This window comes from Canis lupus, chromosome 15 (genome assembly GCF_011100685.1).
Source record: "Canis lupus familiaris isolate Mischka breed German Shepherd chromosome 15, alternate assembly UU_Cfam_GSD_1.0, whole genome shotgun sequence".
In the NCBI taxonomy this organism is placed as follows: Eukaryota; Metazoa; Chordata; class Mammalia; order Carnivora; family Canidae; genus Canis; species Canis lupus.
The window spans coordinates 55,442,475-55,585,484 of NC_049236.1; the positions used below are offsets into that span (position 1 = coordinate 55,442,475).

The 143,010-nt window shown below is 35.6% G+C and overlaps 1 long non-coding RNA gene and 1 pseudogene across 3 annotated transcripts; both read right to left on the minus strand.

The window, feature by feature from the left end:
- Positions 1 to 11,133: 11,133 nt before the first annotated feature.
- On the minus strand, positions 11,134 to 38,854 carry LOC100685384 (annotated as a pseudogene).
- A 7,012-nt stretch (positions 38,855 to 45,866) lies between these two features.
- On the minus strand, positions 45,867 to 109,455 carry LOC111090118. Of its 3 annotated transcripts, XR_005370930.1 has the most exons (6): positions 109,351 to 109,455; positions 96,539 to 96,676; positions 89,616 to 89,767; positions 88,293 to 88,351; positions 59,107 to 59,338; positions 45,867 to 46,091 (listed from the first exon to the last, which is right to left on the minus strand). It is a non-coding gene; the product is annotated as an uncharacterized LOC111090118 (long non-coding RNA). The 3 variants fall into 3 exon arrangements; XR_005370929.1 differs by lacking the exons at positions 88,293 to 88,351; positions 89,616 to 89,767; positions 96,539 to 96,676; positions 109,351 to 109,455 and adding exons at positions 47,167 to 47,208; positions 60,679 to 61,012; XR_005370928.1 differs by lacking the exons at positions 88,293 to 88,351; positions 89,616 to 89,767; positions 96,539 to 96,676; positions 109,351 to 109,455 and adding an exon at positions 60,679 to 61,009.
- Between the last annotated feature and the right edge of the window lie 33,555 nt (positions 109,456 to 143,010).

A 143,010-nucleotide genomic window follows, 5' to 3' on the forward strand; every position in this document is an offset into this window, starting at 1 on the left:
TAAAAGTAGACAGAAGTGCTTATGCCAATTTAAAAGAGTAGATAGAAGCATTATTGTCAATGAGTCCAGTGAGATGGCAGTTACAGTGTCATATTACCTTGCCTTCGTCAGCTTGAGGTGACATAATAATATACCATAGACTGTGTGGCTTAAACAACAGAAATTTCTTTTATTGCAGTTTTGAAGGTTGGGAAGTCCAAATTCAGGGTAATAGTGTAACCATTCTCCGGTAACAACCCTCTTTGTGGCCTGCAGAAATCCACTTTCTTGCTATGTCTTCACATGGTGCAGAGAAAGAGAGACAGCAAGTGTCCTGGTGCATCTTTTTTATAAGGGCACTAATCCCATCATAAAGGCCCCACCCTCATGACCTCATCTAAATCTAGTTATCCCCCAAAGATCCTGTCTTCAAATGTCATCACAGCAGGGATTGGGGCCTCAACATATAAATTTGAAGAGGGCATAATTCAAAGTATAGCCTAGCCATAAAAGATATCAAAATTGCTGCATTTCTGTATTGTCAGTAAAAATAAGGAAAGGAGGAGACTAATTATTTGCAAAGGAAAATTAAAGGCAGTTAAATACTAGGTTCACCTCAAGCCTAGACTTCTACTTACTTCAGAATCTGACTTGTGTGAATCCCCATGGGAAGTTTGACAAGGGACCACTGAAGTCAGCCAGTGTACGAGAGCAGTTCTGCTCACCCAAGTCAAAGCCCGCAGCATCTTTAAGCCATCTCCGGAGCATGCTGTGACCCACTTTATAAAGTGCAGCATTAGTTCCAGCAGTGTCAAAACGAATGCTTGGCCAATCTCCAGATTCTCAAAGAAGATATAGAGGAGTTTTAACAGTGCCATTTTAGGAACTTTGTCCTGTGTCTTGAATAGACAAGGAAAAGCACTTTGGAGAGCAATCAAGAAATCTTGTGAGTCATACTGCACTATCATTTTATATAATTTTTTTTCTTACTTGTTGACATATTTGTGGAATAATAGGCATGGTTTTTATATAACATCTATTTAAAAGGATAATATCCTAGGGGTAGCCCTAGTCAAATGATGACAGTTACTTTGCAGAGTCACTGTCACATAGTGCAAAATTCACTCAGCTAAGAATCTAGATTCTAGATCCTAATTCCTCAGCTGTGTGAAGATGATCACTTAATCTCTAGACCATAAGTTTTGCCATCTGTTAAATGGAGCCATAGTAACCCCTTTACTTCCTTCTCTACTTGATTTATGTAAATACTCAGTAGGATAATGTTAGTAACAAAGTATTTAAAACCAGGAAATAGTACACAGGTGGAAAGTGTTTTTCTCTCTTTCTTTCTCTCTTATTATGTTACCTTGAAATGCTCTGATTGCTCTCCAACTAGGACAAGGATGAGTAAAAGAAACAGAATGAAGATATGTGACAGCCAACTGGATATGTATAGAATTATTTGAGTTTACTTTAGTTTTACTGTTTTAACAGTTGTTAGAATAAACATGACATTCCTAGAAACTCTATCTTGTATTTCTGCCTTCAAAAATGCCAAACTGTTTCATGAAGGACACTCTATCTTGGTTAATAGTATTTCTGTCTGAATAATTTTGCAGTCTCTAGTGGGCCTCCTTTACACAAGTAAGAAAACCCAACTCTTGAGTGGATGCCTTGGTATCTTGAAATTAGAACTCTTAAAACTTAAAGTTTGTCCCTAGCTCTCTCTTCCTCCAATGACTGCAGCTTTAATCATTAGAGCATGAGCAAATCCACTGTCCCTTATCTCAAAACTTTTCGACTAGATATGCTTTATAATTACTATTATAATTGTAAAATATAAAATAAGATTATTTTAGGTTTATAGGCAGATAATATTGTATTAATTGTGTAATGTGTTAACATTCTACCGCTTTACCTCAAGGAGTGAAAATAGCACCTCACAGCCAAGTACACTAATATTTTGGCCGGAAAACAAATGAATATTCATAAATCTGATAAATAAAGACTGGAAATGGTCTACATCAGTTCAAGTTAGTATTTGCAGCCAAGTAAGTAAGTCAGGCCAGATGTTGCAGCCAACTAAGCTTAAGAAGTTTTAAAACTTCTTGGATATTAGAACTGCAAATGAGAGAGTATATAGATCTATAGAAGGAAAGACCTGAGGCTGCTTTTTACACTTAGCCTCAAATCCAGAAAAATCGCCATCTTTTCCAAGGTGGAAAAAAAATAGATCAACTCTCAGTTTCCATATCCACCTCCCAAATTTGTATTTGATGTTAGTTTGTTGTTAATGTCAAGATTGGTCATGGCTGGAGGGTATTATGCTGAGTGAAGTAAGTCAGTCAGAGAAGGACAAACATTATATGTTCTCATTCATTTGGGGAATATAAATAATAGTGAAAGGGAATATAAGGGAAGGGGGAAGAAATGTGTGGGAAATATCAGAAAGGGAGACAGAACGTAAAGACTGCTAACTCTGGGAAACGAACTAGGGGTGGTGGAAGGGGAGGAGGGCGGGGGGTGGGAGTGAATGGGTGATGGGCACTGGGGGTTATTCTGTATGTTGGTAAATTGAACACCAATAAAAAATAAATTAAAAAAAAAGATTGGTCATGGATTTCTTAAATATATTTAATTTGGAAAGGACCTTAGAAATTATTTGATATACAATTTGTTTTCTTAATAATAAACTTGGCTCAGAGAATTGACATGAAAGGTTTGTGTATGGAGAATCGAAGCATAAACTTTGGAGTCAATTAGGTGGGTCTGTCTTCAAATCCTTCCACTGCTTCTTGGTGGTAGATTAAAATGGAGTAATTCTCAGTATTCTCATCTGTAATGTAGGGTTATAATATCTCCATCACAGGTTGTGCATTTGTTACTAAATGTTTATTGAATGCCTGCTTAGTAGTAGGCACTGGTCTAGGCACTGGGGATACATAGGATTGTTTTTAGCATTAAATAATGACAATACATGTAAAACTTACCATAGTAACTGGCACCTTGTAGATGGTTATTACTATGGTCAGTTATTATTATTATCCAGTGATAGAGTCATTGAAAAAATCTCAGCACTCAGTATCACAATCCACTTGTTCTTAAGAAAAATGGGGAGGGGCACCTAGGTAGGTTAAGTGTCCAACTCTTGATTTTGACTCAGGTCATGATCTCAGGGTTGTGGGATTGAGCCCCACATAAGGCTCCACACTGAGCACAGAGTCTGCTTGAGATTCTTTTTCCTTCTCCTTCCACTCAGGCTTTCTAAATAAAATCTTGAAAAAAAAGAAAAAAGGAAAAATGGGAAGAAATGGACATAGAAGTAGACAGCATGGTTCGTTCATGCCAATATGTCCAGGAGTAATATTGGATTTGGAATATTACAATAAAATATTAGTGTTTCAATATTAGTGATTTCCTGGTTCATGTTAGAGAATTACCTAGCTTTATGGTGTCATTAAAATGTCCCAGTCTTGGGCAGCTCAGCAGCTTAGTGCTTGCCTTCAGCCCAGGGCATGATCCTGGAGACCCAGGATCGGGTCCTGCATCGGGCTCCCTGCATGGAGCCTGCTTCTCCCTCTGCCTGTGTCTCTGCCTCTTTCTCTCTGGATTTCTCATGAATAAATAAATAAAATGTTTTAAAAAATGTCCCAGTCTTGAGAAATGTTCTTCTAAAAGGATAAAATCTTAGAGACTGCCTAAGTTACAGACTGCCCAGGTTTATTGGTTTGTTGGAATCATTCTTTTATTTCTTAGGTACTTGAACTAAAATTTTGTAGCTAAATGGGAACATAGCTATTTCTAACAATAGCCAACGTTCCCCTACTTCTATTACTGCCATATGCAATAGCATTTTCTTAAGAAAAAAAAAAAAGCAAACATTTTGAGCCAATGAAAAAGGTTAAATGTTAGAATATCACTGCCAATATTAATAGTCAGCAACTTAAACGTTTTGCTGGGATAGGTGCTATCTGAAGATGAATCGGCAAGATATTTCTGTTTTGTATGAAACTGAATGCTTGTTCCTTTTTTTTTTTTTTTGGCCTCAGTGAATTTTATAATTTCCAATCTTTTCTGTGCAACTCAGTGTTATTTTAGCTTTAAGTTTAAGTTTAAAGAAAGAATCAGGGACCAAGAATATTTTTTACCCCAGAAGATATAGTGTATGTATTTTACTTTTCACTGGAAATTTTCTGTAATTGAGTGCTAGTTGTGGAATTTTTGAAGCATGTGGGAGCAAACTGGCAGTCATCTTAGCAGAAATGTTCCCTGCTTTCACTCAAATCATAGAAACGGATAAACTGGAAGCATCTCATTCCAATATAGAATAATGATATATTTAACATTCAGAGGAAGAGAATGAAATACCTGTGAGTCATAGGATTCTGGCTCATTAAGGTGAAACAGCACTCAACAAATTGATTTGAATGTGTGTGTGTGTGTGTATGTGTGTGTGTGTGTGTGTTAAAAAAGATGTAAGCCAGTTAATGTTTTAAAAATTATTCAGATTCCTATTGAGAAAATGCATTATAATATGACTGATACATAAGCTCCTTCAGTTTACTAAATCATATTTATGAAAGGTCCACTTTTTATATATTTTTAAGATTTTAATATTTTTGAGGCATTTTGGTAAGAAAGAAGAAACACAAGTAGTTTAAGGGGACTGAGTCCTTTTTATTTTCAAAATCCTATAACAAAATGCTTGTTCTACGATGAGATTTGTTTCAGGATTGGGCAAGTGATATATTTCCCAGGGAATTTTCCAGTGGTTCCTGAATATTGTAGAAATTATCACTCCAGGTTTCCAAAATTTCGACCGCACAGATTTGAAAGATGGAAGGTTATAAAAATAGTTTGCAGAAGAGCTCTCAATGATGAATGGTAAGCTGGAAAAAAAGCATAAGTAAAAATGCTTTTCCTTTGTTGTCTTTATTATCTTTGAAACACAACATTCTGCATTGACATGATAAAACATTGGGAATTAGAAGTTCTAGAGGCAGAAGGAATATCAGCAGGTGACTACAGCAATATCCACTTCTCTGGCCCTCCACATGAGGTTGAACACAAAATAAATTTTAATTATGGCTACCAATTCCATGTTGCTTAATGTAAAGGGAGTCTGGGAAGGGAGGCGTGGTCTAAATAGAACAAAGCAAGTGAAAACCTCAGAAACCCACCGAGATGATTATTTCTTAAGGAACATATATAATTCCTAAAAATAAGTTTGATAAATATTAATATGAAAGAAAGTCATAATCTTCTCTCATTGCAATTTCCCAAATTGAACGTATGCTTTACCTTTTATGACCTAAAAAATGTCATAAAAATTTGGAGTGTAATATTAGTTCTTTGTTTTCCAGTTTGGTAATAGGTGTAGTGGTAGTGGAAAGGGAAGGTAGATAAGTAATATAAACCTAGCTTTTTCTTAGTAGACAGTATTGTTTACTGGTCCAGATAAAATTCGCCAATTGAAATTTTTTGTTTATGTCACAATTTTTACATTTTCTTCTTGATTTATAATACTTTGAGTATGAAAATTAAACTTAGTATTACTCTCCAACTTAGGTATTTTTATATTTAATATAGTTGCATAAAGCTATATAAATAGCTCTTAAGTTACTCTTGAAAATCAAGTTGTTTGAACTAGAAAAAATGTCAACACTGTTATATTCACATATTGTAGTCTCTGAGAATATAATTTACGCATTTATGAGATTGCCTCAACGTACAATTTTATTTTGTCAAACATACCCACACTATTATGTTAATGTATGTTCATTTTTCTTTTTTGTTATTATAAACTTGTACCAGACACTCTTAGAAAACCACATAACAGGAAAAATTGTTTCTCATTTTTAAGGAATAATTTGTAACATTAACAGCATACAGTGGAAAACCAGAGTGAACCACACCCATTAATAATACAAACATCCCAAAGTGCAAAACTACCAGCAGACCCAGTAGATTATAAATGACAGAAACAAAAATATTATTTCCTGAAGATGTGAAAGGAAAGTAGGTCTGAGAGAAGGACAGAATCATCCTTCATGCCTGTTTGGTGATACTTAACAGGCCAGAGAAAAATATAACAATCTGTCTCCAATGCTCAGAGACCTGCACAAAGACCTATTTAGAATCTAGGTGACAGCACTGAAGACAAATAATGGATTAAGAAACAGAAATATAATGGCCATTTTTACTGCAGTATTTTATTTTCCCTTGAGAAGTTACACCAATGGATTGTAAAGTATAGTGCTCCACTTTTCATATAGTCTAAGAGACTGGTCTTAAAGCTAGGAAGTTATTCGAGGCAGCCACTTGACAATTATTCATGCCACTAAAAATATAAGTATAATCAAAAGTCCTGAAATTAAAAAAAAATAGCATTGTACTTGGATATGGAATGAGATAATAGACTACACTTAGATAAAAATTACTTTTTAGGTGCTCAGTACATAGAAAAAGAACATCCACACTACCTCCTTTCCCTGAGCCCTTGACATTGAACACTACTGGAAAATGGTCAACTCATTTTTACTACCCTTTACTCCTTAATGCTTTAGAAAGGTCTACATGCTCTTTAAGAGCCCAACCATGAGATTTGGTCAAATGTTGTACTTCTAAGTATGTCTCTTTGTCTTAAAAAGTAGAGATAATATGCCTAAAATGTCAGTCAAAGATGTAATTTAATATGGTAATTAATTACAATAACAGTGATAGACCTGTCACCAAACTAAAGAAAATTGTACAATAAAGTTCTAGGTGATGTCAATAAACAGAATTTGTATATGTTGGTTACCAATACAGTCTGGAATAGATATTTTCACCTTTCATGGAACATTAAAAGTACCTGAGAAGGTTTTAATGCAAATTGCTAGGTCACACACTAGATTTTCTAAATGTGGGAACCTGGAGACTATATTTATTAAAAGTCCTCCAAGTGGTTGTGATATACATTCTGGTTTGAGAACAATCGGTTTAGACTGAGAATCCTTATTTTACTTAATCCTAGGTATGTATCTTTTTGTTCCTAACAGAATCAAAAGTGTAAAACTTGTCGTTTATATTAGTCTTACATTTGAGAATTTAACTAATATTTTTCCCATCTTAACATTTTAGTTTATCTGTGTGTAGGCCTGACTTGTTTAGAATTTTTTCCCATAAGTAGCTGACGAACATATTTAAATTAAAAAAAATCACTCCACTTTACAAGTACCAATTAATGTGAACTGAAACAAGTCATTTTGTTTTCACTGATAAAACTTACAAAAATAGGATGGAAATGATTATGTTTAGTGTGTTTCAAGGTTCAGAAAGATATCACTAAACTGAAAATGCACTTTTAAAAAAGAGTATGTCTAGATGGAATATTTATTAATGATATATATTAATGCTATTAATGATATTTATTAATGAAAACCAGTCCATTCTTTGACCAGAAACCCACTTCATCACAACATTTCAAAGACTTTACTTGTCAGGCTTTTCTCTTGCTCTAAGATCCCATCCTTACCGAATACTCAGAGCTACTCAGGCATCATCCCTCTCCACACTGAATCAGAACTGCAGCACATCTTGCTTTCTTGATTGCTCCCAAGCAGTCTTCACACAAGGAGATTTAGTTAAAATTTCTGAAAAAGAGAGGGTATTACAATACCACACCACAAAATTAACAAATGTGAATTTTAAAAGTCCTGTTTATATGCATTGGTGAATACTACACGTGTATGTGAGTATAAAATATATCTTTTATCCTTTTTTCTTATTTTGGAATAATAGCCATATATTCAAAAAGGTGATAGTTACTTTTAATTTAAAATGAAGAAGTGGAACAACACATAGTAAGAGCTATCTGTACCCTGACAAGGGAAAAAATAGCCTAACACAATTTTTTAAAAATATAACATTACTAAAACTTCCTGTGCTTCAGATTTCTGGTCTATAAGACAAGTGTACACCAGTACCTCCTGGAGCTCCTGTATAATTTAAGGATAAAGCACTTTAAACAGTTTCACAAATGGTATATACTCAATAAGAATTTGCTATTACCTCTTTCCTTCTTTTATTTCAAACTGCATGAATATAAACAATATCCCAGAATCTATTAATTATACCACTAACCATGAATTTATCTAAATAATTCACTTTGTTTTTCCTCACCAATTTGGATCTTAAGTTATTTTCTAATATAAATTTGTCAACAGAGAGAGAGGTTCCTGAGAAGCAAATACAAGAACAATCAATCTTCATTATTTAGGATTCCATAATTGTGAATCATTTACTTGCCAAAATTAATTTGTAACTGCCAACATTTATACAATGGTGCTTTCACAGTCATTTGTGGACATGTGCAGAGGGGCAAAAATTGTGAGTCACTAGCATTTTCAACTGAGATCTCATGGCAATGCTCTGCCTTCTTGTTTCAGCTCTCACATATAAGCAAGTGTTCTTTTCATGGTCTATTTATTACGATGTTTTTCTCATTTTCATGCTTTTTGTTGGTGATTGAGCTGTATAAAATGGCCCCCAAGCATAGTGCTGAAGCGCTGTCTAGTGTTCCTGAGTACAAAAAAGACTATGATGTGCCTTATGGAGAAAATGTGTTAGATAAGCTTCACTCAGGCATGAGTTACTGTGCTGTTGACTGCAAGTTCAATGTTAATGAATCAACAGTATGCCATAACCAGAAAAAGAATGTGGAAATTTGCCAGTCTGTCCATGAGCCCATTCAAGAAAGCACTAAAGTAATATCTATAGTGTGTAATAAAGTTATAGAGCCCATTCAAGAAAGCACTAAAGTAATATCTATAGTGTGTAATAAAGTTATAGAGAGGGTGGAAAAGAGGTTCAATAGGTGGATTCATGAGATAAAAAACAGATTTTTTTTTAAGTATAGTATATAGCATTATTGTGAAGCACAAAAGCTGAATCATGCTCAAGAAAATGTTGAACACTTCTTGGCTACTGCTGGCTGGCTCACATGTTTCATTGGAGAATTCTACAGGTCAGGAGTCTTTGGGAAAAATGTTTAAGTTACTTGCTAAGTATAAAAGGGTTATGTGGAGGAGTAAGTTTTCAATAGTGATGAAACTGGAGACTGACTTGTTTTACAAGGACATTGGCAAATGAACCTATTTAATGCAATAGTCTCCACAGTCAGTCCTTGGCTTTACATCATTCACAAGCCATATAGTAAACTAGTGATGAGAAATATATATTAAATAAGGTTTCTTTAAACAAAAACTAAGATAAAGCCAGGTTAGGTATTGATTGATGAAAATGTTGTGACCAGAGGCTTGCAGGAACCTAACTCAGCATTTCCCCTAGGAGCAAAGGCTCTGTATTACCTAATTCAGTGTTTTGAGATGAACTTAGAGAACGTAATTGCCACAAATAATGACTGTTGACCATATCTGTCTTGATAGCTACATTTTTACTTTAGATTAGGATGTGTAATTCTGTTTTTATTTTTACATGTTTTTTCTCCTATCTTCATATTTTCCTATTTCAGAGTGTATCATTCATAATTACTGCCAAGGTTAAATCCTCAACTGGCCTCTTTTTCTTTATTTTTTAAAATTTTCATAATTTTTTTTAGAGAGAGAGAATGTGTGTGAGTAGGAAGTGGTGCAGAAGGAGAGGGAGAGAATCTTAAGCAGACTGAGCATCCAGCTGGACGTGGGGCTCCATCTCATGACCTCAAGATCATGACCTGAGCCAAGATCAAGAATCTGACACTCAACTGGCTAAGCCACCCAAGGTCCCCACAACTGATCTCTTTTAATTTCAGTTATTCATGGTTGCTGTGTTCTATTTTGCCTCTCAAATCATCATTTCCAATGTTCATCATTATTATTCTAAGTTTCATGTTTTCATCCTTTATGATCATTCTTCAGTCTAAAGTAATTTGCTCTGCATTTCTTTAATGGAGGTCTACTGGTAACAAATTTCTGAGTTTTCTTCTACCTGAAAGTGCTGCTATACCTTCATTATTGATAGATATTCTTTGTTGGATATAGAATTCTGAGTAAATAGTTCTTTTATTTTAATATTTTAAAGTTTTTACTACTATTTTCTGGCCTCCATTGTTTCTGATGCAAAGTCAAAGTTATTTCAAATAACTGTTCCTCTGAATGTTGTTTGTCATTTCTATGGTCATTATGACAATTTTCTCTTTATCTTTGGCTTTCAATAACTTAAAATGATGTATTCTTTTGTTATTACCACACTTGTAACTTGCTGAAATTCTTTAATATAAATATTTGTGTCTTTTATCAAATTAGGGAGCTTTTCAACCATTATATTTTCAACCATTTTTTTCTTTTCAGTCTCTGTCCTTTTTCTGGAATCCTAATTACACATATAACAGAGATTATGATATTGTCACACCAATCTCTCAGGTTGTTTTCATATAAAACACAAATTCATATCATAATTCACTTATATCATTCATATTGTATCATAAATTTTTTCTTCTGATCATGTATAAAGACACCATTTGGGAAAAACTCATTGATGTATTGATTGAGTTCTCTCCAATGATGAAAGCTATCTAGTTTTTCTAATAAATGCTTCTTAACTGTCTGAATTCATCTACCCTTACAGCATTCAATGCTTTCATATTAAAAAGGCTATTGGATTCCTGTTGAACACATTCTAATATACCAGAACAAGACATTCTGAAAGAATCATAGTTTTCACTACAGCCATACACAGCACTGCATTTCTATCAGTTTGTATTTTTCTAAATTCTTCAGTGAGTTGGCATTTCTCTCCTTTCCTCTCTTTGCACAGTAGGGCCCTTATTAGTCTGGTTTTGTGTATTTGCCTTTTACTGTGGGTGTAAATATTCACTAAAGACTATGGTTGGTTTTCTAGCTGTTTCTACTTTTGTGGCACCAAATCTTTGATTGCCCTCTTCATCAAAGATATTCTTGGTGTCTCTTTGAGATGCCTGGAAATAGATTTAACTGAATTCAAACACTTTTTTAGATTTTCTATGTAGCTTCTTTAGCCTGGTTAATTTTTTCTTTATGATGCCTCACAAACTCCTTGGTGGAATTCTTCATGGCATCAAATATTTTCTTAACTGAACCAAAAAATAATCTCCTTCAACTTCTTTTTAATCCTGTAGTTTTCTCTGCTTCCTTTCTATTTTCCATCATTTTTTTGTTTTACATTTTGATCTTTTGCCTCACTATACAGACTTTTCCACAAATCGGAATGCTGCTGTTTGAGCTTTAGCTTCTGTTCCAGCTCAGTGAGTCTTTCCTGTAAGATTTCTATTTCCTTTTTCTTTTTTTCAGTCACTACATTGGGAGAGTCTGGGTTGCAGTATGACTCACTAGAGCCCTGCTGCTGGAGCTCCACTTTTAAAGCCATGGTTATTAGTCATTCTCTCTCTAGCTCCTCCCTTAGCATCTTTGCTTCTGCAGAGTCTCCGTTTGATTAAAGAAGCTGTGTCTTCAGCTTTTCTTCTTCCAGATGCTGCTTGAATTTCTGATTTTCTGTAAGTAATTCAGTCCCTGTCCCTTTATCTTCCAATATCCTAATCTGTTCTCTTAGTTTCCTTAACTCTTCCTGTAATGAAGATAAGGCTTTTTCTTCCCTTTCCAGAGATATGTTTAATACTGCTTCTCTGTATCGAGATTCTTTTTCTGAGTGTCAAAGGACATGTCTTCTTCAATAAGGGCCCAACATCTTACAAGACTTCCCTTCAATGACTTATAATCTATAAAATATTCTTGTTCCTGTTGACATAGGGAAAGAGAATCCTTCTTATCATTTGATTCATCTTCACATATCTTTCTGACTGTTGATGCTTCTGAATCTGAATTGTGCCATAGAAATGTCCAAACCCCACGCCAGTTGCAATAACCAAGGCGAGTATAACACACTTATTGAGACCACTGCTGAACTGGCATTCACACAACTCCTTAGAGGGTTCCATTTCTTATTCAGGGAATAGCCATTTCTCAGATTCTGAACTAGAACGTCCTCTTCCTAGCATGGCATCATCTAAAGGCAGGACTAGGCTGATGACTTGTTTCATCACTACTTGATTTATCATCACTAGGCTGGGATGAAAATACAGTTTCTGGCTGACAGAATGTATACTGGCTACTGGAAGAAAAACCCTTGTTTTTTGTTTTGTTCTTTTTTTAAGATCTTATTTATTTATTTATTTATTTATTTATTTATTTATTTGAGAGAGAAAGAGAGAGCAGAGGGAGGGGGGAGAGGGAGAGAATCTCCAGCAGACTTCACACTCAGCAGGGAGTCCCACTTGGGCTTAATCCCAGGACCCTGAGGTCATGACCTGAACCGAAACCAAGAGTTGGTGGCTCAGCTGACTGAGACACCCAGCACCCCTAGCCCATGTTGAAATCTTCTGAACTCTATGCTCCTTCAACAACTATAGCTTCTTGATTTCTAATTTCTTCTAACTTAGGTGCCTTAAGGTTAATAATATCAGAATCATCACTGACATTTCCAAAATAGACACTTCTTCTCTCTCAATTGCTGGTTTCGTTTCCATCAACGCTGGATAAGCAGTTTCTTCTATTTACCCTGTGCCATTTTGGCTACGCTCTCCCTGCTCTGACTGCAATACTTAGAGCCTCTCTTGCTCTAAAGATATATATTCTAGAGTGAGCCCACAACTGTCACTGGCTATACCATGTTCAGAATTCACTATCTCTAGATCAGAACCCTCATGATTGGTGACAGTCCAACCATGAGATGAGTCACTGTCACTGGAATTTTCAGATACTTTTCAGGTCTAAATGGGCCACACCATCTCTACCCGAGTGTTTTGGCTGTCATGGTGGCGGTGGCCACAGCCTGTAAAAAGTACTCTAACCTTTATGTTTCAGATCCTATTCTAAGCCCTAGCTGTTTCTCTTTTGTAGTCTTCAGGGCTTAGAATTTTAATTAGTGAAAGATAGGATTGGTGGCATCAGTTTTTAAGATGACAACACTGAGTTGTTTCCAGGAGAGCAGTAACTCCAGCATTAGAATATCATCCCTCCTGAAATGTCTGAAATTTGAGACTATATTCCAAGAGAGTCCTTCTTAGCATCTGAACCCTCAGAGTCAACAAGTTTCTCATACAGAGTGTTTAGTAAATACATGTTGGTTGAATCGATAGTTAGAGAAGACGGTTGCCTATGAATAATTTGTACTAAAGGGACTTGATGAATAATATTATCTCCTCTATTAGTTGTTGGTGTCTGAGTGTCACCTTGTATGCCTGTGAGGAAAGGCAGAGTGCACTTTTGAAGAAATGAGAGAGTAAACCCATATGTTTTAGAGGTAAATAGTATAACAATGAAGGGACATTTGAGAGAGACACAAAGTATGGTGATAGAGGATGCAAAGCTCTGGCATCGAATTGCATTGACTCCAATACTGAATCTCTTATGTTTGAACCATGTTGTTTCTGGGAAGTTACTTAATATTTGTGTGTCAGTTCCAACTTATGTGAAGTGAGTAAGAAATAAATGTCCTTATAATACTTTTATAATAAAAGTACTTATGTGAAGTAAGTGAAGAAATAAATGTCCCTACCAAGCAAGCTTACTATGAGGAATGAGTGATTCAGTATGAGCGACACACATAGAAACATAGCAAATATGTACAGGACACATACAGAAACCCTAGGTAAGCTCCATGAAGTGAAATGGAGTGTTTGGGGGCAGCAGTAAAAGGGATGTGCTTTTTATTAAAGTGATGTGATTTTATTAGAGGAAGGGTTCATGAGACACTGAAGATAAACTTCCCTATTAAAACATTTGCCTAGGGCTAGTCCTGGGCATTAAAACAAACTGACAGTCACACTTTGCTAGTTTAGGAATATTTTTCTTCTTTATCATCTCTTCATACACATTGGCTTTTGATGAATTTTCACCATTTTAAAGTCATAGACTCACGTTACTGACCTCATTAGCAAGGGGCAAAGAAAAGCTGCATAGTCAGTTGATAATAAAAATTACTGCGGCCTCTAATGATCAATTAATTGAAATAATAGCTGCAAAGTGCTTAAAACTAAGTAAGCAAGTACAAAATAATGGCTGTTGCTAAATGGCTGCTTGTATATTATTACATCAAGTCAGAGTAATGCTGCTCCTGGTATCTGTGTGTAGATTGCTATGGCCACTGGACACAGCCATAGTTCGCAGACAGTACAACTCCAAGGGGCATACTATTTATGAAATGACCGTTCACATTATAACTGCCATTAATAAAATGCCATTACTCCTTTTAATGTCCTTCTATTTCTTTTTATTATTGATGTATAAGGGACATACAATAAAATGTAGAGATTTCAAGTGTTCATTTTGATAGATTTTGACAGCTGTATACACCATATAACCACCATCCAAAACAAGATATAGAACTGTTCTGTAATCCCATAAAGTTATTTCTGCTCATTATTAGACAATAAGAACCTACCTTATCACCACCTTGGTAACAAAGTTAACCGCTTTCTGATTTTTATGACCTTAAAATTATTCTGTTTGTTCTTGGGCATCCTACACATAGAATCATAGAGATGTATTCCTTGGTGTCTGGTTCCTCTTGTGCAGCATAACATGTCTGAGATTCATCAGAGTTGTGAGTGTATCAGTAGCATGTTCTTTTTTATTGCTCAGTAGTATTCCATTGTACGAGTACAATAGGATTTGTTTATCTATTTCTTCTTCATAGCAATTTGCTTTCTGTCATAGGGTTATTATGGATAAGGTTGCTGTACATATTCTTGTCAAAGATATTATATTGGCAAATGTTTTCATTTCTTTTCAGTAAGTATCTGATGCAAGATATATTGTAGGCTTTAATGCAAAAGCTAAAACTATAAATCATCTAAAAGAAGTGATAAGAGAATATCTCCAAGCCATTCAGAGAAGCAAAGATTTCTTTGATAGACACATAAAGCACTAACTGGAAAAGAACAGAATTGATAAATTGGACTTTGTCAAAAGAAATATTCTCTGTATCTGAAGATGTCATTAAAAAACAATGAATAGGCAAGCCCAGGAGTAAGAATAAAATATTTGCAATTTGTAAAACCAACAAAGGATTTTTGTCCAGAAAATCTATACAACTAATACAAATCAATAGTAAAAAGACAAAAGGCCGGGAAAAGGGGGCAAAACATTTCATCAGACAATTGACCATACAAATACTCACTAGAGGACTTGTATCACCTAATTTCAGGACTTATTCTACCCTAGAGTATTCTCATAGTGTGATATTGGTAAAAGGATACAAAAAATAAATGTATGAAACAGACCGATAGCCCAGGAAGAAACAGATATATATTTAATTAATTCCCCTTTTCAATTATTCTGCTGACGCTTGCTACCCTATTATCTTTTTAACACTCCAGTGTTCTCATTGTTCTTTCACTTCTATGACTTCCTCTCATAATGTCAGAAAATCACTTCTGAATTTCCATTTGCTTCTGTCTTTTTTTTTTCACTAGAGCATATGATATTAACCACATAGTAAGAAATATTGTTTTCTCAACAAAAGAACATCATATGCCATAATTGACTGGTAACTTACCTAATGTTATTTACCTAATGTTATTTGTAGATCCACAACTTATTTGTTATTACAAATATATCTCTCTTGGTTGGTTAAGGAAATGTGCTAAAGTTGAGACAAACATTGCAAGAATGTAAGGTTAATAAGAGAAAAGTGTCTCATGGCTCTCCTTATGTCACACTATATAGGAGACCCTGATGCCACACCTGTATATAAAAAGCCTGCTCTTTATCTCAAACTAGAACCCCTATAGGCCAGTCTATTTTTAATGTGAGATTTATTTAAATAGACTCAGTTCTGATCTCTTCAGTGATGTGGTGTGGTCAGCTATTAATGGTATTTTTAATTACATGATCCACAATTGAATGTTAAAAATGGAAGTAAGCCATAGTAATCAGCAACAGGGAGAGAATGATAATCCGAGACTATAAAGTTCTTAAATCTAATGCTTCACAGTCTTTTATTTTCAGAAGTATTATAAATTTTGATTTGGGGAAATATTTTCAGTTCTACAGATTACTTCCAATAACATGAATCAAAGAGAAAGCATCACTACTGGGGGTTTTAAAATGATTTTATTTGTTAAAGGAATCCCCAAATGAAAGCTTTTTGTGCATTTCTGAAAATTATAAAATGATAGTTCTATAAGAAGTCTGTTTTTATATTTGAAAATTTATCACAATCATCCAGAAACCTGAAATCAATAAATTAAAAGAAAATTGTACCCAAATAAAAAAAAAAAGATAAAGGAAAGGACCCAATTTGTTAGTTTTTCAGACAGATAATTATATCCAATAGCATTAATGTTAAAGAGCATATATAGAGGGCAGAGTTGCCTGAGTAGCTCAGTCAGTTAAGCTTCTGCCTCTTGGTTTCCACTCAAGTCATGATCTCAGGGTCATGATCTCAGAGTCCTGAGATTGAACCTCACCTTGATCCCAACTTGAGCCCCCTCATTCAGCTTAGAGTCTCATTGAAATTCTCTCCTCCCTCACTCCACCTTGCCCTTCCCCTCCCCACGCTTACTGGAGTGCACTCTCTCTCTTACTCTCTAAAATTAATTAATTAATTAATTAATTAATTGAAATAAAAGAAGCAGATATACCAGTTAGGAGGGGTTCTTCTTCTTAAATATTACATTTAAAAATTAGCCAAGAAATAAACACAATGACCGAGGCAAATCACAATATTGGAAGTGATACTGTTCAGGCTTCTGGAATAGTAGGAAATAACAGTCTCCAGCATGCACGAGCCTGACAATCACATCTGTTTTAGTGTGTGTGTCAGGGCCAGGAGTTGGGGGAGGCCTCCCAACAGTAGCCCACTCCCATTCAAATTGCAGAATGGAGAAGATAGCAAGAGAAAGGATTTCTGGTTTATTTTGACAATTTTCTAACACAGGAAGGAAAGTACTACTGACACCTGAGGACATAGCATATTCTGATCCGCGTGCTAGGTGCTTTTACACACTACCTTATCTTCAAACACTATGCTAGTTCCAGACATATGCAGGAGGTATTTTTATGGCTTCGTGACTTTTATTTGTTTACTAATTTTTGCTTATTTATTGCAAATGAAGATTTTAAATTTGAGAGAGATTGAGGAATAGCTCTCAAGTCACAGTCAGCACTGATATTCGAGCCCAAATTTGAGCTGGGCTAACTCAAAACACCTATTTTTCCCACTACCACAGCGGTATCATTCTCTGGTTAAGGACACAGACTTGGTGACAGGATCCCTGAGTGAAAATCCTGACCCTGCCATTCATTCATTGTGCCAACTTGACTAAGTCATTTGATCTTCCTAAAAGCTATATTTCTCACATATAACATGGGAATAAAAAAGAACCTGTCTAATAAGATAACCCTGAGGATTAAACATATTAATTTATGTAAAGCCCTGGTAAGAGCTCCCTATACATAATATGAGCTCAATAAATGCTCATTGTTATTAATACACTATGTAAATGTTATTATGGATATTAGTAAGTATGTATTAATTGGCATGTTGTAATAATTTCTGAATATCTTTTAAGTGAATTGAAGTGTAATCTGTAATTCCTTTTGAGAGAGAAACTTTATATACTTATTTACATTATACACCAAGATTTTTTTTGGAGAGAAAAACATATATGTGCTCATGGCATAGGGGAAATTATGGTCATAATTGTTTTGACCAGAGAAGCAATGGAGCTGAATCATGCCCATTACCCAATTAGCCATGATCTACAATCATCAAAACTATAGTTGCTGTCTTGACATAATTGTTCTTTTTATTTTGTTTAGGACATAAGGAGTAACTGTAGATAACACTATTTGACAATTAAAATCTAAACGATCACGGTGCTTCAAGATGTCTATCCACTAATTAGAAAAATGATTAACAAGGTATAATTTGCAAGTTTGTCAGTATTAGGATTTAACTAGTATTCCACTATTACATATTAAAGTTTAGAGATTAATTTTCTCTCAAAAATTATTAGTGCTTCATCCCCTATTTCATAGGAATGGATTTTAGAACACAAATCTTAAACAATTATTTTTGATAATGGAGAACCTATCCCCAAATCATGGTTTCAGACTTTTCATTCAGAGCAATGTAAACTCTTAGGGAAACTTATTTTCAACAATGGCAGGACTGCTTCACACGTTTTACTGTATTTCCCTTTTCCATTTCTATATACTGCTCTTTTTTTTTTTAGATTTTATTTATTTATTCATGAGAGACACAGAGAGAGAGAGAGAGAGAGAGAGGCAGAGACACAGGCAGATGGGAAGCAGGCTCCCTGCAGGGAGGTCAATGTGGGACTCAATCCCTGCACAAGGGATCACACCCTGAGCTGAAGGCAGATGCTCAACCACTGAGCCATACAGGCTCCCTAAACTGTCCTTCTTTTTCCTTAAGTATTCCAAGCATTAAAATGGCAGGGACATCTTAGCCTTCTCAGATTTTCTTTTATACATTGCAGTTTCTCATGAGGTTCTGAGTACATGCCTGCTAGGCATGTACATGTGATAATCTCAAATTACTATACTTTGGGTTTATCTTTGGCTTCACCATTTTCCCTTTGAAAAAGTCTCACTTTTCTTGATATCCTCTCCGCCTCTAGCTCAATTCTACCTTGAATTTCTCAATTCTTTCTCCTACTAGGCCAAAATATAAACCTATACTTTTATTTTTAAGATTTTATTTATTTATTCATGAGAGACACCAAGAGAGGCAGAGACACAGGCAGAGGAAGAAGCAGGCTCCCTGCAGGGAGCCTGATGTGGGACTGGATCCCAAGTCTCCAGGACCATGCCCAGGGCCGAAGGTGGAGCCAAACCACTGAGCCACCCAGGCATCCCCAAACCTATGATTCTTAATACTGTCCTTAAAAAACTCTTTAAAATAAAACAATACAGGATGCCTGGGTGGCTCAGTCGGTTAAGTGTCTGCCTTCCCCTCAGTCATGATCCCATGGTCCTGGGATCTAGCCTCACGCCAGACTCCCTGCTCCACGGGGAGCATGCTTCTCTCTCTGTCTCTCTCTCCCTCTTTTTTGCTCATGAATAAATAAATAATCTTTAAAAAAAATTAAACAATATGTTAAGCATATTCTTTCATTCATCCATTCATTCATATAAAGTGAATATTAACTATTTGCCAGGCTTTATTTCAGATTCTGACAACACTTCAGTAAACAAAACAAACTAGAATTCTCTCCTCGTGTTTTAAGGGAGACATGAACATACATAAACCAACTAAATGAGGAACATAGTAGAGACCACTAGGTAGGTGAAGAATGGCCAGGATGGCTTCTTTGAATGGGTGGTGTTAGAGCAGAAGTCTAAAGATGAAAAGTGCCAATTCTGAGTATATCTGTATTTGGGGCAGAAGGAACATCAAATGAGGAGCCCCATGCTGGGGATAAATGGCATTTTTTGAAAGACAAAAAGAAAATCAAAATGTGGTTAGCAAGTGTGACAGAAAGTACAAGTTCAGAGTTCTTTGTTGCAGAGTTGAGAATCCATTCTAAGTAACATTTAGTACATTATTAAAGGATATAAGGAGGTTAACTAAGAAGGTTGGTTTAAGGTTGCAGATTGGGTCCCCAAACTCTAACTTTCAGTAACAGAACCATGTAGACAATAGGAATACTGAGAGATGCTGCTCTAGCTTCTAACTTGAGAACAAAGGACTGATCATGTGACATTGGGAGGGTGTTCGAAAGATGGCAGTTCATCAAACAGCTGATAAATGCCCACTATCTCACAGAGAAAAGCTTGGAGTTTAAAATGTTAATATGATTTCAAGTGTGTTTTATGCATTTTCATATTCTCCAAATTCTGCATCATGGAAATAAAGAAATAGAAAAATATGAAATATGTCTGAGCTCCCCAACATCACAGAATTAGTGTGAGAGCACAAGAGCTGTGGTGATCAGGAGCACCGATCTGTGCCTTAATTTATAGAGTGCCTCTGAAGGACATTTAATCAGCAGGACCAGCTCTGCCAACATGCATAAGAGCTGCTCGCCCCTATGCGGAATCTTATTAGTATGATCAAATGGAAGTGACACCTATCCCTTGGGAATAAGTACATCACTTGTGTAGGACTCTGAGGTGGAGATAATTGACCACTGAAAATGAGCATGAACTATGAAGAGTTTGGCAGAAAATGCATGATTTTCACAAATGTCATTCAAATCTTACACTCCTAGAGTGACACTACCACACTGCTAACAAAGCCAAAATCATTTTTATAAAGGAACCTGAAAATTGAGACGTTTAAACTCCATCAAATATACTAAAAAAGGTTTTCTCCTTGTACATTTAAAATGCATCATATTTGCCAATTAGCTCATGTTCAGAAACCATCTTTGCTTCTGTGACTAGACAAGGGATACCAGATACTTGTGACCAGATAACACAATGAAGCAAAACTGAATCCTTTAGCACTTCATTTAATGCCTTAGATTTTAAGATAAAACTTTTTTTCAGCTTCATTTTGCATATGATTGGGAAATAGTTAAAGTCCATTCATTCCACACAAATTTCTACCTATTTCAAGCAAAACACTTTACTGTTTAGAGACAGTGGGAAAGATATACTGGCTGTGTATCAAAATGACCTGGGGAAATGTGCTAAAATAAAGACTTGGGGTTCCACTGCAAGATTCTTATTCATTATTATCTCTCAAGGGTTCAGAGAGCCAATACATCTAATGCATTCATCAGGACTTGAATATTATTGCAGTCTGTCCCCAAGCAGATCTCTTAGTAAAATTGCATGATTTTCATCTTATCAAAGAACTACAGGGGAAGAGTTTTTACAGAACTAGGACCCAAACATTTTGAAAAAGCCATTTAAATAGTTACTAAATAAAGGACATGATGAAAACTTAGCTCCCCAGGAAAATCTATTAGAAGGAGTCCCTTTCTTCCCCTAAGGTTTACATTCCTCTGATATCCCAAGCACTTAGGAATATGATTCAAAGAATATTTGGAAGGATTATATAATAATAACAATAATAGTAACAAACAGAACAAAATAGAAGTAAAAGATTATAAATTAAAAAAAACAGTGAGGTAGTATTCAACAAATAAATATATTCAACAAATAATACATTATGTAAATAAAAGCTAGAACAACTTCCAAAACCAGAGAAACAGACTAATCTCTAGGACACATAGTGAAAATATAAACAAAATAAAAACAGATTTGGAAATAAGAATGGGACTGCAACAACATAGAAGATTTTTACGAGACTAATGTTTATAATTACAATTAATAAATATGAAATTATATATATACATATATATTTTAAATGTATCAATTACCCAAGCCAAAGCTGTGGAAAACTAAAGCCTAACAGCTACACAAAAAAAACAGAACAAGTTTGTAATGACTTGCATCCTTAAAAGAATTCTAGGTTATGTGGTTTTTATACCTAAAGTAATAAAGCTTACTGCTATAGAATCTATTCCTGAGAAGAGAAATTAGCAATGATCTCTTATGTCACAAAGAATCAATAACAATGGTCAATAAAGATTATTAAAAAGATGAATACAGGGCAGCTCCGGTGACTCCGCAGTTTAGCGCCGCCTTCAGCCCAGGCGTGATCCTGGAGACCTGGATCAAGTCCCACATTGGGCTCCCTGCGTGGAGTCTGCTTCTCCCTCTGCCTGTGTCTCTGCCTCTCTCTCTCTCTCTCTCTCTCTCAGGAATAAATAAATAAAATCTTAGGAAAGAATAAAATTGAATTCTTTAAAAAAAAAAAAAAAAGATGAATACCAGAGGCACCTGGGTGGCTCAGTAGGTTAAGCATGTGACTCTTGATTTCACCTTAGGTCACCATCTCAGGGTGGTGGGATCAGGTCCTATGTCAGGCTCTGCTTGTACCCTCCCTTTGCTCCTCTCCCCACTTGCTCTTTCTCTCTCCCCCCTAAAATAAATAAAATCCTAGAAAAACAAAAACAAAATAAAACTCACTAAGGAAAAAAAGACAGATTCGCAAATAACATACGATATGCAAAATATCATGTAATTGTAGAGCATTTTACAGATCATAAGAGATTATTATGAACAACCTCATCACAATGAATCGGAAGCTTTAAAAATGAATATGTTTTACTTAAAATGTTAAGACAGCTCAAGAAAATACAGAATATATATAAGATCATTTGAGATTAGATTTTCAGACAAAAAAATGATTGGATCCCCCAAATAGAGCTCAAGTAAGATTGAACTCTACTGCTCTCTAATGTAAAAGTTCAAGCAGTTCAGGGCTGTGGAGTAGCCATGTTCCAGATCACTTCTCTATCATTTCTAATATTTAGTCCGTATCTCTGTGATCTAATATCATGTCTGGATGTCTGGCCATGTCTGGCCATCACAGCAAAACAAAGACAGTTTTATAAAGAAAATTACATGCCAATCTTATTTACGAAATTAAATATATATATCCTAAATTAAACTATTAAAAACTTGAAAAGGGAAATATCTATACATATAGAGAATATCCACACTTGATATATAGCAAAAGTGGCACTTTATCAGTGGATAAGGAGGTATTATGCAATAAATGGTCAAGGCCAAATGGTTATCTGTTTTTAAAACAGGTGAAACCAGATCATTTTTACATTACCTTATATGAAAATAGTAATTTCCATGTAGATTAAAGTTTGTAAAGCTAAACTTTAAAATGCTTCGAATAGGGAGGCCTGGGGGGCTCAGTGGTTGAACGTCTGCCTTTGATTCAGGGTGTGATCCCGGAGCCCTGGAATTTAGTCCCGCGTTGGGCTCCCTGCATGGACCCTGCTTCTCCCTCTGCCTGTGTCTCTGGCTCTCTCTCTCTGTGTCTCTCATGAATAAATAAATAAAAATATTTTTAAAAAAATACTTGGAATAAAAAATATGTCTATGTGAATTTAGGACAGAGAATTATTTCCTTATTAAAACATATAATCTACAAATTATAAACTACATTATTTTGCAATAAAAATATCTGTATTACAGAAGATATCTAAAACAAAAAGTATAATGTTAAGCCACAGATTTGGAGGAGATATTTGCAAAAAAAAAAAAAAAAAAAACTAACAAAAGAATAATATCCAGAATATAAGGAATTCCTTCAAATCAATCTGAAAGAAAGAACAATTGAAAAAAAAAAGGCAAAACACTTGAGTATATATTTTATAGAAAAACTAGGCCAATAAATATAAAATATTAGCCATTGCATTGGAAAAATACAAATGAAAACAAAAGTGTGATTGAGAAAAGCCTTTCAAAGTTTTAATTCTGATACCAAGTACTAGTGGGAACACACATTGCATATGAAAATATAAAGCAGTATAAGATTTCAAAGAGAAGTTGTCACAACCTAGTAACACTGAAGATTCACCTACTTTACAACCTAGCAATTCTACTTCAATGTGTACACCCTAGAGAAAAAAATCCTGTTCGTGTTGTCTGTAAGACAGGTACAAAAAAGTTTATTGAAGCTTTGTTTGTAAAAGTAAGAAATTTAAACACCAATATTGATAGGAAAATCTCTTCTTAAGTATTCAACATGGAATAATGTATAACCATTAAAATGAACACCAACATTACTCAACATAAAAATTTTTATAAATTATAGTAGACCTAAAGAGGTATGTCTTAAGAATTAGTCTGACTCAGTCTTTACCATATCCCTCAAGGACTTTAGGTTGATTAGTATCAATCTGTTCAGGCTGCTGTAACAAAATGCCACAATCTGAATAGCTTATACACAACAGCCATTTAATTCTCACACATTTAACTCTGGAGTTTAAGAAGTCTAAGTTAATGGAAACCACAGGTTTGGTGTCTGATGAAGACTCACTTCCTGGATGATCATCTTACCACTGTAGCCCCACATGGGAAAAGGGGCTAAGGAGTTCTGTAGGTCCTCTAATATAAATGGTGCTATCCACTATTGTGACTTATCCAGCTCTCAAAGGCCCCGCTTCCTAATGTCATTACATTGAACCGTACATTTCAATATATGAATTTGGGGAAAACACTCTAAGTCATTCAGCATAGAGGAAGACATAAATAATTTAAAGTCCAGATATAGCTGGTGCAGCTCTCCCGGCAAAGTCAAAAATTGTTATCCATCTTTAATCCTATCTAAAACCTAAAAGAAGAGCAATAAATCTATAAACAATTTTAAAGAAGTGTAATAAAAATCAATGTGAATACAGGAATAACTTTTAAGGTTGACCTATGAATAAAAGATAAATATACATATATGTATATATATGCACACATATACATACAATTATATATATATAACTGAACATAAAGTTATATATATAACTGAATATAGTTTTAGATAGATAGATGATAGATAGGTGATAGATAGATAGATGATAGATAGATAGATGATAGATAACTGAATATAAAGGGAAAGTAGTCTCTAATATATAATACAATGTTTATTATGACTGAAGAAATACATAACTGAAGAAATATAGAACACTAGCATATTCATGTTACTGACCCCAATGAAACACAATTTGAGTTGAGTACAAATTTATTCAATGAAGGAAGCAGAAAAAAACAAAAAGAATGCTGATGTGCAATAGAAATTAATAGTATAGAAAATACAAGAAATATATAGAAAATTGATAAACTTTGAGAAATCTGAAATCCAAATTTGTTAGCTTATAACTAGAAAATAACTTTAATAGTTTACCCATTTGAAATATATTAACCGGGGGATCCCTGGGTGGCGCAGCGGTTTAGCGCCTGCCTTTGGCCCAGGGCACGATCCCAGAGACCCCGGATCGAGTCCCACGTTGGGCTCCCGGTGCATGGAGCCTGCTTCTCCCTCTGCCTGTGTCTCTGCCTCTCTCTCTCTCTCTCTCTGTGACTATAATAAATAAATAAATAAATAAATAAATAAATAAATAAGAAATATATTAACCTGCTGGACTGACACAGACAGTAATATGAATGGTAGAAAGATACCAATATATATAGTTCAATGCAAATTTATAAAGAGTTTTATATAAAGCAAGAGAAAACACAGAAAGAGGAATGGCTTCCCACGTTTCCACAAATTTCTTTTTTTTTAATATTTTATTTATTTATTTATTCATGAGAGACACAGAGAGAGAGAGGCAGAGACACAGGCAGAGGGAGAAGCAGGCTCCATGCAGGGAGCCTGACGTGGGACTCCATCCTGGGTCCCCAGGATGAAGGCAGCGCTAAACCACTGAGCCACCCGGGCTGCCCTCCACAAATTTCTAACAACCTACATATCTCTTAGTGATTTGGATCCTACCAAGCAAATAATCAGTAAAAAGTAACCATGCACATTTCTGGTGTTTACTGTGATACTGCATGAAGGGACTGTCAGCACCCAAGGGGAATCACTTATCAGGTCCAAACTTCAGAGTTGTCTAATTTTAACTGCATTTGAGTGCTTTATCATTTAATACCTCCCTTTCTCTTTTTTTTAAATTCCTTATCAACTTAGCAGTTAAAATATTTTATTCAATCTCTCAGGATCACAATTTGATAACTCAGTTAAAGGAAGCTATTTGATATGCTTAGTTAAAGGAAGATGTTTCATCAATGAAAACAAATGAAAGCATTTTGACTTCCCTAATTTTTCTTAGTTTTTGCTACCTATGATACAGAATGCTATATAAATCTGTTACTATACAAAGTAATGTGTGTCTAATTCATGACACTTCCACCAAATTTAAAATTTCTTATTTTCTTTTTTAGTTTTAGGCCCCTCATGGCATTTTTAAAATGTCTCCAAAGTATTTAGGTTTAGTATAATTTTGTTAGTACTATTTAGCTCCTAACTGGTTGCTTATAGAAGAAATTCCCAGTTGCAAGTAACGGTCAGAATTTTGCTAAATAGGAGAGTCCATTCTAGTTACATGAAGGAAATAGTAAATAGTTATAGATTCTTTAGAAGGACTCCAGATACTGACTCTAAAATGAGTTATCAGGGATACCCTGCAATGTCAAACTCTCCTGCCAAGAAAGCAGCTACTTGTGACAGCTATTGAATTAAGAAGCTATTGGCTTCAGATCTACACGCTCCTGCCCTGATCCAAAGGCCACTGGATTAGGAAGATGCTGCTAAATTTGGAAGTTGGCTGTATACCTGCCGCCTCCTGGAGGATGATATTTCCACTGTGTTTCACAGCAGCAAAATAGATCTCCAAATTCTATGTCTTTCCTCATATGACTCAGTTCCAAATCCAAGTCTATTGAGCATACATCAGAGTAGTAGAATCAGTCTCAGAAAGAACTCTAGCTACAAGAGGGCCTCAGAAATGTAGTTTTAAGCTTCCTAGTATCTGGGAGCACCTGGGTGGCTCAGCCGTTGAGCGTTGGCCTTCATTTAGGGCATGACCCTGGGGTCACAGGATCGAGTCCCATGTTGGGCTCCCCACATGGAGCCTGCTTCTCCCTCTGCCTGTGTCTCTGCCTCTCTCTCTGTGTCTCTCATGAATAAATAAACAAAATCTGAAGAAAAAAAAAAAGCTTCCTAGTATCTGTAGGAAAGGAGTCTGGAAGATAGAAGGGGTTTGGAATGCATATTGGAAAACCAAACCAACAACGATGGACTCACAAGCAAAGAATGGCAAAATCTCACACGGAGTCACAAATAATTACACAGTAAAAAGAAAAATGGGAATACTGGCAAATATATTTATTTATAAATAAGAATACTATGATTTTTAATCTTGTACAATAAGTAAATTGCTATTGAATAACACTTTTTTAAAAAGCTTTTGGGAATCCCTGGGTGGCTCAGCGGTTGAGCGTCTGCCTTCCGCTAAGGGCATGATCTTGGGGGTACCGTGATCGAGTATGCATGGAAGCTCCCTGCATGGAGCCTGCTTCTCCCTCTGCCTATGTCTCTGCCTCTCTCTGTGTGTCTCTAATGAATAAATACAAAAAATCTTAAAAAAAAAACCTTTTGCATAAAATATGTATTTATTATTTTAATAATTAAAGTATTAAAAGTCCATTAAGGCTGTTGAAAATTAACAAAATATAACCAAATTATGCGCAATAATAATCAGAGTAAGGGTAAAAGGTTTTATATATACATATAAATATATATGTAAATATAATGTTACATATACATATATAGCATATGACATATATCTGCATTTTTTCCTTACTTATCATTAAAGATCGTTGAGATTGTTAAGCATTCTAGAAAAAATGAAAACAATTTATTGTGAGATTTTAGCATATGCTGTAGTAAAATACATGTCAACAAAAACAAGATGGTGGTTGAATGGTAAATATAATAAGGTTTTTACATTGTACTCTAGAGAAACCAACAAAAACTAACACAAAGTGTCATAGTCAAAAACTCTAATGCAGAAGATAAAATAGAATATTTTTAATTTCTAAAAATTTACTGAAATAAAGCAGAAATTGAGAAACATAAGAAAAATAACAAGTATAAAATACTTGTCATGATGGAATATTTAAACTCAACCATGTCAAAAACTACATTAAAAATAAATGGACTGACACCCCATTTAAAAGCAAAAGATTGTCAAATTGGATTATAGAAAAAGCAAGATTCCAGTATATGCAATTTGCAAGAATCCTATTTTTTTTTTAATTAAAAAGATATGTATAGGGGTACAGATTCAACCAGTTAGGTGTGTCTGTCTTTAGCTCTGGTCATGATCTTGGGATTGAGCACATACACACTGAAAATAAAGTATGGGAAAAGACAAACAAATGCAAATTCTTAGTTTAAGAAAATGAATGTTGTATTAATAAAACTCAAAATAGACTCCAAGACAAAGAAATAAAGGGAGGCAAGTCATAATGATAAAAAAGAATTCATTAAGAATACATAACAAAATTAAATATGTGCATGCCAACCAAAAGAGCTTCAAGTTACACGAAGCAAAAATTGAGAAGACTTTAGGGATAAATTCAAAAGAACCCACAATGATAATAGGATATTATCTCCCTCAGAAATTTCTCCCTCAGAAATTAGTAGAAAAATCAGAAAAAAAAAATTCAGTAAAGTTAAAAAAAAAATGAATAGTATTATCCAAGTTGACCTAACTTACATCTATGGAATATTACAACTGAAAATCTGAGAAATTAATTTTATTCAAGTTTACATACAATATTTACCAATATAAATCAGGTATTATAGCATAAAATAGATCTCAATAAAATTAAAATGCACTGAACTCACACAGATAATGTTTTCTGCCCATAAGAGAATTAAATCAGAAATCTATAGCAATAAGATATCTAAAAGAAATTCCCACAAAATTGGAAATTAATAACACACTTTAAATACAAAGGTTAAAAAAAGAAAAAAATTGCAAGTAAAATTTGAAAATATTTTGAACTAGATGATAATGAAGGAACAGCATAATATTGTAGAATATAAGCTAATGCTATTTTTACAGTTTTATATTGTCCATATTAGAAAATGTATTTTAAAATAGTTAAATCAGTGACTTAAGGTTCTGTCTTAAGAAGATAAAGCAGAATAAATAAGATCATAAAAATAAATGTGAAATGAATGAAATAGAAAATAGACAAAAATAGAGAAAACTAACAAAGACAAAATCTGGTTCTTTGAAAAGATAAAAAAAATACTGATAAGCTCTTAGCATGACAAGTCAATAGTAAGAGTGAGACAGACATTAAAAAGTTAATAAAGAGATATTTTGAACAATATGGTAATATAATACAATTTTATGGTAATAAAATTAGCAACTTAAATAAAATGGACAATTTTCTTGAAAAACATCGCTTTAAAAAACTGCCCAAAATTTTAAAAATTGAAATAAATCCACATTTATTATAATTTGTCAATATAAACTGTAATGCTTTCCAACAAAGAGCAATACAGACACTAATGACTATATCAGTGAATTATACAAATACGTAAGGAGAAATAGTGTCCATTCTCTTTAAATAGATGAAGAGAGAAGTACTTTTATTAGCACTCATTATTCCAATCCTAAAATCAAAGAAAAGCATTGTTTAAAAACAAACAACCAATCAACTAAATAACTCATGAACATAAATGGAAAAACTAATGAGTAAAATAAAGCAAAATAATGAAAAGCAAAACTTTGTTGGGGGGTAAAACTCTTAGAGTTTGCAAACAATAAATAGGGTACAAATCTACAAATCTACAAATTATTAGAACTAATTGAAAATAGTATGACCAAAGAAAAAATATCATTACATAAAACCATTTGAGTTTCTCTTTAGTTTAACCCACAACTGAAAAATAAAATTCAAGGGACATCTGGGTGGTTCAGTTGGTTAAGTGTCTGATTCTTGATTTTGGCTCAGGTCATGATCTCAGGGTCATGAAATTGAAACCCACATCAGGCTCCGTGCTGTAGTGGAGCCTTCTTGGGATTCTCTCCCTCTATCTCTGCCCCTCCCCCTTCTCTCTCTCTCTAAAAAAAATAAAATAAAATGAACAAAATGAAATTCAAAACACAGTTTTTTCAGGGTTCTTCAGAGAAACAGAACCAACCATATATATATACACACATAACAAATACACACACAAATATATATATACATGCATGTATATGTGTGTATATATATCTGTGTATGTATGTGTGTGTCTGAGGGAGAGATTTTGAGGAACTGACTCACATAATGTGAGGGCTGTTAAGTCTAGAATCCATGGGGCAAGCCAGCAGTCTAGAAAGTCAAGCAGATTTCTATGCTGCAATATCAAGGCAAATTCCTTCTTCTTTGGAAAATCTCAGACTTTGTCTTTTAGACTCTCAAAAAAAATTGGATAAGGCCCGATGAGAGTACTCTGCCTTACTTTCAAAGTTAACTGATTTTATTTTTTTTAAGATTTTATTTATTTATTCATGAGAGACACAGAGAGACAGAGAGAGAGAGAGGCAGAGACACAGGCAGAGGGAGAAGCAGGCTCTATGCAGGTATCCTGAGTGGGACTCGATCCCAGGACTCCAGGATCACGCCCTGGGTGGAAGGCGGCACTAAACCACTGAGCCACCCAGGGATCCCTCGAAGGTAACTGGTTTTAAATGCCAATCACATCCACAAATACTTTCTCAACAATATCTCGACCAGTGTTTGACCAAATAACTGGGCAGTATAGCCTAGCCAAGTTGACATGTAGAATTAACTATTGCTGTTGTCAAATCTTCCCCAAATGATCTACAGATTAGTACCAATCTCAACAAAAACTCTAACAAGTATTTTTTTTTGTCAGAATTGATGTGCCTATTCTAAAACTTTTATTATTATTATTATTTTTATGGAAAGAAAAGGGCATTGAACACCCAAAACAATTTGAATAGCTGAAACAAGTTTGACAAGAAAAACAAAGATCAAATTTAAATAATTTGCAATACCTGATTTTAAGACTTATTACAACCCAAATAATAAAGACAGAGGGTTTTATTAGTAAAAAGACAGATAAGTAGAATTGTAAAGGAATAAGGAGTCCAGAAATATACCCCGGACAATTGATTTAAGTCCATTCATCAGGTAAAGGAATCTTTTCCATGGATGTTCTTAGAACAACTGGATATTGGTGGGGGCAGGGAGGATGAACTTTCATTCTCACCTTATTCCATACACAAAAATTAAACCAAAATAGATCTTGGACCTAAGCATAAAACTGTAAAGATCCTAGAAGAAAACAGATCATTTTCACAACCTAAAAGAAAATAGAGTCCTGAGACTGACAACAACAAAACACAAATTCCAGGAGAAAAAAAACTGATAGATAACAAATTTTGAAATGTAAAAATTTCTGCCCTGCTCATGAAATGACACCAGTAAGAAAATAATATGCAAACCACAACCTGGTAAAAGTATTTATAGTACATATGTCTAACAAAGCACTTGTTTCAAAAACATATAAAAAGCACAAATTAATAATTTAAAAATGACAGCTTGACAAAAAGTAAGCAAAATACTTGAATAAACACTTTTTAAGAGAAGATCTATGAATGGATAATAAATATATGAAAAGCTATGAATGGATAATAAATATATGAAAAGGTTTTTAATGTCATTAGTTCCTAGAAAAATATAAATTGTAACCACAATCAGATACAACTACAGACCACGTAGAAAAACAAGAATCCAAAAGACTGACAAAACCAACAATTGATCAGAATGTACCGCAACTGGTACTTTCATATATTATTGTTGGGAGTATAAAATGGTTCAATGTTTTTAGACAACGGTATGATATATATCTATAAAGTTAACCTTGTATCTGCTCTGTGAGCCAGACATCCAAGGGAAGGGTTATATATGTACAACAGGATATTATTGGTAATAAAAAGAATGATAAGCACAATGACTTACTACACACAAAAAAGCAGACACAAAATAATACTTGCAATATGATTTTATTTACATAAAACTTATAAAACAAATTATTCTAAAGGGACAGAAATTGGATAATAGTTGAAGGAGCATTGTGGAATAATTAGTAAGGGACATCAAGGAACATTCTGAAAAGGAAAGAAAGAAGTTCTTAATCTCGCTATAAGTGGTAGGTATAGGGTATATGCTATTGTCAAACTCCCGTACTGATCAGTTAAGATTTGTGCGTTGTTTTGTTAGATACATCTCAACAAAAATCATCAGAGAATTTTAAATATTTCATGTGATGTTTAAATGGCACAATTTATATAGCTCACAATATGTTCAAAATCTTCGTGGATGGCATTAAACCAACTAACAAAACAAACCTGCACTTTTGGGTTATTGCAATTTTACTTGTACTTTTATCATACATTGCAGTTAGAAATGCCCCCGGAAATTTACAAAGGACTTCTATCCAAAAGACATGAAAGTTAAAAAAAAAAAAAAAAATGAGAGTCCTGAATGAGACAGAGAGTACCAAGAAGGGGAATGTTGTATATTACGATTATAGCAATAACTGATGATGTCTTTCAGATATAAAAAAAGAAAACAGCCTCTCATGAGAAATATTTGCCATTAAAATAATTGTATTTCTCATACATAAGCTTATCTTGAAACGAGAAGCACACAACTCACTTGGCTATGAGAATTAGCATTCCGAGGTGTATCAGCCAACATCATTTTTTGGGTTGGTTTATTCCAAGCCTTTGAGATTAGAAGTTTGCAAAGAAAATGCTGACACAGTCTTGGTTCTGGCAGTCAGATTGCTTGCATTATAATTAGATAAGAATTTAATGATATTAACTGAAGCTGAGCAGAAAAGCTGCACAGATAAATTAGACAAATAGGATTTATGAGACTTCATTTCTGATGCAAAAACTACATTATCATTCAGTTAATATGCCCAGTCCTTTAAAATCAGCATAACAACATAGATTTCATATCCATCTGGGGCAAAAATTTGAAAATGAACCCTTAAAATTCTAGCAATAATCATTGCTTGGCAACAGGATACAGATTTAAAGTGAGTTTGCTTTTGTTTCTGTCTTCATGTAAACCACCTTGGGACCACACTGAGGATCAGGAAGCTTGTCAACCAAAAGACCAATAAGTCCCTCTCCAGTGGGATAAATATAGAACGAGACTGACAAACCTCATCTGCAAGAAAATTAGTGCAGCCGTAGGTAGCAGTAGGAAATAAAGTATTAATTGCCAAATATGCAGAAAACTAATAGAAACTGAAGTGGGAGTAGTTTTATGGATTCAAAATAAGTTCACTGACATGATAAGAGTGCCTATCAGATGAAGAGGGAATTATTCCAGGTTATTTTTTTTTACCTTTTAATCAAAATAAATATCTCTTAGAAAATATGACTGATTAATTACAAAAAGTAGATAGATCTTGTTGGCATTAATGAAAGGGAAATTCCCTCTTATTTGAAAAAAAAATGTATGCAGAGCCTCTTAGAATAATACTGGCAAGCATGAATATCTCATAAAGCTTAAGAAAATAACAAAAAAATATATTACATCAAGTAGATAGAGGGAACGGGTTTAACGTAATTGTAAGTGATCTTTTTGTTTGTTTGGACTTTAAACTTCCTTAGCAATCCCGTTAGTAGTAGTATATCATCCACCTTGGTAGAGAGAGAAGGAATGTTCTGGTTAATTTGCCTCCAGGAAAGACTTTCTTTTAAACAACTTTATTTTTCAAACACAAAGGCACTTGAAAAATAGAAAAATAGTTTAATTGTGTAGGAATGAATGGCCTCCTTTGCGGTATTATCAGCACTTTATCTTCCTCTAAATTGCATTTGAGATTTTTAAAGGGGGAAGAGGTAGCTGAAAGTTAGGTATATTTATTTTTAGTAGATTCTTCTTTGTTGTTCTATGATACAAATATGTTCAAAATTCAGCTAATGGAAACTAGAGTTTCCGACTTACTGTGGCTCTACTTATAATTTTTTGACTTTACGAGGGTGCAAAAAGCAAGATGCCTTCAGTAGAAACTGTGCTTCGAATTTTGAATTTTGATATTTTCCAGGCTTGTGATATGCAGTACAATACTGTCTTATGATGCTGGGCAATGGCAGCTCCCAGTCAATCACGTGATCATACACTTACAACCATTCTGCACCCACACAACCATTGTTTCTCACCTTCGGTACAGTATTTAATCAATTACATAAGATATTCAACACTTTAACCCTATTTAGTAGGGTTTGTGATAGATGACTTTGCCCAACTAAAACTTAACTGGGGCTAATGTAAGTGTTCTGAGCGTATTTAAGGTAGGTTAGGCTAAGCCATGATGTTTGGCAGATTAGGCATATTAAATGTACTTTTGACTTATGATATTTCAATTTATAATGGGTTTATCAAGACTTTAGTCCACTGTAAACCAAGGAACATGGTTAAATAGTATCTCTAATATACCAATATAAAATCCATGTGTATAGCAAAGATTTTTCATAAAAATAAACAAGTGCCCTACAATGATATCTAATTTTTTTGTTCTAACATTATCTATGCTTCTGAAAAATCCAAAAATTTTGGCTCTAACCTATTTGCAAGTTGGCAATATTATTGCCTGCAAAGTGGAAGTTTAACAGCAACAAAAAGAAACTGCATTTTTTCTATGAAAATTACTTTATCAATATACTAATTGGTTATTTTTACAAGAATCTTGCCCATGGCAAATATTTATTGTTCTTCAAATTTTACTATAACAAATGCTTATTGTTTGTTATAGTAAAGCCATGCAGGAGCCATGCAGGAGCTCACAGTTTAGTTATAGAGTCATAAGACAAGATGTAAACTATGAACACTAGAGCAACATGGAAAAAATGATGAAGTCAAAATATGGGAACAGAGGAAAGAGTTCTGGCATGCTAGATGATGCAGGCAGTACCAATGCTATTTTTTGTCCCCCCCCCCACCCCGGAAAAGAGTTTGCTGAGGAGATGGGAGAGAGAAGGGTGGAGAAGAGGGATAATCCAAGCAGAACAGCATGTGATAAACAAGATAATCAAGAAAGAGACTGACACAAGGCACATATTGGTGACTAATGACTCAAGCAGGGTTGAGTAACAGGATGGGTACCAGTATGGTGGTGAATGTGTCTGCCATGGTGGAGAGGAATAAAAGGGGTGCATGTGCTATATTTAAGACACTGAGGCTTTTTTTTTTCAGTTTTTCAGTTTTTATTGTTTTGCTTCCATCTAAATTGATGTTATAGGATCTAAAAATGCATATGGAAGAAGAATGATTAAAACATTGTAAACCTAAATTATACGTCATTATGCGTGTCTTGAGACTGGTAAACGTTTAATGTTAATGAAAATTGAGGGTCGCGTGGTCCATTAACACAAAGCTTCTGAGATCTTTAAAATAAATAATTATTTCCCCAAACTGTTGCTAAAGGTATCTTGTATCTGGGTTACATCATGATGGTTTAAAAAAAAGTTTCTCTAGTAATCTCAAAAATTGTGTGTTCATATTTGCTCCAAGACCACCCTCTCGGAGTCTCAGCCCTGTTTGCTCTTGCAGCAGGATTTCAGGGATGTCTGCGGAGCTCCTGCCCCTCCTCCTGCCTCCCTCCCTCTTCCTCCCCTCAACCAAAGACACTGAGTTTTATCTAGAAACACATAGGATGGATCACTGATCATAGGAGAATGGTGTAGTGGAATCTTTAAGAAGGGGAGTTCTAAGAAGTGGTAGGGTGGTTAACAGACTCAAATCTTACAGAGATTGAGGTCAAGTAAAAATTAGGACCAAGAAAAGTTTCTTTTTGTTGTTTTGTTTTGTTTTGCTTTGTGTTTTTCATGTGCAATTAGATAACTGGTAGTCTTACTTTTTTTTTTTTTTTTTTTTTTTTTTAAGTACGGAGTGAACTACAAGGTGGTGGTAGAGATGTCAGAGAAACAAAAGGGAAGTAATGAATCATAAAACTCTCAGTCACATCCCTAACACATGCATGTGTGTGTGCATGCACACATGCATGATGAGCTTATAAGAAACTTTCTTGAGGAGCCAGAAGGTGGAGATATTCCTCTTGTGTATGGGGCAAAGATGGGGTGCTGGAAGCAGAAAAAAGGGCAAGCACTGTGGAATAGGAATAGATAGGGAAGGATTTGTAGCATTCCACATTGTTCCACTCAGATCACTGTCTGTGTGAACCAGTGGGCTTAGACTGAACCATATCTGAGCTTTCCTCTGGTTCTTCTCCTTCCCCTGTGGATTAGATCATTTCAAAGAGGCAAAAACAGAAGGAAGGGTGAAATCATCTAGTTTGCATATCTCTGTGTGTATACTGGTTATGGAGCAAGAAAGAAGACAAATAGGAAATACATGGCAAAATTGTTAACAACAGAAGCCCTATGCTCAGAGGGGTACCCTATCTCTACACCTCAAACACCAGGGCTCACACTTTTAAAGTTTACCACTTCCATAGTGCAACTATGGAAGTTGTTAGCCTCAAGGGTATTAGGTTTCCTTGCACCTCTTCACAGGCTTTCCTAGACCATCCAAATAATCTAAATTACTTGGCTCCCTCAGTCTTTTTTGAACCACTTTGCATTATTTTCCTTCTTAGTTTCTTGACTAACTGAAAATAACCCATTAATCAATTTTCTTGTCTGTTGACTATGTGTTCTCTCTCCCACACTTCATTGCCATTTAACAGCTGGACCTTCTATGTATTGTTTAATAGTTCAACCCAAGCACAAGAAGAACTCATCAGTTATTTCACATGAATGTATAAATTATTGGAACTCAGAGTTTTTGGAAAATGTTGGGGAATGACCAGAATGGCAACAGATGACAACAAAGGGAGGAAAGACTGGAAGGTGATGTAGCTGGTTATCTTTAACCAAAAGGGCAGATAATCTTATGAGGCCTACAAAATCAATGTTTTAGACCTGACTATCTTCATTCCATTAAAATTATCCATAGCAGATTCCAGCCCCTAGATGCATGAGAAGTAGCCATAAGACAAATAGGTAGAAGACATTTTTTGAAGGGGTAAAGAGTATAGGGATGTTTATTAGAAATGTAAGCTAATGAGAAGTATTGACAAGGAGTGAGGAGTTAGTGCTGGGAGGATGAGGGTAAGAAAGCTTAAAAATATAATTGGGGGCCCTGCAGAGGTATGGAGAAACTTGCAATTTGGGTATAGCTTAAGGATGACAAGAATCATTCAATCAATATAAAAACTTTTCTTGAGTACCTAGAAACAAAAGATTCAGTTATAAGCAAAAGTTAATATATTTTCAACTTTCATGGGCTTAACAATCTAATGGGATGAGGAAATTACTCCAGTGTCATATTAATCAATGTGTAGGTACAAGCTGAGATTAACTGCCACACAAAATGAAGAGTAAAAAAACACAAAAGCACAAAAAAATATGAATCTCTGAAAGCACAGTGAAGAAGATATTTTGACGTCAGAGCTAAAGGGCAAGTAGGAGTTACCTATGGGGGTGAGAGGGGGGAAAAGGCAATAGAGAAACAACGTGGAAATGCTGCACATGTGACTGAAGTCTGAGTTAGGGAGAGTACAGAGGAAGAAAAGTATAGAGAGTGCAGAACACAGCTTTGAGAAATTTCATGACCTGAGTACGAGAAGAGCATTCACCATCAAAGGAGACAAAACAGCCAGTTAGACAGAAGAAAATCAGGGGATATAGCTTTGGGAAAAGGGAAGAGAGTTTCAATAAGGAATGAGCTACCAACAAGGTCCCACACCACTGAGAGATCAAATAAAATGAGTTCTGGAAAAATTTCCAGTGCATTTAACCACTTAGAAGGGACTAGTGCTATTAAAAGTCATAATGAAGTGGACTGAGGAGGAAGTGGGAAATAGAAAAAACAAAAACTACACACCAAATTGGGGTATTGGGGATATTAGGAGAGAACTAAGAAGTAGCTGAAATGAAAGGATTTTTGAAGATATGAGAAAATCATGTTTAAATATCTCAGAAAAAATCCAAATAAGAGGTAGAAAAGGAAAACTTAGGGAGAGGAGAGGTCATTAGTGAGAGGTAGGAAGGGATATTATGAAGCACAGGTTAGTGGCGGTGGTAGGGGGTGCTACATGTGGAAGGGATGCTTTACCACATACACACATAGAAGTTGTTAGGGTTCATGTTAAGGTTTTCTAACAGGGAGTACAGGAAAATTTATGTTGAATAAAAGCCCAAGTCAACTGCTAGGAATGAATGAAGGGGTGGTGTATGCAGCTATAGGAACCTGACCGTAGTCTAGTGTGCTCTAGGCTGCTCCTTCTGAAACATGGGAAAGACCCTGCTTAATACCATTTGCTGCTGTGCTAAGCAGTATCAGGGAGGGTCTTTCCTATGTGTCAAAAAGCAAGCAGGCTATGGGAGGACTAAACTCAACATTTAGCCTGAATTTCACATACACATACTTATAAGAAACAATATCCTGAGAAAAAATAACTCCTTACAAGTATGGCCTCTATAATCCAGTTAAGAAAAAATTCCAATCCCTTAGGTCTATATTTATCCTAAAATACTTCCTGCAACACAAAATCTCAACCTTAAGCAGCTATATAATAAAATAAGTCTAACAATATTTTCCAGACCCCTGTAGGCAATCTATTATGTTGTACAAAATACATTAATTTAGAAGAGAATTTTATAATAGTTGAGTTTTCAAAATTTGAAGTGATTCAGGCATTTGAGATAATTCTATTTCCATTTGTTTTACTTAACGCATTGGTCATTTTTTCATTGCATTAATACAATGCCAGCCCCATTTGTAGCTACGTGCATTTGATGATAAGGCACAACTGGGCATATTTTAAAAATAGGCAGTAAATATCTCTCTAACAAAATATTATTGACTCTTATCCCTGGTTCAGATATGTTATCTCCGGAATAAAACAAAGACTCTCTCTCTCTCTTTTTAGAAATGTAATAAAATGTTTTAAAAGACTTTAAAAACAATGTGGAGATAGAAAAATTCAAGGACAGATTTCACAGATTTGGGAAAAAAGTAAATGTTAATTGATGACCGACAGAAGGAAAATATCAAAACTTGTGTTTGCTTCAGTTCTTTTAAGCGAATGTTAAACATTTTTCAAATCAGAAAGGTGAAGTAAACAACATATGGAGGGATGTGAGGCCCGGGAAAGACAATGGGATAGTAAGTGAACACCTGGCTAGCCCAAATGAATTAAAATCTAATCCCAGATGGAAAACACCTGAAGGTAGAAAGGGACAATATTTTTGTTATTATTTTTATCCTCACAGCTACTCTCTAAGAAAGATAAAGTAGGAACAGTTTCCCCTTTTCCATTTCTTACTTGTCAGTCTCCACCTGTCCCTGATTGCACGTTCCCAGAACCACAGGCTCTCAGCGCTGGCAAGGGTCTTGCAGATCATTTTTACAAATTCTCCTGTTTTACAGACAATGCAGCTGGCATCCTGAGAGATCAGAGAGTTGCTCAAGGACACTAGTTGATGTGAGTCACAGTCATCAAAGAACTCAGATGTCCTGATATTCAATGAATAACACTTTTTCCTGACCCGAACTCAATTCAAAAGTTGGACACTTAACCAACTGAGTCACCCAGGTGCCCCAAATGAAGAACCCTTTTAACTGCAACTGGTTATTTATTTATAAAACTGTTCTGATCATTATAAAACCAAAGTAATCCATTCTTATTCTTCAATTTCTGTAACAATTTGATAAAACATAAATGAAAACATTTTCCCATGAAACTGAAGCCTAGAAAATATTGCCCATATTTAATATTGATCACAAGTAAACTTTTAGGTTAGTAAAAATGTAACATAAAAACGGCAATCAATAAATTTTGATGTGATTAAGTAAACGCTTTTTTAAGAAATCACTATTGTCATTTTGCTTACATAAAGTCAACTAAACTTCACATCCAAATTATTGTTAAAGATATTAAGTGTTGTATTAATTTTCTATCATTGCTACATAGATAACACAAATTGAGTGGCTTTAAACTGCACATTTATTTTTTCACAGCTCTGTACACCATAGTCTGTATTGGCTCAATTGTTTCTTCTGCTTTGGGTTGGATTCCAAGGCCAGAATCAAAGTGTCACCTTGTTTGGTTCTTATCAAGAGGCTTTATAGAAGAATCTGTTCTGTAGCTCATTCAGGTTGTTAGGAAAATCTGATTCCTTTTGGTTGCAGGACTGAGGCCCCCATTTCCCCACTAGCTATCCATTAGGGACTCCCCCCTTTGTTCCCAGAAGCCTCTCCCCTATTCTTGCAAGTGAGCCCTGACATCTCAGAACCTGAAATAGCATGCCAAATTCTTTTTATGCTCAGAATCTCCCTGATACCCTCTTTTGATGTATCTCTCTTCTACCTTCTTCCAGCTAAAGATTTTTCTCTGCTTCTACAGGCTCATGAAATTAGATGATCCAGGATAATTTCCTTACTTTAATATATACAACCTCATTTATATCTTCAAAGATCCTTTTGCTATGTAAGTTAACATATTCACAGGCAACAGAGATTAGTGCACCATCTTTGGAGGACCACTATTTGGCTTACCACATTTGCCTAATTCTAGGACAAAAAGTACTGGTGCTTCCAAAACTCCATTGTTATGTAAAATCATGTATATATTGGAATCTAAAGCCTAGTTCCCAGTCTTTCCTTATTCATGCTCTGCCTTTTCAGTTCTTGCTTGTGGACTTTGCCAATTCTAGACATTAGTCACAAGAAACTTTGGAAACGTTGTGACTCTTCTAGAACATAAGTTTCACTAAAATAGGGAACAATCACACTGTGATTAGGTGAGACTGAACCATATTGTGCAACTGACACCAGTAAAAATTGGCTACTGACACCTGGTCAACATAAAGGGAAGTCTAGTAAAGTGTCATAGAGCTTGGACTTTTTATGTGCTGTTGCAGTGAAAAAAGAATAAAGATGTTTAAGATACCTGCAAATGACTGAAAATTAGGCATGAAAATAATAAAAACAATCTGGATTCAAGCATATCTCAATAGTCTCAGCTGCAGGACAGAAATCAAATTAAATTCATGAGGAATGAAACATAAGGTCACTCTAATAACACAAGATGTGAGAATAGAATGTGATAGCAAAACTTGTGAAAATTTTCAGAGAATTTTAGTTTACTTCATATCTTAACCTTAAAAACCTTCCAAAAAGGTTTCCCATGAAAATGTGCAAAGGTTCTCAACATATTTCTCTTTAAATGAAACCAAAAGAGAGAAAGAACATGTTACTTTATATTTCTAGAGAGGTGGGGATAATGGACTCAAAGCATTTGCTTTTCTAAGAGGTTTATTACGTATCTTATAATAATTAGAGAGAATTGAGTGGAGAGCTGTTCTTCACACCCTCTCTAATTACCACTCCTTGAAGCAAATTAGAATGAATCCAACTGTTTCTTACCTTGTCAAAGGCAATATTGAGGACAGGAATAATTAATTTTCAAACAGAACGGATTTCTACAGCTTTCATGTGGGTTGAATGCAAATTATATCTAAAAATATGTCCTATAACTTTTCTATCAAAAATGCTATTTTCTTGACATTTTAGACAAGACCAAATACATATATGCAATTTTATATGTTTTTCTGTGCTTCTGTATACTAGAAATGTGAATGATAAATGAGTATGCAAACACATACACAAAACTGTGCCTACTTTTAGTTAACATTTTTCATGGCAAGTATGACCTACTTAAAAAATATATGCTCACTGTAGAAAAATCCATATTTATAAAAATGTATTAAATGGTGATTATTTAGATTATAAGATTTTTTGCTTTACAAAATGATGCTCAAGAAAATATTCCTACATAATAAGCTTCTCCAATGAATGTAAAATATTATTTGGCTTATTTAAATTTAATTTATTCCATTTTAAGGCAAGAATCTACTTTTTAAAATGATGTACATTTCTTGGGGCTTACTGTTCAAGTATAGATATAACAAAATAATGGAAAATCTGTGACTAATTGCTGTTAGGAATGTGTACTCATATTTAGCTCCAGAAGCACTTGAGAAATCATTCAAAATGTAGACTTTTTTTTCCTAAAGATGTGGTTCAGAATATTGACAAGTTATACCTTCATTTATACGCGGTCAAGTATCTTGCCTAATTTCCCTCAATGGCTATTCTAAAGTTTTGCAGCTTCTTAAATCCTGACACTGCCTCCTCAACTTCTATTTCTCCTCATTCACATGCATTCTTCTTCTTACCATGAGTTTTAAAAAAGAAATTTTCCTCTTCTCAAATATGCATTCCCTTCCCTCATACTCCTCAATTCTAAACATTGTTCAGAAATGAAAGAACAGGGAAGAGTCAGGGAAATCCACATCTAATTCCTATCTATATATTCTATGTATTTGCTTGAACAAGAGCAATTTATTTAAGGATTTTGAACATCTGTTTTCTTATTAGCTAGAGGGAATATTAACACTTACCTTGTAAGGTTTCTGTGAGGATAAATAGTTAAATCTACAGTCGCTGATAGATGATAGTCACTAAATGACAATCAGCCCTCAGCTAACCTCCTCTCTCCAATCACCTCCTAAATCTTTTTTGAATAAATCATTCATTCTCCTACAGTGAATCTCTCTCTCATGAGGCTCTAAATCTCCTTAATATGTAAATATGTCCCCTTCCAACCTTAAACAACAATAGGCAGCCATCCCTTGATCTGGCTTATCATTTTGTCTGCTGTCCATTTTGCCTCCCTGCGTTCATAACCAAGTCTACACATCGGACAACATTAATCCATCTCCTGACAGCTATCAGGATTCCACAGCGTTCTGTCTTCAGTCGTATCGTCACTCAGTACACATGCATGAGCTACAATACCATCTCTAAAAGTGGTTTCCACACTGATATTATTTTACTAGAAATACCTATTGATTATATAAAAATATAAATTCTCAGGTCCTGGTCCAGATCCACTGAACTACAATATCTGATGACAAACTCCTGGAATCCATGTTTTAAAGAGTTTATTTATTTATTCATGAGAGACAGAGAGAGAGACACAGAGACACAGGCAGAGGGAGAAGCAGGCTCTCTGCAGGGAGCCTGATACGGGACTCGATCCCAGGACCCTGGGATAACACCCTGAACCAAAGGCAGATGCTCAATCACTGAGCCACCCAGTTGTCCCTATGTTTTAAAAGATGCTCAGATGATTCTGGCAATGGCACAGGTTTAGGAACAATGGACAGGTATATCAGTGATTCCCCAAATCTCCTTTTCAGTACTTCTCCCTCCTGAACTCGAAATCTATATATTCAATTGCCCTTTATTTTTTAAGATTCTATTTTTTTAAGAATTTATTTATTTATTTATTTATTTATTTATTTATTTATTTATTCATTTATTTATTTGACAGAGAGAGGGAGAGAGAGGGAGAGAGAGCACAAGTAGTGGGAGCAGTGGCAGGCAGAGGGAGAGGCAGGCTCTCCCCTGAGCAGGGAGCCTGATGTGGGGCTCCATCCCAAGATTCTGGGATTGTGACAGGAGCTGAAGGCAGGTGCTTAGCCAACTGAGCCAGGCAGGCACCCCTCAATTGCCCTTTAGGTTGATATTTATAGTTCATGGAGTTGATAATAAAGCATCCCTCAAGAATTGAAGACAAGGACATAAGATGGCCCTTGGAGGACTACAATAATTGCATCAATTTATATTGGGACCAGATCTGTTATTTCCTGGAAAAGGAAAGTAGATATTTGAATGACCACCACTACCTAATTTAATGATATTTTAAAAAAAGATGAAGAATGGAAGCTGGAAAATATATAGAAGCACAGTTCGGAGAAGTACAATTGTCATGTTGGTCATGATCAGTGAAAAGAGAATCAGAATTTTGACACACAAGTATACTTAGTTAATGGAATTATGTTTTCTCTTATAAGATGAAATGTCTTAATGTACATCATATGATCTGTATGAAATGACACTGAAGACCCTGTATCTTATCTGTTCTAACTCTGTATTTATAGGAAAATGAACCCACAAATTGGGCAATATGTATACGTTCACAGTTATTACCTGCTAGGAGGAGGAAAGAATAAATAAATAAATAAATAGATGTATATAATAATTTTAAGTGCTGTGGCATAAGTAAAGCAACACATTGTCATGTCCCAGTGACTAAAGCAGACTAGTCACTCTGTCAAAAAGGCAGAATTGAGCTGATAACGTTCATGATACTAAGGAGTTACTGATCAAGACAATAATGAGAGGCAAAGCATTCCAAGTAATGGAATCAGCAAGTGTAAAGAAAGGCCTTAATGGAACAATGAACTTGGTAGGTGGAAAAACAGAGAAATCTAAAAAAGCTAAGCAAGGTTATAGATAATGAGGGAGAGTGGTAGACAAAATATGTAGAGATTGGAATTCATTCTCAGTATGTAATGGGAAACAGAAGGAAGGTTTAGTTCATGTAAATGTTAATGATTAGATTTGTTTTGACATAACACTTGCCTGCTTGCTGAAGAACAGAATGTATAAAGGTGGGAGAAGGTGCTAGAAGTCCAGGTAGGAGGATATGATAATTCAGTTTAAGAACTGAGGTTTGCTTGGAATTGGGAAGCATCAGTGAAGATACAGAAAAGTGGACAGATGCCAGGTCTGTTTTTAACAGAGCTAAAATGTCTTCCTACTGGCTTGGATACAGTGGGGTAAGGGATGTAAGGAATTGAGGATGGGTTCTAGGTTTTGAGTTTGAGCATCTGAGTGAAATGATGTTGCCTGGAGAAATATGTTGAGGTGGTGGTCATCGTGAATTTCATTTTGCCCATGTTAAATATGAAATGCGTATGAGACATCTAGTTAGAATATCAAGTAGACAGCAAACATAAGAGCTTGGAGGTCAGTGGAGTTATCGAGGAAAAAGTACATATTGAAGAGCTATCAGCTTATAAGGTTGAGTGATAGGGATGATCACAAATTGAAAAGCATGGGGAGAAGAGTAGCACTGAGTCCTGGAGCACTCTATCAATTTTCAGAACCAGTCAGAAAGACAGAGGTGTAATTGTTAATTAATATTGTAAGAGGTCAACCCTGTTTTGAAGTTCAGATCCATTTTTCAACCCCAGTCTAAGTAAAATAAACACACCTTCCTCTGAGCCAAACCTGGGTCATCCTTAATAATGTTCTCTCCCCTGACAATTTACATTTAATATAACCCTTACTCTTTCCAGTTTTACCTCCCAAATATCAAGTGAATATATTCAGTTCCACTCTCCTGTCCTCTCCCCGACCTGTTTTACTGCTTCTGTTTTAGTTCCTGCCCTCATAATGTAGCATGTGGATTAATTTTAGTGGTGTCTGAATCCAGTGTTTGGACTTCATTCCTTCCCTCCTCTACTGTCATAATGGTGTTTTGAAATGTAAATTGGTCTTTACCATAAAGACTTTAATGAGTCTATTGCCTTTAGAACTTAAAATTTCAAACTCTCTTGCAGTTTTACAAACCTCTATACCTTGAAGAGTGACCCTGTTTTCTCAAAATGACTTATCACACCATATCTAAATCAATAGAATTCAAACTTATATGCCCCTTTCTTCGCATTTTCCTGTTCTAGAGCTTCATAGTCCACCATGATAGTTACTAGCCATATGTGGCTGTATAAGTTTAACTCAAAATTTAAAATTCAGCTCTTCAGTCACACTAGCTACAATTAAAAGGCTAATTAGCCGCATGTGGCTAGTGTATGCTTTATTAGAACATTTTCACCATCACAGACACTATTCTATGAGATGGTGATGATCTAATACAAACTTTGGCTATTTTTTCACAAATTCTCTACAAAATAAAGGGAAAATGTCATTGGAAGCAATATTTTATATCTTTCCTACTCTTAACCTCAGAAATACTAAATCATATGTCTCTCTTTAATGTTACCATAATGTCATAGACAAACTACTCTTACAGCACTTAAATTACTAACTTAACTAACTTATTAAATAACTAACTTAACTTATTTATGTTATAATTGTTTTAATTCATTTTCTGTGTTTATTTCATAAAAATAAACTATGATGTATGTGAAATCACCTTGGTATCTATAATGTTTTCACTGTACACTAAATATAGTAGGCATTCAAGAAATATTTGCCAAATAAAATTAAAAAAAATCCATGAATATATGAAAGAAGGAATGAATTAATATGGACTTTGGGACTTCTTCCTTGATGGTATATTTTTATCAGTATAAAAAGATATAAAATAATATATCAAAAAATTACATAATATAATAAAATTTAGGAAGAAAAGAAAAATGAAAGTTTATTTTTAGTTTTTTGAAAATTCATTGAAAATAAGCATGGAGTTTATAACGGTACAAAATGCAGAAAGTAGTTGAAATATTATTTATTTAAAAGAACAGAGAAAAGGTCCTAAGAAAAGGCAGTTGAGCATACAATCAGAGATCCACCATTTGATGATCAATTAAAAAGAGAGGGATATTAGGGATCCCTGGGTGGCGCAGCGGTTTGGCGCCTGCCTTTGGCCCAGGGCGCGATCCTGGAGACCCGGGATCGAATCCCACGTCGGGCTCCCGGTGCATGGAGCCTGCTTCTCCCTCTGCCTGTGTCTCTGCCTCTCTCTCTCTCTCTCTCTCTCTGTGACTATCATAAATAAAAAAAAATTTATAAAAAAAAAAGAGAGGGATATTAGACACATATTATACCATCAATCTCTAACAAGTCACATCTTAGTCTAGTTGATTCAAATAATCTGTTTTATTTAATCTGTAATAAAAATCTTAATATATTATAACATAAAATAACATAATATAAAAGTAGTAAATATTAAAAAATCAAAATCATTCTGAAAATAGTATAAAAGGCATAAATAATAGGAAAGTTTTTGTAACTACTTCAATTAATATATGGCATTGTTTGAAAAATACATTAGTTCAGGTTCATGGGTTGCTCTGTCCATTAAGCATCTGACCTCATCTCAGGTCATAACCTCAGAGTCCTGGGATCAAGCCCTGACTACAGCTCCGTTGATCAGTGAGGAGTCTGCTTGCCCCTCTCCTTCTCCTTCTGCCCTTCCCCTGCTCATGCTCTCTCACTCTCTCTCTGTATCTCAAATAAATAAATAAAATCTTTAAAAAATATTAGTAAAAATATTTAGTGGATTAGATTATTATACATGAAGCATATTATTAAAATAGGAAAAAAAAACCTCATTTTTATTTAACAACCTTTTCAACTTTGGATGGAATATAAGATATCTAGATATATTATTTCCCTTGGTTCTTCATGTTGACTAATAGCCTAAAATATAAGTGGATCCAGAATTCTCAAGAACTAGTTACATAAACAAGGAAGCCATTTAATAATCTCATATCACAAAATGTCTGGAGATAGGTCATTTAAAGTTTAGTTCATTGACTAAAAACTACAACTTTTTTTTGCTCCACTCAAAGATTTGGGAGTGCCTTCACCAATGTCTCAGAATATCTGCTGCAATTCTAAACATGTCTTTACAAAAGTGCCCCCAAATAGGAATGAAAAGCACAGGACAAAATTTTTTTTCTCTATACAGGACTCCCTTATATGTAACGACAAATTTTCACAGAAGCAGAATCTTTTTATATTCTCTTTGCCAGATGAGAAACAAAGGCCTATATCTATTTCCATCATTATAGAATGGAAATGGGTTGTTCTGATTGATAAACTAATCATGACTCACCTCTGGAATGGGCCATATCACCATCGGAACAAAATTAGGATTCTGAGAGCAAGGAAGACAGGGGAAATGACTAGTATGCAGACTGAGAGGTCTGCCATAATCATAAAAATCATTAAAGAAAACCATGGAAATTACTAAAACTGATATACAATTATAAGTACAGGTGGTCTGAGAAACGTCTGAGTATGAGAATAACAAAAGAAATAAAATATCCTGTTATTTCTCTTGTATTACTAAAGTAATTCTTAGCCTTTCTTCAAAGCACTTATGTCCTCATGATGAAATTTTACCACTATGAAATGTCATTTTATACCTGGTAAAGCTCTTCTTTTGAAATCTATTTTATCTGGTATTAATATAGCTACCTCAGGTGTCTTATGATTAAGGTGAATGGTATATAAATTTTCTATTCTTTCATTTCTATTCTATGAGTGCCTATATATGTATATATATATATACCTCCATACTGTTTCTCACAATGGCTACACTAATTTACCAATTTATACCAATAATGTAAGGCTTCCCTTTTCTCCACATCTCTGCCAACACTTTTTATCTATTGACACCAAAATAAATCCATCATAACAGTTATAAGGTAACAAACAACTCCTTGTGGTTTTGACTTACATTTACTTGATGTTGAGTAGTGTTGAGCACTTTTTCATGTACCTAGTGGCCATTAGTATGTCTTCTTTGGAAAAAATATCTATTCAGATCGTCTACCCATCTGCTAATGGAATTATACATTTTGCTATTGAGTTGTAGAAGTTCCTTATTTTGGTTGTTGACCCCATATCAGATATATGTTTTACAAATACAGTCTCCTATTCGGTAGGTTGCCTTTTCATATTATTGATTTCTTTCACTATGCAAAGCTTTTTACTTTAGCATAGTCCCACTTTAGTTGCCTTTGCTGTCACAGCCAAAAAATTATCACTAAGACTGATACCAAGTAGCTTTTTTCCTGTTTCCTTCTAGGAATTTTATGGTTTGAGGTGTTACATTTAAGTCTTAATCCATTTTGAGTTGATTTCTGTGTCCAGTGTAAAGTAGTTGTCTAGTTTCATTCTTTAGCATTTAAGTGTCCAGTTTTCCCAATAATAAAGAGACCATCCATTCCTCATTGTATATTCTTAGCTCCTTTGTTGTAAATTAATTGACTACATATGCATGGGTTTGTTTCTGGGCTCCCTATTTTGTTCCATTGATCTCTGTGTCTGTTTCTATGCCAATACCATACATTTTGATTACTATGGCTTTGTAATATAATTTGAAATCAGAAAGCATAATGTCCCCAGCTGTGTTCTTCTTATTCAGGATTAATTTAGTTTTTTGTGTCTTTTGTGATCCCATATGAATTTTAGGATTTTTCTATTTCTGTGAAAAATGTAATTAGTATTTTGATGAGGATTGCATTGAATCTGTAGGTTACATTCAGTAGCATAGACATTTTAATAATATGAATTATGTTAATAATTGGAATAATTAATGTTATTTGTGTTCTCTTCAATTTATTTCATTAATGTTATATAGTTTTAAATGTACAGGTCTTTCACCTCCTTGGTTAAACTTATTCCTAGGCATTTTAATCTTTTTGATACAATTCTCTTTATTTCTGATTTCCAATGATTTGGCTATAATATAACTGAGTGTTCTTTATTTTTCTTAAATCTTGTCTGGAGGATATTGAGCATATTTGCCAACAAATCTGGAACATTTGACACTCACATCCTCAAATAATTTTTATTTCTCAATTTCTCTTCCGTTTTCTTCCCAGACTCCAATTACTTAATGGTAGACCACTTAATATTATGCTACACATTACTGTGGTTCCTTCTTTTTTTCTCTCTTGGTGTTATAGTTTCAGTAATTTCTACTGGTCAGTCAGTCTTTAAGTTACTTGATATTTTCTCCTGCAGTACCCAAACTTCTTTTAAGCTTACCTAGTGATATTTTAAAAATTCTTCTATTGCGGTTTTGTGGTTTTAGAATTTATATTTGTTTTTTTCTTACTGTGTCTATTTTTCTAATGACACCCCCCATTTCTTTGTCCATTATGTTAATCTTTTCCTTTAAAATAATGACATTTTTACAGTAGCTGTTTTTACATTTTTGTCATCTATAGGTTTGTTTCTATTAACTGCATTTAAAAAATGTTTTTACATCTTTATTTTAGAAAGAGATAGAGAGAGAACATGAGCATAGGGAGGAACAGAGAGAAAGGGAAAGAGAATCCCAAGTGGACCCTGTGTTGAGCACGTAGCCTAACATCAGGCTCAAACCCAGGATCCTGAGATCATGACCTGAGCCCAAATCAAGAGTCAGCTGTTTAACCAACTGAGCCCCTCCAGGAGCCCCTCTATTCATTGCATTTTTGTCCAAGTTACAGATCACATTTTCTTGTTTCTTTGTATTGCATTTTTTTATTGTATGGTGGACTCGTGGATATTACGCTGTTTATTTTAATTGTAGTATAGTTAACACACTATATTTCATTAGTTTCAAGTGTACAACATGATTCCACAAGTCTATAAGTTATGCTGTGCTCACCACAAGCATAGCTACCATCTGTCACCGTACACTGCTATTATAATACCATCAACTGCATTTCCTATGCTCTACCTGGTGCTACTCTGTTTAGAGTCTGGTTTTTCTCCCTGTTAGAGAATATTAAGCTTAATTTAGCAGTGAGTGAATTTATGGATGATTTTTTACTGATGTTTATGTCAAATCTGAAAAAAACACATGTATTAATCAATCACACAGACAAATCAAAAGATAATTCTCTGAAGAGCTCAAGAAAAGGTACAGTGATTGATTTTCATTTTTACTAAAATTACTGTCCTTGACCATATGTAAATTGCTCTTTTAACTATTAAAGTATTTGCTTTGCATTTTTTAAAAAGAAATCATATAAGAACTAAATTTGTAAATAAGTTAATTAACCATAGAATGAATTATGTTTTAACTAATAAGACATATATCTAATTAAGCTATTAATAAATTTTGTGTGTGTTAAAAATAAAATACATAGATTAGAAAAAATAGACATAACTCTTAAATTTTGTAAGGACACGTCTAGAGTAGCCCTTACCTTGGGGCTAGGGTAGCCCTCCTGTCTTCTAGGAGCTTCTTTGAATATTTGAAATGTTACCCAAGATCTCTCCATTCTGACTGGTATTTTTCTGCACTGTTTGACTTCTAAGATCTCTATTCAGCTCAGAGCCCTCTGGAATGGTTTGTTTGTTTTCTGCTGGGCCTCATGGAGTCTTACCCTGGGTACATACAGCTTAGTATTTGGCCAAAAACTCAAGGAAACACCTTTTCAGATTTCTGTGCTCATTTTCTTGCAGAGCTAACTCATCTTTGGTACCTTGCTCCACATATTCAGACACCTCAGCAACCCTGATACCTGATTTCTGCTTCCTCTTCCCAGAAATTCCGTCACTCTCTGCTTATGATCCAGTCCTCTGCATAAAGTTTGAAAAGTGCTCTGGGTGAAAATTGAGATAACTGTGTAGCTCACCTTGAGTTACATCTTCTCTAAAAGATCACAGCATGTTTGCTAATGCCTAAAAGCAGTTGCCTCATATATATTTTTTAAGATTTTATTTATTTATTCATGAGAGACACACAGAGAGAGGCAGAGACATAGGCAGAGGGAGAAACAGGCTCCTTACAGGGAGCCTATTGCAGGACTCAATCCCAGGGCCCCGAGATCACAACCTGAGCTGAAGGCAGATGCTCAACCACCAAGCCACCCAGGTGTCCCACTTCATATTTTTTATCAAGTTTCACAGCTGCTTACTGTGGACGGGTAAGCATAATACCTTTACTTCTAATACCCAAGCCAATACACTTTTCCAATACACTTATAAATAATACAATTTCTTGGTCTCACATTTAGCAACTTGTCCCAGACCTGTCACCTTAGTGAAAAAAAAAAAAAAAACTGTTTTCCAATGTACTTTGTCCACTCACATCTAATTTGCTTTTATTTTAAAACAACAGACTAAAAATCAAAAAGAATTTACAGGGTCTATCCTTGAAGATTCTTTAGGGGATTGTCTTTCTGGAGAAAAAAAAGTCACACGGAATAAACACAAAACATAGATTCCAGCCATTGCCTTAGTCCTATCACTCCTAAATACTATCACTTCTCCAGTGTTTGAGGCTCCCCAGTGATAAGTGTGCCAAATTAAAACCATAGAGCTTCTTCACTGAGGAGCTATGATTTGTGTTCAGCGTTAATCCCCATGGCTTTTACATCCCCAAGGTGCCCTCTTTTTGCTTCATTTACATTCTGATACCTCTCCTGTTCCATGGAGACAAGGTTCAGCTCAGCATTCAGCAGTTAGTGTTCAGCAGGAAAACAGTGAGCACAATGCACTGCTAACTTATAATTATTCTAAATGAAAACAATTTACCACTGAGATAATAGAGAGAATGCTGACATTCAGGACCTTATATAATGGATTACTCCTTATTTTAACCTACAATTCTAGATGGCCTTTGGTTACATATTTATTTGCGACTGCGATGCAGTTGCCCAGCAGAATTGACAGAGAGAACAAAGGGGGGAAATTGGTAAGGAAAAAGTGGCCGTTATAAAATAGTCCTAAGACCAGTTATTCTGTTACTTTCATATTTCTTTTTTATCACCCAGTGGTGCAACACATATTTCTTTTGCTTTCATACCTATAATTCATCTTCTAGCGGGTGATTGGATGGGTGAAAGTGACTTGGATTTATTTCTTCCCTGCTTGCCATATCACTATATATTTATTTGGCTTGTTGTTAAAATTTTCAGTTACACTTTCAAAAACTTAAAGAGAAATTCTGACTGGATGAGAATAGCTTGAGGAATATTAGAAAAATATGATTTAAAGGAAATATTTGTAATTAAATTATTGCTCTTATGACGTGGATGGAGCTTGAGTGTATTATGCTAAGCAAAACAAGTTAGAGAATGATAAATACCATATGATTTCATTCATATGTAGAACTTAAGAAACAAATGGATTAACACAAGGGAAGGGGAAAAAAAGAGAGGGAAGCAAGCTATAAGAAATTCTTCTCAATTTTTTTAAAGGCTCCATATCCAACATGGGGCTTGAACTCACAACCCTGAGATCAAGACCCAAGCTGAGATCAAGAGTTGAACACTTAACTGACTGAACCACCCAAGCACCCCTAAGCAACCCTTAAGAATAGAGAATAAACTGAGGGTTGCTGGAGGGGAAGTGTTTGGGGGAGTGGGATGAGTTAAATGTGTGATGCGCACTTGTGATGAGCACTGGGTGTTATATGTAAGTGATGAATCACTAAATTCTATTCCTGAAACTAATATTACACTATATATTACCTAACTAAAACTTAAGTAAAAACTTGAAATAAAAAATAATGATTGCTCTCAATTGTAGGGAGCTAGGAATGTAAGTCATGAAGATCTGATATATAACAAATTATGTTACTGTTCTCTCATATTTCAAATGTCAATTAAGGAAATAATAACCAGGGACACCTGGGTGGCTCAGTGGTTGAGTGTCTGCCTTTGGCTCAGGTCATGATTCCCGGGGAGTCCTGGGACAAAGTTCCGCATCAGGCTCCTCACAGGGAGCCTGCTTCTCCCTCTGCCTATGTCTCTGCCTCTCTCTCTGTCTCTCATGAATAAATAAATAAAAATTTTAAAAAAAGAAGTAATAACCATCGTAGTTAACATGCATATGTAACCACGATTTCACTTAAAATGCTCTTTTTATTTGTTGATTATTCACTAAGAATGAGATCGTGTGAATTAATTATCTCTTGGATTTATCTGAGAAATTTTTCTAATATTTAGAAAAGGAAGGATTGATCAAATATTATAGCTTTCATATGGCAGATGAAAAAATTCATCCATTTTATTTGGCACAGAACATATGAAATAATAATTGTATTCCTGAAACGTTACCCTTCTCCTAATATATTTTTTCTTTTGAAACATAAAAGGAAATAAAGAAAGATGTCCTCTTAATTAAAATAAATCCAAAAGCAAAAATATTTATATTTAATGATTCCAACATATTCACAGTATGCTTCAAGTAACAGGCATCTTGAATCTTTTTATTACTTGGGTCCTAAAACATAGCTTATAATTTCTTCTAATGCGTAAGTAGATCATATAAGGTAAGATTGTCTAAATAGGCTAGTTTAGTAAATGCCATCCAAACACATCAACCTAACTGCTTCTCATTAAAAACATAATCTGCCTTCCTATCTTCATTAAGAAGAAGAAATGTTTCCAATGAAATATTTTGCCAAGTAGCTTAGTTCAAAATGTTATAACTATGCATGTGGAAAATTGGAAAATCAAGTACTGGTGATTCTTTTTTACATTAATTTTCAAACAGCCAATGTATAGACTAGACTTAGTAAAATCAAGGTTTAATTATTTCACTGGTCTAATTAAAATAATCTTTATTGAAAGATACACTGGCAGTGATTTGTGCATTAATTACGAATGCTGAGCATCACAAAACAGCATGATCTTTCATTCAAAAAGCACAGCTCTTTGCCCAGTTAAGTAATGTAGCAGTAGGGAAATGTCATGATTCAAGGACTTAGGCAATGTAATAGGAGCTCTGGGATTTTTTAAAATCTCAATTTACCTACAGAATGACCTTGGACTAGTCTCTTGATACTAGTTAATTCCCCAAGTTCAGTTATTAGAACATAGCTGGAAAATGGGAAACTTGCTTTAACTATGTGTGTATAAGCAGGCGTTAAGGCTGGCCATTATGGTTTGAAATAAACCCTGAGACTATGCAAAATAAAACAATCATATTATTTTCATCAAAGACAGAAATATCATTATTTTGTAACCAAAAGAATGATGATAATTTTTCCAATGAGATAATTTTAGCTCTAGGTTACCATTTATTTCTCTACCTTGGCTTAATTCTTTATTTTGACTGATAGCATTTAAAAAGATTTATTGACAGATAATATAATTACAATATGCTATGATTAGAGGATAAGCATATATAACAGTGTGATGTCAAAGAGAAAGTCCAGTGCTTGGAGAAATAAGCTCTTCCTTTAAACTCGGCTCTGTTAACTGATTTGATGATTGAGCATGGGCAGCAAATTGAAGATAACTCTTTTTTTTTTATCTTTACAGACATAATATACAAAATTTCTGCCTCATCTATGTCTCATGGCTGAGAGAATCCAATTAGAAAATATCTATAAGTAGTAATTCTTTCCTGAAACTTAAATTGCCATGATCATCACCATATATCATTACTTATGGATAGTAACTAAAGGTAACACGGGCCCAGTTATGCCTTAACCATGGATTTATTCTAACTGTGGAAATTGCTTATATTATAGGCAACATATGGGGCTCCGGGGTCGCTCAGTGGTTGAGCATCTGCCTTTGGCTCAGGGCATGATCCTGGAGTCCCCACATCTAGTCCCACATCGGGCTCCTGCATGGAGCCTGCTTCTCCCTCTGCCTATGTCTCTGCCTCTCTGCCTCTGTGTTTCTCGTGAATAAATAGATAAAATCTTTTTAAAAATGTGCACATGTGATTATCTCATCCATGGTGGACAAATATGCTTTGAGAAGTGGGCAGGTGAGGATGGTAACAAAAAAGAGATAAAAAGATTATAAATATTTTTTCATCTGATTGTCTTGGCGTAGAGAATAGCCTATTCTTGTTTGTTGGTGACTCTAAGAGTTGTGTGTTTGTGTTAATTTTTCAGAAAAGGTGTCATTTAATCTCAATCCACTTGGTCTCATTAGAGATAATCAGAGTATTTTCCTTGTTTTTGGAACATTTTCTATACGAGCTATCTCTTGTTATCAGAACCAATTTTCTATAGACGTAAGAATGATACCAGAAAAAGTCTGTTACTTTTTGAGTTAAATGGATTCTTCAGCGGAATGTATTATCCTGTGAATAAGACTTTTTTATTTGATTGGCAGAGTAAACTACTATGACAGAATAAACGTTATTTCAGTTTTACCCTACTTCATTGCTTTTCAAAAAATATGTTCATAATCAGTGTAAGAGAACATACCTCAATAATCTAGCACCTGTTTCCATTCCCCAAGAACAATGCAGAGACCATAGGAAGTGCTCATCAAAACACACTCAGCCAGCCACTAATTGAAACTCAATCTTCTAATTTTTTTCTGTATTTTTAGGTCATGCTGATTTATGGTTCTTTTTCATTGGTACAAATCTATCATTTGCCTCATAGTTGTTTTTTTTTTTTCCAGAAATTCTCTCTTTCCTCATATTCATGCCAAATAGATTCTAGAAACCTCCTCTGTTTTGCAGCTGTTTATGTGTTTACATCCTCTGCCCATGGACACTTTCATACTTGAATTATAGATAATATATGCTGGTATATTACATATAGTAGCAGGTTTAAAATCCATGAAAACAGGAAACTGCCTTTTTTGCAGCCTCTATAACACAAAGCAGTGTGTCAGTGTTTGGCACATGGCAGATAGGACATTTTTTCAGATAGAATAACTCAATGTACAGATAAAACCAGCCACTTAGTATTTATTTCTAGATGCAAGAGTGTATCTGAAAGATTTTCAGCACTCATCAAAATGAATCTTGTGTGTGTGTACGTGCTTTTAAGTATGAAATTTCAAAATACTGTTTTTGAAAAATAACAACAACAACATGATTTTAAGTCAAGGACTGATTGTCAGAAATTTACTTTCATAAACATATGTTGTGTGTGAAATAAACATTAATTAAATTGTATGTCTGTGGAAAGATTTAAAGTCAATATATAGAAATAATTACGTTACTATTAATAGCAATGTGTTTTTATAAAACATAAATGATTTTCATAGCAAGAAAAATGAAGCAGGTTTTTCTTTTCAATTCTAATATTCAATTTTATATTATTTTTAGTAATTGCTATTCATTCTCATATGTGATAGAAAGATAAGGCACATTGATCAATATAACTGCAGAATTCAAGTATCTGTATTCAAGAAAGAGAGAGGGAGAGAGGAGGTGGATGGAGAGAAGAAAACAGGAAGAAAAAAGGAAGGAAGGAGGGAAGAGGGAAGGTAAGAAAGAGAGAGAGGAAGAAATGAGAAAGAGGGAGGGGGCAGGAAGGAGACAGAGAGAAACAAAATTTTTTTTCCAAGGGTAGTAGCAACCTGCCCTAATTTTAACTCCCCATTATGAAAAAAAGAAACTCTTCCACAAATGAAGTAATCCTCAAACTTGACTCATCTGCATGTTAATGGAAAAATATTTCAATTTTACCGGTGTCTGTTACAGACTGGGTATGACCCAACTCCTTGCTATTTCAGAAATAGTCATTAGAATTTAATATTGCTGTCTGTTGCATTCACAGTCTGAATATTTTAATACATAGGAGGAAATGATTCTGTATGAGAAAATGCTTGAAAATGCTGTATTTAATTAATGCCCAAGGGAAGCCATGAAAAAGAAAAAAAATTGTACTTGTCACATACTAATTTTAAACACTGTTTACCAGATTTACTTATATGCACTGCTCTAGCCTCCCACTCAGCAGTTTGATAATAGCAGAGCAGTTCCGTGCAGCACGAATCCTTGGTTTCTAGAATTCAGTGGGAGGAATAGGATACAAAGAATAGATGAAGAAGCTGCACATCAATGCAGCTAAATTCTAAGGTTTAGGGCAGACCCTCAGTTATAAACACCTGCTCAGAGGCAAGCAGATACATGGGAGACTATAAGCTTAAACTGGATACCAGCTATTTATATCCTCACAAGGCAGTGAACTATTTGGCTTATGTAATACAGATGGTAGATGATAGATAGATAGATAGATAGATAGATAGATAGATAGATAGATGATAGATGATAGGTAGATAATAGATAGATACATGATATAGATAGATGATGATGATGATGATGATAGATAGATGATAGATAGATAGATAGATAGATAGATGATAGATAGATAGATAGATAGATAGATAGATAGATGATAGATAGATAGATATAGATGGATAATAGATAGATGATAGATGATAGAGATAAATAGATGATAGAGATAGATGATAGATAGATAGATAGATGATAGAACAGGCTCTATCAAACATTTTTAGTCAAATCAATCTAATAGAGTAGTTTATAAGTGTTTCTTTTCTAAATGAAGAGACATTTGTATGAAGAAAAAGAGAATGAAAAATAAATTCAACAGGTTCTCTTTCAATTTCACTATGTGGCTAGAATTCAACAGAACTGAATTCTATCTCAGAGAATTCTAGGAATTATTTGACTTTTGTTTCAAAGAAATAAAATTGTCTTATTTCTGACCTGTATTAAATAAATGTAAAACCTTTACCACAAGAGGCAGAGACCCCTGGTATTGGACCACACCAAGGCATGAATATAGTCATACAAAGAGAAAGAGAAAAGAACTAATGGGAATTATTTGGTTAGGTGCCATGCATTAATGTTATCTCACTTGACATTTGTGGTAATGAAATGAGGCAAATTTAACCTTATGTATTCACAAAAATTCTTAGAAAAGCAACTCGTTGACCAGAACACTAAATTAAGTCTAAGTATGTGTTGCTTCCATTGATCATGTGTTTTGTGAAATAAAATCAAGCTTGTTGGAGAGTTAACTATTTATTACTGTTTATCTTCCAAGTCTGCCGGCCAGTCCACAATTACACAATCAAATTGTGGTTATATATTTTCATGGCATCCTTCTCCCTCCAGGGTACTCTTTGATGCAATCCTGAGTACTGGCCTTTGGCTTGTACTCTGAAAATATCTCCAGCTCTTCCCAATCTTTTACCATAGGGGATAAGATGTGGGGAGTAAAAAGAACATCAGAGGTCCTAGATTGAACAGTCTCCCTCCAAACTCTTGACCCTGCCGGAAACCCAGAATGTGATCATTTGGAAATATGGTCATTGGAAGTGTAATAAGATCGGACAGGATTAGCATGTTTCTAATCCAATATGACTGGTGTCTTTATAAGAAAAGAAGCACAGAAATAGACCCGGAAGGTGAAAACCATGTGAAGACAGAGGTGGAGATTAGCGTGATGCCCCTACAAGTCAAGGAACACCCAGGATTGACATCCATCACCAGAAGCTAGAAAGAGACAAGGAAAGATCCTCCCATAGAAACTTCAGAGAGAACATGGCCCTGCCGACACCTCAATTTCAGACTTCTAGCTCCCAGGACAGTGAAACAATAAATTCCTATTGCTATAAGCCTTAGAGTTTGGGGTAATTTGTTATGCAGCCCTAGGCAACTAATACACCAGCTTTACCGACTGAGAGACTTATTCCATACATCCTTCTTTAATCTAGCCTGCTTTTTATTTATGCCTACCCAAGAACCATAATTTTCCTTCTATTACACAGTCATTCTCCCTTCTATTCTAGTCTAAATCCTTCCCTTCCTGTGAGAGAATTTCCAGCACCCTTGATCTTGTCTGCTCTTTGCCTCAAACCTTTTGAAAATATCGATGCATAGATCATTTTTTCATGAAATCTCAAATAGTTGCCCATAATCAGAAGAATTGGAAGAGAGGAACTGAAGACTGCTTTAAAGTTAGGGGCTCAGTGTCCCAGGAGAATGAGGAATGTGGTCTCAACCTTGTATGACCTCTCTCTTTCTCTGGCCAATCAAAAGAAGGATTTGAATTTCATCTAGATGATCTCTCAGAAGCGATTTTTCTGATTCTTTGTTCTTCTCTCCGAACAGGGAGCATATAGCAGGGAGAGGGTCATCCTTAGTGTTATTTTAGTCCACTATCAGTGAAATAATTCGCCAGTACCAGACCTAATAACATTGTTAAAACTGAACCATACAGCAGAGATTTGGCTGTCAATTATTTAGGTGTTGACAACCTGCCCTTTGTGTCTTTTCCATGGAAACAAATAAAAAGATAAATACGAGTCACCTGCTGTCCTCTGAAGCTTGTCGTCGGGTAGGCTGGTGTCATGGGACTTTGCCAGTGTGTTTTGTGGCAGCACAATGACCCTGCTGAGGTGCCATCTGCACTCCGAGACCTGGAATCCTGACTACAATTACCTGCCAGTGCCAAAGTCAGGGACGGTACACGTCTTGCGTTTACAGTGACAATATTTTTTACCCCAAAATCAGGACACAGTGCCTGACAGGTACAGCTATACCTATGGGAACAATGAAACAGGATATTTAAATTCAAGACTGTCCTAGAAAATCTGAGATATATTTCAGCCTAAAGTTATCTGATCTGCTGGATGCAATTGGAATTGTGAGAGAAAAGTAAAAGATGGATTCATTCATCTTAAAAAAAAAAGTGATTAAAATAAACTTATATCAAGTATTTTAACTTCAATCTCGCTGAAAAACTATTTTATTATATTACCACATAATCTATATTATGTATTTAGATTTTATAGACATCTTTATGCTATAAAAATAAGATGAAAGAATGAAAAAAATTATTGTTGAGGAGCTGTATATATGCAATACCAGTAACTTATAACTTCCTTTTCTGTTAGGATTCAAGTCAGATTCATGATAATGGGAATAATGAGAGCTGCTCTTAGCCACTAAGCGCACTCTATGCGCTAGGCATTGGTAGGTGAGATAACACACGTATTAAGCCTCCTGCATGCCTTGTCTCATCTAATTCTCTCAATAATCCACGGGGTAGGCATATTAACTCCACTTTGCGAATGAAAAAATTAAGCCCAAAGTCACATGGCTAGAAAAACCACAGATCAGGAATCAAACATAATTCCACCTAAATACCGATCACGGTGGTAAATAGGAAATTAGAATTCACCAGAACATTACTTAAGAGAAACTGTCCTCCACCTTTTTCTACTTGAGAGACCATGTCAACAAGCCAACCACTTCCAATTTCAAATGTTAACCATAGTTACACCCTTTTACCTTCCACATTAGAAAGAGCCATCAGTAAAGCAAGTAAATGGGAATGAAGGGAATACCCAGGAAACAGATTTGGACCATGGGACGGTTTCATTTTCAATGATGAGGATTTTATTTAAATGTGGTCCAAATATAAGAAATAGGAATATTTTATACTCAATATATTCAGTACAGAGATGTGTTATGTACTGGCACATGTATATATGATGGAGATTTTTATTTCATGAACAGGAAAACTGTGACTATTAAAAAGGGCTAATCAATCTTGTTTTTATTTTTGTGAGAACCGATTTTACTTTATTTATTTACCATACTCCCCACAATACATGTAGTTATATTAGCAGCAATACGTGATTGCTTTTTGACAAAAGACAATTTTACTGATTAAAAACCAGACTGCTGTACTTAAATATGTAGCAGTTTCCATGGAAACAATTTTACTTTGAGTCAGAGCATATCTTGTTTTAGGGAGAGTAGTCTGTTGTTATGGCAATGGGAACTGAACTTGAGCATTTTTCCCAAAAGAAGACTAACACAGGATAGATAATAGGGTTGCCAATTATGAAGCACAGAGAAATATGAGTGTACTTACCTTAGCTTATAGAAATTCTAGCTGGTAAAGATAGTAGACACCATTTTAGTCTTGTTAGGGAATCTCTTGTTCCATGTGCCTCCATTACTTTATTTTTAATTGTGACAAATAATAATAATGTCATATTATCCTTGAAATTCTGTTCATTGAAGACAACAAATTCACATCATGGTTTCTATAGCAACCGTATATGCTGTCTCATTAAAACATTAGTATGAACAAGAAAAACATTAATATGAACTATACTAAAGATACTAGAAGAATCAAGGATACCTGGGTGGCTCAGTCAGTTAAGCATCTGCCTCTTGATTTCAGCTCAGGTCATGATCTTTGCAGCATGAGATGGAACACCCTCCCCCGCCCCATCCAGCTCCACGTTCTGCAGGGAGTCTACTTGAGATTCTTTCCTTCTCTCCCTCTGTCCCTCCCCCTGCTCATTCTTACTCTCTATCTCTCTCTCAAAAATAAATAAATAAATCTTTTTAAAAAGATACCATAAGAATCATAATTTGTCACCTATTTCATGACATTACGGCAATGATGATAATAACAAATAGTCAAAATTTATAGACTGCCATGTCTAGAATACTCTAAGATAGTTACATTCTCACATTAAAATTCTCAAAATACCTCTCTTTGTGTGAGATATTATTAATATCTTCATTGTACAGAAAAGGAAACTGAAGCACAGAGGTTAATCTATTTATCCAAGGTCACACATCAAAGAAGTGCCATAGCAAAGAACCAAACTTGTGAAGTCCATGCTCTTAACTACCTTATGTTAGCATTTCTTAATTGCTTGACAAATTAGTTTTTGTTTTCTTATATTAATATTAAATCTCAATTTAAATTTAAACTACTTTAAATTACTTTATTTTTTATTTAAATAAATTATGTTTAATATCTAGTCTTTCCAAGAGTGTGCATAAACTTCAGACAAGAATTGACAATACAAACTTGAATTTAACTGAACCAAATAAAAATAGAGTGACTCATCTCAAAAATGACCCTGTGATATTATTAGTACGTTTAATCTTAGAACTAATTAATATTTAAGTAATTTAGGGTTGTAAATGTAAGAGCCTTATTTGGAGTGAAGAGAGAAGGATTTCTTGAGGGATTATTCTGAATATATTTGTAAGTCTGAAATATATATGCAAATATGAAAATGGCAACTAAAGGATTTACTGTGATAGGTCTCTAATTAGAATTGCAAAATATTTCATTTCAGGGGCTTATGCCTTTCCTCATCAAAAATGTTCAGCCTTTTTAAACCAAAGCCGTTTTTCCTACCAGTTTGTATGTTGCAGATGAATCATGAATTCATCTCATTTTAGTCTCTTAGGCAATGATTACATAAGTATTTCAATAACACAAAATGTTCATTCCACTTTGTGTTATTGAAAACACTTGCATTATTAAAAACAAAACAAAACAAAACAAAACAAAACAAGACAGCTTTCCCTGCTACCTTGTTTCCGTGTAGACAGGTGAAGTTATGATAAATAAGTGGCATCTCAAAAGATAATGGTTGACAGGATAAAGGTTATAAACACATAAAAAAATCACTGCAATAAATATTTTCTAAATGCAGTGATATTAAAAGTATTCCCTTTTGAGTTAGAAGTAGGACAAGAATGCTGCTATTATCACCCCCTCAGCATTGCACTAAGACCTGAGCCAGCCAACTAACACAAGCAAGACTGGTTAGCAAAAGGTTATCAGATGTTCCTTTTATATTAACACTCAAAACACTTAATACTTGATATTAAGATGTTCTTAAATAAAGAACACTGCAAACAGTAATTTGCTTAAATAGCAACGTGGGTTAGTAAAAAGCCATTGCTCTAGCTAATGGCTTTTCTCATGCCTGTGCTTTGGTTAACTTGCCAATGCACGTATCCTGTGTAACCCAGTCACCCCCACCTCTTTCACAGCCCAAATCCTACACCTTCATTCTCCGACTGAGGTTACACCTCAATTATTAATTGTTCACACAATGCTTGTCCTCTACTTTCACTCTGGTTTTTGGTCTCGCACTCACAAATATGCTCAGATCTGACTCACTGATAAAATGTATCCAGCTATGACCTTGATGCTTCAAATTGCAGAGAAAAACAGGAGTTTACTTCTAGGCATGCTCACTTCCTGAAGACTGTGTAATCATTAGGTAGTCGGGAATATGGACTTGGACCTCAGAGTAAGAACAATGTTAGAGACACAAATAGCAGTTATTCACAAATGTGTATGTGTGTGTATGCTGTGACATAAAGCAATATATGATGTTCTAATATCATTCTAAATGTAACTGCAATTTACTGATTCCCAGTTAGCACATATATTGCTACAACTGAAAATCAGTTTTCAAGGTAGGAACTATCTTCATTGAACAGATAACTGAAGTCTAAGGAGAAAAAAAAATAATATGCCAAAGTGATACAATTTTTCGATTAGTAAGTAATGGATCTTGTACATGAATACAGGTCTTATGGTGGGGCGATGGGATAACTGGGTGATGGACATTAAAGAGGGCACGTGAGGCAATGAGCGCCGGGTGTTATATAAGACAGATGAATCACTGACCTCTACCTCTGAAAGCAATAATACATTATATGCTAATTAATAAATTCAAATAAGTATTTTTTTAAAAGACGTGTTCATTTCTCTATAGCGCAACATAGCTCAAAAAACTTCAAAATATTTTAGCGTATTGTAGAAAGGATGTTTTGCCTACCAAATTGATTATTATTTTGGAAGCTATGTTTTTATCTTTCTTCATTTTCTGCAAGATAACCATTACATTCTATAGTTTCATCAATTTCAATGGATCCTAAGGCTTTTTCTTTCTTCATAATCGTCATCTCTTAAGTCATATTTGTTCATATACATCCAATCTTCCCAGCTTTTTCATAATGCTATTTCTGCAGGAAACAACAGCTTTATTTTAACATTGAATACATTTGTTCTGTCTCCATCTTTGTTTCTGTTCTTTTTTCCTTTGTATACCTCTGATTGATCACCTATCTATCATCTATCATTTGTTTCATATCACTTGTGAGCATTGAAAATGGGCAGAATGTACTGTGCATTAATCATGAACAGTTTCTTTTGACTGATGTAGAATCTCTTTTTTACTTCACTTAAAAGGTATGGTTTCTATTGTGCCTAGTTTAACAGATTGATAAACTTTTTAATCAAATATATTTTCTACAACAGCCATTTCTGTATATTGTATTTGATACAAAATCACATGCAACCATCTTGCAATATATTTTTTGTAATCATTCTTTCATTCATTCCACAAACATTTTTTTGAGTCTATTATGAGAAGTGTCCTGAGCTAGGCCTTGGGTATAAGGGGTAGTGACACAAGTCTGTGCTATTAAGGAGCTTACATTCCGGGAAGACAAGGAAATAAATAGCTAGCACTTATAGTGGATTATAAATGCCATTATAGAGATAGCCAAGACTTCTTGTTTCTGATTCTGCAGAGCTTAGAAACCCCTATTCCACCATAACAGTAAGTAAAAAGCTAAATAGACTAAAAAAAAAAAAATCAATGACTTTTCTAGAATATATGATAGAGTGGTGGACACAGGACAAACCAAAGCCCCCAAGATTAGAGAGACAGACAGAAGAATACAGAGAGTCATGATGTTCCTAGAGTAGAAATAGCCACTGAAACCAGTGTCAGGGTAGGAAACTTTAACTGTAGCTGATAAACTGCTGGAGGCTCAGTATGGACAAGTCAGAGAGTTAACTGATAAAGAGTTAGCACCCAAAGTTTATAAAGAACTTATCAAACTCAACACCCAAAAAAAACAAATAATCCAGTTACGAAATGGGCAGAAGACATGAATAGACATTTTTCCAAAGAAGACATGCAGATGGCCAACAGACACAGGAAGAAATGCTCCATATCACTGATCATCAGGGAAACACAAATCAATACCACGATGCCAGACCACCTCACATTTGTCAGAATGGCTACAATTAACAACACAGGAAACAATAGATGTTGGCAAGGATGTGGAGAAAGGGGAATCCTTTTGAACTATTGATGGGAATGCAAAGTGGTGCTGCCATGCTGGAAAACAGTATTGAGGTTCCTCTAAAAGTTAGAAATAGAACTTCCCTAAGATCCAGCAATCATATTACTAGGTATTTGCACAAAGGATACAAAAATGCTGATTTGAAGGGCCACATGCACTCTGATGTTTATAGCATCATTATCATCAATAGCCAAATTATGGAAAGAGTCAAAATATCCATCAATAGACGAATGGATTAAGAAGATGTGGTATGTATGTATGTATATATTTATTTATATAATGACTTATTACTTGGGCATCAAAAAGAATGAAATCTTGCCATTTGTAACTATGTGGGTGGAGTTAGAGTATATTATGCTAAGCAAAACAACTCAGTCAGAAAAACACAAATATCACATGATTTCATTTATATGTGGAATTTAAGGAACAAAACAGATGAACATAGGGAAAGAAGGAAAAAGATAAAAAGAAAAAGGGCAAACCATAAGAGACTCTTAACTATAGAGAACACACTGAGTGTTGCTAGAGGGGAGAGATGAGCTAAGTGAATGATGGGTATTAAGAGGGGACTTGTTGTGATGAGAACTGGGTGTTATATGTAAATGATGAATCACTGAATTCTACTCCTGAAACCAATATTACACTATATGTTAACTAACTAGAATACGTTAACTAACAAGAAAAACTTGAAACAAATTTTTTTTTTTAATTTTTTTTTTAAAATAGAAAACTCCAGGGGGATTCAATCATAGGGAGTGTCTCAACAATTTTGTGAATTTTACCTCTAGGAGCTTAACCAAGTTTCAGAGTAAATATGAGAGAAAAATTCCCTGAAGGCCTACTTATAGCAATTCTCTTATCAAGTACATCAAGAAAAGATTGCAAGGCATACCAGAAAGCAAAAGCCCCAGCAATTTAGGGAGACAAAGCAAATATAGCAGGGATGTTAAATTATCAGAACAGGAATTTAAAATAATAGTATGCCGAAAGCTATAATGGATAAAGTAGGCAACATGGAAGAAGAGATGGCCAATGTATACAGAAAGATAGAAATCCTAAGAAGGAACTAAAAAGAAATGCTAGTGATGAAAAACACTGTAATAAAAATGAAGAGTGGCTTTGATGGGCTTATTAGGACACTGAATTTGGCTGAGTCTGAAAACGTCTCAATAGAAACTCCTGAAACTGAAAAGGAAGGAAATAAAGTCTTGAGAAAAACAACAGCAAAATAACTGGGAACTGTAAGACAAGTACAAAAAGCATAGCATAGGCATGATGGTAGTTCCAGAAAAATAAAGAGGAAAGTAGAGAAGAAATATTGGACAATTAATAACAGAATTTCTCCAAAATAAAGTCTCCAAACCAAACCACAGACCCAGGAAGCCCAGAGAATATTGAGCAAGGCTAAAGTCAAGACTACACCTAGACATATCACTTTCAAACTGCAGAAAATTAAAGATAAAAACGTTACTGAAAGAAATCAAAGACAAAAACCACCTTGCTTATGGAGGAGCAAAGATAACAATCACAGTTAGCTTTTCCTCGTGGACAGTGCAAACAAGAATGACTTGGATGTTGAGATAAAAAAACCCACCAACCCAGAATTCTGTATCCAGTGTAATTATCCTTTAACCAGGAAGGGCAGGGGGGCCTGGATGGCTTAGTCAATTCAGCATTGGACTCTTGATTTTGGCTCAGGTCATGATCACAGGTCATGGAATTGAGCCCCACACAAGGCTCTGGGCCCAGCAGAGAGTCTGCTTGGGATTCTCTCTCCCTCTTCCTCTGCCCCTCTGGCTGCTCTCTTTCCCCACCCCGCTAAAATAAATAAATAAATTTTAAAATCTTAAAAAAAAATGAAGAAGAAATAAGGACTTTTCCAGACAAACAGAAATTGAGAGAACTGGTTGCCAGTAGATCTGCTTTGCAAACAGTGTTAAGTTCTTTAGAGAGAAGGAAAATAATATAGGTTGGAAACTCCTATCTACATAAATAAAGAGCATCTGAGAAAGAATGAGTGAAGTTAAAATACAAACTCTTATTTTCCTACACTTAATGGATCTAACAGACAATAGTTTGTTCAAAGTAGTAATATCAACAATATATTCAATGATATGTCTCTGTATGATATATATTATGACATATGTTTTTGTATATATGTATGTGTATATATGTATAAGTGAAAATAAATGGCACCAATGATACAAGATGGGAGAGAGGAATCAGAATTATTTTCATCAAGTAATTATGCTTAGTGTAATGTTATTTACGGTAACACTTGATATGGGGTTACTTGAAAGTGGACTTGGAATCCTTGTAAATGTGTATTATAAACTCAAAGGCAACCACTGTAGAGAACTGTAAGTGATATGCTAAGAAAGGAAAGAAAATAGAATCATACAAAATGCTCAATTAAAACCACAAAAAAAAATCAGGAAAAGAGTGGAAGACAAAAATAGAATCAAAGAACAAAGGCAACAAATAGCAAATACAGTAGCAAATATAGTGGATGTTAATCCAACCATATCAGTAATTACTTTGAATACCAATGTTCTAAATACACCAGTTAAAAGACAAGGATTATCACACTGGATTAAAAAGCAAGACCTAACTATGTGTTTACTATAAGAAATCCATTTTAAATATAAAGAGACATATGGACTAAAAGTAAGTGAATAGAGGAAAATGTGCCATGTCAACATTAGTCAAAAGAAAGCAAGAGTAGCTATATAAATTTCAGACAGAGGAGACTTCAAGGCAAGGGAAGTCATTAGGGGAAAAGGAGGGCATTACATAATGATAAAGAGCTCAATTCTACATAACAAACCTTAACATGAATGCACTTCACAATGGAGCATCAAACTACGTGAGGCAAGAACTGATAAAACTGTAAGTTGAAATAGATGAATCCACTGTCATAACTGAAGTATTCAATACCCCTCTCAGAAAGGTATAGACCCAGCAGGTAGAAAATCAGGAAGGACATAGTTGAACTCAACAAGACCATCAATTAACTGAATATAATAGATATGTATAGACTACTTCATCCAATGGCAGCAGAATACATTCTTCTAAAACTCATGTAGAACATTCACCAAGATAGACCACATTCTGGACCATAACACACAACTTATGAGATTTAAAGGAATATAAATATCTAGAGAATTCTAAAGAAGCACAAATATAAGTCAGTCACTCAGTCAAGAAGGAAACATAACCTGGAAATGAAGCCTTAGACTGAGTCTTTTTATTTTATTTTATTTTATTCTTTTTTTTTAGTAAGATTTACTTACTCCCAATGTAGGGCATCAACTCATCACCCCAAGATCAAGAGTTGTATCCTCTACTTATCTGAGTCATTTTTAAAAAGGTAAGGACTTCACAAGATAGAGAAGATGATGGAGACTTTTCATGGAGAGGAAATTGTATGTGTAAAAGTACAGAAGCATGACAGCATGGAACATTCAGGAAGCCAGTCATTACTCAAGACAGCTGTGAAGCAATGATAAGAGACAGTAAAGAAAAGAAGCAGAACCTAGATTAGGAAGTAAATCCTGTACCTGTTGGGTAGTGAAACAAGCCAGATGAAGTCGGAATGTGTGATTTTAGACTGACCTCTCTTTTGGAAGCTTTCTGCTAACAGAACAAGAAGATGACTCAGTAGGCAGTAATTGTGTGTGTGTGTGTGTGTGTGTGTGTGTGTGTGTGTGTGTGTTTTGCTTATTTATTTTAGATGGGAAAAGTTTAAATGTTTCTCTTTGTCAAAAGGGTGAGAGGGTGAATTGATGAATAATGCTTCTACCATTCAGAGAGAATGCGATTCGGGTTAGGGTAGGAATGGTGTGTATGCAGAGGTTGGAAGGTTGGTGGTAAATATTTCTCTGTAGCTAAAAAAGAATCACTCAGATATTGGATGATCAGATCTTAGATTATCTGATTTTTCAGAAAGGTATTACATTATCTTTTCTAATAGCATAATGCAATAAAAAGCAGTACATATATATCTTCATGCGACTCATAGTTTGAAGTTTTAAATTCATTTCTGTTAGATGTTTCACACTTTACCATCATTTTTTATGATTTATCAAAAACTAATAAATTCTTGACTTTATGCTGGGGATTACTTTTTTAGATTTTAACCAGCAGCAGGAGGCAGGGAACATTGTGTCTTGCCCATCACTATATCATTATATACCTGAAATGTAGAGGTCACTCTGAACACGTTGTTAATGAATGAATTCATGCGGGATCACATTACTGAGGGGGATTGCTTATTTCCCATTCCCATTTAGCACAAGACCCACGGCGTCTCTCCTCTCTTTTGCTCTTCCCTTTCTGGAGGAAGAGTGTCTTAATCTTATTAAAGAGTTTTGAGGGGCAGCCCAGGTGGCTCAGTGGTTTAGTGCCGCATTCAGCCCAGGGCCTGATCCTGAAGACCCGGGATCGAGGCCCACATTGGGCTCCCTGCATGGAGCCTGCTCCTCCCTCTGCCTGTTTCTGCCTCTCTCTCTCTCTCTCACTCATGAATAAATAAATAAAATCTTTTTTAAAAAATAAATAAATAGTTTGAAGGACAAACCTAGCATGTGATGTCCAACCCCTTCTTATTCCTTTCCCATAGCAACTAGCTTCAGTAACTCGTCAGGTATTTTTAGCCCTGCAGCTAAACAAATAAATCCCTATTCACGAATTTCAGCTTTATCAGAGGTAAAACAAATATTTTTATCTACATTTGCCAATTCTTTATCCTATTTCTCATTTGCTTCAGAACTTGAATGAGGAAGCTGGTGTTATTTACCAACATCTTTCACAGTCTGTCACATACATAGTTCAGCAAAGTAATTATAGAGCAGCTTAGTTTTAGTGGGTTCGTAGAGAAATATTTATTTCTTAATGAGGATCTGAAATAAAGTCTTTGATAGGCAGGTCTGTCCCTCACTTACTACCTGACCTTAAAAAATCAGTTATACTTTGTATAATTTAGTTTCCTCATTTCTAATATGAAAATAATCCTTCCCCTATGCACTTCACTTTAGTGATGGACACATTAATGTGAGGTTTGACATATGCCCCCTCCCAATCATTATACTATCTCCTTCTTCCCAAAGGTCATCATTAACCAGACTACCAACGCTGGAACTTAGTTTGACATATAAATGGACTTTATATAAATGGAATAACAGAGAAAGAGAGAGAGAGAGAGGGAGAGAGAGAGAGAGAGATTTGATTAGAACCAGGTTGGGTTTTTTTTGTTTTGTTAGGATTTTTAAATTTCTTTTTAAGTAATCTCTATACCCAACATGGGGTCAAACTCACAATACCAAGATCAAGAGTAACATTCTCTATTGGCTAAGCCAGCTACGCACCCATGAGAGACAGAGATGTGAATTTTTAAAAATTTAAGAAGGGGGGACTTGCAAAAAAAAATTAACTAAAATATTTATAAGTAAGTTTTGAATATGATGATCACATTACAAGTATAAGGCATTTTTATTGTAATAACTGGTGCATGTGCTCCATCCCAGCTGGCACTGTGTCTGGTAGGGCCAGTACCTTGATTATGTTTGCCTTGATCATAACAACGGCCTCCACACAAGTCTTTTTGTCCCTCTAGAACTATTTCTGTCCCTTAGTAGTCCTCAAACTCAATGAGAAGGAGACAGGATCATTAAGGGAGAAAGGTTTATCCTCGGAAGGGAAGCCTGAGACAAAATTTGTGTTTAAATTGTTTATTTGGGAGGAAATCCCTAGAGGGCAGGAGTGAAGAAAGGAGAAAAAAACTAATGCAGAGTCATTATTAAGCAGGTCACTGGCCACAGGGAGCTGGATCTGTCTGGAACTACCGCAGACGCTACACAATGTTCAGAATCGACCTCCTCAGCTTCGGTGGAAAGACAAGTGAATCCCTTCACTCTTCTTCTTGAGAACTGCCCTCAGGAATGTTAGCTCCTCCACACAACAGAAAACAGAGGCATGGGAGCCTTGAGCTGAGACACTGTCAGCATGAAGTGACTGAAATCCTTCATGAAACTGCTCGTTGTGACCCAGGCTGAACACAGGGGTGAAGCCAAGAGGGTGTGAGACAAACCAGCAGTTGAACTGGGCAGGGGGACTTTGAATGCTATTTTTATTCTGTGGATATCGTGAAACATTTAGAGACTTATTTCAGCACAGAAACGGGAATTTTTCATCACAGAAAATACAATATTTTATATCATAAAGTATAAAAACACATCCACAGGGAGTATGCTTGCAAAACTAAAGTTAAAAAGAAGCATAGATGGCTGTTTCAGTTATTATAGTTATTCATTTTTGTCAAATCAGTAACACTTACTATATTTGTTTTTGTTATTAGTGGTACTTGTAGACAAATAAAAGATTTTTTAATGAAAATACGGGCAAAACTCTTACAGTTGAGGAATCTACCAGTTTTCCCGCTAATTAAAACCACTGCTACTTGATGTGAGCAGCTCTGACTATGCCAATATTCTTCAGGCATATAGATGGAGACTCATTAATCCAGTCTACTTTGCTGCCACACATTGATCTTTCTAAAACTCTAATCTGAACAAGTGACTTTTCTCCTTAAAATCCTGAGGCCTCAGGTCTTAGAACTTGGAGTTCCCTAAATGGCCTGCACTTGCACTCATCCCTGCCACCTTGCTTCAGTACACATCCCTTTCCTGCAATGCCCACCACCCCTCTGACTGGAGTCTATGCTCCTCTTATAAGCCTAGTACAAGCCTCCCCTGTAATGCCCTGTCCCGGGCCCTGGAGGCAGGTTTTCCCTCCTGGGGTTTTTGCGCATCCTTTGCAAATGGACGCATCCATTTTTCAAAATTGTGGCTGGGTAACCACTCTGAATATTAACTGAACTCTAACTCCATCTCCAAATATGCATGCATCCTCTGGCCAGAAGTTATTCCCATTCTCATAGCAGTAGCTCTCTGCTCTGTCAATCTCCCTGTGTTCACCAAGCTAGGGAAAACATAGGAAATACCATGTTTTCCTCTTGTGCCCTAAAATACAATCTTCCTTTAATCCTCTTTGAACTAAAAATTATCAGTGATGCAGTACCAGCTCCTTAAAATATGTCATTCACTGTAGTAAAAGCATGATTTTGAATTGAGAACATTGTTGTGGCCATTGATTCTTAAGAGAAACTACAAGAGTGAAATCTCAAATTAGCAAACTGGGACTCTAATTGTGGCAGATGGTATGGGGCGAATGGAGTGTAGGCTCATATGCTGTTTGTAATAGGAGGTGGCCTGAAAGTATTTCGGTTTATAAACTTCTTGTTCCCTTTCTTTATTCACCTATTGCAAGCTTGTTCTTAATGTTCTCTCCATAAAGCAGTACCATTAAATATTCATTGAGATAGCTGAGGAGACAGATTTGCAAGGAGGAAGGAAGGAAGGAAGGAAGGAAGGAAGGAAGGAAGGAAGGAAGGAAGGAAGGAAGGAAAGATAGAAAAATGGAAGAACAATAATAGTTTATAGGCTTTCTGAGGCATAGGAGAAAACTTGAATATAAAGTCAACAGGAGTGGCACGTGAAAAAAGAGAAATGTTATCTTACCTCCATGACCAAGTCATGGCGACCAATACAAAAGCAAACAATTGTAGATAAGAGGCAAAACAGTAAGTTAAAATGACTTGAAATTCAAATACAGGTATTTATATTTGATCTGTTCAATACTAGATGTCCAATAGCCAAGTGCTGTGATACCTTGAATCACTACACTGGCTGTACACCCTAGGCTGTAGTAAGATTAGAGTATCAAAGATGTAAACCCTGTAAGTAAGGAATGCATCTAAAACTGTAATAATCCAATCATGAGCTAACAGGAATTCACATTTAATTTTATAAAAGAGAAGAACATGAGAAAAGCATGCTGGAAAAGTTACAGAGTGTGTTGTTGGAAAATGAAGACTGCTGTACAGTAGGCAAAAATGGATTGGGGAAATCCTAACAAGGATGGTGTTATAATTGCATGAATGAGCAAAAAAAGAGGACGTAGATGGAGACCTCGAGATATCCACCTATTTTATTGATGCTGCTCTTCAGAATTTTCATTTTGAGATGACGTGGACACTGAGAAAGATTATGATCCAAACCAAGGATGAGACACACAAAGGATGAATGGGAAGCAAACAATGAATTTAATTCATAGCTTTGCTGCTTATTGGAATGTTGCAATCATTTATTTTCCAAGGATAATCATTATTTTCACTTGGGGAAAAATATGTTCTTAAAATGTATATTCTAAGATATCATCCAAATACAGTTAGTCAAACTCAGGAAAGATTTACAATGGGAATATTTACGATGAGAAACAATAAGTAGTGATTTTTCCCTCTTAACTATTATAGAAAATTCTATCACTACTGACGTGTGGATGCAGTGTGAGTCAGGCAGGGTCAATGAGGATGCTTGATTTAACAGAAAATTAGTTCTCTTTTTTCCTGTTTGTGACATCCAGGACTGTTTGAAGAAAGGGGGCTCCAACGGTGTCAGATGCTCTCCATTCTAGCTCGTATTTGTGGGATGTTAGCATATGGTATAGCATTTGGATACCAGTCTCTGCAACGGGGGGTAGTAGACAGGCTGAAACCTGCAGGGTTTTTAAATGTCAGGTTGGAAGGATTCTTTTCCCAAAAACCCTAAGGGAGTTATTGCCTTGACAGGTAATATGTGACTATCAGGCTCCGTTCTTCAGACAACTTTGCTTGTCAACCCCAATCTATGAAATATTGAGTTGGGAATGTGGGAGGTGTGTTAAAATGGAAAACTAAGAAGTATACCTTCCCCAGGCTTCATCCTACTTCTTAAAAGCTCAGAGAGTCACTGCAAGCCTCACTAGAAGGTTGACCCCAGTGGTTGGACTGTCAATTTGTTGGGTTTATTTCTGAGTAGTCTAAGATAGCAAGACTAGGAAAAACAAATAACTCAAAACTTTGAACAACATCCATACATCTGATTGTCTGACCCTGGGTTCAATATAGAACCACCACAGACCTGACGGATTTTCTTCTGCCTGCATTCCCCCACTTCTTCTTGCATATGATCTCAGGCAAACCTAGTCCAGGGTCACCCAGAATACTACACACTCAACAAAACACAGACTGCTTCTTCTCAGCAGTCTTGAATGTTTGCTGCAGGAATAACCCTGGCTTGCAAATATTTCTCATGCTGTGCAGCTGACAAGCTAAAGGATCTTGTAAATACCTGGTCTAGATCCCCTGCCTCTAGTACACGAGGAACTTTGCCCAGTGCCTCTGCAGGCACCTGAATACGAAGCTCTTCCCTCTAAAAGCATTTATGGATTAGTCACCATAGAAAACTGAACTTAATTATTTTCTTCCAAAATAACTCTACCAATTTGTCCTTCACAGAACATCACCTTAGGCATTTACAGATGCCCCTTCAGATGCCAAATCAATATCAGGCTTTTGTGTGGAGCCATCAGCAAGCAAAACCCAGGCAGACCACTCTCCTCAGGCCTGTCTCAGACCTCCTTATTAAAGCAGCCTGGCCGTAGAGCCATGAAGGTCTTGGCAGGGCTTCGTCACAACGCCACTGCATGGGGAGGAAAGGTTGAAAAAGGTAATTCCCCTTCTCTCTTTTCTCAGCTGATATTTGCAGATGCCCACACATGGCAAAATAAACTTTGTTTTATGAATTTGGTTTTCAAATGTCTCCGGAGAGTGCTTGCTTTAAAAACGAAGCAATGATCTATCAGCATGAATCCCTCCACAGTACTCCTGAGGTTTAGTCATTTGTGAAGAAATCCACATTTATCACATAAGGAACCGGATTTGAACTTCTTGAAAAAGGTAACATTGTGGAAAATCTTTATGCTCGCTTTACTTGTATCACATAAATTAGATGTGCCTTGTATGGTCCAATAACCTTGCCATCCTGTTTAAACAAAGCAGTAGACTTCCAGTTTTTAGTTTTTTGCCTTTTCCTATAAGCAATGATGATTGATTTGTGCTGATACAAAAATGCTCTCTCATTCAAACTCCAGATTCATGAAGAACTCCCATTTTATCCAGGTACAGTTGGCTCTTGTTGTATGTTCTGTATAAGCTTGGGCAGCTTGTCTGCTACATAAGGTCACTCAGGCCAGGGCGTAGAGGTGACTGAGATCCAGTTTCTGTTCTTCATGAGTCAGAAAGAGTCACCTTTTCAAAACCAAATGGTTGCTAATGAATTAGCAGCTGCCCTAAATCTGAAGCAAGGTTTGCAACCCATAATGGGTATGGGCCCAGGCAGGTAAACAGAAACAGAAACAAAATGCTTGGAGGAAGGGGGATGGGTGGCACACAGAGGCATCCCAAGGAAGCAGCAGCTCCCCAGCTCCAGCCAGTTGGTCTCATGTGGGGCCTACGCATCTAAGCTCAGATAGAGTTTCTGCTTTATTTTTTTTTAAAGTAGTTTCTATACCCAACATGGAACTCGAACTCACTACCCCAAGATCAAGATTTGGATCTATGGATGGAGCGAGCCAGGCACCACAGAACTTCTGTTCTTTTAAGACAATTTAGACATCGAGATTTTTCTGTTGTGTATTAGCATTAGTTAACACTTAGAAATGAGGTTCTAAGGAGTCACATCAGAAATCCCAACCTTACCTGAGGGCCACGAATTAGCAAACGGAGTTATACAGTTAGGGATACCGTTGGGCACACGGTCTCTAAGAGTGCAGCTTTAAAACTCATACAGGGGTGGAACTCACAGCCTTGTTTGCCTCCAAAGTCACAGGCTCTATACAACTCTCAACTCTACATATTTTACAGCATTCAAATCAATCTTCAAAATAGGAAAAACATTTATGGCTCTTTGGCTTGTCTTTTCTGAGTGTTGGAGATAAAAACAAATTAAAGGTGTCTTCTTCCATCGACCACACTTTACAAATTTGCAGGGAAGCTGTAGTCATTTTGACAAAATGCAGGAACTAACTCCCTCCAATATAATTTGTAACTGGCTCAGTAGACCAACAATGCTCAGAGAGAAGACGTCTTTACCTTGGAGCTATAGAATTCCCAAGCCTGATGTTTGAAAGGGAGAAGCTGATATAATTTTTTGATGTAAGGTGTCTTTATTTAATTCTGAACCGTGTCGTTTTTCAACAAACCTTGAAGTTTATTAACAGAATGAAAAACGGGCAGAAGCCCATAATTTTACAGGGTTCACTAACTCAAAATGGTTTCCTATCAAATTGTTTGCAGAGAATTATTTATTAAAGAAGTTATGTTTTTCTCTAGCACTAAAGAAGAAGAGCTCCTGAATAAGCAAACAAAAATATACAGGAGAAAAATAAGAATGCTCCTATTCTCTACTTTTGCACTCTTAATTTTCTAAAAAATGATTACTCTAATAATAAAATTAGAGAGCTGTTGAGTTGCTATAGAATGGAGAATAATAGATGAATTCAGAAAGATAACTGGGTGGGACGTGATATAATAAATGTCTCTCCAGTATCAGACATATAATAAAATTAAACATGGTGGACCCCTATCTTTATTTTAACATACCTATTTTTACATTTAAATTATTATGAAATGCTAAATTTCTACACACTGTTACTGTAAGGTTGACTAAGGATTTACAAAGCCAATAATGAGCATAAACTCAAACTAGAAGCAATTCTTGACTATTTGACTTTTTACATGATTCCCATATTTAGAAGGTGATCTTTTTAACACTGTAGGTTAAATGAGTACACACGATATTAGCAAACTGACTGTCTATAATCCACAGTGAATCAATGCTTGAGGCAGGGGACTTTGGAGTGAGAACTAGTCTGGCAAGTTTCTTTCCCTCCCTTCCTTCCTCCCTCCTTTCTTCAGTGAGATTTGTTCTCCAACGTTGGATTCCACTTTACCGGAGCTCTACAAAGGAAAGCCTGCTGATCTCTGCACAGTGAATAAGGTGCCTGGCCCCTCACACACAGAATGGTTTACACACTGGTATCCACAATGGCACAATGGTATGAACTGTAATCAAGAGTGAATAATCAAATAAAAATGCAGCTGTATTTTAATTAGTGTATGAAAATGTAGCAAGCTGCATTTCCCGCTCCAGACCTAGTGCCTCACTTCCATTGTTATGGTACTTCTGAATTGTTAACATTAGTACACACTCTAATTTCAATCCCTCTCTAGCACTCAGTAGTTTCAGTTACTAAATATTTTAGATGCATTTGGTAAATTCGAGGTCATTTTTGTCCACTTCAAAATGGCCATAAAAACCCATGGGAGGGAAGAGTAAATATAATACAATCTTAAACCCTTTATGTTCACAGAAATTTCTAAATAAATATTTGTATATTTCTTAATTTGATAGTAACGACAGTAGTGGTGGGGGAGAGTGATTATGAAAATGTCATTTCACTGTAGTAAACTATGAATAAAAACCTATTACAGTTTCTCATTTTGGAATATGAAGCCTAATGTGCAACTAGAGTGAAATTGGAATGTTTTGCTAATGTACAATAAAAAATAAAAATGTCCCTTATCATAGTAATGAGAAAGACAACTGCATCTCCCTAAACAATAATGTATTGCTGACTATTTCCTGTGTATACAACTCCTCAAACACATTTCTAATGGATATAATATATCCGTCATCCTATCGCTAAAAAGCCCTACCTTAAAAACTTATTGAGAGTATTCCTTCAAATTGCAGAGAAGGGTAGAATAGGAGAAAAAAAGAGAAAAATGAAAATGGGAAGTGAGAATTTAAAAACAGAAAGAAAGAAGTTGTGTCATATTTTGGTCAACACCTAGGCATGGGCCAGTTAAATACTGGAGAGGCTCTAAAGGGTTCAAAAACAAGGAATTTGATTCCAGCCAATAAAAAAAAAAAAAAAATAGTGATGAGTAGATCTAAGGGCAAACCACAGGCAATCGAAATTTCACATATAAAAGTAGAAGCATCTCCTTATGTTGGGCATGGTGAAGATGACTCCGGGCACACTAAGAAGAGGACCGGAAAGCAAGCCATTTCCTAGAGGCTCACAAGTACTGGGTAGATTACCAAAACAGGTATTGACTCACCCTGCTGATACCTTCGGAAGGGAATAGATTTGGGAGAGTTCCATTATTGAGATAATGTTAATTATAAAATATTAAAGTATTTATATTGACTTGTCCCGAAAACATTATTAATTGATAATAAGGGAATAGGACAACTTAATCTATAAGGACAAAATAATGGGAGGAGAAACAACAGTAGCTGGTAGAAATCAGCAGATTTTAGAAAGATTCAAAATGTATAAGTCCAAACATCTATCTAGCATCTATTAGGTGTGTCAGGCACGTTTATAAGTGCTTGCATCGTTGTCCTAGCTCTCTGGGACAGGTACTATTAGTATTCACAATTTGCAGGTGAGGAAGGCCCTGAAAGGTTGAAGAATTTACTCAGATCATACACTTAATAAGTAGCAGCGTAAGAGTTTGAAGCAAGGCAGTTTATCTCCAGAGTCTGGACACCTAAATGCTATTTGCTCTGTTGCTGTGGGTAGTAAATGACATAGAAGAATATAGAAAGTTTTGCCCTATGTGCTTGCCTAAGAAGAAAACTGGAAGAATTAATCTGCTTTGAGTTACAGAATCTCAGAGAGACTTAGAAATTGAAAACATGTACTTTTGAAAGGGGTGGGGAGTGTAGGAGTCCATAGGAGGTGGGGGTGAGCTGAAAGTGAGAGGATTGGTTAAGACCACTGCCCCTCTCTACAGGAAGCAATTAATCCTGCAGGCCTCTAAGCACAGCTCAAGGAGAGCCGAGCGGATGTACTGTCCCAACACTAGGAATTAAGAGATGTCTACAAACTGAATGATGAGATTCTTAGCCCTCTTCAAACACTAGCTTACAGAGGCAACATCCAGGCAGAAGACTAGATAAAGAAAATGGAGAGATCAAGAAAATAAGACACATGTTCACAGTTAGTTGGCAGCAGATTGCCCTCTAGTACGCCTTAATGGTTAAGCCCCATTTGTGCACCCAGAACTTCCATTTACTCTTTAATATGAATGTACAACCAGGCAAGAACTGAGAAATCTTCATAACACTAAAGATAGAAACAAAATTGGGGAAAAAAAATTTAAGAGAAAAAGAAAGCGGAACGATCTCAAAGGAAAGGGACACAATGTGGGGTAGGGAACAGATGAAATTTGCAGAAAACCTACAATTAATTTTCTCAGAAACATTAGAGGAAAATATTGTTTTCATGACACCAGACCCTAAGAATAGACTAAGATTTAAAGCAGGAAATAGCTCAGCTGGGAAGAGAAGCAGGCTGTGGAGAAAGGAAACGGGCAGAGCGGGCAGAGCGCTAGGATAAATGTCTGAGTAAAGGGTGAAGGGCCACTAATGACTGTCAGAAAAAGCATGATAGACCATTAAGAGAATCTCTACTCCAAAGTGTAGCATATTTTGTGAGAATATTGATCTTCTTCTACTTGTTGACCCCAAAAGGATGTAAAATCTATAGGTTTTTCTTTCTTTCTTTCTTTCTTTCTTTCTTTCTTTCTTTCTTTCTTTCTTTCTTTCTTTTTCTTTCTTTTTTTTTTTTTTTAAGGTAGAGCGGTAGAGGAAGAGAGTGCACAAGCAGGGAGAGTGGCAGAGGGAGAGGGAGAAGCGGGCTCCCCACCGAGCAGGGAGCCTCATGCAGGGGCCCAGGGCCCTGGGATCATGACCTGAGCCACAAGGCAGATGATTAATGGACTGAGCCATCCAGGCATTCTTATAGGTATTTCTCTAATGCTATTTTTGCAAGGAAAAGAAAAGGGTAGTGCTGATTCTCATTTGAGAAACAGAAATGTTATATATAGGGATAAAGATAGAAATCATAATTCTAGCAGCATGTATTATTAGAAGGAACACAGATTACTGACAGGGAGATAACAGGGTTCACATCCCAGCTCTACTTTGGGAATGTTGCTTTTACTGCCTAAATTTCAGTATCCTTATTGGTAAAACGGGAAGGATACCATGGACTACATAAAGTAGATTATATGGAACAATCAGAAAATTCAAAATGTGTCACATGTTTTGGATGTATAAAAAAGATGATGTCTCCTCCATAAATACCCCATATAGCAACCAGACAAAAACATGACGGCCATTTCCTCGCTTATTCATAAATTCACTCGTTGATCCAGCATATATACTTAGTGCCAGAATTTTTCTAGATATTGAGGACACAGCAATGAATGAATCAGTCAGACTCTGCCTTTGTGCATTTACCTTCCACTGGAGGAGGAGAGAACCAGTCAATAAGCAAGATCCATAGTATTGCAAATCCTGCTAAGTTCTTTGGAGTGAAAAACAATAGGGAGCAGGGATAGGGAGTGCAGGGTGAAGAGGCTGCATTTAAATAAGGTGGTGAGGGTAACATTTAAGTAAAAGCTTGGAGCATAGAGAATGTAAATATCTTGGGAAAGTAATTTTAAGGCAGAAAGAAAAGTAAATGCAAATGCCCTGGGGCATGGTCTTGTCTAGCTCATTAAGGGACAGCAGAGAGAACAAGAATGAACAAGGGTGAATAGTAAGAGATAAAGTCAGAAGTGAGAGAGGAATAGCTCTTGTGGGCCTTAGAGAGGAAGGTAAAAACATTGGCTTTCATTCTCCATGAGAAGGGACAACAAAAGAGGGTTTTGAGCAAAGGAGTTGATAATCGGAGCTTTTTGTTATGAGGATCACTCTGGGAAATCTATTAGAAGAGACTATACACAAATACAGAGGTGAAGCAGGAAAATTTTAGTTAGCAGTCAACTGCAATAATTCAGATGAGAAATGAAGTGACCATGGAGGTCATGGGGAGTAGTTGGATCCTGCATACATTTAAAAAGGTAGAATCAGGGCAGCCTGGGTGGCTCAGCGGTTTAGCGCCACCTTCAGCCCAGGGCATGATCCTGGAGACCCAGGATCAAGTCCCACGTCGGGCTCCCTGCATGGAGCCTGCTTCTCCCTCTGCCTGTGTCCCTGCCTCTCTCTCTCTCTCTCTGTCAAGAACAAATAAAAAGAAAATCTTTAAAAAAATGTAGAGCCAAAAGGACTTGCTGACTTCATATGGGGAATGAAACTAAGAAAGTAGTTAAAGATAGCACCAAGGTTTTTGGACTGAGCGACTGGACAAATGGAGTTCCTATCAACTAAGGTGAGATAGACTGCTATGAGGACAAGTTTGGAAAGCGAGGTGAAATGAGGAATAGTACCTTGGACATGTTAAGTTTGAGTTGCCAATTAGAAATCCCAAGTTGAGATATAAAGTGGGCAGCTGAATATATGAGTCTGGAGTTCAAAGACATAAATCTGAAGTTGTCGGAATATATACAGGATTTATAGCTGTGAGACCAGATGAGATCACTAAGGGAATAAGTATAGACAAAGCAAAGAAGAGATGTGGGACTGTGCTTGGAAAATTCAGTGTGACTATCACTAAATCAATGGAGATAGAATCAAGGTAAGACAAAATTATGAAGATTTAATCCCATGAATAAGCAGAGAAAACCTAGAATAGTGAGTGCATGAGTTATTTGCCTACATTGAATCAGCAATTAAAATTATTGAATAAGCAAATAAAACCAGTCTGCAGAGAGTAAAATAGAGATGAACAAAATCAGGTTAAGATAGAGAGATGCAATTTGCTTGGCAATTTTTCAATTCTTACTTAACTCAGCTGTATTTTATGCCCTACGCTTTTATGGTTCCTTTATATCCTTTCAGCTAAATCTCTTATTATCTGAGTTAGTTTGAGTGGTCTTCTCCTCCTTATCAACAAATTACCCCTGACAACAAATTGCTTGCTATATCCCCAAACCCTTCTAGTTTAACTCATCCTGTCTACAGCTTCTAAAAAGGGATAAGCCTGCCTACAACTTCCAGAAAGGTATAAGCTTCTAAAAAGGTATAACCCTAATTTTGCACCCAGGCCACCCCTGGACATCTGGCTCAAGAGAAATCATGGAAGTTAGGCCAAATACTCTATCTCTAGAAATTTTAAATTAAGATTGAGAAATACAAATTAGAGGCCACAATTTATGTGACCTATAAACTCCTGTGGACCTAATGTGGGAATAAATCAGAACTAGCTAGAGACATGTGCGATTATAAGTTATGGGGAGCAGAGAAGTCCTTTATGAGCGCAGAAACTGAGTGAGCATAGAGAAGTTAGGCAGGTGGCATAGACACACAGGAGCATCGATAAGCCTTCCTGATTTCAGCCTATGAAGCTGTAAAGGAATATACTTAGACTCTGCCTCCAGCCTCAGCCTCAGAGGACTGATTGTTCTTTGTGTTTCGTCCTTAGACAGTCATGATCCTGTTTGTTTGGTTGCTGTTGCTTTCAGTTATAGCCTTGACTAGGCTGAGGAACACTGCAGAAGCTTCAGAAGCCTGGATTTGAAGGCTAATTTTTTTTCTTTCTTTCTTTCTTTCTTTCTTTCTTTCTTTCTTTCTTTCTTTCTTTCAGGATGATGTTTTTGCATTTAGAAAGAGGAGAGGACTAACAATAATAAAGTTATCATCTACTGACTACTTGCAATTTGTGTCAAGTATTTATAAAAATTTTCTCATTTAATTCTTACCTCATCCCCATGGAAGAGGTATAATCATCTTATCCCAATGGAATAGGTCTTCATCTTACAGATGAGAAGTAGAGAAGTTTAATGAATCCCTAGGTCATACAGCTAATAACTGGGGTGGTCCAGGAGTCACTTCTGGTCTGTCATACTCAAAAGTTCTCTTAAACATTCTACTATAATGTTTCCAATTGGGGAGAATAACAACAATTAAAAGAAATAGGAAACAGAACTTCACAATGCTTATGGGATATCCAGCTCAATCATAAGAGTGGTTATCTGTGAGCTGGGAAGCAATGGAAAATAAAGACGAGCAAGAATATGCCAAGCTCAGTCATACTATAGGGTGCCATGAAAGCTCAGCAGGTGAGTTTTCACTTTATATTGTGTGCAATTTTGCAGAGCGATTTTAAGTTATTAAGTAAAGAGATAATTGGCACTATTAACGGAAATTTTTAAAAGTCTAAAATGGCTGCAATAAACATAATGTCTTTTCAGAAAAAGGCTAAAGAGCCTATGAAACTATGTGTATCTCCACCTTTGATTTTGCCTCTAAGCTTTAGAATTAATTAAACTTAGCATCACCATTTAAATGTCTAATGGCTATCTTAAATATTAAAACGTTACAACTATCCATCTAGGTCCTCAAACCTAGAAATTACACTTGATTCTTCTTTTTCTCTCCATCCCCCATATTCATGCCAAAAGAACTCTCCCTTTAAATAATTAAGTCTGAGGATTTCTTTCTATATTGCCACCACGCTAGTCCAAACCAAAGTGGTCTCTCACTTGGATCACTGAACTAGCCTCTATGGTGAATGTCACTTTATTATCCGCCAGGCATATGAATCCTTTCTTACATTTGGGGTCATGCAAAAGTTGCTTCCTGCTGATAAATTGAAATCACAAGGCATGTATTTCCCCAGATTTTGTTCTTGCAGAACTTCAGTAAACCACAGACAACTTCCCAGGACCTTGAGTCTGAAGCCCGTGACCCACAGAAGTGGAGCAATTAGAACATTAACAGGAGTCAATATGTAGAGTCTGAATACTACAGAGCTTCCAGGTGTTCAGTGAAGCTGTAACTGCAGCCCTATCAACCAGATATGAGATGGGATTCTGGTTGTGTTTCTGTCTATATCTTCAACCTTCTGGATGATTCTCTATGTTAACAATATGCTGACCAGGAAAAAAAAAAAAATCACTTTCTGTTTAAACCAGCCAAAGCTGTTTGTTTTGTTTTGTTTTGTTTTGCTTGCAACCAGGAATTCTTTGAATAAAGCTCTGTAAGTTGTATCCATTCTTCATAGAGAATCCAAATGCCTGTATTAAATCTGATCTTGTCATTCCCTGACTTCAATCAACCAATGGAATTCCATCTCACTTAGAAACAATGATAGCTTCTCAAATGAAACATAGAGTGTCTATAAGATCAAATGGGATTTTACCTATAACCTACTTCTTGCCACTCAGCCTTTTGTTTCTTATATACCATCCAGAATGGTCTTCTTTGTATGCCTCAGACATAAAGGATATATTCCTTCTATAAGGTTCCAGCATTCACCTTCCTTCTAGATAACTGTCTACCCACAAATTTTCACACACTCAGTTTTTTTCAAATCAGTCGGGTCTTAGCTCAGATAACTCTTCAAACAAGTCTTCCTGGATTATCCAATTCAAATAGCCTTCCTCCAACCTACTCACATTCAGAAAAAGTGCCCAATTTCCTTCTTAACACTTACCACTATTGGAAACTATCTTGTTTTATTTGTTTCCTTTTCCTGCATGCATGCATACATAAGCTTTAAGAGAGCAAGTTCAAAAGTTCAGGGCCTAGAACAATATCTAGAACATTGGTAGGTGCTTTATTAATAAAATGTAAATCTGAAACAAGTTTTTAAGTCAAAAGAAAAAAAACAACAAATTTAACATCCATTTCCAAGAAAAGAACTTCAGTATTTATTACTTGCAAGAGAGTAAGAAGTAAGTAGAATAAAAGATGTTTCGTGTGGCATAACTCAGAAGAACTGGGATAATAGTGCCATCATTTTTGTAGATGGCTATTTTGAAGCCCCAAAACTCTCAAGCATGAGCACAATAGTCTAGAATTTTATTCAAGTGTATCACTTGTTAGAACTCACTGTATCTGTAAAGGTAATCATAGGAAAACTGTGATGAGGAAAAACAATTAGAAATATTCAAAACATGAAGAATTTCAGACTGTCAATGAGGAGAATCAGAGTCAAATGTATTTTTGCAAAGGAGAGATCTAAATGAAGAACCCAAATCCCTGGAGAAGCTCACAATGTGTGACATAGAGGAAAGTCATACAATTCCAGGTAAACTTTTCTTGCTATTTATACCTACATACAATTACTGAATTAAATAGGCATCCTTGTACATGTCTTATTAGGTACCCAGTAAAGATGGTCAAAGACACTTTCTGCGCTGCCTAGAAGAGGGTGAGGAAAGAAGATAGGGTAAGGAAAACTTGAGGAGAGAGTGAGAGAAGGAGGAGGACAGGGAGAGACAGAGAGAGAAAAGGGGAGAACACTGTTGCTGCTCTGCTAGTAGGCATATTTTTAGTGAACCCAGGGTTGCAACACTGAATCTGTTCCTCATTTTTTTTATCTCTCCACTGGAATATTTCTTTCCTTCTGTAGTATTGTAATTAGAACCATGATTTCACTATAAGTATTTCCATCTGAGCTCAAAACTAAAGAAAATTTTTTTTTTGCTTTGCTGACTGGTTCTTGTTTCACATACAACAGAACATACTGTGCATCTTATACTATAAAAGAATAAATATTTAACTCAACCTGATGGAACAGAGATAAAACATTATCTTTCTTATGTATGCAATTTACTCGATATATTTGAAATATTGCATGAGTGGCAGATGTTCAATCAGTACTGCAGAGATACCATATGTCTGCTTCCATTCTGAGTTCTTAAGGTAATCAAATATGGAGTAAAAGAAGTAAAATTAGCAGCTAATAAATTAAACATAATTAATACCTCATGTCTTAAGACAGACCAATGATATATATACTAACAGCTTAGCATTAATAGTGAAAGTGAAGGAAAAAAGTAATTTTCAGGATTTATCACAACAGAATTGTGCAAGCCAGTACCCAGATTTATGAGATTATTTCTTCTGTCCTTTATTTATGAACCAAATTCAAAATGAATGAAAGAATTGCTTGGTAGAGGTGGGGTGGAGGTGGATTTCAGCTTCTTCTCTAGTACTATCTGCCCTCAAGCAAGTGCAATGAAATAAGCTTTATACAATAGTGGGATAAACAGATCCATCCAGCGTATGTAACTTACTGACAACAAATCAATATGCTTTTTGGATTCAAGTCTGACAAAACCTAATAGCAAACAAGATGATAGTTCTCTGAAACAATTCTATACAGCAGTGCAAAAGATCTCTATCAAGCTTTTCTTTCTAAATACAATTCATATCCTACCTATTTCAAAACTGCTGACACTCTGCAGATGACTTCTGATATAATCTCTATAAGCTCCAAGTGGCTTAAATTTACTTATGTATTATAAAAAAAAAAAAAAGAGGTGCAATACAGGCTTCAGAAAGCTCTATATAGAATTGTAGCAGCTAACATAGATTTTTAAGAGTTCCTGTGTCAGTTTCCATTTATATAATTCTTTTTTGAAAGAATAGCATTCAAAAATCCATATGCATAATTACATTAAATGCTGGATTTTTCTAGATCCTGTTATATTCAAAAAAAGAGATTTTATGCCAAATATACGCATTTGTAGTTAAATTGCACATAGACTTAGGGTGTCTGGCAATACACGATCATAGCTAACATTCTGTTTTATTTGCTGCCAGTGAATGTGAGGAGAAATTTGGAAAACTCGCCTTGCTAAGTATGAAGGAAATGGATCCTGGTGCCATTTGTTAAGCTTTAGAGTCTTGTATTGTACAGTGCAAAATATCATAAAATATGCTATTAATATCAAACTGTCTAGAAGTTCTCAGAAGAACCATATTTATTTTCAAATGTCCCAGAAGAAAAATAACCTTAAACTTTACTGTAAATTTTTATACCACCTACATTATGGAGAAGGTCTATCAGTCCCCCAGTCTCATAAATAAATAAAACACATCTTCAGGGAGGGAAAGGAAAAAAAAACCTAAATAGTAACTCTTAAAATTTAATTGAAAGTTTCTTTGAAACTAAACATACATTGTCATGGCACTCTATTATACCCTATTTACCTTATAAATGTGGTAAAGAAAAATTTTTAGTATTAAAAAGGAAATATTCTTTGGTCAAAAACATTATAGCTAGATATTGAAATAATACAGTTGTAACTAAGTACCACTGATAACTGGGGTCATGCTTTGAAAAGCACTATAACATCAATTAAAATGAAGTGAAATATGCATAAAAACTCAAAATATATACCTTGGGGCAAAGGGAAGGTAGGATTGTCATAAGATAAAGAACAAGTAAAATCAACTTGTCTTTAAGCAAAGAATCTCCAAGGGTAAAGGCGTAGGGGAGAGAGAATATATCTATAGATAAACCAGCATGAAAGAAATATCTAGCTTTACCTAACAGATACAAGAGAATAAAGTAAAATTTTAGCTCATATAATACGATCTTAAAATCATGTCAGTGAACTGTTTCTTCTGTGTTAGAAATACAGTTCTTTTAGGCTTTTAGAACCCATTTAATGCCCCAAATTCATATACATTCTAGCTAAGCAAAGTCCAAAAATCTTACAGCTAGAATAAGAGATTCTTATTACAGATATAAAGATTAGAAAAATGAAAATGATAATGTGTATGATTGAATTAATATTCTAATGTGAGCCAAATTCTATTTGGGTTAGATAGTTCCATATACTCACCACATTAATGCCCACAAAATCTAATGGGTATTACTAGGCATATTTGAAGGTGAGAAAACTGAGAGTAGAGATCAAAAATACTTTTAAATTCCTGAGGGTAGCAGCACTGGAACCCAAATATGTCTGCTTATAAAGGTTATATTATACCTTGGGTCATGAAATCAAGAAATGCGAGGACAATGTTAGTCATGGTTGTGGAAATGACCCAAAGGAAGCTAGGTTATACACTGATAAGGGCACTGTTAAGAAATTTTTTTAAAAAATTTCTTGCTTGGAAATTTGAATTGAGAAATATGGAGTACATAAGCAGCAGTATCCATGCATCCAACACCCTATTTGATCTGGCCTCTTGCAACAAATAGGTATTTCAGAAGTAATGTGTCAAAAATGAAACTCTTCATCTCCTCAAACTTCTTACTCCAATAATCTCTGTTAGCTCAGCAAATGGAACCATCAACAAAATCATTGCCATTAAATATGCATACCTAGTTTTTATTTTGGAATTATCCTTTCAAAAAATTAAGTTCTAAGAGGCTTGATATGTTTTCTGTCTTATTAATAATCATTTTACCTCAGCTCCTAATATGCTTGGCACAAAGTAGATGGTAGATAAATAACTCAAATTAATAAGAGGCCATGACTGATCTTATGAGTAGAATGGGTCAAACTTATCAGTAATAAGAAGCTAGACAATAGAAAGTAGACTAGACAAAGTGCTCATGAGGATTTCTAGTTTCTCATTCATCACTATTGGAAGAAGTCACTCTTCTGTCCTAACAATTAAAAAGTTAAACAAACTGAAAGGTCAACAACTCTTCTTAGATCTATCAGAGAAGTGAGGTCACAGGCAATTTGCTGCCTGTAAAATTGCAGATATCAACAAGAGAATAGAGAGTATTGCAACTTAGTAGAGTAGAAACCGTTGAGCAAAAATCTCCATGGGAACCAGTGCTTAAAGTAGGGAAACCTGAAATATAACTGATAAAATACTGGAAGGATCAACATGGACAAGTCTAAGAGATAAAAACTCCAGGGATACCTATTCATGGTAGGAGGAAAGGTCTCCATACTTCAGTGAATTTTACCTTCAGGAGCTGAACCAGATCCTCACAGTATATATTAGAGAAAAACCTTCTTGGGCTTCCTGCAGGGGGAAGAGAAAAAGAACCATTTTGAAGTATGCCAGAGTACTTGTTCCTCCTAAAATCAGCCCTCAGGAGAAACTAACCAGATCCTAACCTGCTAGGGTTTTATCAGAACATAACTGACCTGATGGGGAGGGGAGGATCCAAGCTCAATGTGGCTCTAGCTATCCAGCCTGATCTAAGTGAGACCAAGGAATACTAATGTGTGAGGTTTACAGCCCAGAGGTGCAGACCCAGTAAAAGACAGACCCAATCATAGGACTAGAGAGCATTTTTTCTCCCCTATATCTTACCACCACATTACTAAAGGACTATTTATACCAGTTCCTTTTTCCAGTATTTCAAGTCTGGAAATCAAAGACAAAGTAAAAGGGAAAAAAAAAAAACACAATTTGAAAAGACAAAGCAACTATCAGAACCAGACCTGGATAAGGCAGAGATGTTGGCAATATTAGACCAGGAATTAAAGCAACTATTTTTAGGATGCAAAGAGCAGACAACATGCAAAAAAGCAAACAAACAAAATCACAAAACAAAACAAAACAACAGATGGACAATGTAAGAAGAGGGATGAAATTCCTAAGAAAGAACAAAAAACAAATGCGAGAGACCAAAACCACGGTAATAGGAAAGAAGAATGCCTTTAATGAGTTCATTTGGACACTGGACACAACTGTGAAAAGAAACTCTGATTTGATGATCTCTTAGTAAAAGCTGATAAAACTAATAAAGACAAAAAAAGACTGAAAAAAAAAAAAGAAAAACCCTTGAATATCCAAGAATGGTGGGACAACTACAAAAGATGTAATATATACATAATGGCAATTCCAGAAGAAGAAAGAGAAAGGTAGAGAATAAATATTTGAAACAATAATAACTGAGAATTTCCCCATAATGAAATCAGACACCAAACCACAGATCTAGAAAACTCAGAGAATAACAAGCAGGAAAATAGCACCACCACTCTCCCAAAAATATGTATCATTTTAAACTACAAAAAAACAAACATAGAGAAAAATAGAAGATGTCTGGGAGGGAGGAAATACTTTACTTGTAGAGAAGCAAAGATACCAATTACATTCAACTTTTTATCAGGAACCATCAAGCAAGGAGAGGGTGGAGTGAAATATTTAAAGTATTGGGAGAAAAAGCCCAGCAACACAGAATTTGGAATCCAATGTAATTATCCTTTAAAAGGGAAGGAGAAATAAAGACTTTCTCAGACAAACAAAAATTGAAAAGATTTGTTGCCAGTAAACTCACCTTATAAGTCATGTTAAAAGGTCTTTAAGGACACCTGAGTAGCTGAGCATCTGCCTTTGGCTCAGGTCATGATCCAGAGGTCCTGGGATGGAGTCCTGTAGCCTATGTCTCTGCCTCTCTTTCTGTGTCTCTCATGAATAAATACATAAAATCTTTAAAAAAAAAAAAAAAAAGAAGGTCTTTAGAGAGAAAGAAAATGATATGGATAAGAAACTCACATCTACAAAAAGTAGGACAAGCATCCAAGAAGGAATAGGTGAAGGTAAAATAAAAACTTTTATCTTTTTTATTATTAATTGATCTAATAGATAACAATGTGTTCAAAATGATTAAAGAACAATATAGTATATATTTAATTATATATTCAATTATATATACTTATGTATATATGTATACTTATATGAAATGAATGACAGCAATGGTATAAGGGATAGGAGGGAAGAATTAACATTATTTTGTTATTTTAAGATACTCACATATAACTCATGAAATAGCATAATGTTATTTGAAAGTGGATTTGTATTAGTTGTAAATGTATATTGCAAATTCTAGGGTAGCTACTAAAATAGTTAAAAAAAACCTGTAAGTGATACCCTAAGGAAGGGGAGAAAATAAAATCATATAAAATATTCAATTAAAACTTCCAATAAAAGCAGAAGAATGGAAGGCAAGAACAGAATCAAAGCACAAGGACAACAAATAGAAAAGAGTAGCAAATCTGACTGGTATTAATCCAATATATCAATAATCATTAGGAGCTCAATAGTCTAAATACACCCATTAAAAGAGATTGTCAGAGTGGATCAAAAAGCAAGACCCATTTGATTGTCTGCAAGAAACTTATCTTAAATATAAAGACATATAAATATTAAAAGTCAATGGGTGGAGAATGATAAACCATATTAACGTCAATCATAAGAAAGAAGGAGTAGCTATATTAATTTCAGACATAGCCGAATTCACACCAAAGAAAGTTATTGGGGATAAAGAGTGGCATCTCATGATGATAAAGGGGTCAATTCTGTGAGAAGACACAATAATATTTGACATGTATTCACTTAACAAAGGATAAAAAGATGAGACAAAACTGATAGAAATGCAAGTTGAAATCAATAAATCCATTATTATAGTTGGAGACTTCAACACCTCTATCAGAAGTGGATACAGCCAACAAGCAGAAAATCAGTAAGGATATAGTTGAACCCAATAACACAATCAATCAACTGGATATAATGGGCAAGTATAGACTACCTATCCGACAATAGCAGAATACACATTTTTCCCTAGCTCACATGGAACATTTATCAAACTAGACCACTTTCTGGGGCATAAACTAACCTAAAAAGATAGAAATTATGCAATGTCTACTGTCAGTCCTCAGTAGAATTAAAATAGAAATCAATAACAGAGCAATAGCTGAAAAATCCCAAAATAGCTGGAAATTAAGCAGTATGTTTCTAAATAACACATGAGTGAAAGAAGCACTCAGAAATTTTTAAATACTTGTGCTAAATGGAAAGGAAAACACAACTTATCAAAATTTGTGTGATGCAATGAAAGCAATGCTCGTGCTCCTAGCTAATAAAAGGATATATACAAAGGCACATACATTGAAGAGGAAGAAATAAAACTGTCTGCAAATGGCATAATCATCTATGTAGAAAACTGAAAAAAATAGACAAAAGATCTTCTGGAACTAAAAAGTGGTTATAGCAGGATGACAGGATCCAATGTTGATACACAAAAGTCAATTATTTTCCTATATACTGGAAATACACATATGGATATTGAAATTAAAAAAAATGGTATTATTTATATCAGTACCCTCCAAAATGAGATATTTAGGTGTAAATCTAACAAAATATCTATAAGATCTATATAAGGAAAACTATATGTATAAGATCTATATAAGGAAAACAAGCTCTGATGAACAAAAACAAAACCCAAAATACATGGAGAGAAATTCCAAGTTCTTGGGTAGGAAGACTCAATACTGTTAAGATACCAGTTCTTCCCAAATTGATCTATAGATTCAGTGCAATCCCAATCAAAGTTATAGTAAGCTATTTTGTAGATATTGACAAACTGATCCTAAAATTGGAAAGTTCCAGAAGAGACAATAATATTGAAAGAGAAGAGCAAAGTTGGAAGACTGAAGACAACTGGACTTGGTGACTTACTATAAAGCCACAGTAACCAATATAGTACGGTACTGGTGAAAGAATAGATCAATAAATGAATAGAACGGAAGAGAGCCCAGAAATACACCTATATAGTTAACCTACTTTGACAAAAGAGCAATGGCAAGACAATGGAGCAAAGACAGTCTTTTTAACAAATGGTGCTGGAACAATTGAATAGACATATTTAAAAAAAAAAAGCGAAAGAGAGAGAGAAAGAGGAAGGAAGGAAAGAAGGAAGGAAGGAACCTGGACTCAGACTGTACACCATTCACAAAAGTTAACGCAAATAGATTGCAGATATAAATGTAAAATGCAAAACTATAAAACTGGAAAGTTACAGAGAAAACAGCCTAGATGACCTTAGGTTTGGGATAACTTTTGAGACATAATAGCAAAAGCACAATTCATGAAAGAAAGAATTGATAAGCTAGACTTGATTAAAAATTTTTTTTATTGGTGTTCAATTTACCAACATACAGAATAACCCCCAGTGCCCGTCACCCATTCACTCCCACCCCCCGCCCTCCTCCCCTTCCACCACCCCTAGTTCGTTTCCCAGAGTTAGCAGTCTTTACGTTCTGTCTCCCTTTCTGATATTTCCCACACATTTCTTCTCCCTTCCCTTATATTCCCTTTCACTATTATTTATATTCCCCACGTGAATGAGAACATATAATGTTTGTCCTTCTCCGACTGACTTACTTCACTCAGCATAATACCCTCCAGTTCCATCCACGTTGAAGCAAATGGTGGGTATTTGTCGTTTCTAATGGCTGAGGAATATTCCATTGTATACATAGACCACATCTTCTTTATCCACTCATCTTTCGATGGACACCGAGGCTCCTTCCACAGTTTGGCTATTGTGGACATTGCTGCTATAAACATCGGGGTGCAGGTGTCCCGGCGTTTCATTGCATCTGTATCTTTGGGGTAAATCCCCAACAGTGCAATTGCTTGGTCGTAGGGCAGGTCTATTTTTAACTCTTTGAGGAACCTCCACACAGTTTTCCAGAGTGGCTGCACCAGTTCACATTCCCACCAACAGTGTAATTTTCTCGGCAATCTCTCCAACTTTTGTGGTTTCCTGCCTTGTTAATTTGCCCCATTCTCACTGGTGTGAGGTGGTATCTCATTGTGGTTTTGATTTGTATTTCCCTGATGGCAAGTGATGCAGAGCATTTTCTCATGTGCATGTTGGCCATGTCTATGTCTTCCTCTGAGAGATTTCTGTTCATGTCTTTTGCCCATTTCATGATTGGATTGTTTGTTTCTTTGGTGTTGAGTTTAATAAGTTCTTTATAGATCTTGGAAACTAGCCCTTTATCTGATATGTCATTTGCAAATATCTTCTCCCATTCTGTAGGTTGTCTTTTAGTTTTGTTGACTGTATCCTTTGCTGTGCAAAAGCTTCTTATCTTGATGAAGTCCCAATAGTTCATTTTTGCTTTTGTTTCTTTTGCCTTCGTGGATGTATCTTGCAAGAAGTTAGAACTCATACAGCAATTCGGTAGCGTGGCAGGATACAAAATCAATGCCCAGAAATCAGTGGCATTTCTATACACTAACAATGAGACTGAAGAAAGAGAAATTAAGGAGTCAATCCCATTTACAATTGCACCCAAAAGCATAAGATACCTAGGAATAAACCTAACCAAAGATGTAAAGGACCTATACCCTCGAAACTATAGAACACTTTTGAAAGAAATTGAGGAAGACACAAAGAGATGGAAAAATATTCCATGCTCATGGATTGGCAGAATTAATATTGTGAAAATGTCAATATTACCCAGGGCAATATAGACGTTTAATGCAATCCCTATCAAAATACCATGGACTTTCTTCAGAGAGTTAGAACAAATTATATTAAGATTTGTGTGGAATCAGAAAAGACCCCGAATAGCCAGGGGAATTTTAAAAAAGAAAACCATATCTGGGGGCATCACAATGCCAGATTTCAGGTTGTACTACAAAGCTGTGGTCATTAAGACAGTGTGGTACTGGCACAAAAACAGACACATAGATCAACGGAACAGAATAGAGAACCCGGAAGTGGACCCTGAACTTTATGGTCAACTAATATTCGATAAAGGAGGAAAGACTATCCATTGGAAGAAAGACAGTCTCTTCAATAAATGGTGCTGGGAAAATTGGACATCCACATGCAGAAGAATGAAACTAGACCACTCTCTTGCACCATACACAAAGATAAACTCAAAATGGATGAAAGATCTAAATGTGAGACAAGATTCCATCAAAATCCTAGAGAAGAACACAGGCAACACCCTTTTTGAACTCGGCCACAGTAACTTCTTGCTAGACTTCATTAAAATTAAAATTTTCTTTTCTACAAAAAGCACAATATGATGTTATACTGGTGGATATATGTCATTATACATTTGTCCAAATCCATAGAATGTAGAACACCAGTTGCAAACCTCAATGTCTGGGTAAAAATAATAATGTATGTAAGTTCATTAGTTGTGACAAATGTAACACCATGGTGGGGGCTGTTGACAGTGGGAAGACTATGCATATGTGGAGGCAGAAGGTCTATGGGAAATCTGTATGTTCAGCTCAATGTTGCTAAGATCTAAAAACTGCTTTAAAAAATAAAGTCTATTAAAAAAAAAACTGGTCATGAGAGAAGTTAGAAGATATACCAAAAGAATTAGAGACGGGGAGTATCTGCTTTGTAAATGGTGAAATTTTAAAATAAAGATTCACATATCTACTTCTGAGGTTCTAGATCATTTAGTTTCAGTGTCCATTAGACCTGGAGTTCCTACATTTGCTGCTCTAGAGTTTTTATGATTTCCTATCTCTCTTATTGCCTCCTACATACTTAAAGTATACTCTGCCCATAGTGTTTGAATTACTGTGAGTGAGTCTCTGTTCCTGGGAACAATAAAAATATTAAGAAAGATAAACTAATAAATAAGGAGTGGGGAAAGAGGAAAAGAAACATATAAGTGTCATCAAATATGAAAAAAAGTAAAGTGTATATGTGTCGGGGGTGAATATGTATATATGTGCATATGTATACATAGCTATGGTGCTGGTAGTGAGGGCAGAAATAGTGAAGGAGGGGGCAGAGTAGGAGTTGATGACAGATTGCAATAAGTTTAAATGCAATTTTTAACCCTTACAACAGATAGAATACAAATGAATTAAATATTTTAAAATTTTACCATACCTTTAGGAATATAAAACTTTATTTATAAGGCCACTGCTTTCAAGAGCAGGAGCCATAAATGACTTTCCTAACACATGGAAACAGATATACAGAGCTGGACAAAATGAGGCGATAGAGGAAAATGCCCCATATGAAAGAACAAGACAAAATCGCATCAAGAGAACTGAATAAATGGAGATAAGTTGTGTCTGATGGAGAATTTTAAGCACTGACCATAAAGATACTCATTGGATTTAGGAAAAGGGTGGAGGACCTCAGTTTAATCCTTAACAAAGAGATAGAAACAATAATAATAATAAGTAATCAGAGATGAAGAGCTTAATAACTGAAATTAAAAATATGGATGGAATAAATAATAGACGTGAAGAAGCAGAAAAATGGATCAGCATCCTGAAGAACAGAGTAATGGAAAACAACCAAATTGAATAGAAGAGAAAAAATAATAAATGAAAATAAATTTAGGGAACTCAGTGACACCATCAATTGAAGTAATATTTTCATTATAGGGATCCCAGAAGGAGAAATGAGAGAAAAAATTAAAAAATAAAATTACCATATGATCCAGGAACCCCACCACTGGGTATTTACCCTCAAAACACAAAAACAGTAATTCAAAAAGATATATGCACCGCTATGCTTATTGCAGCATTGTTTACAATATTCAAATTATGGAAGCAGCCCAAGTATCCATTGATAGATGAATGGATAAAGAGGACGTGATACACACACACACACACACACAATAGAATTTCACTCAGTCATAAAAAAGAATGAAATATTGCCATTTGCAGCAACATGGATGGATCTAGAGTATAGTGTTCAGCAAAATAAGTTGTCAGAAAAAGATTAATACCATTTGATTTCAGTCATATGTGGAATTTAAGAAACAAAAAAATGAACAAATAAAAAGAAAAATAAATCACGAAACAGACTTTTTTTTTAAAAGATTTTATTTATTTACTCATGAGAGACAGAGACAGAGACAGAGAGAAGCAGAGACACAGACAGAGGGAGAAGCAGACTCCGTGCAGGAAACCTGTTGTGGGACTGGATCTCGGGTCTTCAGGATCACACCCTGGGCCGAAGGTGGATGCTCAACCACTGAGCCGTCCAGGGATCCCAAAAAACAGACTCCTAACTATAGAGAACAAAGGATGGCTACCAGAGGGGAGGGAGGTGGGGTGATGAGCGAACTGGACGGAAGGGATTAAGAGTACCTGTGTCGTGATGAGCACTGAGTAATGTCAAAACTGTTGAATCACTATATTATATACCTAAAACAATATGACACTGTACATCAACTATACTCGAGTGAATTTTTTTAAATGAATATAAAACTTTAAATGAGAGGTCAACCATCCCCTCCGAGATCTGTTTGCACTTTACCTGAACATCACTAGCAAAATCATTTCTGCAGATCTCTATAAGCTTACTTACTCATTGTATAGTTTTCTACTATTTCTGTGATAATTTAACACAGAGATTTGGTGGCTTAGATCTACAAAAAATGTCTTATCTTCTAGTTCTGCCAGTCAAAAGCCTACCACAAGTCTCACTGGGCTAACATTCAGATGTCGGCAGAGCTGTGTTCCCTTTTGGGGTCTCTAAGGGAAAATCCATCTGCTTGCTTTTCCAGCTTCTAGAAGCTACCCCATTCCTTGAATCCTCTCGCCTTCGTAGATCTGCAAAACAAGTAAAAGTCCGTTGAGTCTCTAAGCACATTAGTCTGACTCTCCTCCTTCTTCCGCTTTAAAGATCCTTCTGATTACATTGGGCCCACCAGTTAATCTAGAATAATCTCTATATTTTAAAATAAACTAATTAGCAACCATAACTCCGAATGCAACCTTAATTCCCCTTTGCTGTATAACAAAACACATCTCAGGTCCTGGGTATTAGGGTGTGGACATCTTTAGGAGCCCATGACTCTGCCTACCCTACTCTTGTACCTCTCTCCACCTTCTAGGGAGTTGCATCAAGTCCCTCAATTTTAATCCATTTAATGGAATATTTAACATTCATTGAGTGCTACCTATATACCAATCAATGTGCCAAACATGTTATGTAACTATGTAAACAAATATATGTGGGTCGGGAATAGGGAAGGGGACAGTCACTTTAGCTTTGTATACCTGAAAACCCCCCACTCCTGCTTCATCTCAAGTATGCAGTTCACTTAGTTTCCTTCCCAGCCCTATGGACTTTTAGCCAAAAGAAAATCGTTCTCTTCTGGAAAAAAAGAACACATAGGAACATAATTTTCTTTCCCCAGCCCATCCATACCCCCATTGTGTGTATATGCTTCATTGTCACCGTTGCTGTGCTTGCTGATACCTAAATCCAATCTTATTTTTAATTTTATTTTTCTAAAGATTTTATTTATTTGCTTGAGAGAGAGAGAAAGAGAGAGAGAGAGCAGAGCACAGCAAGAGAAGGAGAAGCAGACTCCTCACTGAGCATAGAGCTGAGCATGGGGCTGTATCCCAGGACCCTGAGAACATGACCTGAGCCAAAGGTAAATCCTTAACTGACTGAGTCACCTTCTATGATTCAATCTTTAAAGAATAATTATTTTGCTCTATAATCAGAAAAAGTCTTAACATGCTGCAATTTCATATGAATACTTTCTTAGGAATGAACTGCGTTAAAGCAGGATGATAATTTTTTAAGGATGTTTCCTATTTTTGTTTCTAGATAAAACTTTATTGCTATTGCTACTGTCTTGGAAGAAGTGGGAAGAGGCAAGATGTAGATATTAAACATGCTTTTCACTGCTCCCTCCCAGAACTTCTACTTCTTTGGTTTTCTTTCTACCTCATCCTCTTTTTCTTCCTCCCCTTCTTTCCTTCTTCCCATTATCAAACCCCTCATGTATTCAGAGCTTTTTTTTTTTTTTACACTAGCTTTCTTTTCTAGGAATACTGTGAAAATAACAAGTAAGTTTTGTTATAAAAAGCTCTCAAGAAAATAGTCACTTGGCAAAATAAAGTGGCCTACAAATATTTTCCTATACCTTCATACTGTGGTCAAGACGGTGTTTCAAATATAAACGCACACGAACAAATAGTGTCCCAGTCCAAAAGACATAAGAAATAAATATTTTATGCAGGAAAAGATTAAATTTTAAAAATGCATATTTATGGCCTATCACTTGAAATTTGGATTTAATGAAAGAATTGAAAACAAGAACTAAATCAAGATAAAAACTGTTACCATTCTTCCTGGCAATGGAATGTCCTTGTCATAAAGTAACCATAGTTTGAATTCTTTTCTATTTTCTGAGTTCAAACATTCTATTTAAAGTAGACTTCTTTCTCCTAAGAATGTTAATTATTACTAAGGATGTAGAAGTTCTCTACAAATCATAGATGCACACTGGCCCCAAAGATAACATTTCAATCAATTATTTAGGGACCAAGCAAGCAACAGGTATTTAATGTTTATTTATTTTTCAGAACAGAAATGGAATTGGCATTATAGGACAAAAACTCAGTCTTTTATAACAGCCAATACAGGACAAAACACTTAAAAGACTCATTTTATTAGACATACCCTGGTGCTCTTTCATTCTGTGGTACAGTTACTTGATATATCTATTTCCGGAGTTACTCTGTACTTACCATCCCATCATAATGCAGGAACTCTCAGGGTTTAGCTAAGCACTCAGGACTGCAGAAGCTGACTTTCACTGATGATTTTGTGCTGCTTCTTCAAACACCCCATTTTCTCTGACTTATCTCCAACCAATCATCTTTCCACAGACATTATTACCCACCTGTTCTACATCAGAAGTTAGGTTCTGAGAATTCAAATGTAGAAAGGTTTTATAAAATGATCTGGTCCCTTCCTCACAGAGTCCAGTCAAATGAGGCAAAGATATGTAAGCAAGGTGATGAGTAGTCTAAGACAATGTCTTTCAAGCTTTTTAAAACATCATCCATAATAAAAGAAATAAACACTCTGTTTCAATCTAGTAGATACATATGTTGAGGTGGGAGGGATGATTCACAAAGCAATATTATTGTTGTGCATGATACATTCTGATAGTTTTTATTTTGTTTGTTCTATTTCTTATTTTTCATGCTGATCAAGACCTATTAATTTTTTTAGTGATCCACCATGTTACAATTCAAAGTTTTAAAAAATGTGGTTCTAGTAATATATATAGATTTTTAAAAATCCAAAAGCTGGGGACTTAGTACTTTGCATTCACTATGGCATCCCCAAATGATGAGCGAATTCTCAGGCATACGTTAGCTAACATAACCCAGCATAAGCCTGTTGGGTGGATGGATAGATGGATTAATGCATGGATGGGTGGGTGGGGGGAGGGATGAATGGATGGACGGATGGATAAAATAAATGTTTTCATCAGTCCCTAATTCTTCATAAGTAATCAGGAAAAATTTTACTGGAAAGGGAAATCCTAAGGTAAGATATGTAACATTAGATATATTTTTCAGAGAAAATTATTACCTACTTGCCTGCAAAGATCCAAAGGTATGAGAGATCATGGGATGTTTGAGATATAGCAAATAAATAAGAATGACAAGTGCATTTTCTTTCCAGGTGACAAACTCATTTGGCCTCTTAGCTTTGCATTTTATCCATACACTAATGATACCAAATCTGTATCTTCAGTCTCAACCTTCATCTGAGCACCATAGACTTATTTACAACTCTCTCCTTAAAGTCTTCACTTGGATATCCAATAGCCATGCCACACGTAGCATTTCCAAAGCAAAAATCCTCTAGTTCCTATTCTTTCCAATTTACTTCCCACTCCTCCCGTGTTAATTGGCTCACCATCTACACATTCAATGAGCCAAAATTAAGAGTCTTCCCTGAGAGTCTTATTTCAGAATCTCTACTTCTCATCGATCAGCAAATCTTTTACTTCCACCTGCAAGATACATTGGAATTTGATGAATTCTCATGAGCTCTCTTGCTACCACTTAGTACAAAACATGGTCCTCTGTTGGCTGAATGACTGACTGTATTTGTTCTTTAGCTGATATTTTCTGCTTCCATTTTTGCAAATACCCCCTCCTAAACAAACACCGATGTGGCCAGAGGAAGCTTTTTAAAGGGTAACTCTTATCTTCCTCGCTTAATATTTTTCATTAGCTTCTCATTGCACTTAGAAGTTAAAGTACAACTTAACAATTTAATTTAATGTTAAACTGCAATTAAAATACTTATTTGCTCTGACAAATGCCAACATATGCTATAGAATGGTGATTAGATTTTAAAGCTTGACTGCTTATGTAACAGATTCCACCACTCACTAGCTATGACTTTTTCTAAGTTATCTGGGGCAAGCCATTTGTTTACTTTTTGCTCAGTTTCCTTATTAGCAAAGTAGAGATTAATAACAGTGCCTTTCCAATGAGATATTGTTTGGATTAAAATCTCATTAGATGATGAGTTAATGTTTCTCTGAGATAATATTTGGCATATTATGTGCGTTACATGGGATTATTATCATTACTCCTCTTCTTGTTAATCGAATAATTATTAGACTCCATTTGGACCTGCTGACTTTTTCAATGTAACTTTAAACCTATCTTCTCCAGCCCCTCTCAACTATATGCCATCTACTTTGGCCTTTGCAGTTTTGCAGGGGCTCTTTATAGTTGTTCTTTCCTGATGTTTCCTACTCCAGCTATTTGTATAAATGGATTATTTCAAGTCTTAACTCAGGCATCACTTCCACTGGTGGCTCTCTCCTCACCATCCTACCTGGAGTAGCCCTCATTCCCTCTCCCCGGTTTAGTCACTGTATCTCATGCCCTCTTTTTTTCTCAGAACATATCACTATCTTTACTTATTTTATGGTTTGCTTTTTAGGGGAGGGTTTGTTTATTACTCATCTCTGCCTATGGAAATATAAGCTCCTTTAACAAAAAATGCAAATAATGGGTACTCAAAGTATTTGAAAAATGATGACTGTATGTATCTATGTAAGTATGTGTATATACTGTATACACCCACTTGTATATGTTATACATACACGTTCAATTTATGAGAAAAAATGCAGAAATCACAGCTAGACATGTTTTTATGGCTTTTGGAAAGGAACCTCATTTTATTTTATAAGTCTGGGACCACCATTGAAGTAATCATTAAAGCACTAGAGCAGCATGATCAGATTTTTAAGTTGTAAAGATTACTCTGGTAGCAGAGTAGAGAATGTCTTGGAATGGATAAGACTGAAGGACGTTCTATCAGTTACAAGTCTTGAAAAGAATCCATTTGAGATAAGTGTCTAAACTACAGCAATGCCAGTAGAGATAAAAAAAAAATAGCCAGTATTCAAGAGTTACTTAAATATGATTGCTGTATCCTAGTAAGTACCAATATGTGGGATTCTTTTGGCTTACCCGCAGTAGTGTTCCCAAATTGACTGTACTCAAATCCAAAGATTTATGAGAAGCGCATATGGTGATTAAATATGTAAATTAAGTGTAACTGTTAATTTTAGAGCCTTAGGTAGAAGCTACTTTTTTTTTTTTTTTTTTTTTTTTTTTTTTTTTTTTTTTTTTTTTTTTTTTTTTTTTTTTTTTTTTTTTTTTTTTTATTTATTTTTTTATTGGTGTTCAATTTACTAACATACAGAATAACACCCAGTGCCCGTCACCCATTCACTCCCACCCCCCGCCCTCCTCCCCTTCTACCACCCCTAGTTCGTTTCCCAGAGTTAGCAGTCTTTACGTTCTGTCTCCCTTTCTGATATTTCCCACACATTTCTTCTCCCTTCCCTTATTTTCCCTTTCACTATTATTTATATTCCCCAAATGAATGAGAACATATAATGTTTGTCCTTCTCTGACTGACTTACTTCACTCAGCATAATACCCTCCAGTTCCATCCACGTTGAAGCAAATGGTGGGTATTTGTCATTTCTAATAGCTGAGTAATATTCCATTGTATACATAAACCACATCTTCTTTATCCATTCATCTTTCGTTGGACACCGAGGCTCCTTCCACAGTTTGGCTATCGTGGCCATTGCTGCTAGAAACATCGGGGTGCAGGTGTCCCGGCGTTTCATTGCATTTGTATCTTTGGGGTAAATCCCCAACAGTGCAATTGCTGGGTCGTAGGGCAGGCATATTTTTAACTCTTTGAGGAACCTCCACACAGTTTTCCAGAGTGGCTGCACCAGTTCACATTCCCACCAACAGTGTAAGAGGGTTCCCTTTTCTCCGCATCCTCTCCAACATTTGTTGTTTCCTGCCTTGTTAATTTTCCCCATTCTCACTGGTGTGAGGTGGTATCTCATTGTAGTTTTCATTTGTATTTCCCTGATGGCAAGTGATGCAGAGCATTTTCTCATATGCATGTTGGCCATGTCTATGTCTTCCTCTGTGAGATTTCTGTTCATGTCTTTTGCCCATTTCATGATTGGATTGTTTGTTTCTTTGGTGTTGAGTTTAATAAGTTCTTTATAGATCTTGGAAACTAGCCCTTTATCTGATGCGTCCTTTGCAAATATCTTCTCCCATTCTGTAGGTTGTCTTTTAGTTTTGTTGACTGTATCCTTTGCTGTGCAAAAGCTTCTTATCTTGATGAAGTCCCAATAGTTCATTTTTGCTTTTGTTTCTTTTGCCTTCGTGGATGTATCTTGCAAGAAGTTACTATGGCCGAGTTCAAAAAGGGTGTTGCCTGTGTTCTTCTCTAGGATTTTGATGGAATCTTGTCTCACATTTAGATCTTTCATCCATTTTGAGTTAATCTTTGTGTATGGTGAAAGAGAGTGGTCTAGTTTCATTCTTCTGCATGTGGATGTCCAATTTTCCCAGCACCATTTATTGAAGAGACTGTCTTTCTTCCAATGGATAGTCTTTCCTCCTTTATCGAATATTAGTTGCCCATAAAGTTCAGGGTCCACTTCTGGATTCTCTATTCTGTTCCACTGATCTATGTGTCTGTTTTTGTGCCAGTACCACACTGTCTTGATGACCACAGCTTTGTAGTACAACCTGAAATCTGGCATTGTGATGCCCCCAGATATGGTTTTCTTTTTTAAAATTCCCCTGGCTATTCGGGGTCTTTTCTGATTCCACACAAATCTTAAAATAATTTGTTCTAACTCTCTGAAGAAAGTCCATGGTATTTTGATAGGGATTGCATTAAACGTGTATATTGCCCTGGGTAACATTGACATTTTCACAATATTAATTCTGCCAATCCATGAGCATGGAATATTTTTCCATCTCTTTGTGTCTTCCTCAATTTCTTTCAGAAGTGTTCTATAGTTTTGAGGGTATAGATCCTTTACATCTTTGGTGAGGTTTATTCCTAGGTATCTTATGCTTTTGGGTGCAATTGTAAATGGGATTGACTCCTTAATTTCTCTTTCTTCAGTCTCATTGTTAGTGTATAGAAATGCCACTGACTTCTGGGCATTGATTTTGTATCCTGCCACGCTACCGAATTGCTGTATGAGTTCTAGCAATCTTGGGGTGGAGACTTTTGGGTTTTCTATGTACAGTATCATGTCATCGGCGAAGAGGGAGAGTTTGACTTCTTCTTTGCCAATTTGAATGCCTTTAATGTCTTTTTGTTGTCTGATTGCTGAGGCTAGGACTTCCAGTACTATGTTGAATAGCAGTGGTGAGAGTGGACATCCCTGTCTTGTTCCTGATCTTAGGGGAAAGGCTCCCAGTGCTTCCCCATTGAGAATGATATTTGCTGTGGGCTTTTCGTAGATGGCTTTTAAGATGTCGAGGAATGTTCCCTCTATCCCTACACTCTGAAGAGTTTTGATCAGGAATGGATGCTGTATTTTGTCAAATGCTTTCTCTGCATCCAATGAGAGGATCATATGGTTCTTGGTTTTTCTCTTGCTGATATGATGAATCACATTGATTGTTTTACGGGTGTTGAACCAGCCTTGTGTCCCAGGGATAAATCCTACTTGGTCATGGTGAATAATTTTCTTAATGTACTGTTGGATCCTATTGGCCAGTATCTTGTTGAGAATTTTTGCATCCATGTTCATCAGGGATATTGGTCTGTAATTCTCCTTTTTGGCGGGGTCTTTGTCTGGCTTTGGAATTAAGGTGATGCTGGCTTCATAGAACGAATTTGGAAGTACTCCATCTCTTTCTATCTTTCCAAACAGCTTTAGGAGAATAGGTATGATTTCTTCTTTAAACGTTTGATAAAATTCTCCTGGGAAGCCATCTGGCCCTGGACTCTTGTGTCTTGGGAGGTTTTTGATGACTGCTTCAATTTCCTCCCTGGTTATTGGCCTGTTCAGGTTTTCTATTTCTTCCTGTTCCAGTTTTGGTAGTTTGTGGCTTTCCAGGAATGCGTCCATTTCTTCTAGATTGCTTAATTTATTGGCGTATAGCTGTTCATAATATGTTTTTAAAATCATTTGTATTTCCTTGGTGTTGGTAGTGATCTCTCCTTTCTCATTCATGATTTTATTAATTTGAGTCTTCTCTCTCTTCTTTTTAATAAGGCTGGCTAATGGTTTATCTATCTTATTAATTCTTTCAAAGAACCAACTCCTGGTTCTGTTGATCTGTTCCACAGTTCTTCTGGTCTCGATTTCGTTGAGTTCTGCTCGAATCTTTATTAACTCCCTTCTTCTCTTGGGTGTAGGATCTATTTGCTGTTTTTTCTCTAGCTCCTTTATGTGTAAGGTTAGCTTTTGTATTTGAGTTCTTTCCAGTTTTTGAATGGATGCTTGTATTGCGATGTATTTCCCCCTTAGGACTGCTTTTGCTGCATCCCAAAGATTTTGAACGGTTGTATCTTCATTCTCATTAGTTTCCATGAATCTTTTTAATTCTTCCTTAATTTCCTGGTTGACCCTTTTATCTTTTAGCAGGATGGTCCTTAACCTCCACGTGTTTGAGGTCCTTCCAAACTTCTTGTTGTGATTTAGTTCTAATTTCAAGGCATTATGGTCCGAGAATATGCAGGGGACAATCCCAATCTTTTGGTATCGGTTCAGACCCGATTTGTGACCCAATATGTGGTCTATTCTGGAGAAAGTTCCATGTGCGCTTGAGAAGAATGTGTATTCGGTTGAGTTTGGATGTAAAGTTCTGTAGATATCTGTGAAATCCATCTGGTCCAGTGTATCATTTAAAGCTCTCGTTTCTTTGGAGATGTTTTGCTTAGAAGACCTATCGAGTATAGAAAGAGCTAGATTGAAGTCACCAAGTATAAGTGTATTATTATCTAAGTATTTCTTCACTTTGGTTAATAATTGATTTATATATTTGGCAGCTCCCACATTCGGAGCATATATATTGAGGATTGTTGAGTCCTCTTGTTGAATAGATCCTTTAAGTATGATATAGTGTCCCTCTTCATCTCTCACTACAGTCTTTGGGGTAAATTTTAGTTTATCTGATATAAGGATGGCTACCCCTGCTTTCTTTTGAGGACCATTCGAATGGTAAATGGTTCTCCAACCTTTTATTTTCAGGCTGTAGGTGTCCTTCTGTCTAAAATGAGTCTCTTGTAGACAGCAAATAGATGGGTCCTGCTTTTTTATCCAGTCTGAAACCCTGCGCCTTTTGATGGGGTCATTAAGCCCGTTCACATTCAGAGTTACTATTGAGAGATATGAGTTTAGTGTCATCATGATATCTATTCAGTCTTTGTTTTTGTGGACTGTTCCACTGAACTTCTTCTTAAAGGGGAATTTTAAGAGTCCCCCTTAAAATTTCTTGCAGAGCTGGTTTGGAGGTCACATATTCTTTTAGTTGCTGCCTGTCTTGGAAGCTCTTTATCTCTCCTTCCATTTTGAATGAGAGCCTTGCTGGATAAAGTATTCTTGGTTGCATGTTCTTCTCCTTTAGGACCCTGAATATATCCTGCCAGCCCTTTCTGGCCTGCCAGGTCTCTGTGGAGAGGTCTGCTGTTACCCTAATACTCCTCCCCATAAAAGTCAGGGATTTCTTGTCTCTTGCTGCTTTAAGGATCTTCTCCTTATCTTTGGAATTTGCAAGCTTCACAATTAAATGTCGAGGTGTTGAACGGTTTTTATTGATTTTAGGGGGGGATCTCTCTATTTCCTGGATCTGAATGCCTGTTTCCCTTCCCAGATTAGGAAAGTTTTCAGCTAGAATTTGTTCAAATACATATTCTGGCCCTCTGTCCCTTTCGGCGCCCTCGGGAACCCCAATTAAACGTAGGTTTTTCTTCCTCAGGCTGTCGTTTATTTCCCTTAATCTATCTTCATGGTCTTTTAATTGTTTGTCTCTTTTTTCCTCAGTTTCCCTCTTAGCTATCAACTTGTCTTCTATGTCACTCACTCGTTCTTCCACCTCGTTAACCCTCGTCGTTAGGACTTCTAGTTTGGATTGCATCTCATTCAATTGATTTTTAATTTCTGCCTGATTAGCTCTAAATTCTGCAGTCATGAAGTCTCTTGAGTCCTTTATACTTTTTTCTAGAGCCACCAGTAGCTGTATAATAGTGCTTCTGAATTGGCTTTCTGACATTGAATTGTAATCCAGATTTTGTAACTCTGTGGGAGAGAGGACTGTTTCTGATTCTTTCTTTTGAGGTGAGGTTTTCCTTCTAGTCATTTTGCTCAGTGCAGAGTGGCCAAAAGCAAATTGTATTGGGAAAAAGAGAAAAAGAGAGGAGAGAAAGAAGGAAAGAAAAGAGAAAGAGAAAAAAAAAGGGAAGAAAAGAAAAAAAAAACGAGAAAAAAAAAAGAAGAAAAAGAGAAAGAAAAAGAAAGGAGAAAAAAAGGGGGTGGGGGAAGGAAACAAATCAAAAAGCAAAACAAAACAAAAACAAAAACAAAAACAAAACAAAAAAAAAAAAAAAAAAAAAGAACCACAGGGGAGTATCTTCTGATTCTGTGTACTTTAAGTCCCTTGGCTTCTCCTGGAAGTTGTCAGTCTAGCTGATCTTCTGGGGGAGGGGCCTGTTGTGCTGGTTTTCAGGTGTTAGCAGTTGGGGGAGCCGCTGTGCCCCTGCCTGGTGCAGGGCTCGGTGGGGGTTGTTTACCCCGTGAGGCCGCAGGAGGAACAGCCCCAGTGGCGGGGCAGCTCTGGAGCCCTGGATTCAGCTCCGGCAGGAACTCCGTCTGCAGGGCCTGGAGGCTCCGGGGCGGGGCCGCTGCTCTGCTCAGCTGGGGCAGGAGCGTCCTCGCTGTCCTGGGCCCTCCCGGCCTCTGCCTGTCCCGGGGGAGGCGGGATCCTGGGCTGTGTCCCGGCGCCCTGTGCTCCGGAGCCTGCGCTGGTGGATTCGCGCTCCCGGGCCGCGCAACCCCCTCCGCGGAGCCGCCGCCCGAGCCCCTCCGAGCTGCTCCTGGAACCGCGCAGCCCCCTCCGCACGGAGCCTCTTCCTCTGCCCGAGCCCCTCCGAGCTGCTCCCGGGGCCGCGCAGCCCCCTCCGCGGAGCCGCCGCCCGAGCCCCTTCAGCTGCTCCGGGTCCCGCCGGGTCCCGCCGTGCGCGCTGCAGCCCTTAGGGAGCTCGGCGCACTCTCCTGGGCGCGCAGTTGCTCTGTTAGTGTCCCCGGGAGCCCGAGGGCATCCCCGCCCTCCTGGGTCCTGCTCCAACTCCCCGCGAGCCCCTTTCCCCCGGGAAGGTCGGTGCAGCTCCTGCTCCTCCGGGACGGGGCTCTCCTGTCCTGGGGACACTCGCCCCGGCCTCAGCCCGGCTCCTCGCGGGCCCCTCCCCCTTGGAGGCCTTTTGCTTCTTTATTTCTTTTTCCCCGTCTTCCTACCTTGATAGATGCGCGAACTCTTCTCACTGTAGCATTCCAGCTGGTCTCTCTTTAAATCTCAGGCCGAATTCATAGATTTTCAGGATAATTTGAAGGTTTTCTAGGTAGTTTGGTGGAGACAGGTGATTTGGAGACCCTACTCTTCCGCCATCTTGCTCCTCCCTCAATGTTCAGAAGCTACTTTTCCTGTTGAGATTTAAAGAGAACAGCATCTCATTTAAACCAAAGCTTCTGCCTTTTGTTGTCACTTCCTTCAGCATTATTAAACATGTTATTAAACCCAGTTTACATCCTGGCTCCTATAAGAAGTAAGAAGGTTGAGTGACCAGGAAGTATATTAAGCATATTTCACATTATACCTGAGACTACCTTTCCTGGCAATATTCTGGTTGAGCCTCTTCCTACAGCAGACATTACCAAGATTTTAGCTTATTCATGATTGTTTGTTTTTTAAGAGATCTTGTTTCTCCCTTCAATCCAGCTTCCATTAGAACCCAATTTATCAAACAGGTCCAAAATCCAAAGCATACCATGTTCAAATTATTTTCATTAGGCTCTGAGTCCCAAATACATTAATGAATGGACTGAGTTTATGTTTTACTTTTCATGTCATGTAAGTTCATAAGCTACAAAATAATAAAAGACGGATTGGTCCAGAATAGCTTGAGAACCTCTAAAAAAGGCAATGTTGCCTAACTTCACATGCTGGCCTATCAGATTATGTGACCCTGTTAAAATATTATTAACGTGGATTTAAAAAATGGGTGGGGAATTGAGTAGGATTTTCATATTTTTAACATGGATGACTAGATGGATGATAGACTCATTCACCAAAGAGGCAATAAAGGCATATATTTGACAAGATTTTTAAAAATATTTGCTTTGAGGAACCATTGGCAGTTCCCTGATATAAATTATATGTACCTCCTATCTCTTCAAGATAGATCTAAAGACAGGGGACTTGTCGCTAACAAACCCTTATGATACAGGTTTCAAAGCTGTATCATCCTTACTTACTCTGGGGGGTAGAAGTCAACCCAAACCAAAAGCCAATGAGCTAGTTAGTGTACATTTAAAATTAGAAACCAGATGTTTTCCCTTCTACCATGGGTTTTTGCTTCTATTAACTTGCAAACTAATTTATTTCACACATTTTTCTCATTTGCTTCCTCCATAATAGAACTTCTAATTGTCCTCACTCATGGCTTTTTTATTCAGAAGACAAAAGGTGTGAAAGATTAAGAGAAGAAATGGATAAAATGCAGGAAGAACACAGATTAAAGATATTCAACCCCAGAGATGCCTGAACTCTTTAAGTCCTGCCTTTTGGTCATAGGAAAGGCTGTGAAATATCCATGATTTTGAATCCTATACAAGAAATTCTACTTTTTTTGTCTCTATAACTCACAATTTCTTGCTAATTTTCTTGTAATATTAAAGGATGCAATTAGTTAAGAGTTCCATATTTATTTTTAGATTTATTGATCTTCTGACAAAATCCTAATTATGGGTCATCTGAGAGAATAAAAGAGGTTCACGAACTTCATTTTACTAGACATATATTTAGAAATGCAGACTTATTCTATGCAATTTCCTAATATAGAATTGGAAGGAATAACTGTCAGGCCACCATCTGTCTCTCACCTTCCTCTGGCAGTTGCTGTTCCAGGCATGATCTCACTCTTGGAGAGCAGTTCCTGGAAACCATCACATGCAAAAACTGGCAAAGAAGAGACAGTGTGCTCACACCTGATAGAACAGAGGAACCGGTTTAGAAGAGTCTATGAATACTATTTTATCTCAATGTCTAGACTAATAAAATTAGGTTATGGTTAGCAAAAAAAATGTGGTTATTTGAAAGTTATTGCCAAGACATCTGGAAACTTAATAGACGTTCCAGAGGTCTTTGACCAAATGTTACCTTTTTTAACTATAAAAAGGCTATCCTGACCCTTTCTAAATGATATATTAGCTGACCTTTGGCAATAAAATGTTAGGACTGCTGTGAAGGAACCTCGCTCATTTCTATAGAGAGGCACATATCTGGCTGCTACTTCCTCCCTCAAGTTTCAGATAATGAAAAGCACATTGCGTACCACTTGAATAAATTTAAAACAAAACAAAGCAATAGGAATAGTTTCACATTTGCCTCTGATTGCATTTTATATTTTGTCAGCTATGGCTTTATGTTCACTTTTTTTCCTTTAGCACCTCTGAACATGATATTTATATCTTTTAAAAAAAATGATTAGCAATTCTTAACTTGTATTACATAATAAAAGAGAAAAGAAATACTCAGGTATAATGTTAAACATTCTCTTTCTGCTAAATCCATTGTAAATCACTGCAGCATATAAATGTTAGAGTTCAAAAGTTGAACGAATCGACTGACCTTAAAGTCCATGTTTCTGATTCTCAAGACATATATTTGACTTTTATAAATCTCAAATTCCACCAGTTTGTATAGTAAAATTGGTTTTGGAGGATGCTGCTAAGTATAGAGATACCAAATTTGTTTTTCTTCTCATAGAATGCATTCTTGACTCGGTTGTTAGAATGGCTTTTGGGCCAGGAAAATAGGAGAAGAAATAATTTTAAAAACTATATTTTCGGGCAGCCCAGGGGGCTTAGTGGTTTAGTGCCACCTTTGGCCCAGGGCCTGATCCTGGAGACCCAGGATGGAGTCCCACGTCAGGGTCCCTGCATGGAGCCTGCTTGTTTCTCTGCCTGCATCTCTGCTCCTCTCTCTCTCTCTCTCTCTCTCTGTCTCTCTCTCATGAATACATAAATAAAATATTTTTTAAAAATTATATTTTCACAAGATTTATAATTTAAATTACTTAGATAATTCATATTAATTAATTCTATGTGCTGGGAAAGAAAGCTCTTATTACTCTCATTCTATCGACAAGGAACCTGTGGTTTAGCCAAGATATTTCCCGAAGTTATTCTCTTTGTAATTTTGCAACACAAAAAATTATCACAGAAGCCTTCTGACTCCTCACCTTTCTTTCTTTTTATTACAAAATTTATTTATGTACACAGTAGTCTTCCTTTATTCACAGGGAATATGTTCCAAAATGCCCAGTGGATGCCTGAAACTGCGGATAGTACCAACCCCTATATATACTGTGTTTTTTCCTGTACATACATACATATGATGAAATTTGACTTATAACATTAGGCACAGTAAAAGATACAATAATTAATAATAAAATAGAACACCTATAATAGTATACTGTAATAAAAGTTGTGTAAATGTGGCCTCTCTCCTTCAAAATGTCTTATTGTACTATTGTACTGTTGTGCTCACCCTTCTTCTTGTGATGATGTAAGATGATAAAATGCCCACATGATTAGATGAAGTGAGAATGACATAGACATTGTGACATAGAGTGAGGCTACCATTGACCTTCTGACCATACATCACAAGGAGGATTATTCCTTTTGGATGGGCCCATGGTTGACCTTGGATAACTTGAAACCACATGGAGTGAAATCATGGAGAGAGGGCAACTACTGTTAGTTAGACATATGAAAGGAATCTACTTTTAGGGTGTGGTATGATAAATTTTGACAAATGGTTATATGGTTTAGTCACCATAGCCTATGGAGATTATAGAATATTTTATTACCTCAGATTGTTGTTGTTGTTCCTTTCTAGTCTACGCTCTCCACTCCGGGCTCTAGGCAGCCACTGAACTATTTTCTGGTTTAAAAGATTAATTTTTTTTCTAGAGCTTTATGTAAGTGGAATGATTCACTATGTGCTGTTTTGTGACTGGCTTCTTTCACTCAGGATAATGGCTTTACATCATTCATCAGTAGTTTATTCCATTTCAAGGCTGGGCAGTATTCCACAGGATATGCCATAGTTTGTTTACCCAACATGCAACTGTTTGTTAATGGATGTTTGATTATGTATATGACTCTGTATGGATATTTTTCTTTCATTCCTCTTGAGAAAAGACTAAAAATTTCCCAAGCTGTATCACTTTATATCCTCACAAACAATGTGTGAGAATTCCAGTTGAGTGTGGACATGATCTGTCACTTGCTTCTTGGTCACAGGTTTGTATTAACTCCCCATTGCCATGTAACAATACGTCTACAAATTTAGCATCTTTAACACAGCACACCTTTATTTTCTTTCTTTCTGGGAGTTAGGAGTCCAAGCATGGTTTAGACTGGTCTTTGGGCTCTACAATTTTGTATAATATAATCATGTAACTCTGTAAAGATAATCCTATACATGCTATCATCTTTGATGTATTCTCAAGTAGCATTCTTAAAGTTAGCCATTCGAGTGGGTGTGAAATGGCATAACAATGTGGTTTTAACTTACATTTTATGTTATTTTGTGTTATAGATTTTACTTTATGTCCATTATAACTTGAAAATTCATGGGTACTATTTTTGCTTTTGGCATTCAATTATCTTTATAAGCATATAAAAATAATAAAAATGTATTTGATATTCATCTGTAATTTAACTATTTTTGGAGCTCTGCGTTTCTCTATACAGATCAAAATTTCTGTCTGGTATAATATTCTTTATGACAGAAGTACTTGCCTTAGCATTTCTTGTAGTGAGGATGTGCTAATAAAGAATACTTTTAGCTTTTATTTCTCTGACAAATTTCTCTGAAAAAACCTTTATTCCTTTATAATTTTCTGGAAGATGTTTTTGCTCTAAATTGATGGGGGTATATGAGGACTTTAAAAATCCACCTCTCTTGTTTTCTGGGTTGCATTGTTTCTAGTGGGTTCCTATTTTACTCTTTTACAGTAGAATAACATTTTTTCTCAGGCCACTTTTAAGTTTTTTTTTTGTCATTTGTATTTAGCAAGTTGATTTTTTTATTCTTTGGTATTGTTTTATTTGTATTTATCCTGCTTATAATTCAATAAGCTTTTGTATCAGTAAGTTTATAATTTTCATAACCTTTGGGTATCATTTGTTATCAATTTATTCAAGTAATTTTTCCTACCCCTTTTCCTTCTGGGATTCACATTATATTTATATTACCTTTTTTATATTTTCCCAGAAAGTTCTAAGACTCTATCAATTTACTATCAGTCTGTATTTATTTCTGATCTCTTCACTTTGGATAGTTTCCACTGCTATGCCTTCAAGTTCAAGAATCATCTCTTCTGCAGTATTCAATTAGCTGTTAATTTAATCCAAATTTTTATTTCAGATACTGATTTTAACTCAAAAATTCTACTTGTTTCTTTTTGATTTTTTCATTTTTCTTCCCACTGTTCATTTTTTTCTTTGAGCATATTAAGTATACTGAAAACACCAGTTATGATGTTATTATTTATAAATACATCATCTCTGTCAATTCTGTGTCTGTTTCTCCAAACTGGATATTTTCTTATAATTATGGGTCACATTTCTTTCTTCTTTACATGTCCAGTAATTTTCAGATTGCATGTTTGACCTCATAAATTTATATTACTGAGTGCTAGATCTGGCTTATTCTTTTAAAGCATTTTGGATTTGCTCTAGCAGGTGATAAAGTAGCTTACAGATTTGTTTTTATTTTTTTGGAGGTTTGCTTTTTTTTGTCAGATTTCTTTTGTTCTTTTATTGGAGTATTTATTCAGATTTAATGTAAGATCTTCTGTCATTGAGTTTATATTCAATATGTTACTTTTCATTTTCTCTTTGAATCAATTTTTTAAGGTTTTCAAAGGGCAGATCTTCAGTATTCTTTTTGGTTTGTTAAGCCCCACTACTGCAGGTTCTTTTTGAGGTCTATGCTGAAAGGCTTTTGTCACCAGCAATGTCTTTTACTCTGGCTGGTGAAAACAGGAATGATTCTTGTTCCTGTGAGAGCTCTGGATAATTTTCTCTTCAGTGGTCTGTGGTAATTGTTCTTTACCTGGAACAACTTTTTGAAGCTGTACTGTATATACATGTAGAATGATATTCAAAGACTCAACAGAAATTTCTATGGAGATTTTTGGAACACTTTTGTTGAAAGATTACTTTTCTTGGTACTCTGTTTCCACAAATTCTAGCTGTTTCAACCTCCTAGAACTCTGATCTATGTCTCATACAATTCATGATAAAGGTGGGCTCCATCTGGGTTCCTTTCTCTGTGTCACAATAAAAAAAAATTTTCTTCCAGCTGGTAAGCTAAGGCAATTATAAGATTTACTAACTCAATTGTTGCCCTGCTTTGGTCTGCTTCTGCCTCTCCCTTTTGCCCCCCAACCCACCCCCCGGCTTGTTCCCTCTTTCTCTGTCTCAAATAAATAAATAAAATCTTTTTTTAAAAAATAGCTCAATCATTTCCCTTCTCCTAAGGGTCACAGGTGTACAACACCTATTGTCCCATGTCTGAAAACCATTATTCCACATTTCTCCAGTTTTCTGTTTGTTGACAACACAAGGATCAGTCCAGTCTTTACTACTTCCTGACTGGAGTTCATCCTGAATCATTTCAGTTAGAGGTAGTGGGGTATACTGGTAAAACACATAGATTCTGGAAGAAAATGGCACATAGTTCAATAACAGATCTATATGGTATTAATTATGTGAGCATGACCAATTTATTAAATTTTCTGTACCTCAATTTGTTCATCTGTAAAATAAGGATGGTAATAATGGTGTCTCCCTCATGATTCATTGCTATGATTAAATGAGTCCATATGTGCCAAGCTTTTAGAAGAGCAGATGCATGTAGTAAGCACTTATGTAATCACTTTTATTACACAAGCTACTCCATACATCCTTTGACCTAGATTCCCAAAATGATTGTCTCTCATATTAAAGAGAATTGAATCTGCAAGAATTGACAATAAACTTCATACTGCAGTTATGCCTGGGGGACAACTAGAAGAAATTGTGGTAATGATCACAGAGAACTTCAACATTTATCTGTAATGCTTTGATTATTCACAAGAAGGCTAAATTTTTTTGTTAAATGTACAACTAGAAATGCTTTTTAAAAAAGCAACAATATTTCCTTAGGTAGATATTGCTAACTGACTGCCAAACTCTATAGTTTTCTCTTCTTTTCTGTTCAAATACTTAGATATTTCCCAGCTATTTCCCAGCTTCTTCTGTTATTAGAATAGTTGTATGATGAAGTTCTAGCCAATGAACTTTTACTGAAAGTTTTACATATTAATCCTGGTCATGGCCAGTAAAAATGTCCCACACATGCTCTTTTATAAACATGATTTTCTTAATTTCTGGCTGACAGGAAGAATGATAACCCTCAGAGTGGTATTAGATATGCCATGCAGGAAAAATATGATTAGTTTTCCTCCGTCTGGATTCCTTGAAGGAAAACCATTTGGATAATTTGTTTCCACAAATATTCATTTTAATTTTCTGCAAGTAGTTTGTAAGTTAGAAAGGGAGTCCATGGCCATCTGACCCAAAAGTTTTGTTCTTTAAATTACTCATTTAATTGATTTACCTAAAAACAAGAGGGAAAATTTATTTAAAAAAAAAAAAAAAAAAAAGCAGAACTGTCTCTGGGTAAATAAATTGTTTTCTAAAACGAGACCAAGAAGGACTACTGAATATGGTCAACATTTCTGGAAGTTTCTAGAAGGACTAGAATAATCAAGGAAGTAATAGACAGTAGTGTTATACTAAATAAAATATATTGGATGAAGATTAATCTCTAAGATTCTATAATTATGTATTCAAATCACACACATTTGATGCACTAATATCCAATTGAAGCACTAATATAACTTGAGAACAGGTGATCTGAATTTTTACAAGGTATCAATTTAAAAAAATGTTTATTTGGCATGATAGGTGGAAAAGAGAGTATTGATCAGTTCCTATAGTCCCTGAATTTATCTTCCAGGTAGTGAAACATGTAGCCTCACCTCAAAGAGGCAGATTAGGATTTGGGCTTTAGGTAGACTCATCTAAAGATCTATCACCGACTAGCAATTTACAAAAACCTCCCTAATTCTTTCATTTGTAAAACATAGACTAATGAAGGCTTTCTCTTTTAGAGGATAAGTATAAAAAACAAAACAAAACAAAACAAAAAAACTGTTCATCTATACCTTCAACACACTTCTTAAACTAATACTACACAGGATTCTAAGAGGCCAAGTATCCTCACATGAAGAAAAATCTGGGCTGAAACTGTATGCATATTTCAAGTGATCAGAAATATTGCAAAAGCCTGATACCTCACAGAGCACACAGTGAAACTGATGTTTCATATACTTTGTCAATATATTCCCTTTACTGTACTACACCCCCCAAAATGCTACTTTAAAGTACCATTAATTCAAGGGCATATATATTTTTTGTAGGTCCTAAGAGATCCAAGGTAGTATTTGTGACTTCAGATTGAAGGGAACTTCTCACAAAAATCATGGCCTTATCTGGTAGATTTCTGTTAATGAAGAGTTTACTTGGGAAAAAAAAAAAATTGTCTGTAGTCTCAACTTCCGAGTCACTCTGTTTCTTCAATTATATTGTTAAACTCCCAAAACAAGAACAGCATTTGTTCTAATGTTCTTGATCCTCTTGGTATTTGGCAAAATATCAAGGGCCTCAAAAGCATTCATATAACCTTCATGTTGTTGTTTTATATTTCCTCATGTACGGATTTCACTGAGAACAACATATTTTGAGGATTATTCTGTTGTCATCCTTCTTTACGTTTAAATTTAAGGTCCTTAAATTCAGCAGTGCTCAAAGGATAGCCTGCTACAAATCCCCAACTGTTTTAAAATCTCAATTGCATATATTTTTCAGTTTACTGTTTGACACAAGTTCAATAATCACAACATAAGCATGTCCTTTACTAGAACAACAAAACATCTCTGCTGGACAAAAATTCCTCTGTTATTAGAGATGGACAGGAAGATTAGCATATTAAGGGAGATTTAAAACTCTGTTAAAAATCAACATTGCTCTTCATTTCTTATATATAAAATAATGCATTTCCCTATCGAATTCTTGCAATTAATTGATTGACACAATAGAAGATAAGAAGTTGAGTATCTAAAGACAATATTATCATAAAATTTATAAGAACACAAAGTAGAATTTAATAATAGATTTAAAGCATTTAAAGAAAAAGGATCATAGAGTGAAAAAAGAAATGTGTTCTTATCTGTGTTTTAGAGTTTTAAATGGATGCACTTGTTCCAAATACAATGTTTCAATTTCCACAGCATTTTACAATTCCATCAAGGCTAGAAGAATTGACATCTTAAAAAGACATATCTTTTGTGATCCTGAAAAGAGCTATTCATTAAATAAGAATTATGTAGACTAACAAAATCAAAATTTTATTTACATAAAAATTGCCAAGAATTAACGCATGGTGCTTTACATGCAATATTGAGAAATTTGTTAAAATCATAATAACTGCCCATGAAAATTACCATCAATAGAAACCAACAAACATTGAATATTTCCACCTCTAGGGTCTCCTTGACCCCTACGTAAAAAGCTCACTTTTAGAAAATGAATCTGAGGTTTGATTCTGTTTTTAGATCCATATACTCAGCCACCCACGGAATAAAACCAAAGTTGCTTATATATAAAATTAGTTAGGAAATGGCATGATTTCTATCATTTATTTACCAGTTTGACAGTGAACCTTTGTGTTTTTGTTGCATAAAATTTGAGGAAAACATCATGTATTGAGAAATGAAAAAATCATTCTGGAGATCAGTCATGTGTTACGAACTTAGAGTAGAAACTTATGTCATATACATGGAAGCCTTTCTCATTGTTGGCACTTATTTTTACCTGAAAATTGGATAACCATAATTTAAAGGACCACTACAAGGGAAATTTTGGTCTAAGATTATTAATCATGGGACGCCTGGGTGGCTCAGTGGTTGAGCGTCTGTCTTTAGCTCAGGGCGTAATCCCGGAGTCCAGGATCAGTCCCTCATCTGGCTCCCCATGTGGCCTGCTTCTCCCTCTGCCTATGTCTCCACCTCTCTCTCTTTCTGTCTCTCATGAGTAAACAAATAAAATCTTTTAAAAAATAAAAATAAAAATAAAATTGTTGACAACAATTAATTTTGGCTGTATTATAATCTTCTAGCTGTCTACTACCACTTACTCCTCCCTTCTGTGGTACAGAAGTTTTGTTGGGAAGGGAGCCTGGGTGGCTCTGTCACCTAAGCATTTGACTCTTGATTTCGGCTCAGGTCGACCTGAGACTCCATATTTGTGGGTTTGAGACTGGCATCTGGCTCTGTGCTCAATGGAGACTCTGCTTGAGATTGTCTATCCCTGCCCTGCTGCCTTTCCTCCTGCTTGCATTCACTTGCTCTCTCTCTCTCTCTCAATAAATAAATGAATCTTTAAAGAAACAAAAAGAAGTTTTGCTTGAAAATTAGCTATCAAACTAGGAACTACACTTCTCAGCACCCCTACTTCTATGTGTTCTCACATGTGACTTATTGTTTGCAATGCAATATGAATGGAAATGATATTATCACTTCCTTTCCCAAGCTTGAAACAAGTGTTCTTTCTTCATACTCTTTTTCTTCTTTCTTCTTTCTTTTGCTTTCTTTTCTTTTTCTTTCTTTCTTTCTTTCTTTCTTTTTCTTTCTTTCTTTCTTCTTCTTCTTCTTTCTTTCTTTCTTTGTTTTGTTTTTTGTTTTGTTTTGTTTTTGTTTTTGTTTTTGTTTTTGTTTGGCTCTGGAGACAAATGACATCAAGTGACATCAAGGGTGTATGGAAAAGTCAAGCCATGAGATGAAAGAAGTATATGTATAAATCACTAAATGGAGGCAAATCCCCTTAACCAGGAATCTCTGTTTGAGACAACTGGATAAGCAATAAATAAATTTCTTTATTGTTAAGATCAGGAAGCACTATTCTTATTATAGTCTCAAGCTATTTGTTACAGCAACTAGACTTACCCCAAATAATAACAGTCCTAATCATTTTCATAGTTGAAGACATTGAAGCGCGATGTCAATTTGCTGTCTTTTAGGCAAAAGAGATAGTCTGCAGGAAGATTTTCAATGGAATGAGAGATCAACCTGGCTCTAACACTTGTCACCAGCTCATTTCCAGAATTCAACCAATTTCCAGAGATTAACCTGGTTCTAACATTTGTCACCAGAATTGATTTGACTGTTCTGTCTTCAGATGTGGAAATCTCTCTCTGCGTGCTGACTACTCCAAACTTCCCTCTATACACTTATTTTGTTGAAAATGTTTCCCTATAAGCGAAAACAGTTGGTGAAGAATATAGAAAGAATTAAGATCCCCCGTTAGAACTTCCAAGGCTATAAAGCACGTGAAATAATGGTATGGAATGGGAGAAAGCAATCCTTCTACCTGGAACTTCATTTGGCTATGTTAATAGTCTAAAAATCGTACCATAAACAAAGACAATTATTGTGATCTCATGTATAAAGACATTCAGAGCTATATGTCAAAATAGTATAGTTTTTCAAGGAAGTCACCATAGGCCAAAGAACTTCTCTCCATCTGCTTTGCCAGCTTTGTCTTGAGATTGTCGTATGATTGTCCCACAGACAGATACCAGGGCATTCCGAAGAAAAAGAAGAACAAAGGTGAGAGCCAAAAGATATATCCCCGCTGACTTTATGGCTTTATTATGATGACAACAATAACTCTCCTGGAAATTTACCTGGTAAACTTCTGCTTAAATCATATTAGGTAGGACTGAGTCACCAACCTACTTCTAGCTGCAAAAGAGACTACAGAAACAATGACAGTGATGTTCTAGAGAATATTAGCTTTGTTAGCATTTTCACGTGTATCACTTACATCCCAAAGTTCTTAAAAAGAAGGACTTTAATACACAAGCTCTATTGAATATATGCATCTCTCCAAATATTCTTTAAACTAAAGTATATATTTTTTAAAATTTATATACCAAAAATGTATAGGTGATAATGTGTAAATATGGAAGTAATTTTGAATTAGAATCTAAACACAATTTGGGAATTATGGAGATCATGTGCAGACATTATAATAAACACTCTGAAAATTAATAAATGGAACCCATAATTTAAAAGATGTAACTCATATATTGTTGATCCTAAAGATCCCATGTTAATGCATTTTTTAAAAAGCTGTTTCTTAGCAGCACTTTTAAATAGGATGTGATGTTCCAATATTTTTACATCCTAACATAGTAGTTTGTGATGTGCACTGACATAGTCATATATACATACATATATATATATAGGCATTTTCTTGTGTCTTTTTTTAAAAAAAGATTTTATTTATTTATTCATGAGAGACACACACAGAGAGAGAGAGAGAGCGGGAAAGGCAGAGACCCAGGCAGAGGGAGAAGCAGGCTCCATGCAGGGAACCCGACGTGGGACTTGATCCTGGGTCTCCAGGATCACACCTGGGCTGAAGGCAGGCTAAACCGCTGAGCCACCAGGGCTGCCCCCTGTGTCTTGATTACAGTTAAGATACTGGTTGGGTTTTAAAATGTAGTACATTTTACACAGAATGTTTTGTTTTAGTGACAGATTACTGATATTTAGTGAAAGTGACTTCCTTACCTTTTTAAATTCTGTATATTACTACACAGAGTAAATCTGGTTTCTGTTAAAAAGTAGGGGCAAAGGAGATTGAGTATGTGACTGGTAGTGTAGACTATATAAGCCAAATGAAGTCTTAATGTTTCCAAAAGAAATTTCATATGGGACATTTAAAATTGCATAAGAAAGATTATTTCAATCAATAACCTAGAAATTGTTGATTTTCTCAGTTTTGTAATCACATGGAGATACAATGTTGTAGATTATTTAATCATAAATAAGGCTTTAAAATTGTGGAGCCCAATCAGTGTAGTGGCATAAATGTCTAAACTACTCATAAGCAACAGTGTGTCATTTATATTGACCCAGATGACTAGTCACAAGTGCTTTGTACTTGAAATGATTTCAAGCTGATGTGCCTCTGAGTTACTCTAATGAGAACTGAAGACAAGGAACAATAAAGCTTCAAATATTCATAGCACTTTAGATGCCAGGCAAGTATTAATTCATTCTATCATTGGCAGTACTTAACATGTGAGTTGATATAAGTAATAATAGACCATATTAACGCCAAATATTGTATATTTTCTTTGATTTTCACAGCAATTGTACAATCCACTTATTCTTATCCGTGTCCTACACTTCAAAAGGTTACATTCCTTGCCCTAGTTGACAGGGCAGAGGGCACAACTCTAACATCATAAAGACAGATATCAAAAACCTGTCCTTCTGTATGACTCTAAAAAATTATAAAAAATGATGGAACCTGCCTCCACTAAATTTGCAGTCTGAAAGAGGCGATAAGATGTAGTGAGGCCAAAGAAAGTTATGGATGTCAGAAAACTGAATTCTATTTAAATTTTGCTTTGAAGGCGCTTAGAAATGTAGTTTTGGAAATCTTGAGTCTTTGGTTAGTTTTTTTATGTCAAAGTTACAAAAGGAGTCTGATATAGAGTTTGATTTACTGGAAATATTGAATATTTTTTTAAGTTTCCAAAATATATGTGAATAAAAATAAAATAAATAGGCATTAGTTGATATAGAGTCTTTGTTAGATAACTCTCATGGATAATAAAAACCTGTTTCTGAAAATAAGTTTTTAAAAGCAGATTGTTTCTGAAAATAAGTAACTTAAAAAAAAAAAAGAAAAGAAAAGAAGTAACTTATTGAAGTGGTTTTTCTCAGTGATCAAATCTGCATGACCTATCTTTTAAGAAGTAGAAGGAAAAATATAGGTCTACAAAAGAGAAAATAAATTTAAAAAGGCCTGCCAATGAAAGCTAAAAATGGAAACAAAGCAACGTATGTTTAAATGATGACTTGATTTTTACTCAAGATGCATAAATACATCTGGGCATTGAATCTGACCCTGTAATCCCTTAAGATGTCTTCAAGCTCCATGTTCCATTTGCAAGTTCATTGGTCTCACAACTGATTCCATTTTCATTTACAATAAAGATGGGTCAAAAATTATTAAAGTTATTAATCATATACATTTTTCCTTGTGGCATTATTAATCATTGCCTTTGAAACACAGATAAGTGAGGACCCAGGAACACCCATTAAAAACCGGTAAAAGAGGTGAGGGTTCTCAGATACAGGCAACCTGAAGATAGTTCCTTTCTCCTGATCCCCCAACTCCAAGCTGTCTATCACTCCTGATTAAAGCTGCAACTGGGATGTATGAGCAGCTGAGGGCAAGAAAAGGTGTGGCCTCTGGTGGATTTCAGGTGTTAGGGCTGGAGTAGTAGGTGGGTTAACTTTCAACAGGACCAGTTTGAAACCTCAGAAAAATATGAAAAATAATTCTCCAAGAAAGGCAAAATCATGAATCGCATATCAATTTAAAATAAGGATGTGTTGGGGCTCCCGGGAGACTCAGTTGTTAAGTGTCTGACTCTTAATTTCAGCTCAGGTCATAATCTCAGGGCTATGAAATCGAGCCCTACTTCAGCTCTGAGCTGGGCGTGGAGCCTGCCTAAGATTCTCTCCCTTCTTCTCCCTCAACCTTTCTCTCCCTCCTTCTCCTCTCTGTCTCTGTCTCTCTCTCTCTGTCTCATAAATAATAAATAAATAAATAAATAAATAAATAAATAAATAAATAATAGATAAATAAAGCATGTGTTGAAAGTTTTATTTAATTAATCATTGTTACTTTTTAGCTAATAAGAAAAACAGAAAAATATCATGTGGTTAAAAATAGAACTCAAAGTGGCACACATTTATGGTCAGATAAGAAATGCTGAAATGAATTTAACAAAGAAGTGAAAAACTGGCAAAACTAGTCAATATTCTCAGGGCGATAATTAATTGCATTCCATCAGACGCAATTTGCATTTCTATGAATAGAATTTTTTTTGCATTACTTCCAGTTTTCTATAAATTAACATCTATCTCTGTGGAGTTACAGAACAGCCCACTCAAAGACAAAGCCAAAGATGACCCAGATGGAAAATGCTTATCAGGATACCTTCTACATTTCAAAGTCTTTCACAATTTTTACTTATAGGAAGAAAATACAAACAATTAAATCTGAAAGGGATAAAAATAGACTCTTTTGGAATGGACAAAACAAATTAAACAAAATCCTTAAAACAGATGAAATATAATAGAGTGGAGGTTCTAATAATATTCTAAAACTGACAGTATGGAACCATTATGAAGGACTGGGGTGTATGGGGGCAGATTGGTAATTCTCCAAAGTTCTCCTTGGGAGAAAGGGCAGGGAGGGTAGCAGATGAACATATTCTAAAGTGAAGTGAACATATTCTAAAAATATTATCCTACAGAATTGGGAGCAAGTAAGGAAGAATGGGACATCTTGAGAAAATACAAATATCTCAATGGAGTAGTTACTATTTTCTGTCCAAGTCATAGTAGAAACATACATTTTGAATACTGAGAATAGGGACAAGGAAGAAAATTCAAAGCAGCACACATTGATGGTCATTCTAATCTTTCTCCATTACGTCACTCGGACCCCCATGTAGCTATATATTGTCATTGGTAGCCTTAGCTCTAACTTATTGATGAAGAGTCTTTAGACTAAAGAAGGAATGTAGAGCTTGATTTCTTTTATGAAAAACATCTGTTCTGAAGTGCCTTATCGTGAGGCCAGGGGTTTGGGGTTTTGGAGTTTCTGTTTGGATTGTTTGGGTCTTGGCCGAGATTTTACAAATTGTTCTGACATGAAGAAAATGAATAAAGTATGGTTGTCATATCCTGTCTTGATGTTGTTTACCTTCTGCTTACAACTCACACTTATTGGTCTCCAGGTAATTTTAGGAGCTAGGTCTCAAGAAGTGGAACTAATCAGGGAATCAGAGTGACAATCTCACAAAAAAAGACAAAGTGAGTTTGCTGGATATACATGTGAGATTCAGGAAAAAAAGCTAAGAAAAACTCAAGGAATATAAATGATGGCTTTAAGTTTGCAGCTAATGCAAACTGCTATAATTTGAATATAGCTTCTGCTGGTTAAAAGATGCCAATATTGAGTACTATGGCATTTAACATCAGGGAAATGAGACTCAGGCACAGATGGGTTTTCAGGCTTCAAGGGAACAAATCCTTAAATTTAAATAACTGTGAGAATAATTACATAGTTTTGCTGCAAGTTACAAGGAACACATCACATTCTTTCAAATAGAGCTCTTTGTCTGCTATAATTACACCTTCTAGAAGAGTGTTGCAAAAAATACTGAAGCATATCTTCCTCAATCAACATTACCATCATCAACATTGAAGTTTATTTATTAATGTTCTCATGCAGGCTTCTGTGAAAGAAACTATCCCAAGCAACCCAAATAAGAGTTCTGTTTAAAAATTATCATGTAATTATAAAACTTTATATGTCTAAACAATAAGAATGACCACAATTCATATAAATTAGTTAATGTACTTACATAATGCATGTTATATATTATTTATATGACAATAGTATCAATCAACACACATTGACCCTGATATTTTTCTGTCTTTATTTCATAGGGACAGAGTCAGGCTAGGTGTTTACTTTCTCTAGGAAAACGTTGAGCATTCAGGAGCATCTGGAACCCAGATGTGCGGTCAAGCACTGAAGGTCATTCTGTTCCTAAGCAAAGGGAGGAGAAATATCCCCTGAAACTGAAAAATTGGAATAGGCTTCTCCACTACAGTTTCATATAAAGAGATTTTCTTCCCCGTCAACTGGAAGTCAAGTAAAATACCTCCCTAAGTGTTTTGTTCTGTTTTGTTTTGTTTTGAACAATTCTATTTTAAAGAAAACATCTGATCTTTAATTTTCTCAAAGGACAAAGAAGAAAGAGTAAGGATTAGGCAGACAGATCCAGCAAAGGGACCCCCATAATGTATGGAAATGTGCTCAGGGCTGTTTGGGTAGGAAATCCCAAGATCCCAGAACCTGAAGTGGATGCCTAGGGGATAGAGAAAGGTGATATCTGTGTGTGTATTCCCCATGGCCATGCAGATTCCTCAGCTTCTGGAGTAATTTGTAGCCAGTGAATTGACAAAATGTGGGGTACAAGGAAGGGACCCTTTTACAGAGACTATGGTTGGTAGTGTTTAACTACAGTTCCTATTGGATTCAATAGGCTCGATGCAAATATATATATATTTATATATATAATATATATATTATATATAATATATGTAAAAATAGATTTTTAATGAAATTTAACTAAACCAGAAAATTTTAAAATTAAAACAACTGTCATTTAATAATTACTTACCTACTTTACAAATTAAGAAATACATTCACTCAAATACATTATTTGAGTGAAAAAAAAAATACAATAGAAACACATTCGGCCATGTATCTGGGCTTTCATCAGAACATTGGATTGGTCTAATATCAATAACATCAAGCTAATCAGATTGTATGAGCTAGAAGTACCCAAACACTAATAATGTTCTTTGATAAGCACATATGCACATGTGCCTTTGAGAAGGCACATATGCACTCTATGGGTCGGGAGATAAAATGGATGAGGATGCAAGGACTCATCAGACCAGTGAAGTTTTAGTGGTCTGGGACATATCTATTCATTGGAAAGCTAAAAAATATATATTGCCTATCCCCTTTATACTTTGAGAGGAAAAAAAGCACAATGCCTGATGGTTTCCTTTAGGTTCTGGCCCATTTACTGTTATATGGAAGACAGTTATCTTTTAGTGAACTCAGAACAGGAAAGGACCCTTTGGTAGGACCAGGCTGTGGTCCAAGCTGCACTGCTATTCCGCCAGAGGAAAATATGGATGTGATGTAAAAAGATGTCACATGGAAGTCATGGCAAACCCCAATAGGAGAATCACAACGTAGATGCCTAAGATTTTGTAGCTAGGCCAAGTAGTCCACAGCAGAGATTACGGCATTCTAAAAATCAACTCTTGACTTGCCTCTGGGTCTTAGTAGAAATACAGCTCCTGATCCTGATACATGAAGAGATGATATAGCCAGGACTGTCCCTAGAAACTGGTTTTTGCCAAACCTATAAAGTTCTAAGGTCATGCAGACCCAGTAGCAGTTCATCCCAAGATAGGGGCTGTACACTGTGGGATCAGGAACAAGACACAAAGCACAGGAAAGCTGCATGAGCAAACAGCCCAAGCACTTTCTAACTACCATTCACTCACTGCACCAGTAGAAAGGCGGTGCCTCCTCTCAGCTCACATTTATGGCCATATGGCTGTCCTTAAAAAAACAAAGAATTAGGGCCTAGCAGTCTGAGCTGGATTATGGAATTAATTGGCTTGGCCTGTGATTACCAATCAAAAATTGACTTGTGGCTGCCCTTTGGCCTCCTTCCTCTAGGGTGACCCTGAAAGGCAATAATGAAGACCAATATTCCCAGTGAGAGGGGCTTTTATCATTCCACCTGGTAGAGAGTAAAGTAGCCTCAAGGAAAAATATATTTTGACTCAAAGGTAGTGCTTAATGACCTGGCTAGTTGGGCAGGGGCCTGTCAGAAGATTCGAATATTGAGGCAAGGAAATGGTGGGAGACACAATGGAGGATGGAAGTAGGTATGTGGACATGGAATGCAAAGATCTTGTATCACTGACCAGAAGGCATCCACAACCAAAGAGGTGCAAACCACCACATAAATGGAATGACCAGGCCAGTTGACATCACCTGCATATACCATGGAGCTCCGGTGTTGGCACAAGGGGTGTATCATGGAGTAGCCATGGTGGCGAGAATGGAGGCTATGCACCCAGTCCAACTCTAACTCTCCTCCGTCTTGCTCCTCTCACCCCTCACCACTGCTGCTGGCAGCATTCCTGGTGAACTCCCTGCAACCAAATCTCCATCACAGAGGCTGTTTCTCAGGGAACCTGGACCAACAACAATGCTCTTCTGTTCTCTTGTCCTCTCTCTCTCCACCTCTCCCTCTCTGGCTTCTTTCCTTTCTTCCTTTTGCGTGTGGGCCAGCATCTTTAGACTCTGAGGAGCGGGAGCCTACTGGGAAATGTTTAGTCTGCATTTAGCAAATAATGACATCAATCACTTGGTGACCTCACACTGTGGAGAAAAATGTTATTCTGTTGAGAGCAGGACTGGGCAAACTTTTTCCTGTAAAGACCCAGGTTGTAATATTTTAGACTTTGCAGACCGCTTATTCTCTATTACAACTACTCAGTTCTGTCATTTTAGTGCACAAGTAGCCATGGAGGCTATGCAAACAAATAAACCAGGCTGTGTTACAGTAAAGGTTTGCCTCTAAAAAGAGGTAGAAGCTGGATTAGGCCTATCAAATCACAGTCTCATTTTAAAACACTGGAGATAGAGTGGGAGTGTAACTGCCTAGTGGGGGCTGGTTGTGGGAGTGTATCCAACTAAGATCCAAGTTCTAGAAGCTTCTGTACCTATCATTACACAAAATTTCCTTGGTTCCCTCCTTTCTCTCTAGAACTCAAGTCATCAAACAAAGACTGTTTCATCACTCTCTAGACTTTATCTTTATTGCCCTTCCTCGAGGCTGCTGCCCCTGAACATCTCTTCTGTTGTAGGGAATAATAGCTTTTCTAATATGAGTGAGGCTGACTTAGAACAGCCCAATTCCTCCATTGATCAACACGCGGAAACCAAGAACCCAGTGTCGTCACCATAATGAACTTGCCAACAGAAAGAACAGCAGTGTGAAGAAAGAAAAGGTCACATCTTGTCAGACAGTCTGGCTTTGCTTTAACTCTTTTAAATATTTGGAATGGCTGGTACATTTATATAGTTCCAAATCCAGAAAATATAATCAGGTACCTCTACTTGATTTTTCCCTTTCTGTCTGGTTATCTTCCCATCCCCCACTAGGCAACCACTGTGTCCTTTGAGTGTTTCTTTGTTTTGCTTAGGTTTTAATTAGCTTGCTATTGTATGTTGTAGTCACTATTTCTAAGGTAATGAGCTTTTCATTCTTCTCATTGCTGAGACTTCATTTTAAATTTACAATTTGGAAGTTTCTGTTTCACTTACTGGAACAAAGGATCCTAATGTGAAATGAGAACTAAATAAACACTTGTATAATGCACTTGTAAAATGCACATGTGAGAAGCAAAGTCTTAAGTTTTTTTATATTCATAAGTCATATTTACATGAAGATGGAAAGATCATTCGATTTCCTATGACTTGGGTAAAAAAATGACTTAGCTCTGATATGCAGAGAGCCTAGCTGAGAAAATCCTATGTGAATGAATAATTACAGCACATATGGCTGTCGAGTTGTGGGTTCTAGAAGCAAGTCTATACACTCGGGTGAAATGGATCTAGACAATATGAAAGAAGAAAGGCAGTCAGGAAGGTGACTGTCCAGAACATATGAGGTGTGACTCTCCCTGAGCACTGAACTCAAGTCTAGGCAGGAAAGTTGCCATGCACAATGTCTTTAGTTAAATAAATCTTGGAAAGGGAAGAAAATCATGCTAGTTACTATCATTGCAGTATAAGACCAGCCCTAGATCCACAGACTTGAGGACAACTATGTCACTGAGTATAGAATGTTTTTTGCTTATACTACATTTTCTAAAGTCAGTTAATTTATTTACTGAATGGAAAACAATCCAAGTTAATGATGGTTGATAAATATTATTTATATCTCTCTTGGATTTTAAAGTCATCTGATCCAAATTTCTATTTTAAATACCCCGAAATTATGCTCTAGTTCTGAGAAAATAAAATAAAAATAAATTTAATAAACTAAAAAGAAAATGATAGTTTTCAAGAAAGCCTATAAGAGAGCAAGGCTTACCTTTTCCAGGACCCAACTCTTAGACCTTATCATCAATCCGGATTTGCCCTGATGAAGTGGTGATAGAGGTAATTAGCTTGATCAGGAAATTCAGGCAAGTATTAGCCCGGGCCAGAAAAAAAATGTGTGCACCATATTATATTCAAGAAAATATGATACAATCTGATGATGAAATGAACTAAATTAAGGTGGTCAGAATTTTTTTGTTTAGTTTTTTTTAAACACAAATGAGTTAGTTACAGGGATATTTAAAACATGTCCTCTCTCCATGCAGGTCTGGCTGGGAGTAAGTTAGAGGAATGGCTTACTAGCCAATTAATAAGAAAAGAACATATCTATGATGAATTGCTAAGTGAGGAAATTGTATTATATATTATAATAATATATAATAATATAATAATATTATATATTATTATAAATATGTATAGGCTCGAATATGAGATTTTTTAAAATATCTAATTTCTTTTTCATGCTGTATACATTTCCTATATTAAAAATAGAAAAAAATGATGAATTATTTCAAAAAGGTCAAAGCATACCAACTGAATTGGCTTTCATTAATGTTCCCAGAATCAAGTTAATTCATTGTAGTACCCTCAGAAAGATTGGCACCGGCAGAGGGTAAAGAATTCTGAAAATAATCTTAAGAGTTTTCATTTTGTTAATATTTGACAATTCAGGAAAAAAAAATTACCCAGCATCTCTAGACCATTCATGTAATTGCACAGACCTGATAACACAAAAATTTCACACTAAGTCCTATTATCAAAAAAGATGAGCTTGCCTTCTGAAACTGATTAATAGATTTTTCTTTTCATCTGGAAGATACTGTGTGTTTGGAGATTAGATAATAAATCAAACCTTCTTTAATTTCTGGTCTTGATGACACCCAATTGGATTTGGAGGGAATTTCCAAAGATTTTAAATATGTTGGGTGAAAAGGAAATCCTGACTCAACTTTTTCTTTATCACATCATCTCATGTTCTTATACGCTTTTCCTGAAGATAAACTGTTTTGGGGCCAGAATGAATTACTATAAACATCTCCCCAACACACAATTTTAATGAAACATATTCCCTTCCCAGCTAGCACTGAGGCAGTCCGGGACCTTTTGTTTCCCTGCCAGCTGTTTGCTCATCTTCTCTTACTTCCTAGGCAGCTTTCTCTTTCCTTCCCTCCCTCTAATCAGATTGCCATGGGTGCCATAAATCCTTAGCTTTGCTAGTAAAACTGTCTCCATATTAAGTTGTGCAATAAACTTGTCAATTGATTTCCTTTAAGTATAATTGATATAAATGTCCATTCAAACAACAAACACTAGGGTACATGATCCACCTAATATATAATATTTTTCTCTAAATATTTCTATAAATTTGTACACTAATTAAATTATGTAGTCAAAGTCATATATGCCATATTAATAGCATGTCCTTTCTTAATGGAGAAATGTATAGTCTAATGCACCTTCAAAAAAGGCTATGAGCTGAGTTCAAAATATGAGAAAATGAGGTAATTTAATGTATTATGACACCTTCAGTTTTTTTCATGAGGTGAGTAGGACTAAGAACAAAATAAGTAAAATAAGTAAATAACTATATTAAAATATTTCAAGAAAACTCTTTAATACTAGGATATTTGCTTAAGTCTAGTAAATGTTCTCTAATCATACAAATTTGAATATATTTATTAACTCTATTTTCAGCTTGCTATACTAAATTAACATTGGTTTGATGTTTTTGAACTGCTTCTGGCAAAATTCATGATTTGGATGAAGAAACTTCAGATGTCTCAAGGCAAGTGGAAAACAGCACTTTGCATCAGTATCTTTTGTAACATTGTTTAAAATTTTCTACACATTACTTAATATTTCATAATAAAAATTGATCCATACATTTCAAAAGAACTCTAAATAACAGGAAACTGTCTATTATCTCAAATAAAAGTTACTTTTTAATATGCTGATAGGTGAAAACTATAATAAAATTAATCTTCTATAGTGTATATTGAGCCAGCCATCTTTTCTAATCACACACACACCCATCCTAATGGAACCCTACTCTCCAACTTAATCTTTTTTTTTTTTTTTTAGATTTAATTTATTTATTTGACAGGAAGAAAGAGAGCACCTGAGCAGAAAGAGGAGCAGAAGGAGAGAGAGAGAGGGAGAGAATCTCAAGCAGACTCCTTGCTGAATGTGGAGCCCTTCTCTGGGCTCGACTTGGGGCTTGACCCTAACATAATGACTAGAGCCACGATCAAGATTCCTGTACTTAACCAGCTGAGCCACCCATGTGCCCCTCCAACTTAAGCTTAACTGCCATTCCTCAACTGTAAATAAGGCCTCAGGTTGCCTACCCACATCTCTTCCCACTCTGCTCCTGTGGATTAGGTCCCCCAGCCATATTACCCTCCTGCTTAGGCGGAACAGGCACAGTTTCCCCTTATACTTGATTAGCAGTGTTCAGTTCCCTTCCAGCCCACACAATTATACAGTCCATCACATTCTTCTACTGGAACCGGGGAGCACCCACACTCTACAAATTACAAAGACCGCTTTCCACATTCTCTGATTGTTTACCCCATTCCCAAGTTCAGAACAGTGTGGCCTCGTGTGCATGCAATAGTCTCTTGCCCAGGACTGTGACTATATGTGACCAACAAATTACTGTCAATCTTGTCTATCCAGTGTCAGGTACCATGTGTTTGGTCCTCCCCATATGCACAGGGCAAGAATCCGCCTCTCACCAATGGTTGAACAGAGGTACTTATAATGATCACAGAAAAACAAGTGTGCAATAGAAACCTCCTAAGCAAACTGGGACATACGATCAACCTACTCAGAACATTTGCCATTGGAAATTACACTGAGAGGCCAAATAAGGACTAGCTGAAGAACAAGTTCCCAATCTGTAGCACCAGACAGAAAGATTGAGTTATTTAGACTACAACTGCAAAAAATCACATTTTTGCCTGACTGTTCATTCATGTATTTATTCACTCATTTAATAATTTCTCTATTCCCTAAACTATATTTTTGAACATACAGCATATATTAGATACTTTACTAGAAATTGAAAGTGCAGAAATGAACACATAGATCCTGTCTTTGAGGACTGTTTGAACAAAGGAAGGAAAAGAAAAGTTCTTGCCATGGGAATCTGAAATTCTTGACACATGTTCCCATAGCACTTTTTATTTATGGCATTTAGGAGTCTAGAACGCTTTTGTCCAATAGAAATCTACATAAGCCACAGAAGTAATTTTACATTTTTTGATAGCCGCATTTTATAAAGGGGAAAAAGGAGTGCCTGGGTGGCTCAGTCAGTTAAAAAGAGGGAAAAAGGAGAAATTACTTTTAGTAGTACAGTTTATTTAACCTAATATATCTAGAATATCATTTCAACATTTAACCAATATAAAAATTATTAATGAGATATTTTACATCCCACAAATCATACAAGATCTTCAAAGTGTAATACACATTTTATATTTCATGTTGTACATACATACATTACATGCATATCACAATTCAGGTGCTAAATTTTTACCGAAACTACTTAATCTTCACTTAGATTTTCTTTTTATGTTAGTTTATTTTTTATTTTTGAGAGAGAGAGAGAGAGAGAGACGGGCAGCAGGGCTGAGGGCAAGAGAGAATCTTAAGTAGGCTCCACTCCCAGCTCAGAGACCAACATGTGGCTTGATCTCACAACCTAGAGATCATGACCTGAGCAGAAATAGAGTCAGACGCTTAACCAACTAAGCCACCCAGGGGCCCCTGCATTTAGATTTTCTAACATTCACTGTTGGAAAATAGGTTCAGATACTCAGCACATTCCAAACATATGTAAAGTAACATAATATTTTAATAGTTTCTCTAATAGTTTTGATATTTCTAATAGTTTTAATACTTTTTCTAATGCTGAATTGAATACAACTCATTTTCCTTTAATATTGTCCTCCATATTGACAAAACTGATTTGTCTTTATTTAGAATTGATTAACCAAAGTGAAAGCACTTCAGATTCAGAATAAGCCTGTCCAAGTATATTAAGAAATTCTTGTGTCAACTCAGCATTATTAACACAGAACCCAAATGGGAATTGCAAAAATTGAAAAGTAACTTTAAATTTATTAATACCAATTAATTGTCTTCAGATGTTTCTTGTAGTGTTTAGAAATTTGTATAACATTAACTACAATGAATTTTTTTTGTATTCATGTTAGAAAAATGTGTAATATAATTATTACTGATTTGTATTATGGAAAGTTTCATACCTGTCAAGCAAAGTCACAAATAAGCTTTTCTTTTCCCTTGAGATTTCAAACTGATCTCATTCAAATGCAGTATATATTAGAGAAAAAATGAAAATCATACTCTTAGTTTGTCTTTGATTGCTAAACATTTGGCAAACATTCCTTTTGTTTAGGAAAATCCTGAACTGGAGTGATGATACAGTGTATCTTTGTGAAACTCTTTCATAATCAGACCAACAAACATTAGCAACAATACAAGATCATTATACCCATTGTCTTCTATTTCTTTCAAAATTTTGTATGTACTGAATGATTCTAACGACTCTATCCATGACAGTGTTTACAGAATCTGCTTCAGGAAACTGAGGACAATTTTTCACAAATATTTTCAATTTGTATCATACCATTGAACCAAACAATAGAGGGAAAATCCATTGTTTACTTTAAAATATGATTTTTTACCTGACAAGCTAGACCCTGTTCTACTATGATTGAAACCAAGTCTTTCATACTTGCAAAAAAAATTTTCTGTGATGAATATATAGGATTTTGAAATATCTGTGCCACAGTTGAGTGTTTTAGGCCACAAACTAAGAGCATTCCTTCACAAATTTGAAAGTCTTTTAAAATAAACTGTGTCCAAAGTATTAATCTCACAATGTCTCATGTCATACAAATCATCTAACAGTAAAGAAAAATACTTTAAAATTATCTAACTATTGAAAGAATCGATATTTGATATTAGTAGAAAATTTTTGTATTCTAAAGGCAAGTGCTTGGTGGCTAAAAGATCTTTAATTTTTTTGTAAAACTCCACATAGTTTTCCTCATAATTTTCTACCAGACTTTCTATAATTGAAAAAATAATTTACTTACCATCTTTATATCTAAGAGTAGGTTTCTTTTTTTGGTGCAATTAATCAAATCATTTTATAGTCTAACAAAGTATAGCTTGTGTCTTATTGAAAACTATTTTTAAATGTTTTCTAGCCATTTAATTCTGATTTCAAGTAACTTATTTTGTTGATTCTTCTTAACTGTTGTCTAATCCATTATATAGTTGTTGAAATCTATTGTACATGTTATTCTATTAATTTTTTTACACAACAAACACCTTTTTAATTTTGCTCTGCCATGACAAATTGCAGGTGTTATTCACCGTAAAATTTGCAACATAACTTTTTCTAGTTTCTTTTTTTCTATACTGTCTGGCAGTAGTACTAGCTTCTGTATTCCTACTCAGTTCTGCACCAATAAGGTACTTATATTTTTAATTTAAAACTTTGCCCATGCTTATTATTTTTAACCAGCAGCATAATTTAATTATGTTATAATCAAAATCATAATTAATTACGTTAATAACAGGCGAAAAATCATTCTAACTAATTTAATCCATTTACTACAACCAGACTGGAGATGTGTTTATGTGTAATAATAGAAATAATACACACACCTAACACATGTATGCTACAATAAAATATCTCAGATAATGCAAAGGTAAAGGTGAAATGTATTCCACCAAAAAAAAGTTTCATGTAATGGAAAAATATTTTATAGCCCTAAAGTTTTATATTTAAATTTTAATTTCCGTTAATTAAAATTAAAAATTTAGGGGGATCCCTGAGTGGCTCAGCGGTTTAGCGCCTGCCTTTGGCCCAGGGCGCAGTCCTGGAGTCCTGGGATCAGGTCCCACATCAGGCTCCCGGCATGGAGCCTGCTTCTCCCTCCTCCTGTGTCTCTGCCTCTCTCTCTCTCTATGATAAATAAATAAATAAATCTTAAAAAAAATAAATAAAATTAAATTAAAAATTTAATTCCTCAGTTGCAATAGTTACATTTCATTGGACAATACAGACTAAAGACATTTCCATCATTGTAGAAAGTTATTTTGGACAGCACTGGTCTAGAGTATGAATAATAAATAAATTATAGGTTATATAGGCTTTTATGGAAGTCCTGGAAATGGAACACCAGGAATAATGTTATTTCAATGGAAAATGTACTCCAGCTCCCACACATCTTGTCCATGACTTGAGGATCGCCTGGATAATCCATATTTAATAATTTGTATTGATAGGATTACTGAATATAAGAGTAATATATTTTAGGTCTAGAAAACCTGAATATAAAAATAACTGGATATGCTTTTGCATCATGTTTCATTTAACAGTAAAATATCATTTTCTCCTGATATCAAACATTAGCAATAATTTTTAAATCACTATCTTGTCAGTTAACTTGGGCTTGGAATATCTAAAATAATCCATTAAAATAACTTCCCAATATTTTCACTCTGAGAAAACCAAGACAGATTTTGATCACTTCTTTCCTTCCAAGCCAACTTTTTCTTTTCTTAACTTTTTTTTTTTTAAGATTTATTTATTTATTTTAAAAAGAGAGAGAGGTAGAACATGAGTGGGAGGGACAGAGAGAAGGAGACAGTCTCAAGCACACTGGGAGCTGGGTGCAGAGCCCAACTGGGCTGGATCTACAACCCTTAGATCAAGACCTGAACCTAAACCAAGAGACTGACACTTAACCAACTGTACCACCTAGGTACCTCCATACCACCTTTTTGTAAAAAACAAACAATAATTAGTTTTTTATTTGTTTGTTTTACTCAGACTCACATTTCTTTCCTTCTTGGGAGGGTCTCGTTTCAATTTGGTTGTGTGTTGACATTTTATAAAACAGATCAACGCATTAAGAAGGGTTAGACTTCACAGTTTAGAGTTCTCTCACAAGACAGATTCATTTCTTTCTCCTAAATTATCATATGCCTTTCAGACCACCAGGCTTCTTGCAATTTCTTAGCAGGATGCTAGACAAACCATGCATTATTTTTCACCATGACAGTCTCTGCAGGCAAGATTGTGCCATTATCTACATGGTTATCCTTTGTCATATTTGAGTGATTTTGCAAAAGAAAGGGCTTATGGGAAGGGATTAGTTACCTCCTACTGACCCTGGAGCAGGCAGGATGGATGGGAAGAAAGAGGCAGTAGGATGGAGATGCAGAGTGGTAACTTCAGCTGCAAAGTGAAATGTGGTGATCTTAAGCCCTTTTCTCAAGGTTCCGACAAATGGTTGGTGTTTTTGCTGGACAGAGGAGAACCCAGTTGAGGAGACTTTGTTCTGGGCTACTTCGACTGCTTACAGCACAAGCCATCATGCACCTTAATATTTCTGTCTTTTCACCTGGCCTTCACTCTTTCAATTTCCTCAATTCCATCTTGAAATCAATATTTCCATGTCCAGATAAACAAACTCCCTTTACCTTCTAGTGTGGCAGATCCTATCTTTTCATTTTTAAAGTTGTTTGTTGTTGGAAGGATAAAACCTTCTGCGCTTCATTATCAATTAGGAAAAAAATTAACTTTCCGTTGTTGACAAAACAGTTTAATTCCTTAACTGGTATGTAGGTGTGTCCTTTATCGTTGTCTAAGTGGAATGAGAAAAACTTATTTTCCAGGTCACCATACTTGTATTTTGACCCTGAGCAGTAGGTATTTGTCAAAATTAATGATGACCTGAGCCTAGAAGTATAAATGAAAGAAGGCAGGAGGGCTAACATCATTTTTTAAAATGTAAGGCGTTCAAAAGGTCTGAAAAGCATTGTGGGCTTGTACATTCTCTTGGAATAAAAGGAAATTCATACCTATTTACGTACTTTGTTTCTCAACCTTGTCATAGTTAGAAATAAATTCAGGGTTTTTTTTTTTTAATGGAAAGAAAGTATATTTAAAGTTCTGACAGCTGATAAAACCATGACACAATGAAAGAGGTTTCAATGTATAACTGTTTAGTTGTCTCATTTTACCCTGTATCTTTTTTTTTAAGACTTTTATTTATTTATTCATGAGAGACACAGTAAGAGAGAAAAAGCAAAGACATAGGCAGAGGGGGAAGCAGGCTCCATGTAAGGATCCTGATGTGGGGACTCGATCCCGGGACTCCAGGATCACGCCCTGGGCCAAAGGCAGGCGCTAAACCGCTGAGCCACCCAGGTGTCCTTATACCCTGTAACTAGATGAGTAAATGGTGCTGGATAGAGGGACTCATTCTGAGTTTGTCAATTGTATCAACCTAAATCACAGATAGACATGAATGGGAATAAATAAGAACTCTCAGAGTCCTGCAATTCCTTTCCCTGGATCATGTTGAAATTTGTAATTAAAGCTGTTTCTTACCTGTCAAATCTGAAAGACATGATGTAGTAGTCTGCTCAGGCTGCCATAACAAGACATCATAGATGAGGTGGCTTAACTACAGAAATTTATGTTCTTCACAGTTCTAGAGGTTGGGAAGTCCAAGACCAGAGGACCAGCATAGTCCTCCGGTGAGAGGCTTCTTCCTGGCTTGCAGATGATCACCTTCTCTGTGTCCTCGCATGGCAGAGAGAGAGAGGCAGCAATCTTTCTGGCATCTCTCTTTATAAAGACACTAATCTTACCATGAAGGGTTTGCCCTCATGACATTGTCTAAAATCTAATTACCTCCCAAAGGCTGCATTTCCAAATACCACAACACTGGGAATTAAAGCCATTACACATAAATGTGAAAGAAACAATTCAGTCCAATTCAAACCTGATATGGTTTCATTCATTTGTTCTATGAACATAAGCTTTCGTGCCTGTGAGTGTGTGTCTAAGTCTAAGGGGTTTTAACGATAGAGGATAATCTGGATCAACAATTTGTTCACTAATTGAAAGAATACATTGCTTCCCAGTTTTAGCCACCTATACAAGCATTTTATCTGTTTGAGTCATTTAGCACTAAGAAGATTCCATCAAAATCCTAGAGAAGAACACAGGCAACACCCTTTTTGAACTCGGCCATAGTAACTTCTTGCAAGATACATCCACAAAGGCAAAAGAAACAAAAGCAAAAATGAACTATTGGGACTTCATCAAGATAAGAAGCTTTTGCACAGCAAAGGATACAGTCAACAAAACTCAAAGACAACCTACAGAATGGGAGAAGATATTTGCAAATGACCTATCAGATAAAGGGCTAGTGTCCAAGATCTATAAAGACATTCTAATTTTTAGAGTTATACTAAAATAATCTAAAATAATGTGTAGCATAAATTGTTTACAATTTACAGTTTCAAGCAGGAATAGTGCCTGAATAGATTTCTCACCAGGTGAAAATCTAAAATCTATAGAAACTGCTGGAAGCTCCACGTTTGTAACCTTTTCAGGATTACATTCCTTCTGAATTATATTCATCTTGCGTGGAGGTCTCTCCTCCCACGCTGAGTTATGTGGCTTAAAAAAGGAGAAATACAGCAGCCCCCCTCATACTGTTTCCCTTCCTGCAATCTCAGTTACCTGCCCTCACTGGGGTCTGGAAGCACATGCTCCTCCTTCTGACTTATCATCAGAAGGTCAACACTAGCCTAACACCACAGCTCAGGGACTACATCTTTCCCCTCATGTCATCATTTTATCATGTTGAATCATTACAAGAAGGGTGAGTATAGTATAATAAGATATTTTAAAAAGAAAGTCAGAGACAACATGCACATAACTTTTATTATATATATTGTTACCATTGTTCTCTTTTATTATTAATGTTTTTTAATTTTTTTATGGTTATTGTTGTTAATCTCTTACCGTGCCTCATTTACAAATTAAGTTTTATCACAGGTATGCATAGGAAAAAACATAGTGTATAGTATAAAGTTTAGTATTAATTATGGTTTCAGAAATCCACCAGAGGTCTTGGAACATATCCTCCATGAATAAGGAAAAACTACTGTAAGCAAAGCAAAAACTAGTATTTTACCCGCAGAAACTTCTATTTGGGATATTAAATTTCCCAATAATACTGGTGAGCTATTTTGTGCAGTAACATTTGGAAGTCTTAATTTTTGTTTCCAATGGATGGGTTTACTTTCTCTTTTATTTTAATCATATATTGTGATACGAATTTCATCATTAGAAATTCTTGGTCTCCGAGCATGTGGGTGGGGCTCTGTGGTTGAGTGTTTGTCTGCCTTTGCCTCAGGCTATGATCCCAAGGTCCAGGATCTAGTCCCACATCAGGTTCCCCACAGGGAGCCTGCTTTTCCCTCTGCCTATGTCTCTGTCTTTCTTTCTGTGTTTCTCATGAGTAAATAAATAAAATCTTAAAAAGAGAGAAAGAAAGAACCTCTTGGTCTCACTTCTTATTTAAAAATTTGTAAAATGTAGAAAATTAATTTTCAACTAATTTAATTGCAATTTATGCTGATTTCTTTTTTTTTAAGATTTTATTTATTTATTCATGAGAAACATGAGAGAGAGAGAGAGAGAGAGAGGCAGAGACACAGGCAGAGGGACAAGCAGGCTCCATGCAGGGAGCCCGACGACATGGGACTTGATCCCAGGTCTCCAAGATCACGCCCTGGGCTGAAGGCGGCACTAAACTGCTGAGCCACCTGGGCTGCCCTATGTGGATTTCTTTACCAGGGTAAATTAACTTCCTTTTCTTCTTAAATTGCTGTGTAATGATGATCTTTTAGTGTCTATTCCTTGATTTGTGTGTCTCCTTACGCTCTTCAAAAATAAAACTTCCATACATCACAGTGCTGCCAAATCAGGCCCTCACCTAATTTCAAAATAGTAATACAAAAAAAAAACACCATTGGAAATATGAATAGTCCTTTTCTACTGAGAAATCTGGTAAGATACTTTGTGAAACTCTCATATTACATGGCTTTTGTAGTGTATGATGTAGGCCTGTTTTTGAATGTGATATAAAATCAATCATGTGGCCTTGAAAAAAATTAAAAGAAGAATTACACATTTCTGCAGCTTATTACTGTCAGAAAAAAAAGATAAGAGTTATCATATAGTTTAAATTGAGTCAACAAACCTATGGCTCATGGGTCAAGTTCACCTACTATCTGTTTTTGTAGGGCTCATGAGCTAAAAATGGATTGTTGAATAGTTGTGACAGAGACTGCATAGTCCATGAAGTCAAAAATATTTGCTACCTAGTCCTTACAGAAATGATTTTGTTGGGACAACTGGGTGGCTCAGTGGTTTGCCACATGCCTTTGCCCCAGGTTGTGATCCTGGGGTCCCGGGATCGAGCCCCACATTGGGCTTCCTGCATGGAGCCTGCTTCTCCCTCCACGTATGTCTCTACTTCTCTCTGTGTGTGTGTCTCTCATGAATAAATAAATTAAAAAAGAAAAAAGATTTTGTTGATCCCTAAGTTAAATAAATACTATGACATATCAGTGGTTTTTTGGTAAAAATATAATTCAGTAACATATTTTAGGATGTGAAGTTTAATATACCTATGTTTAGAAACATATTTACTCCTATATTTTTAAAAAATGGTTCTTTCAATCTGAAAAAATAACCCTACTTTGCAACATTTCATGTGCATTTTTCTTTTTAATCTAGTTAACCACGTTTATTTTCCTAGTTATCTGTCAAATTTTCAATTAACATTATTGTCAAATTAACTATGACAAAATATTTTTAGAAACTTGTGCCAGGGATGATGTTATAGTATATTGAGAACAGTATTCACCAACTCAAATTGACCATTTAAGTAACCAGCAATCAACCATAACAAAACCAATGTTTAAGTTACTTATACATAAATTTGTGTCTGAGAAATGTAAAGTAAATATAATGTTAAATATTTATTGGTAATTTGTTTTATTTTTCCAAAGCATAAAAATAAACACTAGAAAATGCTCCCTTGAACCTTTCTTTGAATCTAGCTTGTTACTTTATAGTAAAGTAAGATATCAGAGCAGTCTAATTCATAATATTGGCTTGGAAAATGAGAAGATTCTATATTTATAAGAATGGATTTGGCCTACAATAAGGGGTTGTTAGGAGTATTTTTAGACAAGAAACATATTTTCAACTATGTACTACCATAAAGGTGTATAATGAGCTGTGAAAACTATAGTCATATTTGCAAAGATTCAAACCAAATGGGGATGTCACAATTAACATGAAAATGGTGGAGAGATAGGAAGAATAATCTAGGCTGTCTCAACCCACCCTCTTTTTCTCCCCCAAATTCCTTTATCTGAAAAAGAAAAGTCATCTAGGATATTTTATACAAATGTTTCCTACTTTGCTAACATAGAAATAACCACGAAGGGGCTTTGATGTAATTAATTAGATAGATTTTTATATGGATTTTTGATGTGCATTGAGTCCAGATCGAACTTCAGTCATTTGTGTGGTTCAATAGAATCATGCAGTACTTAACACTTGAAAAATGAAGTGGCTCATTCACTGGACATATAGACAAAAAGGAAAAAAAAAAAAAAAAAACAGTGAAAAAACATTCAATAAGCCAGAGTACAAAATTTCCATGTCTAAGCATTTTTTGCATTAAGACAGATGCCACTAAAAAAAGACAGTGTTTAGGCTCTCCCTGGACAATCACACTCTGACCCAAATCATCTGTCTTGTTCTATAGTGAACAGAGGAACAGTGCTGGGAATCTCCAGGCATCATCCTAACAGGGAGTATGTAACACGTCAAGACCCACCCCAATCTGACTTTAGGGCTCAGATCTTTTGATAACAAGGAGCTTCTATCCAGAGGCAAGACAACTTATTCCTTCTTGGTCCCTCTTCCTCTAAGGTAGTACTTCGTAGTTTGCCAGCTTATCTCTCCTTTGATTACAACCTCCTTAGAACCAGAGGAGGATATGAGTGGAGGATATGGGTGCGTGTGGTGTATGTTGTAGAGAGTTCTATCTAATTATTTTTGGTTCAACATTGCTTCTACTGAGGAAAACAAGCTTAGTGACCTGGCTGTGTCATGTTGATCAGTGCAAATTTATCATTCAGTTCATGATATGTCATGACTAAGAGTAAAAACAGACTAATTATTTGTACCTTATATAAACTGTATAGATATAAAAGCAAATATAAACTGGTTTTGTTTTCAAGAGCAGAAAATCATCTTCAAAAGAAAAGTCTCAATTTTCCTGTTTCTTTCTATTTATCTTTCATAACAAACTACAAGATTAGCTAATCACAGCAGTGCAAAATGTCTTCCATAATACGAAAGCCATATATTTGAAAATTATTAGAAAGTACATCCATGTGAAATCAAATAACCAGAATTTTTAAAAATAATACTAAATATAGAAATACTACTATTCATTTAAACACAATTAATCTAATATGAAAATATTTTAATGTAAAAGATGGTTAAATTGAATCTGCAAAGAATTTAAAGTTCCCTTTGTATGATATTCAGAAAATGTTAATCTAGTTTCATTTTTTTCCAGACTCATAAACACACATATCAGGCCATCCTCACATTAAGAGAGCCAGGTAGGTCCAAGAGCTGCCAAAAATTGTAAAAGTCCTACTTAGGAGCGCATGTGATAGTTTGTCAAAAACCATTTTATCAAAAGGAAAGTAGACAAGGAAACTGACATTTTAACTTGCCTGCTCTAAATATACTCTGAAATTCATGTAAAATGCAACACAATCATTTTTGGTTGGTTTGTTTAGCTGACTTAAGAGTTGTCAAAAATCACAGCAGGGTAACATGACTCTTGTATTATGCTATCTTTTAAAAATTGAATTCATGCCTAAAGCAATATAGTCAGTGAAGCATGTGCAAGTTTGAATAGTACATCTCATTAACAACATCTTGATATTGTGGCCAAAAATAAGAATACTCGTGAGACACTGACTGAATTCTCTTTGTCATCATCCACTCACATAGCATGACCCTCTGGTGGTTTGTTACCATTTGGAAAACAAGTCTGCAAAATGTCAATGTCACCAAATTGTAACAATGGTCTATAATTCTGAAAACTAAGGTTGGCATAATCAGCTTATTTTTAAATATTAACTACATATTGAGGTATAAATATATTCCAGGTAAAATGATCCAATGAATAAAACATCATAATTAAGCAATATTAGGAACATGATCCCTTATGATATCTTCCCCTTCTTTCTTGGTTGACATTTAATTGGCGTTTTTAGATCGCAGCCATAAAAGCTTATTAAAAATATAAAGCATTCTCATTGCATTTTTACAGAGTTTTTAAATAAAGGATATTTTGAAGGAGATGGGAACTACATTTTTATATTTAATTTTTAGAGGGTACTCCAAAGTTAAGGGACAAGTTGGAGGGAGGAAGGAGACCACAGTAGACATATATTGGAGAGGTTGGAGAGACTGGCTGAAAAATTACAGTCACCTTGGGTGGCTAAGGTAGACATGCCTAAGCCTATGGGAAAGAACTTAGAAGAATTTTTAGAGAAATGCATTACAGTACACAGTAATTCAGATATCATAGAAAAGTCAATGCC